The sequence below is a fragment of the Coloeus monedula genome, assembly GCF_965178545.1.
Source record: "Coloeus monedula genome assembly, chromosome: Z".
In the NCBI taxonomy this organism is placed as follows: Eukaryota; Metazoa; Chordata; class Aves; order Passeriformes; family Corvidae; genus Coloeus; species Coloeus monedula.
The window spans coordinates 12229679-12371331 of NC_138822.1; the positions used below are offsets into that span (position 1 = coordinate 12229679).

At 39.7% G+C, this 141653-nt stretch overlaps 1 protein-coding gene across 1 annotated transcript; it reads right to left on the reverse strand.

The window, feature by feature from the left end:
* Positions 1–39649: 39649 nt before the first annotated feature.
* PRDM6 (PR/SET domain 6) lies at positions 39650–112230 on the reverse strand (the record flags this gene model as incomplete). The annotated part of the gene is made up of 7 exons (XM_082300880.1): positions 39650–39764; positions 46736–46912; positions 56270–56612; positions 59736–59860; positions 63473–63600; positions 102289–102596; positions 111705–112230. 7 exons carry the CDS (start codon positions 112228–112230, stop codon positions 39650–39652), a joined length of 1722 nt encoding a protein of 573 aa, XP_082157006.1.
* Between the last annotated feature and the right edge of the window lie 29423 nt (positions 112231–141653).

Consider the following 141653-nt stretch of genomic DNA (forward strand, 5'->3'; position numbering starts at 1 on the left):
AATTGAAGAAATGCTGCAGCCTGTCGTTCCCTGTCACTGAAGACTAAAATAGTCCCCATTAATAATGCTTCTGGAAAAGTGACGCCCCCTGCTTCGTAATCCAGTACTCTTTTTTTCCAAGTGAAAAACTTGTGGTAGTTTGACAGAATTTTAAACAATTTATGTATTACTACAAAAAGGTTTGTTCTAACAACATACACGGCGAGTAGATGGTTATGGAAGTGTAGCGTCACTGAGTGTTTGAGCAAAGCTTTTTAATGCAGTCACTGAGACATAACTGCATTGACAAAGTAATACGACATCAAAATTTACAGTGGGTTTACTGGGCTAGATGGAGTCCAGGATAACAGTCCACAGCCTAATACTCTTTCAGCAGTTACTGTACATGGCTCATAGGTTTAAATGTAGTATGAAAAAACCTACTAAAATTTGAAAATTGTTATGTACTGTGAATATAATAAATTTTGGTTTACAAAAGTAAATGTAAATAGAGCAGCAAAATTAAATCACAGGAGTTTGAGGAGCAGGCAATCAAGCTAATACTTTTTTTGTAAAATTACAGTTTAAGAGATGATAAGTATCTGACATTTGTGTATTTACTTGATAGCTTAGCCTAAATGAGGGTATTTTTTGGTTTGGTTTTCAGATCTGGAGGTACAGAAAATAATTTTACTGATCTCATGTTAAGAGATGTTGGTTATATAAGACGCTAGACCATCAGTATGTTTGCCTGAAAAGGCTATTTTTGACAACAAGATTAATACTGTAATACAATAGGTCATCCAGATCAGGGCTGAAAAGCACCATGAACTGCTATGTGCTTTATAATTAAACGTGCACACTGCCGAAGTTGGGTCCCGTTCATGTCAGATACGAAGTCAACACGATGCTTCTCATCCCACTGAATAAGACAGTTTAGTAGTTTGTAAAGGCAGCATTGTGGGTATGCTCTCATGAATATCAATGTGTATTTGGTGTAAACCACAGAGCCTACGTGCTGCTCCAGGAACCCTTCCAGCGAGGTATTTTAGAAATACCTGTATTATATAGGTATAGGATGTTTGGTCTAGATAACATTTTTGATGCTGCTGTAGCAATAATGTATTTTACTGCAGTTTTCCTGAATGTGGATGCAATGATTTTTTAAATACTCTAACCTACTGGTTTATTCTGACTCTCTGATAATAAAAAATTGGACTGAATAAATGGGGCTAATAACCCAAAGTAAAAGGAAAAAACCCAAACATAGAATATTGAAAGCAAGAACACGCCAGCACCTTAGGGAGTTGCTAGGTATATCTCTGTAAGAGGGCACTGCTCTTTGTGGAAAAAGTTGCACGCCTCAGCAACATGGTTATGTGTCCGTAAAGCGTGTTTCACCTCCTGTCCCATCCTTATACATCTTGCAAAACACATGGCTTTTGGTTTTGCTTTTTTTTTTACTCTATCGTCTTATTGCATATAAACAGCAAATCATTAAGAGTTTTACCTGAGGATACAGATTTTTATGCTCTGATCCCATTTCATTTACTTATATCACCATCAATGCAGATGGCTTGTAACTGCTTAAGCAGAAGTAGGTAGGCTTTGCAGGAGGGCATCTTAAAAGCCATTGTGTCTCAAACGCTGTGTAAGGGGCAAGCAATGCTTTGCCATCCTTACCAATAGCTTGGGCTGCAGTACTTTGTGCAACACAGCAAAATCTCTCCTGAGTCACTCATAAAGGTGATCCTGTTGGTAGGCTGAGGGTTGGACGCCAAGTCTGTGGTTTCTCTGCCCATCTTGGTTATAGGGGTGTTGAGTGATCTTAAACAGGTCTCTAGGCTTTCATTTCCTATCAGCAAAATGAGAATAATGTGGGAAAAGCTTTTCTGTGTAAGTGGTTCACAAACTGCTTTAAACTCCAGCTAGTTGTGTTGTTTGCAGTTGTCTAATGCCCTTAAAGGGATGAATACTGCTGGCTTCTACTGAGATGGTTCTTCAGCAAATGAGTACAAGCTATTTACTTTGCTCTTTTATAGTACATAAATCAGTATATTCTTTCAGTCTTCTGGCTAGCTACAAATTCACCTGAAATCTTTAGAAAAAAGCAAAAATTACTTCAATCTTTCTGTCTAACTCTGATTTCTTGGGAAATTAAGAGTCTAAGGCTGCAGCCTTACAAGAAAGGCTAGGTTAACCTTTTTGTTAAAACATTAAATAAAATGATTTGTTGAGGCCAGGAAAAAAAGACAAAATATCTGAAGTTTTGGGTCTGCCCCAGACAAGATTTTTTGGTGGTATCACGCAGTACTATTTACTCTTGTTTCTCTCTTGGTAAGATGAAGGTGATTTCTCATTATACTGATGCTTTGATGAATAGCTAGGTAATGCTTGGTTGTTACAGCTATTTAAAAAAGAAAAGGTCAAGCGTTTTTTGCCATATCCCATCTATTGAGTAAATAAGTAATTGCAAGGGTTTTAGTGAAAACTTTTATAGGAAAATCATTTCATGACTTATTAGTATTGAAATACTAATAAAAGCAAATCCCTATTATCCTAACAAACATGACAAATACTTCTGGAAATGAATCTTGAAGGTGGGGTTACTCTTATCTAAGTAACTCTCAAATGCTGTGAAACCAACAAGCCACTGCCCACATGCCAAACATGACTGTGCCCATGAGATGGTCGCACATTCTCTATCCTGGTCTGGAGCTCAGTACAAAATCTCAGGGGCTGCTGGGGCACAGATTGGGCCACAGTGGGAGAGGGAGGTGACTTTGAATCATTGCACTTTGCATCACATGAAAAAGATACTTTTACTGCTGCTCACAAAACCTAAACCTTGCCCTGTATGGCAAGAAATTCCCATTTCTTTGTCAGAGTGGACTTTTACACACACACATGTTTTTTTTCTCCTTTTCCTGTTATCAAATGTACACATGATGATGAAAATAGCAGATTTCGCTAGCAAGCAAATTGTTTCTTTACAGTGAATAATAGAAAAAAATTATAATTAAACATGCAGACAAATTATATGCTACTTTATGTATTATTGTATTTGATCAAGCAACCTTGATCAAATAATTATTTTTTGAAAAGCAGTACCTGTATAAAATTAGTTTGCTTGCTTTTTAAAGATAATTTTTATGCTTACTCAAACAATCTTTCACAAAGATCTGAGGGTTTTCATGAGTTTTCTTTTTTGCCCTTCCTTTTATACTTATTGAATACTTAATTAAGATCCATCTGCATCTTTATCCCGGGAGGTATCGCACTACTCTAGAATATCTTAGCTAAAATTGATGCTCGTAGAATAAAACAACAACAACAACAAAGAGAGAAAAGCCTGTCCATGTGTTTAACTTGACTGCTGCTTATTTTTCCACCTAAGTTTCAGATAAAAAGGCATTTTATACTTTATGGAATGCAATTTGTTACGGAGCATGGACACCATACTAACTTGTGCACCACAAAATAACAAGCTTGTATGAGTACAGGCAGGGCTGCTGTTTGTACTGCCAGATTCAAACTTTAAGTTAGATAGCTTTTGGCAGTGAAAGCACCTAGTCTGTTACTTATACACCAGTTAATCCTGACTTAGAAAAAAATGAAAGTCCATCTAGGGCCTTTAAAATCTTAGCTTAACTTTTACACTGTCCTAAGAGGTGATTTAGAGTATGTCACATTCAAGACTATAATTCCTCAAATCTTCCCACTGTTGTAGGCATTAGGTCTTTAAATGCTAACACTTTTTTTACACAAAAATTTAAGGATTAATACTGAGCCAAACTACAAAGCAACTTTTAGTGGGCTTAGCTCAAAATTTGTTCTATACTCACAAGAAGAGAAAGAAGGCAATTACTGTTGTCTGCTTTTTTAACAGAGGAACAAGGACTGCAGTGAAGAATAGCAGTGCAAAGGAAATAGACCACCCTATGTGGTTTGAACAAAGTTTAATATATATATATATATCTGTGTGTGTATGTTTAAATATGCTGGTAAAAAAAGGAACATAGTAAAAAGAATCCACACAGGTTTGTTAGGGGGTTTTTTTGAGGCAGAGAAACTTGTTTTATCTCATGGTGCTTTCTTGGTTTTCTTCTGTAGCACAGAGCAGTACTTCACTAGCTCAGCAGCCAGATTACATAAAGTCATTTTAGTAAGAAACAAAATTCTCTTTGGGGACACAAGAGGCAACATGTAGTCTGGTTCACAATACCATCTCTAATTCTCTTATCCTTAGGAAAAAAAACCAACTAAACAAAATCTAACCATCAATTGGGGGTTTCCTTACAGAGATTTCTCAAATCTTGCATTTATTCATGTAATCCTTATCAATACATATTTTTAAAATATCACAACCTTGACTCCCTTTTCTAACTCCACTTTTATTATCACAGTATCTATTTTAATGGCTATTAAGCTACAATGTCCGTACCTTATCTTTGTCAGTTAATGTATCTAATTCCACCATCCCAGAGGGAATAAACCTGAAGCTAAAGCCTGCAATATATTATAGAATCAAGAACGCTTATGCAGAACAAACAGAGGATTTAGCTTGGATAAACAGCAGAGAGCTCAGTGTCTTTTATGTCCAGAGCTCAGGACTGGATGAAAAAAATGACTATAAATCATCCCTGTGAAACAACATAACATAAATGTTGTATGTTTATTTAAAACTTTATACAATCATTTATCTGGGCTATAGCTCAGTTTCAAAAAGTGGTCTGCCGTAATGAGGTACTGAGACTAGCAGTGATCAAGAGTAAAATGATATATAGTCTTCAACCAGAATTTGCTTATGGGAAGAATGGAAAGCACTTAAGCAGACACCAAGTATCTATAGCTAGTAGATCAAGCAGGAGGATAATGCAATAATAACAAAAACTTTGATAAATTTTTTCCTGTTTCTCTTCAAAATATCACATTTCTTGTAACGTGACATTGTTTTGAGAGCTAAGCAGCCAGCAATTTATGCCTAAATTTTCACACTTGAATAAAAACTGATTTGTTGTGAGTGTCCAAGGTATGACAGCTTGTTCTACCAGACTTAAATTAAGAAAGAGGCTAAGTCTTTGTCTGGCTTTGCATTCCAGGGAGAAGCATTCTTTAATATGTGCTGCTGGTTTTTTTTCTCACAGGAGCAAGCACTTCTGTGATTTCATGGCTCGCAATTGCTAATTTTCTTACTTCAGGAAATCTAAGAGCCACTGATAATATGTTTACCATCTAAAGGAGGCAGGCAAAAATATAATGCAGCTTTTCCTGCAGAAGGAGATTTTTCCCTGGAGTGCTCCAGAGGAGAGCCTGTAGGGTCCTAGAAGATGCCGGTGTTTGGCCCCAGGGGTGCCCAAGCAGCCATCAGGTTCCAGGACAGGGTTTAGCCATGACATCCCAGGCAGGACTGGTGCACCTCTCATGATGTGTGGGCATGCTCTGGCACACAGCAATTCCCAACACAGCACTTTTTACTTTGCATCTCCATGTCATTCCAGCAGATCTTCCTCAGTGGAGAAGATTCTGTGTTCTGTGGCACAGTAGGTCCCACCCAGCACTTGGCAAAGTGTCTTTGGCAGTGGCAGCTTCTGCTGTGACAGCAGGCACTGTCCCTTTCTCAAGGTGCTGCATGCAAAGGTTTTCAACTCTGCCTGACAAATCTCCCATCTCTCTGACAGTGCATTTGGACCCCAAACTCTGTAAGTTTTCATTTCCTCCAGAGATGATCTGGTGGCAATTTAAAGCCTGCTCTCTATTACCAAATTAATGTTTATTTAAGCCCTCTCTGTTACTAAATTAATGTTAATTAAGCTGCTCTATGTTACTCTAGCAGTATTATTTGATTTTGCAGGACTATGGGTCTATTTGTTAGTCACTAAATAATTAACCATCAAAAAAATAGTAAATCAAGTCACACTAATTTCACCTAGATATTTTGATTTATTTTGTGGTCCATGAAGATGGGGGCCTGCAGAGATGGGGCTGACTGAAGCTCTATATCTCCTGACAAGAACATCAGAGGTGAAACCTTCTTCCCCGTTTCCCCTCTACAGTTGACAGCACCCTGTAAAACAGTGCTGTAAAGAGCACAGAGTCATAAATACTTCTATGCCTATGCAGCTCCGGATGTTTTCAAGCAAATATATTTATTATGTCAATAACTATAAAAAAAAAGATTACTTATTCAATAATTCATAATGGTTTCAGAGCTGCTGGAGGCTAATATGGCTCACTTTACTTTAGATAACTTATAAATGTAGATTATTTTCATGACAGACTGAAATTACTTTCTGGTGAATATTTACTTGAGCTTTAATTTTCTTATTAACCCAACGTGTACTAGAAAAGAAGATGATGGTGCTGCTGTCTTTCTCATGCTGCTCTCCCACATGAGACACTTCTCTGAGAAGTGTTTTGTGGAAGGAAGGTCTTAAAAATTCGTCCATGCCATCAACACCAGAGCAAACTCTTGTGGGTTTTTTTGGTAGTTAAAACTGTTTTGTATTTCCAGCATCTGGTTTTAAACAAACGACTCTATGAGAAATAGGGAGGGCTGAGCCACTGCTCTACCCACAAGAACTTCTCCCGAGCCCTGCAGCAGCTCTTGCACAATGCCCACGTGCCCAGGACAGCCCTGGCAGAGCTGGAGCATCCTTTGTGGCCAAGGCACCTGAGGGAGGGATGGGATGGCAAGGGGAAGCTGGGTGACAAGATAATGGGTCAGGCACATCAGGCACTCCCATATCCTGAGGGATGCAGGACACTGCCACCATCAGACCCCTCCAAACTTCATCCACATGGGATAATTGCCTGATCCTGGTCTCTCCATTACTTGCACATGGCACTTACTGAACTAGAAGTGGCATCAAAAATCCTGAAAAATTATTTAAATGGCTCTGGAGTTTTCCCCCTCAGAGTAAGTAAAAGCTGGGATATCTTCTGGAGAAAAGGAGCAGAGAAGGGGCAGGAGGCAGCAGGAAGAGGAGGGACCCCCCTATGTCCCTACGGCAGGCTGATTTCCTTCTCTTTTTTGCTAGGTGAAATATGACATTCAAGATACTCTGTTAAGAATGTGTCTATATCCCAACAATCAAAACATTTTAAGTGAGAGCTGCTGTGATGGTGCTTGAACTATCTGAAGAAAACATTTATTGTACACACAGGAAAACTTAACCGGAGCAAGTTTAGGGTGGCTTTTCTAGCTTGTTGTTTGAAGTAAAATTTTACAAGCTAATAGCTTTTGAATTTACTAATGTCTTTTCCACAATGTCTTTATATCAAACAGGACACATCTATTCTATACTTCTTCAACATGGAATTGTTTTATTAATTTAATTTTGCACATGCAAGAAATATGCAAGCACGGGAATCCATAAATACAGGCACATTAAAAATAAACCTTGCCATAACACCAATAAAATCTAGCAACAAATATTTGAAAACTTGAACTCTGTACAAATATGCAAGAAATCCACTTGGAGCCTGTTTAGAGCCAGTTTCCGGGCAGAGAAGGGTGATAGAGGAGTGTGCCCGAGGCCGTGTGCCCCTGGCTAGAGCTGGGCTTGTCCCCACATGGCAAAGCCGCAGGGAGGGTGTGCCACGGGCACCCTCCCTTCCCAAAGCCATGCTGCCACACCGAGGGCTCCACTCCCCAGCCTGCTGCGTGCTCGCCCCACGCCAGTGTGGACAGAGAGCACCCGCTCTCTTTAATCACTTAAGGAGTTACTTATGATATGCAACTAAATATTTAGTTGTGCAGAGGACAGCTTGTCACAGACAGCTTTGTTGCTAATGTATACAAATGCTGGTATGGCACTGGCTTCCTCCCTGCGCACACAGAGCTGCACACATGCTGACCACAGCCTAAATAAGCTGATTTATTTGTTTCAGTTATTTGATAAGTGCATCATACCTCAAACCCTACGAAACCACTTTGAGAGGATTATAAGTTTTATGATGTGAAAAGATTACCCTGAGTGTGCTGGGCAAAGTTTATATTCAGAGACTGTGCAGGAGGCATTCACAGAGGCTGGAGAACGAGGGCTTGATAGATCAAAAAGGGATTTTCTTTGTTGCTGCACCACTTGCTGGATTTTTTTCTTTCTCTTTTCTTCCATTAAAAGAATGGCCCTGGCAAGCCCTGGATTTGCTAACCTTGTGACACTCCTCTGCCTTACACTCAGCAACGAGAATTTCAGGATCTACACTTATTTAAAAATAAGAAGCCATCATCTCACTGGCAAATGAAGAGAGGGGAGAGTTGAGTCTGGGGGTTACCTGTAAAATGTGTCTGTGAGGCTTATCCTGAGCCGGGAGTGTGGGGAGAGTGGCTCAGCCCAGTTTCCCTCAGGACTCCCTGAGTACACCACTCCCAAGCACAGGGCCCCAGGGAGGCTGGAGCAAACAGGGCATCTGTAGAGATGCCAGGTACTCACCCAGTCTTTAGGAGGTCTGTCCCATCACCCTTCCCGATGGTGAGGACCAGCATCCACTAGCTCCAGTGCAGCTGAGGGTCCAGAGTGGTCAGCAGGTAAGGGGAGAGTTGAGAACAAGGCTTGGCTTTGGCCTTGAACTGACAATGTTGTGCTCACCTTGTGTGGCTTTGCTGGGCTTGACATTTATATCCCGACATGGAAGAGAAGAGAAAATAATTTAGCCTTTTTACCCTTAATGTTTAATGTTAGACAGCTCAGGGAATAATTGTAAATACGAGGGAGGAACAAAACCACTGACGTATGTTTCCACCCATTCTTTTTAAAAGAATGGTCTTGCCACAGCAATTGTTAAATATGGTGCTCTAAAATTCTTGTATTAACAGGGAAACGTGGATTAACTGGGCAACACAGGAAAGAAAACAGGAACAGCAAGTGGAGGTAGTGCACACAGCATCGTGGAAGGCTGCTGACCTCGGAGGGCTTTGCTCAGGTGCTGGGGCAGCACTCAGGGAGGGTGCCTGGGGGTGTTGCTTTCCCACAAAGTCCCCTGGGTCCTGCCTGACCTCATCCCCTCCGTCCTGGCTGCATCACAGTGGGATGCTCTTACCCTCCCCCCCCACCTCCCTTATCACATGATTGGGCAGTGCTGCCCCATAGAGCTCTATTAAAAAATGTGCTCGTGCCCAGCACTGCACAGTCCACAGTACTCTGCTGTTACTAAAAAAGCATTTATATTATATTCTGTCTCCTGTGTCTTTCATAAGGGAGTTTTTATGTGTCACCAGAAAATACTGGGTAACACACTTTATTAGCCTCATGATACTGTGGCCCATCAATACTTGTCGAGGCCTGATGAGATCATGCTACAATTGTTAATCAGAGCAAAGGAAGGAGGTGGAGTAGTGGGAAATACCTTTAGGAAAGAATCAATTAGAGAGAACAGTACTGCAGGTAAGCATGCGATGTGTTTTCCAGTGTAAAACAGCCGGCAGCTGCTCAGCCCATCACTGAAGTTTAAACATAACTTTCATTTAATAACAAACATTCTTTTTTTCAAGGAGAGAAGAAACACTGCATTAGCAGAACACGCTTGTGATCACTGCATGGCTCTTTCAACCATTATCAGCCTCCTTAAGACCCATTATTTAGGAAAGTACTTAATTGCATAGCTGGCTTTAAACAGATGGGGTGTTGCTGGGATAGTCTCATTTATTCTTTGTTAGACTAAAAGGTTTCAGCTTAAGAGGTTGCCCGGCACAGCTCAGCATTGATTACTCACTTGGAAGGGTGCTCTTGACTTGGGTTTTTCCTCTTCAGTGAGGACCCATTTCCTGGAGAGGGATGTGGATTAATTTTTACTTCTTTGCATCTTCGTAAAAACTCAGAGCAAAGGCTGAGCCTGCTGCCAAAGTGATCTGAGTGTCAGATCACAGGGGAGGTGAAGGATGTGGTGAGACCAGTGCCACCATGCAGTGACCACCAGGATGTATTTAAGCAGCGTGGCTCCAGGTAATGTTTGGTCTGCAAAGCCTGCTACTGTTTGGTACTGAGAGTGCCCAGCTCCTCTCTGCTGTATTTTTCATCCTGCCCAGGGTCAGAGGAGGGTAAGCTTTTTGTGACAGAACTGTGGAGATTGAGTGGTCATATGACTTTTTCTAGGACTGCAGTAGGAGTCTGCAGCTCCAGTGATCACCACTCATCCCTCCAAGTTCTTGCTTGAGTTCCTAGGAGGACCCTTTAGATTGTGGTCAGTGTGAAAAGCCCAAGATACTTTGGTGACACTTGGGGTGAAAACCATGGAATTTACAGAAGATGTTTTGCCCACCTAGGTGAGAATGAAACACGAGAATGAAAAAAGTTCAGTGGTTTCCATCCCTCAAAGTAATGCAGACCAGGCTAATGACACATGCCAGGCTGATTGCTCAGTGCTATCAGCATAGGTAGCACTTTGTCTGGTTTAAGAAGTACAAATATCTGTAACTTAGACACTCCTTACTGATCTGGTGCCAAGTGGAGAATTTCAGGAAAAAAATGAGGAAAGAATCAGATCAGACCCTGGTAACTCCTACTGGCAGAGTGCTTGCAACACATCTCCCCATACTTTTCCAAGGTTACAAATAAGAATGAATTTTGCATGTCTGGGACCAGCCATCCTTTAATAGGAGAAACCTAGAAATCCTATTGCATTATTAGTACAGCAAGGTCCTACTCTATTAATTTGGTTCCTAGGGAAGTCATGTTGAGAAACAAATGAGTCCTTAACAGTCCTAGCAGAACAAATACAGAGAAATAAGCAGTAAACCATAATACCTCCTCGACCAGCTGAATATTTCAGAGAGTCCTCAGAGTTATTTTAAGAAATTCTCGTAGACAATCCTTGATCTGAGCTATGTCAGCACTTCTGAGAGATTCCCTAAGGACTCGTGGCAGGAGGTACCTCATCCATGGTTAATAAGGTCTCTATCTTTACAGCACAGTGAATGGGCTCTTATGAATGTTAGACACAGCACTAAACTTGGGCTTTCATTAGAGGGTAGAAGTAGGTTGGGGTTTTTAGTGCATTTCTCCCAGTTTAAATTAAGTACATGAACTCAGTAAGTATAAAGAGAGCAAGAAATCTCAAAAACAAAATTCCAAGTTAGAAAACCCCCACACCACCAAAACAAAGCACCAAAAAACACACAAAACAGAGCAAAAAACCCGCTAGAAACAGGAGGGCAGCAATCATGAATCAGCAGATGCTTTTACAAGCCAAACGTGTTTAGTTTTACTAAAAGGCACCTTCCTGAACTACTGACCAAGGGAATAGAAATTAGTGTATCTCAATGAGATGAAAATATGATTCCCTGTGACCTCTGGGAGCTGCTTATCTTGCTGGTTATCTGTACTCTCTTCTGCTCTGAAAAGAACTGGGAGTCTGCATTTAACAATAGCAATCTTATTCCACGGCTCTTCTAGAACAGAGGTACTGTCAAAAGCATTCCTGTGTAAGTCCTGGTGTATGTGATGAGTGCACTGGGTACAAGGACAACAAAGCTGTTTAAAAGTATAAATTTACTGTCCATTGATTAGCACAATTCCTGCAGGCTTCATGAATTTTTTTTTTTTAATGGATATCAGGTACAAGAACAAAGCTGAGAAATCAAATGCAAATCTGCTTTGCTCAGGGCAAAATTCTGAGTTCATGGTTTACTTCTATGCCTTGTAGAAGTACTGCAATTGACAATGCATCTGATAAATGGGGAAAAAAAGTCCTAAATATTCCAGTTTTGGTGGAATATTTCAGTTCAGAAGGGACCATTAGATCATGCAACCTCATTTTTGTTTATCAGAGGGCTTTCTATTTAATCTAGCTGTAGTTGGATAGGACCCAGTGGCCCCTTTGGCTGGAGAACACTTGCCTTGACTCAACCATATCTCCCAGAAACATTCTCAAGCTTAATATGAGGACATGGGTTTAGGCACTAAGCATCCTGCCTGCCCACATGCAAATCCTATGTATCCCTGCCAGGCTGATGGGAGGAGAACTCTTCAATAAGTCTGACAGGGCCAGATCCTGAAGAAGCCAGCAGGAGGGAGAAAATTTCTCTAAACCCATTTGCAAACAATTTTCACTGAACACTTCCGTAAACCTTCTGGGCTCTGTAATTCAACACTGGCTTTGAGCTCCAGCCTTTTATTGGCAGTGTATCTTGGCTTGATCTCATGCCTCCAATGCTAAAAGCCAAGTTTTGAAAATTAAACTGTTGGGTTGACTACGGGTTAGATACACTCTCAATCCAAGTACAGCAGTCCTTGAATATGTTTGTACTGATTTACAATGAAATCAGTCTTTCAATCTTTTTTTTGGTCAGTTTTTCCTCTTTTTCTATCAGAATAAATAATAAAATCAGTTCATTGAAACTGCCTCGCTTTCTATTGAATTCTGGAGTCCTTATGGACATATGTGGCTCTGGCTGTTGTAAGACTGGTGTTTCCAGTGCTTTTAGGTAATTCCCCACTCCCAATCCCTCTTATGGCAAACAAGTATTTGATGTGAATAGAGCAAAAGGAGATGGGGAAAAATAAGACTGTGCAATGGAGACATACTTTAGGAATCAGATAGAGATGGAAAGAGTAAAGAGGAAAGATTTCATCCATATTCTTCTTGATAAGCAGTGACGAGACATGATAGTTTTTTATTTAGGTCTTGCGGTTTCCTTGTCATGGGCAAGAGAACCTGGTGAGATGAAGTTTCAGTTTAACTTAGTTTTGGATTTAATACTAAGAAATCTTCACACTATTTTGTTTTATCATCTCCGGGCCTCATGCGATGCTTCACTCTTGTGTTTCCATGTGTTCTGCTGCTGCCATACAGTGACATTCACTTTTCATTTTGTCCTCCTCGTGGACAAGAAGTGATCTCTTTGGTCCCAGGTCTCAAGGCTACTGAGCATACTGGACTTTCTGTGCCCTTAAAATAAAATGCTGACAAGATGCAAACAATAAAAGATTTGCCACCTGTGTCAGGGGGTAAGGGTAATTTAAGTCAAATAGAAGATATATGTATATGCATTTCTGAATTTCTTTTTTTTACTGGCTTGTGTTATTCCCTTCATTTTTGCCTGACTAATAATACAATACTGTGTTAGTTTAAAGCTAACTTAGGAAACTATGTAGCATAAGGGACTCATAACTTTGTATTCTTCTGGGAACTTGCCTAGACACTCAAAGTGTTCCCACAATAGGTGGACTAAGTGTTTGCTGGTGAGACATCATATGGCAGCTTTGAGATGTCTATCACTCATCATACCAGTTTTCTAATTTTTTCCTTACAATTCACTATATCTCTTGGGAAAGTTTACCTTGGAGAACTGTTGTGGGAGTAGAATGAAATGTTTTGATCTGGTAAATGGAAATGTGAAGTTGTGACCACTTTCCTCACCCTGAATACCACAGAAGCTCAGCACAGCTCTCCACAGTCAAACATCCTCATCAACCAGACAGGTGCTGTTTTACTTTTGCACTCTCTTAATCCAGGATGCGTTTGCATTTCTCATTTGTGTTTCATCTTCCATTTGGGAAGCATTCTTTCACAAATATTTGCAGAGGCTGTGCCTAGTAGGATCATTCAGGCAGCTGTTGACCATAGTGTCTCAGGGACAGGAATACATCCTTGGAAAAAAATTCATGCACATTTTTGTGTGCACAAACTTATGCACTCTTCCTCACAGCCCTCCTTCCCTCTGCTGCTCAGAAACCCTGCATCTACAGGGGCACACATGGACACAGTGCATGTGCAATGATAGAATGTCACTGAAGCTAAAGTTTAACTTCCTCATATGAATAAAACTAATGGTGCTATTTAAATACAATAAAAACATGCAGAGCTGCACTGCCAAGTTGTGCAAGGTCACATTGCAATGTGTCGGCTGTAAAGATTTCCAAGGAGCCTGTTTTCTTGAGTAATAGCAGTTGGAGAAATGCACTTATCTGAAGAATGAGACTGTTATAGGTTTCTGTAAATCAAACCCTAGCCAAAGAGCAGTTCCTTAATATCCATTTTCCACTTCAGCCCTTTGACTGTGGCACACACACTGGACTAAATCCTGCCCAGCTCACATAAACAGCCCGCTCAAATCGATGCTGACATGACTGACACTGTGTAAAAGCAGGAGATAGGTTGAGTAACTCCATGCAAGTAGGAATAGAAGAGTTTGGTGCTTTCTGCACATCAATATTGGAAGTGAGACCAGTCCCAAATTTCTCTTCTAGATGGGCTCAAGCCATGTAAGGTTCCAGTTAAACCAAGCTTGTGGGAAGTGATGTAAATTTGAGGGACTGAATCACAAAAAGCAGTGGATCCACAGCTGCCACCTTTTGGGGTTCTATCACATCTCCTGTACTCTCAGGCAATGCACACCATTAGTGGATGTCCTTGGAGTTCACAATGGGTGATCACTGAAAACTCTTTAAGGTGCTTTTTTGAGGTGGCTCTAAGTATTTTTCCCTTTAAATTCCTGCTTGTGGTTGTCAGTACCAGGGAAATGAGGCTCCCATCCAGCACAGCTTCTTGCCACAGGTGTGCATGAGACTGGCTCAGTTTTCTCCTGTTTGGGGAATATTTGGGCATGTTAAAAACAGCCGCTTTGGGGAATCCCCTCTTGTGCAGAGCTACCACAGCAGTAGGTGTCAGCAGGGAGGTGGTGGGGCAGGGTCCTGTGTGAGCCCCCACAGCCAGGGGCTGCCTGGGGAATGGGAGACGGCTCCTGGCACCACACTGCTCCCCAGCACGGCACCCAGCGCCGCACCACGGCATGTGGGGCTGCCTTCCCCGCCAGCCAAGAACACCGGCATCTGTAAAGTGTTTTTTACAGATTCTATTAAACACTATTATTCACAGGAAGCCTTAGAAAAATCTAACACTACATTCACTTCTAAGGTATAATAGATGTAAAGTCTTTTTTTTAAATCATTTTAATGCGATCATTTGTTGGGCCTTAGGGTAAAATTACGTTTCACAGCTCCCTTGTTCCCATGCTATGTTAAAAAAGAGATTGATGTCTGAAATTTCAACTGTATTTGTCTTACGAATTTGTCCGACTCCCTGGAGAATAATTGTCTCATATCATTTGAAGGCTGGTAATTCCTTTGGAATGACCTCTGTGTTATAATTACAGCAAGAGTACTAGCATGTAGCTAGGCAAAGTGAAAGTTAATGTTCTTAGTTTCTAGCTTTGTTATTTTTATTAAACTGTTCCCCTTTAAAAGAAATACCTGGAGATATGGACTCTTGCTCAAAAGGGCTTTTTGCAGATAACACAAAATGTCATTTTTCCTGCAAAACACTTACATGCATTAACAATTATCTGAAGGTTGCAATGTGTTCTTAAAGTCATGTGCATTTCTGGAATATATTAGAAGAATTGGAGACTTCAACATGTCATTTGCCTCAGGATTATTTATTTTATCCCACTTCAAATGTTTTGAAATTTTTTGAATATATATTCAGCCATGGCTCATGTCGTTTTTCTATCATGATGTGGGATTGAACTGAGAATAACCTAAATATACCTTCTCCTTAGGAAAGAAAATCCTGCAGAGCTGGGAAGAAATCTAGAGAAAACTGGTGAGCAGATCAAAAGGCATAGAGAATTAGATATGCACTTGCAGAAGTAACGAAAAAGAGGATGCAATTCGGCGTATGGCTTTGTCCTGTTTGTGTTGGTCTCTGTGGACCATCAGCCCTGAGTCTGAGCTGTGCCAGGGCTGCATGAGGGGGTGCAGAAAGAAAACCCTCCCTGCAGCCCTGGGGGCACTCTCACTGACGTGCAGGCACTAGGATGTAGAATTACTGTTACCATTACAACGATTTACATGCTCGAAACCTGTCTGCCTCGGCAAAGTGATAAATACCTCAAAATATTATACATTATAAGGCCTATTCCATTCTTGATTTACAAGGTCAATTGCCTATACTAACCTCTCTTAATGTTGGTGGGAATTTATTTTATAAATTTTCAGCACACCCAGAAAGGATATGGGAGTTAATCTGTCGTGATTCTTCTCTCTAGGGGCAGGACCAGCATCTTACTTCCATCAACCATAGTTCTTACACACATTTTTGGGTGATATTTGAAGGTAAAAATGTGGTTTGGTGAGTGGGATGGGGATGCATGCTTCATTTAAAAAGAAAACATAGACTCTGCTTAATACATTTATTGCATTATAGTTCTAAAATGGGAACATTTATCATTTGTTATACTAATAGCTGAGATATTATTAGTATTTTTTTTAGCCTCTGCCCACTGTGAAACTATGATATCTTACAGTGGATTTTCATTATTTATTAGTGGATAGGTTTTCAGGCATGTTATGGCCTTAGACCAGCCCAGTTATAGCTCTGAAACACTGGAGTAGCCCATCTTCATTATTAAGAGATACGTATCTATAACTGTTTAATAATGACTACAAAAAAGTGACACTCCATCTTTTGTACTCTCTTGAGCAATGTCCTTGTTCAATGCCCTTGAACGATGTCTTCCTTTGTCCAGTGAGCAAAAAACCAAAACTGAGACTTCTGAAACCAGCTGATGAATCTTTAGGGATAGTCCATATGACCCTGAACTCGCAGGCAACAAGAAAGTTTTGATCCTTCTTTCAGCAGCTGAGCTCATCTCTATTTTTCCTTCATATTTTCTGATAGTTCTAGAGGGCTATGCCTGGTTTCTGAGCTAGTAACAGCAATATAAAATTTCATATTTTTTGGCTGATTCAAAGCATATATGCTTTTTGTTAACTTAGAACAGGAGGGGCTCAAATTCATGTCATAAATGGCCTAGAACACTCACAAATGTATGGGCATAAAGTCACTAAAAATAAAGCTTCCCGAACTTCTTTTAGTTAAATGACTTGATATATTTGTAAAGCAGTCTTGCATGGAGGCAGTGTGGTGACAGAATTAAAGGAAAATGAGAAACTTTGTTGAAGCTTAATGAGAATTAATGTTTTGGCCATTGAACTTGATGGATATGTTGGAAAAATAGTTAAAGTGCTTGCTGTGTTAATGTCAGCTGACATAACAATTGTTTCCAGAGAACCAGACTTCTGAATCCTCATATAAAGCACTGGGGAACTTGAACAACACAAAAGAATGTAAGGTTTGGAGAGAATGGGGGCAGGGGAAGGAAAGAAAAACATTATATAAGTTTAGCTACTTCCAGCTCATTTTTCCCCATTGAAATAATGAACATAATGGTGTCTCAACAGCAGTCCAAGCCAAGTTTAGAGAGAGCTTCAGGAGTGCTATCTTAAGCACAAGAACCATCCCGTGCACTTACCAAGCTGCACCGAAGAGTCTTTAATTCATGTCTGTAATCCCACATTGAAATGAAAACTGGTTTATAGGAGGAAAGGTAATAAAAACCTTGGGGAAAAACCTAATCTCTCGACTAGCTGAAGAGTGCTCTCCTCACTGAACGCAGAGGACCCAAAAGCAGTGCACAGAGTCTAGTGCTGTGCGTGCACAGCAGGGAGGCAAAAAGACAGCCCTGACCTTTTTCCACAGCACAAGCCCACCACTACCCTGCTCAGTGGAGATGGAGAAAGCAAGAAGTATCCTCAGTGCTTGCAGCCTTGGACCCAAACACTCCACTGCTCTGAAGTTTTCAGTCTTCATCTGTGCTGTGCTTCAGCACCCAGGCATCAGCTATGCCCAGGAGGCCCCTGATGGCTCCCAGAAATCTCACACCCTTTGTAAACTCCTTTTTGCAAGGAAATTAATCTTCTTTTTATTTTTTTCTTCTTCCTAAGTGCATCATATAATTCAAGATGCTACAGAACAACTTTATTTGGTCTGGATCAGCTGGTGTTTGAGCTGGCAACAGCCCACAAAGGTCCTCTGCCATAGTTATCATGTTGCACACACTCATTAACCTCCCTGTATAAAATAATGAGTAGAATATGCACAACATTACCAGTTTTTCATAAGTTCAAAACCCAGAAGAACCCACAAATCACCGGAGGAAAAGTTTACAGCACTGGGGTAAATTGGAGGACACATCTATTGCTGTGCCAATACCAAAAAAAAAAAAAAAAAAAAAAAAGCCTTTTCATTGTGAAGACAGATGTGTTCATTTTCACACCACACATGCACAAAACCCCATCCTGATGGTTTCCCATAAACTGGAGACTTATCAATGGAAAATGAAAGAAGATGTACTATCTCTACCTTCTCTCCCCCTCACATTTTCTGAAGCCATGTAGAAGCCTTCATGTCATTTGTTTGGAATTCTCCATGTATCAGGGCAGTGAGGGGATCTAAACAACATACTTTGTGCAAAGAGGAGCTTTGTAGCTCTTGCTTCAACTCCAATGTTCAGCTCTTGTTATCCGGCACAGCTGGGAAAGGGGTTTTGATGGAATGACCCTTGGTTCCCACCCACTACTTGGGCTGTGATAGTCAAGATTGTTCTTCCAATCTATTTCAGTGACTGCCAGAGGCAGCTGAGAATCATTGTGAGGTATAAAATGTCCTTACTGCATATTTTCTGAAAAGCCTGACCCAGTAAGGGCAAATTTTCCATTATAGTCTTAAAGTTTAGGTTTTAAAGCTTTGCTGGTCCCCACACAGGGCAACTCTGTAGGCTGCTAGACTCCCAGTGTACATGTTGCTTGCATATAAGGTACTTCCATCAATTTTAAAGTAGCCATCTTCGTTCTTGAAAATGCTTAAATAGCCACAGATTGTATTTCACAAGATAACAGCTCTGGTTAGTCCCAACTGCATATATGTTGCTTAGGTCACAGAGAGTGTTGGCTGTTTCTAGAAGAGCAAGAGTGATGACCCTGGTAAGGACAGGCCTGTCAGCCTCACCTAAGTTACTGGTAAAATTATGGAGAAGATTATTCTGGTAGTTACTGAAAAATACCTGAAAGAGTTGATTGTCCTGCTCTGCTGTGCACTCTTATGGCCTAACCTTCAGTATTGTGTGCAGTTTTGGACACCACAATATAAAAAAGACATTAAGCTGTTAAAAGTGTCCAAAGAAGGGCTACAAAGATGGTGAAGGGCCTTGAGGGGAAGCCGTGTGAGGAGTGGCTGAGGTCACTTGGTCTGTTCAGCCTGGAGAAGAGGAGACTGAGGGGAGACCTCACTGCAGTTACAACTTCCCCATGAGGGGAAGAGGAGGGGCAGGCACTGATCTCTCCTCTGTGGTGACAGTGACAGGACATGAGGGAATGGCCTGAAGCTGTGTCAGGGGAGGTTTAGGCTGGATATTAGTTAAAGGTTCTTTCCCCAGAGGGTGGTTGGGCACTGAACAGACTCCCCAGGAAAGTGGTCACAGCACCAGCCTGACAGAGCTCAAGAAGAATTTGGACAATGCTCTCAGGCACGTGGTGTGACTCTTGGGGTTGTGCTATGAAGGTCCAGGAGCCAAATTTTGATGATCCTTATGGTTTGCTTTTGACACAGGATATTCTATGATTGTATGATTTTTGAGCCCCATTGCAAATCTCATCTTAGAAGGGTTCACCTGCCCTGGCTCCATCTTTTCCATCTTTCCTCACATAGAAAACATGAGAAAAACATGAGTCTCTTTCCTTACATGGGAAACAGATTGCTGGCAGACCAAACCCTACAGCAGCCTTGCAGCAATTCCACTTACCAAGGAGAACATCATTTCTGTTTGGCAAAGGCCCTGCTGAACAACCCACTGCCCATGTTTTTTCCTATGCTATGTGTTCAGTACAGGTTGAATGAGGAAGACACAGCTGTACTCACACCACTACCCCGCTTTCAGAGGGGTGTGGTGGCTGGGATGCTGTTAGCCTTAGAGACTGTGAGTTCCCCAGGCTGCCATTAGAGACTCTCCGAAGGGAAAAGTTTAGGAACAATTTAGAAATTATACACCAGATCATAGAGCGATCATAAAGCTTTCATCAGTCAATAAAACAGGCTTTCCTTTTCATAAAAAAAAGCTCTCAAACTTTTTTGTCTTATAAAAAGAATATTGATGCTGGAAACCTGAAAACTCCATCTGAACTTTTATTTTCTCTGCTTCTCTTTTCATTTCCTGTTTTTCTTTTCTTTCTATGTGGTGAGTGCTTTCATGAGAGCTTTAATGCTTTTTGATCCACTTATGGGTGAGGTGCCTCAAATAACACCTCCATGTTGCCTATCTCTGATTTTTACCAGCAGGTCACCAGGCAGCCATGACGTCTTAGAAGTTGTGAGAGGGATGTCATCTTCTGTCCCCTGCATCTTCCAAAGGTGAGGAAGAACACAAGATTAGGTGGGGAAAAACATTTCACTTCCAACTCCTCTACCATTTTAAAGGCTTCTTGAAAGAGCATCATGAGAGTGGCACACACTGAATGACCTTCTTGCTGTCCTGGCAAGGAAAACATTCTTTCTGTGAAGTGCTTGTGCCAGCATAATCACAGGGTACTTCAGCCAATATCCAGAGCAGGTGCCATATTTTTCCATTTCAGTTAATTTTTCCTTCACAGTTGGGAATCTGAAGCCAGTTGCCACTCCTGACTGAGCCCCACCTTGACTCATGCTGCAGGCTGCAGAACTGCTGGTGTTTTCACTGCTGAGGCTGAAGCCCCAGCACTGGGCACAGGGTGCAGGTATTGTGACTGTCTTACTGCATGAAGGCAGTATTCAGGAAATATTTAGCTGTGTTTTCCCAATGCTTATGCTGGCTAAGCTTTTTTTAAATTTAAATCTTTCTTTTCGGAAGAAAGGCAGTGTTTATGCCTGCTTGTGTTATACACAGGGGTTGAGTGTCTTCTATTAATTGTCAACACTCAAATATTAATACAGGCAATAATGATAGGAAAGAATTACAGCTGTTTTCCCCAAGCTGGTGCTGCATGGGTAAGGCAGACAACCTTTCATATGATTTGGTTACTGTATTACACTCATTTACCATTTGTTGACACATGGGTATTTCAGCACAAATCCTACTGTAAGTTTTGATCGCATAAATATTTTGAGTCTATCTGTCAAGAAGATATCTGAAGAAAATCAGAGATACAGAAAAAAAAGGAAAAGAGAAAAATTAATCACATAACTTATTCGCAGTCCCCTCCATCTCTATCTCTGTGCAGGTAATACTGCACAGCAGCTGACAGCTCTGGATTGGTGACAGTCAGGAAATCAGTTCTCTACACCATTGTCCTCTTCCCATGACTCAAACTTTTACAATTTAATAGTAAGGTATTTTAAATTATTGCTGGACAGTTGATTGAAAGTTGCTGTACCTGTTTTCAAAATGTTGTAAGTAAAAATTGATGTGATTTTGAAAATGGAAAACTATTGTAAGAAACTCTTTAGCATCAAGAGAGCTTCCTGGACTATGGCCATAAGCTGCATTTGCTCAAGTCAATTTTGCATTAATCAGTGTGCCTTGAAGATTACATCCTATGTTTTTTTATTTACTGGGTCATATATTTTAAAAAGTGCCTTTAAGTGTTTTGATGAAACACATTAAAAATCCACTGTAATGCCTAGGTGGCTGACAGTCTTAATATATAGCAGGTACCTTTGCCTTTGCAGTTTAAATAATCTGGAGGAGATGCTTCATTATTTATTTTTAAATTTTATCACCAGAGATCTGTAATATCTGAAAATGAAATTTATAGTACTTGTCTCCAATATCTTCAAAAATACTAATGAAGGTTTTCCAGTCGCTCAACCACAAAATAAGACTTTTAAATGAAGTTTTCCAGCTAGAAATTACATAAATGATCTGATGTTCTTTTACACTACCAGGAGAGCATGAAAATTAACCCTAGCTATCTTTTTATGGCCTATAGAGTCCACAGAAATAGTAATGTAACATTTAGTGAAATGGCAACAGTCAGGCCATGGTGTATTCTGGTTTTCCAAATATTCACAGGTCTGATGTTTTTTCTATATCCTGTCTAAACATTTTGGTCACAAAATGGACTTTTCACAACAACCAGACTTCATCTGAACTTCCAAGTTTTTTGTGAAGAAATCTGGCTATTGTCCTACCAGCAGCAGAAAGATTTTGTAGTCTCACTTCTACTGCTGGGTGCAAAGGTGAGTACATGAATAAAGATACTAGGGTTCAACCCTCCATTCTAAGTTAAGTGTGTGCAGGCAGACACATGTCATCTTCAACAGACAAATGGCAGTCATGAAAGACAAAGCAGTGTGCATGTGCTGCTTCAGGCAGTAAAAAGCTCTTGACACCTCACATTGGCACTAGCCAGTGGTGCTTCAGCACAAATCTCCTGTGCCCTGGCTGTGGAGGGAAGAGCTCCCTGCCTTACCCTGACCAGGAAGAAAGTAAACTTTCTGCTTCAGACTGCAAGCTGCAGACACATGGAGACACCTCCCAACAGAGCCTTGGAATCTCTAGGGGCATGGAAGAACTGTGTGAACATGGAAGAGAAGCAAGAGCAGCAGCCATGTTAAGAGAGGTGTACTTCAATCACTCTTTAATAGGAATCCAGACAGTTGTTTTTTTCAGGGCTCTCTAAAACAACATTTTTGCAGGGAGGAGACCAACCCAAACCCCTGCAGTAAGAGCTGCCTTGTTCACGTCCTGGAACTGCCTGTCTGCTGAGCTGAACTCCTGTGGGGAGGAAGCCTTCTCCTTCAGTGGGGCCTCCATGGCAGGAAGAAAGGATGGTTGTAGCAATTCACACATTCTGGAGGCCAGGATGAAGGGACCGAAGCTGTGAATATGAATATTCACCGAAGTTATACACACAGCTAAATGCAAAGGACTGGCTTCAGCTCAGTCTAGGATTTGAGCGCATATTTTGTTTCAATGCTAGTCTATCCAAACTAATTTGTTCATCTCTAGTAATTTTGCCCAGTGGGCCCCATCTCACAGCTTTTAGTCTTTATTCAGGCTATAAGCCCATTGACCTCAGTAAAAGCTGTGCCAGGATAAAGATTGAATGAGGACCACAGGATTCAGGCTGAATATCTTGAATACCATTTAGATACGATTTCCTATGTAAAAATCTCCAAATTTCTTTAAATAAAATCATAGAGAAGTGGGAAGATGATAACAACTTCTGTGACATGATTCAGTATAATCACTTCTCAAATGTAGACATGAGGTAGAAGATAGGAAATGAACCTTTTGAAAGAAATGCAGCCTCTGTAACATGCTGGGAGTGGTCAGTGGGTAAACAAGTTCTGGCAGTGGTAAAGTTATGTGAATACACAGGAATTATTTAGTACTTTCCTCTGACTAGAAGCAGGACCACACAAATACAGGCCTGTCACAAACATATATGTAGGGAATGATGACTCCAGTTCATTACATTTAGTGGGATTCCGTGTGTTTTGCTGGGCTGCTGACCTACTGCAACAGTATTAAAATGCACTGGGGTGCATTTTTTAAATTACAGAGGAAAAATGAGAGGAGCCTTTAGAAGGCTTTGCATGTACAGCCAAGTCCACACTTGGTGCATCTCTCTGAGGCTATGCTACCTGTAAGGCTGAGTAAAGCCCTGGGACTGGAACAGAAGTGCTCACTGATTGCTGTCCTACAGAAGGTCATTTAGCAAGTTTAGCAAGCTGTTCCCTAGCCATATTTGAGTTACTCTAATTTTGTGTTATTGTGCAGTTTCACATCCCTTTCTATGCCCAGCCACAGTGAGAGGTTTTCCTGAGCTTGGTTGTCATTTGTTAGAAACAGAGGGAGTGTGCAATCATTCACTCAGGATTCACTCAGGGACAGAAGAAAAGATGAGAGGACTGCAGGCAGGGGCTTTGAAAAAATTGAATGTTAAAGATGGAGCTCTAGTAAGCTTGAACTCCCTTATTTTGGCTAACTCTAAAGTTGAAATTTGTGGAGTTTTCTTGGCCTTCCATCTAGATCTGACCTATCCTCTGAGAGTATGTGGATATTTTTGGCTTTTTAGAATATACTGCACAGATCACAGATCAGAAAAATTACAGCTGGCAAAAGCCTTTCCTCATTTAGCCTGTCTGCCTGTCTGTGAAGAATCATTCCCTAGAGTCTGTTTTTGTAGAATTCATAACACAATCTAGAACTAGTGAAAAGGGGAAAGTTTGTTCAGAGAAGTCTGCTATGTAAGAGAAGGGTTTGATTTGGATTTTTATTTTTTGTTGTTTCTGTTTTATTTTGTCTGGATGAAACACACAAGAATTTACGCAGTTGTCCAGCAACTGTCTGTATAATTTGGTACAGGAGAAGATTTGCATGGCTATTTCTTTTTATGATAACCTGTGCTTCAGACAGATCTGGAGAATCTGTAACCACCGTCTGAGCTGTTTTCCTCCTGAGGTGAGAATGAAGGACTACTGCATGACATGTGAATAATGCCTCACAATAGAGGCTGTAATTTAGTATTTGCACTGTAGTAGCACTTTCCAGTCCTTCAGAATATACAATCACATGTGAGCAGTGTCCAAACCAAAATTATAACTATAACACGGCAACATCTTTCATGTCCCATAAAGTGGAAAAAAAAAAAGAAAAAAACCCCAAACAATCAGAACACTTAAAATACCCCCCAAAATGCCTGCAGATCCTTGTGTTTTGATTGCTTCTAGGTCACATACACTTCAGGGGAGCTCCTACCATGCCTACCCAGAAAGGGGGGCTGCAGGTGGTCTCTTAGGGAACCTGGTTGCGCTTCATTTTTTGTCCCTGCTTTTCACACCACATGGAGTTTGTAGGCTCAGCCCTCTGGATCCTGCCTGGCAAATGGATGGGTAACAAAACAGCATACCGCTGGTCTGATCGGGACTGAAAGATGGTTATGTCATGTCCTCACAGAATTGTATTAAACTTCCCTTTTGCTGGGTTAAACCTGAGAAAAAATAACTTCTATATTTATCCTGTTTTGAATCGCCAGTCCAAGGTTTAGCATAATGCTTTACAAATTGCATGAGCCCCATATTGTAGCTGCTTTTTAACAGGTCTGACTCTGCTTCATTAACTGGCTCCTTCTGGCATAACGCTTTCACCCATCAAATTTACCTGTTCTTAGCTGTCTTGAAAGAAACTCCAAACTGTGAGTAGCAGTTAAGACTTCTCTCCGTACCACATCTGGTATTGCTTAAGGTTATGCATAGGCTCTTAACAGTCATTTTCCTTTCTGCAGTACAAAATGAAACATATTGATTATAATTTGTTTCCACTCCCTTTTATCTTTTTTTTTTTTTAATCAGAACTTGGAAATAAAATATTCAAAGAGTACTTTTCTCTATTTTTTTTCTTTATTAGAGCAGCAAGTTAATTTCTATGAGAAGTAACCTTCAATGAAGGCAAAAGGATAATTTTCATTGTGATTTTGCCAAATGCATGTTTTCCTGTATGAAAATCCTCTAATAATCTCCAAATATTGGATAGAGATCTTACAGTTAGGGCACAGAATATAAATCTAAGCATCCCTCAGAGTTCTATGGCATCTAATTTTGCTGTTGAGGTTATCACAATGACTTTGTGAAGCACGTGGATGGCTTTCAGTAAGGTGGACTGAAGGCCGAGGGTCAGGAAATGTTATTGTCTTACAAACAAATGAGCTCAGCTGCATAACTCTGAGAACACGTGAAATCTCAATGAAGTTAGCGGGATTAACTTTGTTCATGAAAGAGGAAGTTGACAGGTGATAAAAGTTGCTTCTGTCCTATGACCCTTGATAACTGTTTGACTTCAGACTTGCTTTTCAGTTTTTTCCTATTTTCTTAATTTTTTTTAAGATTTAGAATACAGCAGGTTTAAGGATCCAATTAGCTTCAGCAACAGAGCCGGCATCCAAATTATTAAAGAGAAAGGAGTTCTTTTATTAAAGTACTGGGTTTATGTTACTTTCCATTTGGAACTTGTTTTTCTTAATATCCTCTGGCATTGCAGGAAAAGAAGAAACAAAGTCCTTCAAATGATAAGGCTCAGTCTCTAACCTGAGAGGTGTTTTAACAGTACCCAGGTCCCATGTGTGGTGACCCATCTGACTCTGAAATGCAATGTGGTCCAGGGACTTTTGGACTTTTTTCCCTACTTCAACACCCTCTTTTAGGTTTTCTGCCTCTGCCTACTTCATCCACATCCCAGGTCCAGATCAAAAATGGAGCTAAAACTGTGGCATGTGCCACACCTTTCCCTGACACAGCCTGAAGGACTATTTTAAGCTTTATTAAGGCTTTGAACAGGGTTTTAAGATATTTTCTTCCATCATATTAGCTCTTAAACAATTTCTTAACAGTACACTCTTTCCACCTATGGAAGAGCTTTCTTCCAACCCATTGCCTACACTTTACCAAGGTGTCCTTCAAGATATTTCAATTTCTATTTCTTAATCTGTTTCCAGCTTCTTTCTTTCTTTCTGAAACAAGCACTTCTCTCACACAAGATTCACCATCATCTCCTTGCCCTCCTTCCTGGTGTGTTTTGTTCTGTCAGCAGGTCCCCAGCTGGGCCTTTGGATTAGGAGAGGGTGAATGACCAGTCTTTCATACTGAGGATAGTGTTCCAATGAGCTTTGTGCAGTTACAGCAAAAGAAACAGTAAAATGCTAGGAAAATTAGAACTGTATCTTCTCAATTAATTCCTTTGCTTCTGTCTTCCTCAATAACCTTGTTAGGGAGTGGGGATATTTGGGAACAGCTTTCCTGGCAAGGACGAATTATACTGTAGTGTTGCAGCTTTATTATTCCTTGGCCTCATAGCTGATGAATTTCCATTTCTTATACCATATCCAAAACTTGCCTAATTTGATCACTTCCGTGCTCTAAAAGAGAGACTTGCAAATAATTCTAACATGATATTTACAGAGAGCATCTTCTTTATTCTGTCAAGTTTATCTGAAAAAGAAATATAAGCAGTGAATAAGGTCCAAGTGTCTTTTGAGAATAACCTCATGGAGTGACAAGTAAAATTATCCAGTAGAGATGGTGTGTGCCTTCCTTCGCACAGTGAAATTTTGTTTTCTGATCACACTTTTCATGAACAGAAGACATTTAAGTGCCACCAGTATTACCCTGTGATTCGTTGTGTTTGTGGCACCACAGGATGTTGAATTCAGACATATGTGCTGGGAACCAAGCATTATCAAGAGGATTTCACAGAGGAAAACTAATTATTTAAAGGAGCAGCTGAAATGTATTTCTGTTCTGAATGTCCCCTAGAGCCTGGCTAGTAGGGACATTCAGCCCATAAATATGGACTAAACTCTATTTTCATAATTGATTTGCAGTACATCTTTAAGTGCTAAGGAGGCCAGGTGGTTCAGCAGAGACTGCGGCTTGATTCGTGTACAATAAAGAATCTATGCATGCTGCACTCAGGCAAGTTATACCATGGACAGTTGAGGCCGATAGGAATCCATGTAATAATTCTCACTCCATCATTTTTGAACATTAGTGACTTACAGGTCCTGATCTTAGTTCTGAATTTGCCTTCGTTTTCATTGATTTTGTGGTATATCTCATGCCCACTGCAGTAAATTACTGAGATCATAAATGATGACTCATGAAGCCAAGAGTGAAGTCAATGCCATTGGGGTGAACAAAATTAATGGATGCAGGTGGATGATCTTTGTGCTTTTCTGTATCTGTTGTTTGAACCTTTTCATTGCACACGGGCCTTAGGAAGCCTGGGAATGTGATCATTTGCACCTCAGTAAATGAGCAGGGGGCTGAGGAAAGGGGATGCATGAAGGATTTCAGTAATTTTTTAAAACTTCTCTATTTCTTAGGTAACAGTGTGGTGCGGGTCTACTAGGTCCAGGATTGTGGTCTTTACAGCAGTAGGACAGCAGAAATTGAGGTGACATCTAAGGCAGTTATAAACTTTCTGCAATATAAGTTTGACCTATATTTGGAACATCTTTCCCCTTTTTCAGGGCACGAGGGAAAATCATTACTTTCATATTTATTGACAGCACTCATGAAGCACTCTTCATGCTGCCCAAAATCCTGGCATTATCTTTCCTTAGGAGGCTAAGTCGCTCACAGCAAATAATAGCGGATCCTTTGAGAAATACTTTCCATATTGCATAATACACAAGTTGGGAAAAATGCTTCACTAACTTCAAAAACAGAATGTTTTTTTAAGGAGGAAAATGTAGTCCAGCTGGGGGTAAAGGAGCTTTCATGGATTTGCAATAGTAAAGGGCTCTTTGATAGCATTAAGCCAGTGTTACTGGCCATCCAAAGGCTGCCTGTTACCACAGACACCACAGAACAACATCACTAGTTATATGATGTGCAGCATTAGAGATTGCATTGATTTGCAGCTCAGTGACTGTAAAGTAACCATCGGTGTTTGGATGGCTGTGTGCTTCACTGACACAGATACAAGTCAACTTTTGCCAGCATGAATGTGACACAAATCTTTCATAATCCTCATCACATCAAGAGACCTACCAGAAATTAATGCCCAGTTGCCACCTGTCAATGGCAGTGTCCCTGTTCCAGGGGGATACTGGGTTTTTAAGTACTGCAAGGTCAGTCAGAAGGCTCAGACATGTGTGTACCCAGCAGGGGCACCATGTGAAAGTACTTCCAAGGTTCCAAAACATCTGATGTTTAAACAAAGACATTCTTTCTACCAAGCATGAACAATACCTGAAAGAAACAGACTGGGAACTGAAATCACACCATTACATGTTGCTTTTGGTATTTTGATGTTGCCACCATTGCAGTGGTCATCAGTGGAACAGCACTTGAATGGGAAAGTACTTGGTCACACAGTGACCCCTCTGATCAAATACAATGCCAGTGCATCTTGGGATTTCCGACATTGTAAGCCATATAGAGAAGCATTGTTACAGAAAATTTGCCAAATCTATAGGGCCTTTTAAATTCTCAAATAAAAAGCCTAAGAAATTTATGACTGTGTTGCTAGATGTGGAGGCCAAGTAAACTCACAATGTTGATCTTAGTTGTGTTTAAACTTCTCCTGCCTTCTGGCATTTTGAGCTGTAGTGGAAAGAAATAATTTACTTCTAGCAGCTTTAAGCATTTGGAAACACAGGGGTACCATGGAAGAGCATTAAAAACATAAATTATGTCATACAAATGGTCCCAGAACTGATGGTGGGTACATTTCCTCTCAGACACTGCGGATCTATTGTGACATGTGTGGGCACATTAAAAAACAGCCCCTGAACAAAATGTGGTGCCAGCCCCCCGGTTACTCTCTTTATACATCAGGCTGTATTCACTTAAAACCCCATTGCAAACAAACAAATAAACACAAAGCTTGAGCTTCCAAACCCTGCAGTTCCTTGCTGAAAACATGATTGTCTTCGTTAGTTGATTGGTATTTAAAGACATTCTTCGTTTATCTGTATATATATGTCATATTTGAACATGGTTAAGTTTGGGATGGAATACAGAATGTGGTCTTCCTAGGCTTTTAATTGCTCTGCAAGTTTCACATTTAGGAAAGAATCTATTCAGCTTTTTACCCTAATACGGACCAGAGCTTCCCACAGCAGGGCAGCTGAGCAGTGAGGCTGCAATTGCCCTCTCCAAGGCAGGATATGCTGGATGAAATCTCTTGGAGCAGAATAGCGGTCATCCATCTCCTTTGGAAAGGTTTTGGTTAAAAGAAGCTTATTTTTCATTCCCTTATGGCGCATTTAATTTTAAATGCAGGGTAAAGATTGTCAAATAGTCCCAAGTACAACTGTGTGCGAGAACAACAGTCAGATAATCTATCATGTGGAAGATTACCTTGAATTAATGCAAGGCAAAATGCAGTTAGTTGAACCCAGGGACAAATTAAGCTCTTATCTGAAAAGCAAATTTAATGAAAAAATTGTGTGTGATGTAGCATGTTCTGGTTAAGTTTATTAAAATTAGACAGTAAGATTTCCTGGCAGAAATTTTCCTTCTTGTTTTCACAAGAACTCAACTTTATCACTTTATTCCCTACCTTTGCATTTTCTTTTCACTTATGAAAAGTTTGACTCTTTCAAAGGAGAAAGAATTAATAAAGATTAAGGAGAGACAGGATGAGAGTGAATGCCTGCATGTGTACATGTACATACATGAGGAAGAGAGTATGTCATCCATGAGTTACACAGAATGGTAAGACCATATGCTACAAGAGACACCTATTAAGAAAACCATGGTAGGCAAAAAGAGTATAAAAACCATCACGGCTTAAATCTAGCCTAGATTTTTAGTTATGCGTGATTAGTTTAAGCCATGTCTTAAAATTGTTGCAAATCATATTATGTTTCCAAATGTGAATACATTTCTTTCCATGCAATCAGGATTTTTTTCCTGTTGTTTTTTTCCTCTTTCCTTTATTTTATTTTTTATGTCCTCCTCAAAATACCCACCAGATTTTATCTTGAAAAGGCTTGTTTCTCTTTCCTCATTGCAAATGCTTGGCTTTATACTAGGCACAAGACCTATGTAAAAAAAACCTGTGCAAGAAAAAAATGCTCTTTACTCTCTGACCAAAATTTCATGTGATTCTCTCCAGAAAAGACTCATTGTTGTTTTACTTTTTAATGAAAGGAGATCTAGTGTTTTACTTTGTTTTAATACAGAATGATTGCATTCTTCAGTAGCAGAGACTGTTATTATTAGTTTATTCAATTTCTGAGGATCAGTCTATTAAAATACATTATAATGGTTAGGCAGAATCACAGATACATTTTATTTTATATTGAAACAGAATAATTTTTCTGAAAGTTCACTGCATGTATCCTCTGAACAAGAATATGTTGCCTGCAAAAATAGACCAGTGAGGAAAGAAAAGGGATTTGGCAAGGCTGTGTTTATTGTTCAATAAATCACAGTCACTATAGGTGACCTGCTGACTTCAAGTTCTTTAGGTCAAGGAACCCTTTGCTATTCTGCAACTTCACCTCTTTGCTGAGCCTCTTAATCAAAAGTGTAAAGCCAGAAAGAACATCAAACAATCAAGAGCTGGATGATTGGATTGGTTATTTTAAATGACTACAGCTATGGTTGTGACAGATTTGAGGATAGATTGCATCATCTCAGCCTCACTAAGTAGGTTGAATAGCTCAGGCATTTTGTGAAAAACAGCTCCCCTCCCTCCAAAAAAAATTTACGTGAAGTCATCACTCAAGGTACTTTGACAATTAATTTACTACACATGTAAACACTACAGGGATTGCAAAAAATTTCTGGTATCTGCTTTGCCATAACAGAAATGAATGATAATTTTTAATGGCTTTACTATATTAACATATATTTGCTGTGCTGTTTTATTCAAACTTATATCCTAATTCAACCTGGTAATTTTTATTATTTCTTGTGATTTTACCTGTGCGGTTAATGACACATTCATATGTGAGAGGCCTACAAAGCAAATCAAGGCGCCAAGAAATTAAGATTGATGTTGATTCCCTTTCTCTTCTGTAGTTTCTTAAATGTGTGATTTCCACGACAGGAAATATCACAATAGAAAACAAGGTAAAACCAAAACCAACATCTGGATCATTAACATGGGGTTGTTTTAGATAACAAGCTAGTAACATAAAGGAAGCTATGTTGCCCTTTACTGGGATGGGAGCAGATCTGGGAATTTATACATGTGAAAGCAATCTAGAATTGTACTAGAAGCATACTGCTCACTGAAGTATCCATGGGACTGCTGTGGGATTTCGTGGGCAAAGAGCCCTTGTTTTTAGGCTGTTGGCAGAAAGGGAGCTAACCAGCAATCTTATTTAACACAGGAAAATCCTAAACCAGAAAGGTGCCAGCAAACAAAGGAGAGGGAAGACAAAAGCCATACATGGCTTAAAATTCTTCCATAATCTACAGTATAACTTGTTAATACATATCATATGCACAATGCATTCCCATCATTAGGACTTAACTTGGGGTGAATTAAGGCCTTATGACCATGCAAAACTGAAAGAGAAAAATTATTTTTGCAGACACAGTAAAAAGTAAAACAATAATTTTAAAACAACGTTACTCAAAAGCTTGCACGGAAGAACCAACCATTAGACTCTATGGAGAACCATGATCCATAGTGTAAAAACGTTCATAATTTCTTGCTCTAATAATTAGATCTAGACGGGAAACGTCTCTTGAAAGATTTTTTAGGTGAAAATGAGCTCTTGAGGAGGAAGAATCATGCACAAATCAACCCATTTTATAGAGACATTTTAAACTATTTCCCCCTAAAATTTATAGAAGGTATTTCCTTTTCTTTTGTCCCTCTTTTTTTTTCTCTTCCCCCCCCCCCCACTTCAATCAAATCCTTTACTTTTCTAGAGAGCAAATTCTGAGAGAAAAAAAATAAAAAAACAACCTGAACAATCTTTATTGATAATGTGTACTTGAAGGAAGATCTTCTCTAGGAGCTCTACTATTAACACACAGCAAAGCAAAAACTAGGAAGATTGAAGGCAGACACAATATGGTTCTAAATTTCCTTCAGAGCTTAAATGCCCCAGGTCTGCTTACCTCCCAAAAAAGAAGAGTGCAGACACCCTCCTATCATTGGCTTTTAAATAAAAAAAAGCTCAACAAACTGGTGTTAACAGTCAGACACTGTTTTCAGTTGTGTCTGGTTATAGTCATGGAACATATATCTTTGTCACATAAGCTATTCCAAAAACTGAGATGGGAGTTATGTGCTGCTGTTATCACGGACTGATCAGATACTACTGCACTACTTCTTTGTGCAGAACTATGGTGCAGTATTACAGCAATATCTTACCCCCATTCTTGAGGATTTTATGCATAAATAGAAGAAACTGGCTTTCTATGTTTTAAAGAATAAAAAAGAATAAAGAGAAAATGAAGAGAGACTCAAACAAACATATGGACATTACAACTATGGCTCAGTGTATGCATTTATTGCGCTCTTTTTTGCTTGATAGAAAGTATTTTTCTAATGAAAATTTGAATTTACTGCATATATAATTACCTTTTATGCCATGGGAAATACAGAAAACAATTGCCCTGATATAAGGCTAGTAAAAAAAAAAAAAAAAAAAGCTAAATAGCTTCCAGAAGAATTATTTGATCACTGTAATGTGTGCTTTAGGCTAAAATGTTCTTGGCTCCCTAAAAAAAAATAAATTCCAGGTTGAAAACTCTGCATGACTATTATAGATTGATTCATTCTACTGAGGCTAAGATTATACGAAAAATGTATTTCTGTGACTTGTTGTGCCAATATAAACAAATACAAGTTCCTTCCCTGGTCATTTGCAAATTATTTGGAGAAACTCTAGAGATGAGAAGAATGATTGAATGCAGTAATGTCAGAGGGGAAAAGAAAAATAGAAGTAAAATAGATGAAAATTATAACAGGCAAAATGGGAGGGGAGAGAAGACTAAAGACTGGAAAAAGTTTAAATCCATGGAGAAGTATTGGTAACATTCATCTGCTGTGGTTGTTGGAGAAGACAATGTTGGGGAGAAAGATAGTGATACAACTAAGGCTATAAAGGATGGCCTAGGCTTCACTAATATCCCTTTACAAGACTGTGGGTGTCCCTAAGGTTATGTTATCTGTAATAAAAATAGTTAGTAAAAGTAACTTAACTTTTGTCAATGTTTTCTCCAAAGATGAGACACAGTGAGTGCAAAGATTTTGATTCCTTTCGTGATAGACTCTATGTTCCTTTTCCTTTCCCGTGTCCTTGGACCAGTTCCAATCATATTTGGTTGTCTAGATCTTCTACACCGTTAGTTTTTTGATGTCCTTACTTACATAAATAGGAAAGTACCGGTGGCTGTGTTCAGATATCTGTGGTCCTTTTTTTATGCCTACATAAGTAATTCAGATTTAGAGCAAAGAAGCTACCTGTGGTTATCCCTTGACTAGCTGGTGAGGGATCAACCTCAGGGTGGCCATCAGAAAATACTGAGAAGAAAAAGAAAACCCCCATCTGATGCACTGACTTGTAGCACGTCTAATTTTCAGGGACCTAATTTTTTGTTGTTCAATAGTTGGTGTCATACCAGACATCTGGGTATGTTAAGTACCTGGCATTATATTGATTAGTCCAAAAGGCTGTCAGATCCCCTGCAACCATGGAACATGAGGGTGGCCAAGTCTGCTCTCAAAATGTTTTGCTGACTGTCTCTTAGCAAGTGTGAAAAGAAGTCTGAGGATAGGGAAATTGATATTCAGTACATGGAGGTCAGGGTGCAACTTCAACATCTGTCTGTCATCACAGTGTAGCTTGGCTTTGTGGTGTTAAGAAGTCATTGGACTTGTTTTAACCTGCAGATGCCTCTTGGTGCCAAGGAGGCTACCTAAGGAGTGTTTGCAGTGACTTGGATGCTGCTGATGTCTTGTCTGTATGTTTGGGAGCAAGTGTCTTCTTTAGTTGGACAAAAAAACCAACAACAAAACATTAAATACCAAAACATTAAAACTGATGCTATCTTGCTTTGACAGTCTTCTGCACTGTAATGTTGGATTCATTCTTTCCCAGGTCTCAGTGAACACATTCAGAGACAAATTAAGGAAGCAGCACACTGCTGGTCCTCAGTGCCACTAAAAAAGTTCAGTAAATGAGTTAAAAGAAAAATATTAGCAAACCTGAGTCTCACCCCTTCTAAATCATGTACCCAAAGAGTTGCAAGATGGTGGACCCCAGGACTTTTTTATATCATGGACTGGGCCATCAGCCAAAGGACTCCTCCACCCACCACCCCCTTTAGACATTTGTGTCTCATTAGCTCATGACAGATTATGTGGGCTGGGTGATATAATCTCATATAGCATGACTCAATTCAATTCTTGTTGGAAAGAACTTTCCTCGGATGTATGGAAACTTGCCTTGAATGATTGACTATCCCTGCTACTTGCAAATCAGCAGGCAGTCTGCTGGCTGATTTACCTGAGTATTTTCTCAAATACAGTAGTTTTGCACAATTATTCTACCACGGTGTTTCTTGTGCTTATGTAAAAGGTCATATAACATGAAAAATTACAGAAACTGACATATTTTTCACATACCCAAGTGATATTTTTTCAAGTGGAACAAGGGGTGACTTAGCAAACTAATTGCTGTTCTTTGACACACACAATGGCAGTGAAATAGTGCTGAAAAAGGCACTGAAGGTCCTTTGCAGTGGAACATGGTTACTGCATTTAGATTGGCTTTGGAGTGACTTCTGAAGAATGAGTTCAGAGTTCACATCAACTGGAATTTTGAACTTCTGTTTTAGTGCACTAGATGGTGATCCTTTAAATCCGGATTCAGGTAACCAAACATGACTCAAGCCATCAACCATAAAAAAACCCCAAACTCGAGTAGGCAGAATAGAAAAACTTGGTTACGATATGGCATGATTTACATAATAACCTATAGAAAAGTATTATAAAACATGGCTGAGAAATTGCTTGAGCACATGACTGTAGCATGCCTTCAGCAATATATCATAGGAATTGTGAGACTCAGTGTCCAAGAAATCTAAACTTGATCTCACTGTCTTCTGACTGCAAGAGTTTGCAACTTCCAAGCTACAAGCACCTTTTGGAAGCTGGTAATGACAACTACAGCAAGGTGTGTTGATTATTTGAGGCTGCCTTCAATGCACAATCATTCAAGCATATTTGATTTTCTGCAGAACACACACAAAATTCCATAAATAATATTAACATAAGACAAAGGCTTAGGGTACAGTAATAGAAATGTTTTATTAATCAAATATATTTACATTTCTTCATCTTCTTTTTAAATGTGTGCCTGTTATTTTCATTTAAACACAATGTAATCTTTACATTTGATATCACAAGAATACAGCTACATGCATGACTTAATTGGTCCTTTACCGTAAAAAAGAGGCAATTTTATGAAGTTTAAAAAATGCAAGCAAACTGTTGATCTTTCTAATAACAGTGTCATTATTATTTTTATTACAACACAGGACCCCTTCAGCATACTCTACATCTATAGGGTGGATTTATGGACTTTTTCAGATTGACTTGATGATGTCAAAACTTCTAAAATCGAGGAATAAAAAGAAATTTCATGCAGTCCCAGAATATTTTATTTTCTGGAATCTTATCCACAGGAAGGACTTGGATGGAACAGAATAGCATTCTAATTGTAATTTCTAAAAAAATTCAAAGCAAATTAACTACTCTTAAAAACAATGAGGACTTAATTTTGGACATTCACCTATTTATTTGTTTGAAATCACACCATTTTTTTCGGATATAAGACAGCATCACATAACGCAATGGCACCATACAAAAAATAAATATGAATTTAAAGGACAGATGATGGTACCAAAAGTAAAAGATACACACATAATTTCTTGTGAGTTTCTAGTATGTAATGTGCTGTAATTTTTATATTATTCCAAATTCAGGTTTCTTTCATGGGAAGAAAATAAAATTGTATTTAAAACTATCATCTTTAGGGGCTATAACTGTAGGTTTATAAAGGACCTAAAGTCTTTCTGAAAGGCATAACTCTATGAACATATAAAATTTAATTCCACACTGAAAAAGAATCAGAACTAGGCACAGTTGTTAAGTATGATTTCCAACATGTTCAGGGTTGGACAAAAAAATTCAAAACCCAAAAACTTTTTTTTTTTACCAGACTACAAAACAGAGATGCCAAGTGCTTCAGAAATTCTGAAATGGCAGGCACATAATCACTACATTTAAAGATAATTGTATTACACTTACTGCTTTAGATTACTGTGTGCAAACACATATTGTATGCAGAATAGACCTAAATGTACATTGTTCTGCTGATAAACAAACTGAAACTCATTCAGCATTTGGGAAGTGTAGACAGGAACTGGATTCTGTTTAGTCCAAACCTAGAATATATTTTAGCTTGTTCATGGTGGTTTTGCATTTGCCATACTGTAACAGAATGCCAAATGTCATATTTGAGAAAACGCCACTCTGAAATCATGGGTTTTCACTGTATTGATTTTGTATGCTGCCAAAACTGTTGTAAAAATGCAATGTATAAATAATACAATAATTGAAATTATGTTTAGGCATATGGAAGGACAGAGTGATTTACACTAGAAAGAATTATTTGGAAGGAAAATAAAATAATGTCTGCAAACATACTACTCTAGTGCATTTTTTAAAAAATCCAGTACGATCTTGAAGTAATTGATCTTTACTTCACACCCATTCAGCAGAATATTTAGACATGTTTAAATGAAAACATACAAGTAAGCCTACCTGTAGTCAGCAGGGAACTTGCAATATCTGTAAGCACATACTTAGGTACTATTTGCACTACAGGACTTGAATACAGTGGAGTGCTCTTCACTGCCACTAACCTTGTCCCTGCACACCAGGGCACGGTTAGATAATGCAACAGCACAACTCACTGATCTAACAGAGCTCATGTTTGCTTTTCATGACACTTTCCCACTTACTCTATTTATAAATTTTCTGCTCTCTTGTTCTTTTTTTAACTGTTTGCTTGCAGAAATGATCTATAGATGCTGTCTGAATGTTAACTAAAAGTTGGTGCCTCCCCAGAATGTTACTTTACATTAAGTCACTTAAGGGAAAATGTGAACTACCAGGCATGAGTGTCTGAAAGGTTTAGGATTTTATTTTGGTTTCTCTGTTTCATTAGCCTTGCTAGGAACAAAACAATGTTCAAATAGTCACGTTTAAGTTAAAAGTCTTCCTACCCAGCTTCCCATGCTTTGAACCTAAAAACAAACAAACAAACACATTTATATAGTAGCTAAGAGTTTCTCATATTTTTGAGGATAGAATCAGGCAGGTGACAGAATTGCTCACTCCCCAAATCTCTGCACTGAGAAACAGAGCTGAACACTCATAGGGATGAAGCTTCTGTATGAGATAATCTGGTACTTGCTAGAACAATGATAAAAAAATCTTTTTTTCCCAAGATGTTTTTTACATTTTTAATGGCCAAACACAAATACTCCTGAAGTAATTCCCTGCAAAGTTTTGGAAACTCCAGATTCCTCAGTGTAGTTTCTGCAATATAATTAATGAACATCATGCAATACGGATGTCTTAGCTTTTAAACTCCTTTTAAATGCATTTGAATTTTATTGTAAGCTCTTCTTCTGCTTGAGCTCTTTGCAGAATTCATAAATGGTCTGAACCTGGTATTAAATTTGTAGCTGATTCTGTCTAGCCCTTTACAGAACTGGATACTTTATTCTCTACCTATTTAAAATCATCCCCATAAATGTGTTTAAAATATTTAATATAATCAACTGAGCCCTTATGAGCCACTCAGCACTTCAGTTTTGGTGCAAAACTGAATTATTCTGTTTTAATCCCCATAATCTCCACAATTTTATTTTGCAGTTTTACCTTATGATAAAGCATGACCTCAGACTGCTTAGGTTTTGCTTCTTTGTGATCGTGGTTTTCTTTCTTTTATTTTAATTTCTTTTTTTTTTTTTTCCTGTTTTTTTTCTGTTTTTTTTCCTTTTTTTAAAACACTTTTATCAATCTACAGCTCTAGCATTGAGACAACCAATATATAAACAAACACTGCTGGTCTCTAAAAGTGAAAACATAATTTGATTAGACAAAATCATGAAATCTGAAATACATCATGGATAAAAGCATGAAAAAAAGCCAATGTGGAAACTGTTAAATCAAACCAATGTAATGACATCTGAGCTTTTTACATTGATGTTGGGAATATTTTGGCTTTCTTCATTCACTGTACCAGGCAAATTTCCATTAAGTGAATACTATGAAGCCTCCAAGAAATTTACAAAGAGTCTGTGTTCAGATTTATCCTTTGTTTTGAAACTCAGCCTCACTGTATTGAAAGCTTCATCTAATACAGGAGCACTTCCAATTTGATCCAAACAACTGACTAAAAATATTAATGGACTATAGTTTGGATTTCTGATTGGTTTTCCTAGAAATCAACATGATGTTAAATGAGTTGCCCAAACTAAAAGTATCTTCTTGGTTTTCTGCTCTGCATAATATGATTTACACATGGACTGGAATATTTAGTGTTTAAAATACTTTCTACCGCCTCTGTCTTTCATAGCTATTAGACTGAATTTGAAAGCTCTATTAGTTTAACATAGTTTTCCTACTTGTTTCTTTATATAATGTATATTTGCGATATACAACATTCCATTTTTTTTTTACTATTTTTTCATTTTTTCTTTTTGTTTTTGTTTTTTGTTTTTTTTTTTTTTTTCCACAGAATGCCAATGCCAATGCAAACTACTTGCATGAAAAAGTGCACACAATGTGAGGCATGAGACTATGGAAATGGAATGCCCTTTGGTCTGAGGTGACTGACACTGACCCAGGTGTAGCTCTTGATCACTTCCCATCCCACACAGCAACTTCTATTACAGCCATGTCAAGATCAACTTAGCCCAGCCCAGCCAAATGTACAGATTACATCTGGGTCCTTGGAGTCATGCTACAAAAAAAGGTGCAACAATAAACAAGTCCATGTGCATTCTCAGTCATAACTATGAGCAGAAGAACCCTTGAGATTCCTCACTTTGGCATTAAATAACAATTATAAAGGCTTTTAGAATTAAAGCAATACATGGAGGGACTTGAAATGTTAACAGCCCCAAGTAACTTGTCAATTGAAATAAGACTCATCCCTAGTCATAAATAAATAATCTCTTTCCTGGTCTCACTTCCATGCCAGGATCAATATCTCTTAACATCTTACTTATTTTATTACTGCTTTTGGTTTTCTGGGACTGATTGAAAGTTGCTCAGAGGAAATCTTTGGTTTTGCTTAAGTGTCCATGACATTTAATCATGACTTTCCTTGCAGTTTAATTCCAACCAGTCAATCAGTTAATCCACTTCAATTGATTCTGTGCTCTCTGTTATTGGCTTGCACTCATTGGGCATCCTCTGGTGTCGACTCAGCTGGGTGGCTTGTGTGAAGCTCCTCTCACACCTCTCGCACCTGGTGAAGGCAAGAAAGAAAATTGAGACCAGGGAGCTGCTTGGGGGGGGGTGATGGGCTTTGTCTCATCCTGCCTAATCAGAACAGACACTCAAAAGTGGCTTCAGATTTTACTGGCTCAAGAGGTTTAATTGGTGGCTACTTCCAAGGCCTTGATGCCTATGATGGGACAAGGCCTGTCTGATTCAGAACAGAGGAATCTGTCAATAGACAGGGGGAAGGTGATTTCTCCAGGGGGGCCTGTCCTGCTGTAGCTCTGATCACTGTCAGTTCAAATAGATAAAGAACAAAAAGAGATTTTTAGGAGTGAGCCATCAAAGAAGCAGCTTGTCTGCAGTTTTCTGCTCTGTAACCCCTAAGAGAAATTGATGACAAATAGAATTTCACCTTCTGCTTTTTTAAAATCCAGGATTGCCTATTGGAGGATGAGAAATCACAAAGCAGTAATCACTCAGTCCTAGAAAAGAGAAAACTCTTTGTCTATCTGATCTATGTAGTGGGATTCATTTTAAATAGGCACATAGAGATAGTGGTTACTTAATTATCTGCGAACATCCACAAAATCTGAGAAATCTGTGGGTTGAGCAAGAGCTCGTAAGAGCCATCAGTGTTGCTTCACTGTCTTTTACATTGTCTCTGTCTCTAGGCTGTCCTCTCTTAGAGAACCATAATCTTTGAGAAAAATACTGTGTGAATGAATGAACAAAGCCATGGAATTTTGGAGAGGACAGACTAGGGGCTATTGTTACCTTGGAATTAATCCCTTATCCCTGCTCTTAAAGACAAACTACTGTATTTAATCTCCCAAATGCTGCCTCCTTAATTTGCATTCTGAGCACTAGAGAGGGTTGTTTGATGAGTCACAAACATGGATGGAGCAGATCCTTCTTGCATGTTGCTTGTTCCAAAAGCCATCTTTGGTTTAACGGTACCCTGTGATGTTTTATCTTCAAATAAGATTATCATAAAAGTATCACTACAATGAATTCTTCACCTTCAAAGGAGATGTGAGGAAAACACAGGACTCAGCTAATTAATCTGTCTCTCTTCACTGATGTGCATGATAGAAAGTGAACTGTCAGTGATCTGCTTATTAAAAAAAAATATTTACACATACCCATAATTGTGGGTATTCTTCACATTAGTAATTTTTAGTGATAAAGTTCTGCTTCAGGAATATTTAGCACAGACGTTACAGAGTTACAGACGTTACAGAGTCATTCATCCAGGTTACTATACCAATCTAAAATGTCTACACTTTTAAGTTGTATTTCCTTGATTGTCTTTCATGGAATATTTTTAGCATCCTATGCCACTGTTAAAAACTGCACTGTGATCTTGACAAATGTAAAATGTCAGCTTTAATGTATCAGACCTATCAGCTCAATGAAAATAACTCAGAAGTATTGATTACTTAATGATTTTTGGGGTATTCATTAACGTCTATGTGCAGATCATCCACTCTCCAGAGCTCCTGAAGTGCTGATGACACATTAGTGTACTGCTGATTGTTTATTAGAAAACTGATTACTTACTGGATTAGTGTGTCAAAATATACTACCTTTCATTGCTTGACAAACTTGCAAATTATTGTATTATTTTTATATACATACATATATATCTATCACAGAGGCATTATAATCAATTTTAAGGCTGGGGGGTTAACTTAGTCTGTGTGAGATATTACTGTCTGCTTGAACTTGATAGTTTTGTTATTTTGATGTCTACAAAGACAAGTACTTTGCTTGCTGAGTAATAGGAGGCTTGGATCCTTGCCTAACTAAGCTGTAAGTGATACAGTTGCAAAATAACCTATAAAATCAGGTGTGACAACATCTGATTTTATGAGAGTGGGTAAGTAAATGAAATACAGGGTAACAGGATGCCTAGGTACCTGTAGTGACTTAGGCTATAAAGTGATCAAAAGACAATGTCACCCACTAAAATCATTTGCTGTGGCAGGCCTCCTCACCCTTTCTGGAAGTTTTCTGGGAGGCTAGAACTGGGCACTGCATTCACTCAGCACCTTGCATTGCTCATGAAAGTGCAGAGCAAGGTTTACCATATTTCTTTAAAATGTAACTTCCCATCCTTTATCCACAAGATTCTTCTATTGTGGGAGTGCTCTACCTTCCCAGATACAGGCTGATGCACTAACATAAAGTCACAGGAAAGAACGATGCTAGAGAGAGAACAGAAAAAGAATAAATCTCTTACTACAAGAATCTACCCTTTGAACAGGAGGGCTGTGGATGCCAAGTGTTGCTGCTGGTCAAACAGTGATGTCTGCACTTATACAGCCCTTGGGCAAAAGTCAGAATAAAGCCTCTGGCAAGGCACTTAATTCCCCTATCTTTCTCTTGTACCTGGATAACCTTCAGATAGTACCCAAGGTGCCTAGGATTTTTTAGGCACTTCCAAACGATATGGCTTTCGGGACCATAGTTTTGGATATGTAAGTACCCAGCTTATGGGCAGAGATCTGTACTAGGCTCCTGATTCCTCTTTTCAGTGTGTTCCAGAGGAGTTGGTACTGGATACAAACTGATAGAAAAGGTGAAGATAATAGTGTCACAGCAGTCAGCATTACTGTCTCACAGTAGGTAGGAATGGGAGGAAGGGCAGGAATATTTTTCTTCTGAGTTGTGATGTACTCTCTGTAGTCTCTCCTTCTATCAACCATTCTTTCCCAGCCCATCATAGCAGAAAAACCACTCCCATAAGCTCTGTCCATGAGACTGGTGACCATGTGTATGTTTTTGTGTGCACATTCCTGTACCATAACCCATACATGTTTAATGTTGTGGTGGAAAGTTGAACAGTAGTCAAAAACGTCAGAAAGGAAAAAGAGTCCATATCCCTTGTGACCACCCACCAAGCAACCATGGGGCTGAGCCCAAGCCTGACTGCTAGACATACCAAATTTTGGCTAAGCCTACACTGTAGATACATGTATTGGCAATAATGACACTTATTAACTGAGATAAAATTTAATTTCCAGTTAGGGCCATCTGATGGCGTTTGAATGGAATTTAAACAGCTCCAGACACATATAGGTCCAAAGCAATCCCAAAGTCCTCAAACAAGTAGATACCATCAGTGAAAACTGGATCCATATTATCTCCTTTTACAATGTATGTGTACACTATAATTGTAAGGAACAATATATTATAGCATTCAATCTACTCAATCTCAAGGCTTCACTCTACCACAGGGTTTCCTAGTATGATTTGCTTGGGTTGAGGTGATAAGCAGAATTGTTGTTGAGTTAACAAAGTGCACCGATAGTTTAAGGATATTTCTACCATACTGGGGTTTCTGATTTTGTTTAGATATCCCTCATTGTTGCTGGTCTGCTTGTTTGCTCCACAGTGCTTTCAAAACATTGACGTTGAGGATTACAGAGAGGATTGGTTTAATTTGCACATTTATATCAACCTCTGTGAAAGGCTTTGGATGGAGAAAATGCTGAGGGTCTATTTTAGAGAAAAATATATTGATTTGATACTTTTAAAATAAACATTTTAAGATTTCATTCAACAAATACATTTAACACTAGATTTTAAACTCCTTTGACAGGGTAACAAAAATCCAAGAAAAATAACCAACCAAAAAAAACCCCACTTGACAACACTGAGACATCACTGCAAGTACAACATACATATTCAACCTGAAATGAATGCACCTCAGTTTTGCATTTCAGTAAGAAACAGTGTAAAGCATGTGAGCTACTGCAAGCTGAAAGAATCTTTCCTCTTAATTCTTCTGGGTTGATTCCTAAATATTAGATCTTCGCATAAGCCCTATTCTGCAGGCAAGTCCCCTTAGCATTTTTTTTATTTTGCTGAAATGGAAGCAGGGAGAGGGTGAGAAAAAGTTTAGAGAAGGGAGGTGACAAATAATTTTCCTTTTTTTCCTACATTTTAATTTACTTAAGAGCTTTGTTCCCAGACTACCAGCCATAGTGGAGTCTTCAGTAAGATAAGAATACACAAAAACTTTACAGTGGTGAGGCTGGCTTGATAGCTTGTGATGACATGAAAAGAAATCCCTCCTAACTGGACCTGCAGTCCAGGCAATTCAGCTAAAGCTTTGACTACAGATAACCTCACTTAGCATTGTTATCTTAATGAAAAGCAAATAGAAAAGTCTTCCACCATACATTCAAAGTTACACAGGACCTACAAAGAAAATGCCTTCTCACAGAAAAAGCTTTTTAACCAATCCCAAACTTCCTCTTACAATTAATTTGAAATATTTTTTAAAATGCTGTCCTTGTATGTTCATCATTTTAACAACCAAGTTCTGGAAATAATATGCATACAAACATACTTAGTGTTTAACACTGCTGACTTAATCAATGCTCACTCTAATCTATCTGTATACCACTTAAGAACAGAGCTGCCTTATTGCACTAGAAATCATGAGATTGCGTTCACAGCAGAAGCACATTTAAAACTGAACTTAGTAACATCTTCAAAATTATATCTGTTATTTTTAAAGTAAATTAGCTATAATTTGATTACTTTATCTATGCATGACAATTCTTTATAATATTAATAATATTAGTTAATAGAAGTGTGTAAATCACAACAAATACAAACTTCTCTGAGGTACAGAAACACCATCTCAGTGGACTTTTCCATCATACATTTTTTTTTTAATGGAAAGTTTAGATTCAAAATTGCTTCATAAACAAACATTTTAAATCTAAATTGTATTATCAAGATACAGATATCCTGTTTGTTCTCTTTATGGTTCTTTCTTACTAGAATTTGTTGAGGGCTTTTTCCTAAACTTTCTTAATACAGGATCTTGCGCAGCCCTTTTCCAAAGGAGGATCTAAATGGTGATGAGACATCAAGATGAGCTGCAGCTATCTCTTTTTTCTCCAGCAGAGATAGTAGATTGATTTCTGGATAAGTTTTCTGCCCCTCCTCTCTCAAATGCAAGCAGCCCTGTGTAAAAGACAAATCTGCCCTTTTGAACAGCTTGCAGGATCAAGGCTTATGTGTCCTCTTATCTGACTAGCAGGGATGGGAAGATCTGCAGCTCCAGTTTTAGCTTCATGTGAAGTTCCTAGTCAGCTTACTGCAGATACTTCAACAAGCCTTCCAGAGAGAAAATGGTACTACTCTTTCTAGGGCTTAAGGAAGAAACTGAAGAAACATCTTGCAAGATTGAAATTAGGCCATACATCATAAAGAACCAGTACAAGGCATACACTTTTTTTTTTGTTGTTCTGTCCTGCAACTTAAGGAATAGCCAGACACATCCTGGAATACTTAAATACTTCCACATGATCAGGGCAAAACAAAAAATCCAACCAAACAAATCCCAGATCACTGGTTAGTTGTAGTACATACCTTAAGCTCTTTCACAAATGAAATTGTGCTGTAATCAAGCTCATTTTGGAAAAGGGGAAAAAATTAGTAAACCATAGGGGGAAAATAATGACTCTAAATGGGGCAAAATAGCAGATCTATTGGAAACATGACAAAAACAGGATGTTAACGAAAAAATTAAGTGGAGTCAACAAGGTTACACATAAGTAACACCTTAACATTAAATGAAATCTATTTTCCATTTTGACCTGGAAACCTCTTCCATTAATTACTAAAATCTATTTACACAGCAGCTAGATAAAATCAATCTGATTGCTCACACCATTTTTGGCTCGCTTTCTATAGGCTTTGAGCATTCAACAGAGGGGCTCAAGAGAAGCCAATATTTAGATGTTCTCAGTTTCTGTGTTTTGCCTCCTACAACATTATCCTAGCCATTATTTCTGGTATGCAAGTTCTTCTGTACTGGAGATGCAGCATTTTGTTCCTGGCTCTGTCCCCTCACCCACAGCAAAGACATGTATGGAGGCCATGCTTCCTTCCAACCTTATATGGAGGCAAAGCGGGTTCACCAGTATCTCTGTCGGGCTTGTTACGAGGGGTTCTGACAGGCCCCATGGCTGAGCTCTCTTACATTAACCAGATCAAAAGCACAGTTTGGCAAAAGTAGAAAAAAAAGGCAAATAGAGAAAAGCAGACAGAGAACAGACAGTACTCCTAGAACTGAGACACAAACCTTCTTCTACCCTTACTCCCCTTCCTCCTAGGAACATCCAGGAAGCTTCCAAAAGAAGTGATATCAATACATTAGGTGGACTTGTTCCAGCTGCAACATACATATACTCTGAGCCTGCCAGTTCAGCCAAGACAAAGACACAAGTATGGGAAATATTTCTTCTGCCTTGGAGAACACTTCCTGTTAGGTAGGCAGAGTCCTGCACAACAGAAGGTAATATACACCTGGATCAGCTGTACTATGGCTGGAAATGGGCACTGCTGGAAGATTTCTGAGACAGGTATGTGCTTAGCTTTAATATCAGTAATTAGAAACCTCATAAATTAAAAAAATCTGTTTAATGCAAAATCATCTTTATCTGATTACTTATTTTTTTCTTATATCTTGGCCAACTTAACACTGTCAATTTATTATTATGATCTTTCAAAACTTATGCTACAAGCCAGGGTTACATTTTCTATCCAGTGATTCTGAGACTAAAAGAAAGTGCATATTTCTCCCCATATTTAACCAGAACCAAATTAGCTTTTAGGTGAAGCTCCATCTACCTCAGCATATAGACATCAAAGAATTATATTAACATTCTTACAGCATGGCCTGTCCCAGTCTTGATCGTATTTTCAGCTATGGTTCTCTGGCAGCAGCTTGCCACTTAATTAAAACAATCAAGATATCATTAGAGAACAGAAAATTGCACAAGGCTTTCAAGAAACCCAAAACCAAACCCTTATAAATTCTGATTTTAACAGCACCACTAACTGTTTTACCTGATGGTCTGACCTTGGCTTTTAAGAGAACCTCTGCCATGTGCTGGTGACGCTAGTGAGCAGCAGCAATGCATTTCTCCCTCTAATCTCAGCTGGCAAAAGCTGTTGGCTTTAAGTACTTACTTGAAGGGCTTTTCCCCCGTGTGTGTCCGGATGTGATTGTTGAGTGTTGTGGCACCAGCAAAGGCACGCCCGCAGTAGCCACACTTGAAAGGCCTGTCGCTGGAGTGCGTAACAACGTGGTTCCTCAGCTCTGAGGGCTGGGAGAAAGACTGGGAGCAGTGACCACACTGGTAGGGCCTGCAATGGGAAAGAGAAACAGCATGTCATCAGTGCTTTCTGTTGGCATGAGCAGGAAACCATACAGGAGGGAGCACCTGATCTTCCTAGTGATTTCCAAAGAGAACTGTGGGTGCAGTTCTCTGGGTTTTTCTTGGGAGACGCATACCCAAAACTTCATGACCTCTTTAACAAATGTGAAATTCTTGGGCAGGAATTAACTGAGAGTCTATGGGGGCCCACAAACCGCAATTCAGAGAACCCATGATCCTGCACTGCACATCATATGCCTACCCTAATTCTCTCAAACTCAATACAGTGCTCCTTAGTCAAAAAAAAAAAGATCCACACACATCGGAGCTAAGGGACTCATGAAATCCTCTGTCTGTTGATGCCAGCTACAGTCTTACCTACGAAAGCATGTCTGATGGCTATGTGCATATCTTAGCTGTATTCTGGAGCTACTCACAATTAAACTCCTCATAATGCCTTGGAGGCTTTTAGAAATCACCTATTTCAATAAGAGACTTGGAAAAAATGACCACCGTATTACAATTACCTTTTGATTTTCTTACTTCTGTTGAAAATTTTTGCATTTTATTAACATTTTTCTCCCATCCAGATTGAAAATACCTTTTTTGTGGATCTTGAAAGGCAACCCAGAACTCAGCTTTTCAACAACACATTTTGTTAAAAGTAAACATAACAAACAAACACACAAAACTGACCAATATGTTACAAATTCAGAATCATAACAAGCAGACTGCAAACACAGAAAAAAAAAGCATACAAGACAGCAATGTGAGACTAGTCTGCTGAAATACTAACTAAAATAAAATGCCAAGAAACCATGTCTGTATATTTCTCTTTGGTAAAAGTGGCTTAATATCAACATCCTACAGGGGGATTTTCCATTTCATATTTGTTTTAAGTTACTGGCAGATTACTAAATGCTCATTAGACTTTTTGTTAAGAAAATTAAGATTTTTTTTTCTGGAGGGGTAATAATGATTTTTACCCTACACAACATTTTAACTCTTGGTGTCTGCGTTTCCAGTGCCAATGGCCAACACAACCTAATTGCTCTCTCTGTAATAAATGTATATGTTTAAATGGCTAGAAACCAAAACTAAAGAGAAAGACACAATGGTGACCAGGCATGTACAATTCAATTAAGTGCAAAATAAAGTGAACTATCTCATTTGTCAAGTGAACTGCTTAATTGTGGTACTTGCATCACTGAACACAAATACTATTATTTTACGGTGCTTCAGAGCACTGAACCCTGATTGTAGAATTTTTTAGCTTGATTAATAGCTCAGTATTCATCAATAACTCAATACCTTACAATTTTAATTACTTGCATTTGAAAATCTAACTACTCTCCAACAAGTCTGAAAGTAATATATAAAAGCTCTGGAAAGGTAATTTAGATTATGTGTTCCTTAAAGATACACAGATATATGTAAAACAATATTTTAAAAAACCAAAAAAACAACAAACTGATTATCTATTTCTCTTACTGGAAGACAAGTAGTAACATGTTCACTTTTCTTGGAGTCCAAATTTAATTTGCATAGAAAATATTTATCAAATTTGGCATGAAATTTCAGGAGTTGGTAAAACAGAGATGATTGGTGAATGTGGACTTACTTGCATGGATATTCTCAAATCAAACATTTTTAAGCAAAATAATGCGATAATATATGCTGTATCCAAGAAACATTGATTTTTTTAATAGTGAAGGAGGCCATTAACATCTATTAGCCTCTGGTTATCTATTTTTAACAGTGACCACGAAAAATGATACAATGCTACATAAAACCAATTAATCTTTTATCTTTTTAACAGTCAATGTGATTAATTTAATGCAGTGAAAATACACACTGTATCTTGTCTGTAAACAGTCAAAATTTCAAACCAAATATGAGTGAATATTGTGATACCAAAAAATATGGGTTCACCCCTTACACTGGCTCAAAATAAATGTCTTCTTTACAAAGTATTCAAAATGTATTTCACTGGCTTATGATGAAGAAAATAAGCCCTGTAAAGATCACCTATTGTTAGATCACTTTGACTGCATTTTTCTGATTCATCCACATCTTGGGAGAAAAACTATTAAAGGAGTAACCCTTCTCTTTGCAAAGGATGCATTTATCCAGTTTATACCCAGGTAATTCTGATTAACACTAAAATGTGTATTTTTTTATAAAAGCTTAGATACATGACACACATTAAGCAAAATTAATTTTAAAAAGAGAGCCTAAAAATGCATTCAAATACTGTAACAGCTTAAAAAAGCTGTAGTTTGGACAATTACAGATTTAAATATGCCAACTTCTGACAACTTTGGATACTACTACGTTTCAAAGAGCAAAAAGAATTGCATTCAATAAGTACAAAAGTTATCATTCTGTTCTCTGGTAACCATTTTACTGTGCTCAGAATTTTTTTCTTGGAATAAAATCAATATGTTATTTTTCAAAAAAAAATGAAAGTGGTGCTGAAGTACTGAACACAAGCAATGCTCGGTTCAGTGAGTACATTGACATGGGCAGAGCACGCCTGCCTTTGATGTAGCAGTTATGTCTTCTGCCAGCACTTTTGTCTGCACTGGCACAATGAATTAAGATGGTGACCTTGCTATAACAGAGTTTTGCAGGAAGAAGGAACAGGGACAAAGTGACAGAAGTGTTGGTCTTCATAGGCTGTACTTTCAAAAATCCACTGCTGGGCTGAATGCACTCCCAGCTCAGAAAAACTCATTTCCTTGGAATAACCAATACCTATATTGTACCTTCTTGAGCTTCACAGTATCCATGTGAATCAAAATCTTACAGATAGTAATTTTGCACTACAGTTAAGAACAGCTAAACTGTTTACAGCAATGTACAGATGAGAATGATGACAGCCATCAAAAGCAGTTCTAATATTTTTTATTAAACACCTAGCTACATGGGGGCTTTTAGCTCCACACCTTTCTTTTTGGGCTCAAAGAAAGGAAATCTACTTACTCAGAAGAAAATTTTCCTGTTGGAAAAATTACACTGTCGTCATTAATCACATGCATCATTGATAAGGTATCTAAGTTTACTGACAAGTAGAATCCACCAGATTTTTGGAGAGACCCTAATCCTACAGTCTCTGACTGTATGATGGCCCACTATAGGAACACAGACCATCTGAAGAAATTCAGAGCGCAATTCTAATGTAATAGTTTTCATGTTTTGCGGTAATTTATATTTTGAGCTTTTCCAAGTTGTGCAAGTCACATTTTTCAAAACAAAAATGCTAAGGAATAAATTTTGCTCTCTAAGCTAGACAATCTCTTAAATGATTTTGCTCTTTGGTGATGTCTTTTCCTCTCTTAAAAATTTCTTACTTTTGCAACTGATACTTTTCTGTGTGAAAATACATCATGTATGGGACCAGTTCAAAACTCATGTTCTGCTGTAAGGCCTACTGAACCCCACCAAAGCTCATGCTTTGTGCAGGGGACGTAAAACCCTTAATGTGTACAAAGCATGTTAAGAGAAAAGAATAGAAAAATCCATATCCTTTCATCTGGAATAGCTACTGACAGACAACTGTACATTTAGATTGATTCTTTTTAGATTTTCATTTAACAAAATTGACATAGCTTTATTTGTCTTTCACTATTCCTCTGCTAAAAAAATATATTTTCCAAATTCTTACTCCTAAGTATACCTAAGCCTTATAAATTTAATTTCTAAATCTTAAATTATTAACTCTTTGAATTATTAGAATCTTGAAAAATCCAATCATTATTATCCAACGCATTTTTAAATTATTTCCATTATGATGAATAGGTTTTTAGTGTGGCCTCTTTGGAAGTGAATTTGCTCTTTTCAAGGGGCATATGGAATTCTAGTGCAATTCTTAGAAGAGAAATTCCTTGTGAGCTCCCAAATACTAGTAACTCTATTAGTGAAACACTCTCATCCCAGAGAGACAAAACAGCACAGCACAGTAATTCTTTTCCCTGAGAAAGAACTAGAAAACCACCAGTTGAAAGGAGAGGCTGGCATGTGGTTGAAAGTGCTTTTCTTCCTGTTGAGGGTTAAGAAGTAGAAAATCAACATGATCATGGAATTGCAGAATGGTCTGTGTTGAAAGGGGCCTTAAGACCAGCTTGTTTCCACCGCCCTGCTATCGGCAGGGACACCTTCCACTCAAGGCCCCATCCCATTTGGCCTTGATTATTCCCAGGACGGGGCATCAACAGCTTCTCTGGGAAAATTTCCAGTCTGTCTCACCACCCTCACACCAAAAAATTTCATTCTTATGTCCAATGTAAATTTACCCTCTTTCGGTTTAAGGCCATTTTCCCTTGTTCTATCACTAAATGTCCTCACAAAAAGTCTCTCTCTAGCTTTCTCACAGGCCTCTGTGGGTACTGGAAGGCTCATATATGATCTTCTACAGCAGGCAGTTTTTTGTTCTCCCAGTCCCTGCCTTTGGCTTCTGTGACGTGGTGGTGTGACTGGAATACTTGCCAGTGAATTTGCTGACTAGCTCAGCCTTTTCCATGTCCCAGGTCACCAGGCCTTCTGCTTCCTTTTAGAGAGGGTCCGCATTTTCCCTAGTCTTCCTTTTATCACCAATGTAACAACAGAAGCTTTTGTTGTCCTAGATGTCCCTGCCCACATTTAATCCTATCAGGGTTTTAGCTTTCCTAAAGAGATCTCTGACTGCTTAGAGAATCTGTCTGTATATCTCCCAGACTACCTGTCTGTGCTTCCATCCTCGATGGGCTTCCTTTTTGCCTTTGAATTCATCCAGGAATTCCCCATTCATCCATGCAGGCCTCCTGGTGATTTTGCCTGACTTCCTCTTTGCTCCTGAGCTTGGAAGACATGATTTGATCTCGTGGTCGCGAAGAGTGGAACACAGGGCTCCCTTGAACCCAGGACAGCTTTCAACATTGTTATAGTGGGGAGGCTGCCACACCACAACCTCTGCACGGAACTCCAAAAGCAGGGCAGGTTGAAGTGGGGCCAGCATCAGCTTTCAGGACCAGGCCTTTGTACAATGCACAGCTTTAAGAGCACAGCTGCAGTCAGAGGAGTTAGGTCACAGTTGTGCTCATAGGACGGTATTTTTGAGGAATGCCCTCTTCTAGCAAGTTGAATTAAGACTGGAGAACAAAGTGACGCTTCAGGATACTGCTAACTTGCGCACAGAAACATCCCTGGCAGAGGCATGGGGGGCTACCTTCACTGCCTCTGGGCTCCACATCCCCTGCTGCCTTGGGGTTCCCCTTAGGCAGCACAACTGCTCTTCCAAGCACCTCGGGCACCATGCAGCAGCAGGGATGGCAGAGCTGGACCTGCTGGGAGTTCTGCAATCATCTGTTACAAATGCTTGTGCAGAAACTAGCAAAAGCAGAAAGCCAGCACACTTGGAGCATCTGCAAGCTTCTCAAGCTGACAGGGAGAGCTGCTGCTCTGTACACCCATTATTGTTATTAGTTCTGAGTCCTGGGCACTTGCAAACCTTTATGAAAAGTTTATGCACGAACCAGCATTAAATTCAGCATGAAGTTTATTTTAACTGAGCAATACTCAATAAACAGAAATAGACAATTCTTGTTCAACACACATAATTTTTCTAAGTCTGTTTTGGAGAGATTCAAATCAATTAGTGGACTTGGGGAGAGCATCAAGGTCAAAGACACAGAACCTATAAAGAAAATATAAATAGAAAATGGACTAAGCCATGATCTTAGAGAAAAAGATCTATTAATTTGGTAACTTCAACTTCCTGTTAAGAAAAACAAAACAAAACAAAACAAAACAAAACAAAACAAAACAAAAGTTACTATTTAATATTGAGGTGGTACAGCAAAACATGAGTAAAATAGTATCTTTTGAGTAAACAAGAATTGTGAGTGCCAGATCACACCCATAATCTATCATCCATGAACACATTTATGGAGTGTGCTTTCCCTCGGATTATCAACTTGAATACCTGGTAATCAATGAGAATATATATCACACAGATGTACAGGTTGTACATGAAAATATGCCACACAAAACTCTTGAGAACTGAAGACTTCTGCCTTCCCTCAACACCAATGTATCCTTAATCTGGTGATCATAGTGAGGTGGAAGAGCAATGTCATTAAAAAAGACTGTCATTATCAGAAAAGTGGTTACTGTTAAAAAAAAAACAAAACCAACTTCTCTAGAAATTGTTCACTATAACAAAGAGTTTTGGTTAGACCCTTTTTTTAGCCTTCCAATAGGATTGTTGGGAACTTCTGCAGCAGAAGGGAGGAAATAATTAAAAAAGGAAATTTAAAAAAAAATTCAACAAAACAAACAGAAAAACCTCACCAAAATGGACTTTCAACTCTTGCTTCCAGAAATATTTTATCAAACAGCTTCTGTCTGGTCAAGGCTTGAAAAAAGTCTCAAAGACTCAGAAGGTCCCAGTATTCAAGATTTTATGGATTTAAATTTCCACCTCCCGTACCCACTTCAACCCCAATTACCATTAACGTCAAAGAGAAGCCCTAGAAAATGTAACAAGCTAAAAAAAAATTCAGTGGAAAGGGAGAAGTAAAATACAAGTAAACCAGTAAGTAATTAAAAGTCAATTTAAATTAAAATCTTAAAATAAAACAAAAAACCCAGGAGATGATTTTAATAATTTCTCCTATTTGGCATTCATAGTACTTTAAAATAATTTTTATTTATTAAGTGATCTGCCTGTTCAATATGATCATTTATTTCTTACTACTTCATGGAATTATGTCTATTATGGCCTGTTTTATGTCTGCTCTCATTTAGATGTTGTCTTAATCTCAGTTGTTGTATTATCTTTGTTTGGATTCTCAAGCTTCAAGTAGTCTGCTTTTCTCAAATTTCAGAGCATGAATTGGACTCCTGTATGGATTCAAAGGTGTTTTCCCTGCACAGCATATCTGAAAAACAAATACTAAACCAGAACAGATAGACTAAAGTCTATTTCCTAGAGATGACAGGCCCTGCTGCTTCAGTCACATCAAAGATGCAGTGACCAGTGTGCTCACAAATTGCTGACAACGAACTAAGAGCTGTTTATCAGCTGGAGTGGTGCTGCAGATGTCATTGAGAAAATAAAAACCAGAGAGATGCATCCAGTACTTTGGGCTGGTATTCTTTCACAAATCATACCTTACTTTCATGTCTCCTGGAAATTTTGTGCAACACTTTAAAAATTTTTCATCTAGAGTTACACAATATGTTTAAGAAACCAAAGGCAACTTTTTCTAGATACTGTATCACAAAATAACTGGTACCGGCTAAAAGACAAAAAGTTGCCTGTGATGTAAGCTCAAACTGTAATGATTTCTAAGCAGGGATATGAGAACCCTGATCCCAGGGCAGTAACTGTTATTTATGGTAATTTCAAACATGGAATGAATTGCAATGACCTTAAACATAGCAAGATGATTTCCTACTATGCTCTAGGGTATTCTGAGCTGACAGTGCTCCACACTTTCCTGTGGAAGCTACTAGTCAGGTGGGCACAGGAGAGACTGAGAGGTGAGACATCATGAATCAGCCCCCTACTAATGAGGATGTTCACTTTAAGAGTGAAGACCTGAAATCCAGTCTGTGTTTCACACAATATTTGACACAAGCTGCTGAAGAGAAAATAAATAAAAATAAATGAAAGTAAATAAAATTAATTTTAAAAACTGAATCTGTAGCCTCTGAGATTAAAGATCTAATGGTAAGACAAACTTATTTTCTTTCTCTGACAAAATGAGTATTTGACTGTCGCCCAGAGTGCAGAATAGTACCATTAAAAAAGACTCTTCTTCATTAACTGCAACTTGCTTCTTCATAAAGGGAGAGGGGTTCAAGTAAAGGATGTAATCTAGGTGTCACACCTGATTGGATCAATCACTGAAAAAGTATGTGAAACACCTCACAATGTGCCTTTTCTAGTCTCTAGGCTCTTCCAGACTGAGGCACCATTTTATGCTTTACAATATGCTTAGGGTGCTTTAACACTGGAAACATGAAAGTCCAGGATATTTAGGAGCAGATGTTTCAGGACCAATATTCTACATTGTGACACTTAAATGGCCAGTTGAGTCCTACAGCTTCCTTAGCAAGGCATATGCTTCTGCTTAGGCCAGCCTAAAATCCTGAAAATGTTGAAAGGGTTTGTTTTCTTTCACAATATTATAAATTCTTTAATTTCTATGAAGATTTGCTTAGAATCTAGTTAGCCCCTAGCATGTTTGACATTTCTTCTGGAAAAATGGACTTATTCTCTAATATCTCCATACCCACAGAATCACACAAGCATATGTGTACATGTAGATAGTACACAAGTACACAAAGAGACATAGACATGCACACAAACACATGCACAGACTCACTCTTTGCTACTTTTTGGTAGTGTTTTGTTAACTGTAATTCACAATTAAATCCTGCTTTTAGAACAACCTTCCAGGGATTCAGCTGTTCTGCTCAAATCTTCACAGCGGAAGAAGAGACAAAACACGGGCAGCCTTTTTTATTGAATTAATTTGATTTTTCTCTTTTGTCCTGCCAGCTATCAAAATTGTCAAATAAACCAGCTTTGATTCATAAATAATGGTTCCATTATATTTACTGTGCCACCGGTCAGAGTACCTGAAATTTTAATTCACTTGTTCAGCTAAATTTCATCCTCAGTTCACAGCCATAAAATTCTGTATTGACAAACTTTCAAACCAACTTTGACTCTGAGGTATCTAGTCAACATTTTTCTTCTGTGTGGATATTAGTTTATTGAATAAGTGGCATCTGTTTTCCTCCACATCACTGGTGGAGTAGGTATTTCCTTTTGACAGCTTTGTACGATTTATGGGTTTGCATGCTATGAAGAAAAATAGTACTAAGCAAAAAATTCCAATTCATTACCTCTTAGTACTTAATTAAGTTCATACGCATTGCACACTATAGCTGAACCCTGAAATGACTGTGACAGCCACTGAGCAGCAAGTTAGATTATGTTTGGAAGACAGAGAGACTTTTAATTTTCTTGACCTCATTTTTTCCATCTATGATATTCATAAATTTTCATTCTATTTTGTTGCTTCCATCAGATGTACCAAACCATTCTAAAAACAAGATTATATCCTTAGCTATTTCCTTTTATCTGCACATTTATGCACCAAATGTTTTTACAAATAGTGAAGGCAAGCAATAGTTTTTATCAGCTTACTTCACACAGCTGCCGATGAATTATGTCATACAGGCTCCCCATAATAATGGTTTGGTTTTGAAAATAATAACAGCTTGATAAAAGAAGAAAGCAGTGGATCTGGCTATCAGTAGATACAGAAAAAAAAGAGAGCCTGGGCTTTACCTGTCGGGGTTCTGCGTACACACATGCATCTGTAAGAGGATCCGCTGGGTGAAAGTCTTAAAGCATTGCCCACATTTCCAAAGATGCCAGTCACTGAACTCAGAATTTAGTTGGCTTGTTGAAGTTGGGCTTGCAAGAACTCGTTGGTTTTTGACACTGATCTGGTTAAATCCTGACTCGATGGACCCAGACTTATCCAGGAGAGAAAAATTTCTGCTACACGGAGTCTGTGGAAATACTACGGATCGCTGTGGAGTGGCAGGGGATAGTTTGCTACTTTTATTAAATGGCTGTAGGGTGTCTTGTCTGGACATGGCCTCCATTACAGTCGAAGGGACATTCACTGGGAGAAAACAAGAAAATTAAATAAGATCCTTTTTATGCCTTTTTAAAGCTAGTTTTAAAGCTAGTACAATTTTGGGAGACACCAAAAAAAATCAACATCCATTTTCTTGACACTACAATGAAACAATTTTATTTTAACAATGTACAAAAAAAAGGGGGGGGGGGGAAGAAAAGAAGGACTTGAGTGAGACAGTGATCTGAATGGATGGTGCTGATTCTGTGACACTGAAATGAAAATTCATGCAAGGGAGTGTCTGAGACTGAAAGGACCCAGAGAAGCCTGACTGTGATATACATTTATTACACTATGGGTTTGTCATCTGAAAGAAAAAGCTGCACCACTTGTGATACCCTGACTCTGCATGTTGCAGTCAGCATGTCTGACTGCTATATCCCAGACATGCGTGAATTTTGAGAGCATGGAGAAAAAATCCCTTCTCGGACACTCCTCAAGATACAAGAGGGCTTAAATATCTACTGCAGCAATAGTTCCCTTATCCTACAAAAGGGTAGCCTCTAAGGATATTATACTATTACATCTCACAAATAGTCACACTGCCAATGCAGTTAAGAAGCCAGGGACTTCACCATGCCTCTAATGCCTGAGTTTAATAGCAGGTAGGTCACCATGAAACACTGCAAAGTATAGGCAGAGAGGCCTTTGTGCACCAGTTTCCCACCTACAAAACAGGCATAAAAATTTTTTCAGGTCCCATGAAAATTGTTTCTAGTCATATGATCATCAGTTAACTCCAGCTTCAGAGGCACTCAGATATTTCAGCAACAAATGCAATATGCTTTTCACAAAGAAGTGATTTAGTGCTGAATTTGAATGTTTTGTGATAAGAAAAGCAGGAGGTCAAGCAAGTAGAAGAAATTGAACAACTGCCTCACACCATGAGAACCATGTAGATCATACAGTGAATAAGGTAAGGGTCCTGTGGAAAAATAGTCAACTGACAAAAACTTGCATCACAATGCAAAAATGAATATAATTTAGGCCATCTGGACCAAGTAACTTCTGATGCTTTCTAATTTTGGACCGCTCAGACTCATGAGATAATATTTTAATGGAATTTTTTAAATTAAATATGTTATTTATATATATATATACGTATGCATACAGAAATTTAGTTACTGTCACAAACTGTTTATGTCTACAAATAGGTACATAGCCTGTACTAAACTCTTGATTAGAAAGCAAAATTCTGGTTTGGTAAGTCATGGCAATAGATTTCTAAGAGCAAACATGAGAATTAAAGTTGTAAGCTGGCATCAGCCAACATTTTTTAATATATATAAAAAAAAGGCAAATTAATATTTGGTAATATCTTAAATCCTGCCAGATATTTTAGGGTTATGTTCTAATATCTATGATCAATCACAATTATTCAAATATTATATTATTATAAGATATTTAGTTTATGTCAGTTGAGGGCCTTCCTAATCTATTCTTTTTTGTAGTATCTGAGAACATAATTTCTAAGTAGAGTTACATCCATAGAGCTGTCTATCACAAGTTTCCAGACATAAAGTATGTCTTCTATGTCTCTTCAGTACCAGGAGCAATTTATATACTATCATTTTGCCCCAATACGCTCAGAAGAAGGGGATCACTTTTTTTTTCTTTTTCTTTTCTTTAAGTTGTACTCATAAAAGTCCACAGAAGCAATGAGATTAGGGTAATAAAGACCTAAGGAATGTAGGCAGAACTTGTGCTAGTGACAACACCCCTGTGCAGAAGATAAGCAGAAGGTACACTGTGGGAGTTTAAGTGGGACTTAAGTCCTATACCAGTCTGCAGCTGGCTACATGGTTAGAGATTAATTTCATCTACTCATGTCTCTCTGGATGAAACTCTGGTTTGTCTCACAGCAAAACAGCAAGTGACAATATTCACAGATTTTAGCCATAATGCTCTGTTTTTCAAATAAAATTTTTGTAGTCTTCAGCTCCTGAAAAAAAAAAAATTCTATATTGTACACTGCAGAGCATGACTTTCATCAGCAAATATTTCTGCCAGTAACTAAATGTCTTTTAAACTTTTCTCAAGCCCAACAGATTTGAAAACTCAAGATGGGAAAGGATGTTTATTTTTGACAGTTTAATCCCTGCTATCTTGCTGTTTAATTGCTTCATGATTCAGTATTTGAGTTGCTACAAGACGCTAGTTCATCCTAGCAGTTCATCCTGTTTAAGTGTCCAAGCACAGGACCAAAACCATACATTTTATATTTATTAAGTGTAGGCGGTCACAGGGTTACCTTAAATCAAAGTCAATGAGTCCATTATTGTTTTCTTCCACCACATAGATACATATAGTTGCCAAAATGCATGCAAACTCTAAACAACTCTCACACACAAGCAGTAAAACTGAAGGGTGTTCCTGAATCACCTATTTCGATCACAAAGTATCCAGCACTAGGTTGCATTTGTATCATAAGTTGCATGCTTAGTTTCATGAGGATTCCTAGCAAACTAAAAGTAAAATATTGAAAACAGGTAAAAGAATGGGTGAAAATGGGGATGGTCAGAATGGAACAGAGGTTTATTGTCATTTCAAGGTATTTACATTCAGTTGATATTTTAAAAAGCTGGTTCTTATGTTGAACCACAAGGATCTAAACTCTTAAATCAGCCAGCCAAAGCTTTTCTCAACATGATCAGAGGTAATAGAACAAAGAATCACTAACAGAGGCCCTGTGGGCTTGCAATGCATTACTGTTTTGGCAACACAGTGTTTTGTGATAGGTCTGGCAACAACAGGAAGAACCAAACAAACTGTTTGCAATAGATTAATTAATCACTTATATAGAAAAGCGATTCTAGCCGTACCATGATTTTGCCCACTTTAAGTATATCAGCTTACCTTGAATATACTCCACTTCCATTAAATGCTGTAGAATCAGAGAATCATAGAAGGTTTTTAGTCGGAAGGGACCTTAAAGACCCTCTAGTTCCAACTCCCCTGCCACGGAGAGGAGGTTGCTCAAAGTTTCATCAAGACTGGCCTTGAACTTCCAGGGACAGAGCACCCTCTAAAACACTCTATGGATATAGCTGATTAGGCATGAAAGAGGAAGTATGACTTACAGAGGTAGAAATATAAGGAAGAACTTACAATTCTCATCTTGTGCAATGCACTGGAGAGGGATTCCAAAGAAAGATGTGTAGCTGTCATTGTACCACACCAACAGCTCAGTGCCCCTGGGGATATCTATACAAGCCCGGTAGAATATATTTGACCTAATTAAGAGAAAAAGAAAACATTGCGTAATTTAGGAATAGAGCATTCTCCTCTTATATTACATGGTATTACAGTAGAAATTCTTTGTTTTGGAAGCATTTCTGCAGATAACTAAATGAATAACCTACTGATTGTTTTTAAACCAAATCTGTCATTAGAGAAGGCCTTTGTTCCTGTAGCACAGGCTAACAACAACATTACAGGCAAGTTTGCACCTAACATGTACAAAACACTAAGGTTTTAGAAGAACTGAGATTTTATGAAAATACAGGTATTTTCTTACAACATCTGTGTCAGGAGGATTTTAGAATGGTAGATTTTGCTTACACATTATAAACATCTGAGTGGTGAGCACAGATCAGCAAGTTCAGCCATTTAAACAGCCTCGCATTTGTCATCTAAGCTAATGTTAACTTATTTTAGGGTAAATAGAAAACAGCTCTTTTATGTGAATAAGTTCATTTAGCAAGACCATTGAAGTAGTGTGAAGTGACCTTTCATGACAGTAATATACCATCAAAAGAGAGATCTTGGATTGCTAAGAACAGACTTTGACTTAGGGGAAATGAAAAATTGGGGTTAATCGGATCACAAAGCCATTAAATCTTCCTCTGTGTGGACCATGAGGGCAGTGCCAATGATCCTTTAGTATGTATAAATTAGTATTACCATAGGTGTGATATCACATTGTTCCTGTGAGAAAAGACTGGGTATTTCTAGACCACTAAAGTGGGAACATAGGGGGGAAAAAGGGAAAAATCCTAATGCCTTTAGCATAAAAACAAGAGCCTTATACTGATCTTGCACTGATACAAATAGCTTCAGAGTGATACTTCTGCAGTTAACAGATTTACATGGCAGCAAAGACTGTGTAAGATTAGAATCAGGCACAAGATAAAAGACAACTATTATCAGTTTGCAGTGGCTTTTCCCTTATGCTTCACATGGAAGAGTAAAACACACTCCTGTGAGATGGATAGAAATTCAATATATACAAGAAGAATAGTCCACTCTTGCTGAAAGATTACATACCAAAATGATACAGTCAAAGTACCAAGAAATGACCATTTTTTATAACAGCTTATGTTAGGCAGAAAAATATCTATAGACAAAAAAAAAAAAAAAAAGAAAAAAAGTTAGGCCTCAACCAGTTTTCTGAGTGAAGAATTGCTACAAACATTATTCTGAAGTTCAAGATAAAAGTGTTTAGGGTTGGTAGGCCTTAAATTTAGACTTTCTATAAAGAATTGGCTGTAGCAATGCAATTTGTTCCTTGTATAACACTGCAGACATAAGGAGAATCTTCTACCACATTTTTCATGGCAGTGAGATATGCACTTGTCAACATATTTTGTCACCGCAAAGTGGCTCTTGGCAACAGGATCATAAAGATCAATAAAAAAGTGCAGATTCTCAATATTTTACTAGCAGCTGCAAAAATTTCATTTATCTTGTTATTTTCCTCGCTTACTGCCACCCTGTCTCATGAGGGCACTGCTAGCTAAGCAGAACGGTTTTCTTAGCCTTCTATGAATATCTGACAAAAACTCTCCCCTTTGTGTCTCCCCTTCATCTTCCCTCCTCCTCCTTCTCCTCCTCCTCTCTCTTTCTTCCCAGAGCTATGCATTTAGTTAATTCTTTCCACTGTTACATAAAAATGAAAATCGGAGCCACACTATAAATTACCAGCATCTCTTAACTTGAGAAAAATTGAGTCTACTTTGTACTTCACCCTTGTAACATTTCATCTCTCAGTTTGGCTTCCCTTAACATAAACACAGCAGCCCAGCAAATGAATGTGCTAAAACCAAATGACACACTTTGCTGCTGAAAGAGCAGAACTGTTTTTGAGCAATGGGTGGTCTGTGGGGCTTGAAGTGGGCAGGGAAAAAAAAGTGTAAGTGTACACCGTCCCTTACAAGTGTGCAGAGCTTCCAAAACTCGCAGAAATCTCTGCATGCTGAAGTACATCAAAGGGATTTTTCCCTTTTCGGATAATATTTCCTTTGCTGACATGTATTTAGTATTGTGGTTGGATGACTCATAAAGATAGCTTCATGGCGTCCCAACGCAGTTGAAGCAGAACACATGCCAACAAACATTATTGTCAGCCTCAAAATAAAAACAAAACGTTCAGCTAAGGGTCAATCAATCAAGAGCACTTTGAAGAAAATTCCATTTAGATATTACAAATCATAACAGAATGAATTTAAACCAGCTGACTTTCTGTGAGGAGGACGTCCATGTACAATAAAAATTAGGCTGGTTTTTCAGTGTCCAACTTTTCTATTTTCTTACACTTGGATGCAGTCACTGGTGATGGATGCCAGTTTTTTAAATTGTGTTTTTGTAGTTCATTTTATAAAGATCTGAAGTAATCGAAAACAGATCAACAGAGGGAACTCTAAGTAAAAACTCCATCATGAAAGGAGAGTTGTAAAATCCACTTAATATTGACAGATGTGTAATGACTTTCTCATGCTCACTTATATATATATATATATATATATATGTACGCATCTATTTTTTTTCTTATTTTTATACGTATACGTGCACGCACATATCACCACATTGAGAAATAGTCCGCAAGATACCTACAAAAATACTCCTTCATCACAACAATCTTTTTTCATTATCCGGTGTGTTTATTTAAAATCCAATGGTATTTTAGCTATAGATAGCAAATATTTAAGTATATAATAAAATATTTGTAATGTATAAATAGGATAGTTATTTTTTTAACTGCAGCATTATTTAGTCAACTGGCCAGAGAATAAAAAAGTTGAAAATGCAGCTGAACAATTTTACCATTGTTAAATTGGATCTCTATGGGATAATCAAACTTCATATATTTCATTTTAGCTTGCTTTCGTATGTTTTATTTTTAATTTTAAAGGTAGTTTAAATAAGATTAAGATTTTTCCTGAATAAAAGAAACTCTGCTTTCTAAAGCAACCAGAAAAATTCATTGCTCACTGTGACTGGCAAGCCTGGGGCATTCTTTGATGTACTTCCTACCACGTTTAATAAGGCCAAGCAGTTGCTTCTGATTCTAAGACAAAAGGTTTGTTTATAGCTGAGATCATGTATTTATGTAATGTGTTGTCTGGGTTTTCTGGATCCATTTGCAAGTACAAAGTAAAATGCACCAAAATTTCTTTACATTTTTCTTCACATTTTGACTTTCTCTAGCCAGCCAGACAAGGGGTACAAGCACTAGCAATCTTGGTTAGCAGGTGCACTCAACATAAAAGCTCACCTCATGACTGACCCTCAGGGTGCCTCTGGGAGCAAAACTCCTTCCCTGCCACTTTTCCCCCTCCCCTATCACACACATCTCTACTGAGGGTGGAGGACTGCTTGTGTTGGCTTGCCTCTGATGAGACTATTTGGAAAAGTGCAGAGAGCTCTGTGTGGCGTGGTGGTCACACAAGTGACACAGGGCTGCCCTCACTCCCTGGAGCTTCACCCTGCATGTGTTGCCCCACGTGAGCACATCCTCCAGAGCTCTGAAACTGTCTTTGCAATCAAAGGCAGAAGTACTTCTGAAAGTTACAGTCTGATAAAACATTTTCATTTTGCGTCGTTGAGTGAATCAGAAACCACTTTACCTGTACTGAACCACTGTTAAGTTCTGCTCCCCACAGTGCCTCGCACATCGGATGTACCTCATCCAGCTTGACTTACTGGGTTCTCCACCATCGATAAAGTGCTGCAGTGTCCCATCTTGGTCATATATCTGGGAGAGACGTCACAAGGTCAAGTAGTTAGAACAAATCATCAGCAATCATTTTCACTGCTTTGCTGGTGTCTCTCTGTGGCTTTTCCAGGACTTTACTGCCATGAATTTTGTCATTTGTAAACTGATACTCTTAGAAACATACATGAAAAAGCAGAAAAGTATTTAGAGGGATGCAATTTTATCATGTTTCTCTTATCAAGCCAATCTTTTCATATTAAAAATATTTGTGGTGTCTCAAAGATGTGACCATGTTTCCCAAAGAATATTTAACCTATTTTGACAAGCTGGCCTTAAATAATGAACTGCCAGATAAACAAGAAAATCTGAATGTAAAGCGTGCATTGAAATGGCTGGGACATCTGAACAAGGGGCAGTAGTAATCACTAAACAAGTATCCCTTCTTTCACATCTCAGTTGAAGCAAGAGCATATACTTCAGGAACCTCACATGATATGTTAGGGAGTTGTAGGATTCATAATATGAAAACAAATGAGACTAGAAGGAAAAACGGAGTTGATGATGCCTTTAGGGGCTCCCTTGAGACATATAATTTTTTGAAGTACTAAATGAGAAATCAGTCCTGAGGGAATCATCGTTTTCCTAAACATGACATCTCTGCTAAGGACACGAGAGCCAGTTATGGTAATTTAAAAAAAAAAAGACAGTATTATGTTTCTATTTGAAAGTGGATGCTCTCTCTGAAATCAAGAATAAAGTTGCTCAAGAGGTTCTAAAATGAAAAGATAAATGTTTCATGCACACCTGTCCTACTGACTGTTTTAAAAATGTTATCTAAGTAGGTCTAATCCTAATAAAAGCGTGCTATCTCACAAGATTTTTACTTGTTACACAACTACTTTGTCAAATTTCACAAATGCATCTGAACAGTTAGGTGCCTGTTTGAAGTAAATCTCATTTTCATGCCTTTTTCCTCTCTGTGAACACCATTTGCTTGAATACCCGTATCCCAAAAATGCTACACCATTTGTAATTGTATGAGCTTAAACCAATGTCTTCTTGAAAGTATTAATTTTGCTAACTAAAGAGGATGCACATTACATTGAATTGAACATTTCTAGTATATACAAATAAACAATCTTGAATGTTTATTTCAATATCAAGAGAATAATCTTGAAAATTATGTGGCTATATTCAATACATCCAATTTTTTAAAAGAGTTTCCCACATTCAACATTAAAAATGTTTCCCACATTTCACAAAAAAGTATACGCAGGAATCGAGATCCAGTTTTTTCCTCCACCAAAGGAGAGTGGCAAATTCAGGAACCAGCCTTGCTTTGTTGTTGGCCAAGAGGGACTGTGAGTAATCAGGAGCAATATGCCCATTGCAAGAGGATGAGTGACATAGAAATCAAGTGTCTATTGCAATCCTTATCTTTTGTTCCTGAGTGTCTGTGACAAGCATCAGGTGGAACCTGGCCAAATACTCCTGTGTTGGATAAGCAAGATGCTACCCCAACATGCACTGAGTGAAATAAAGACAGAGAAATCAGGAGTCCTCAGAAGTAAACAAATACTCCAATATCAGGGATGAGGTTTATTTTTTTATGTATAGTAGCATGTTGATTATCAGCACAGACCTATTCTTACGCAAATATCTTAATGTATGTTGAATATGTGAGCAAAATATGCTAAACAATAAAAATCTATGATGAAATCAGAAAAATTCTACAGGAAATCAGCCTATAAAAAGGAAGAGAAGGAAAAATTAATGACTAACAGTACTTGGCTGGAACCAGTTTGGCAGTATCTATGCAAACATTCTCAGCAGTGTTTATTATCTATCCATTTACATGCTGCTTATTCACATAACAATATATGGCTTAATATGAGGCAAAAACAATTCCCATAAAAGAAGAGCTGATAGCTTCCTAATCCCCAGATGATATGAAACAGGAAAGACAAAGAGGTCTGCCATAATCAGTACTGACACTCATATCTTGACACACAGGGTCTTACTCAGAACTTTGTGTAAATAGACAGACATTAACTGATATGAAAAATTAAAATCTGTCATGAAAATATAGGACTGGATCTTTCCTGGGCCTTGGTGAATTGGAAGGACTGTTCTAAGTATTTTCAAATACTTTTTTCTCGCAAGTAGTGATGCATCAAGTGACACTATGCCCTCCTTTCCTAGGAGAAATTACTGACATTCCTGCATAGTCATAATCTATCCAACATCACTCTTAGCCCTGTTCTTACAGGATTGTAAACCCATCTGTAAGGAAGCAGAAGCCCTAAGCTTAGAAGGGAAATAACAATGTCTTGAATCTGTTTATTTGTCAAATTGCACAATACAGGTCAAAATCTGGGAAAAAACAACAAAAACTGGATATACATTATTTTTCATGTCACTATCATGCAAGAGTTCTTATTTATTTTACAGTTCCATAAATCAGGCAACCATCAAAGATATAACTGCCTGAAGAAATCCTCGTGATGGAGCAAACCACAACGTGCCGTAACAGAAAAAGCAAACCTGTAGCACAAGCCGTGAATCCAGGCACTACAGTAAACTATGGATACACATATTCACCCACATTTCTATTACACATGCGTACGCCCTTAAACACTCATAGTACCTATTACAGAAAATACTGCAGAAACCTGTGATAAACTGATGTTACTGGAAGTCTTTTACTACCTCACTAGATCATTACATCCATCTACACTGGCATAATTTTTAACACATTGCCAGAGCGCCACGGCAAAATAAAATACCATTTCTCCAAGTCCCTGCAGACACAGTATTTATTTTTTCTGTATCTCACATCAGTCACTGATCTAAGTAAGGGAAACACAATTAGTTATTTCATTTTTCTACTTTGGTTATAAAGTAGTGTTGGAAGTGTTACCTAAGATTCTTACTGGAACTTTTCCTCTTCTGACACTAAGTACTTGATAAGCTTTGGTTTTGCTGAGTTTTAAGGGTTTTGGTTTTGTTGTAGGTTTTTTGTTTATTTGTTTTCTAATGGAATGAACCAGATTTGTGGAAGAGACTGGAATCTGAAAAAAGAGGACTGCACTCACCTCATTTGACATGCATTACAGTCCCCTTAACAGTTGCCATACAGTTAACTGTCTTCTTAATATGTTCTTGAGTGTTTATGGATATTTTACTGGTATGTTGCAGATCAAGAGACTCAGAAAGTGACACGTATTTTTACTCTGTGAATTTCATCCATTGACTTCAGAATACAACAGAAATGGCTTTATTATCCAAGAAAGTGAGTCCAAAGCATAGTCATCAGAACACAAGTCTTCTCTTTGGTATTTCCTATTCTCTTCCTTGTAAACACCACTTTATTAAATAATCAAGACACAAATAGAGGTCGGGTTCATCTTGTAATGGCATGCAAACATAAATTAGATATGAAGGACTGGAGGTATTACTTGCTGTATTGGTTGCTGATAATTATTTGGAGGACATAGATACAGTTACTTTAATGACAATGATAAGAGCAACATACAATGGCAATAATAGTAACGTAACTTTTAAAGCACAGTGCATCTCATATAAGTGATGCTCTAAAATCTCTGAACACCCATAAATAAGTAAAATAAAAAAGGACTATCTAAGATTTAAGCAGTATTAGAAGACATGGTGGAGTGCTAAAGAGCCTTTTGAGAACCTTCACTTCAGTATTGATAGAGTCAGTACTGCTCACTTGGATCAATGAGGCAAATCTAATTTCAATGCTAAAGATTGTTGCTCCAGTTTCTGGTATAGATGTCGCAAAATTTTAAAGAAGTTCAAATGTAACAGCACAACTGCAGAGAATGCCAAGTTATGAAACAATTAAAAACAATTTCATGGAAGAGGCAGCAAAACCAAAAATAGTTTGTTGAAGTTCTTTCCTCTCTATCTATTGCCTTCCCTTGTTCTCTTTCCAGGGTCTGATAAAGGATTATGTCTTTAGAAATTCTGCCTGCATTTTATTTTGCCATTTAGTCAGATAAGAAAGATATTAACAGATAATTATTTGACCACTCATTTTCATTTCAGGCAATCAGAGAATAGATTGACCTGAAAACAGAATTTTTCTTTGTACATACCATTATCTTCTAAAAGTAGCTATTGGAATATTTATTTTATGTTGCAAGACATCAAAAGAGATGTGAATAAAACCACAAAATATGCAAGAGTTAATTCTTACCATTAGTAGAGACTCCTGCATCTTGCTGTTTGCTGCTATTCTCATTGATACCATGTGCATAAAATCATAGAATTTTCAAATCAGTTACTATGAGTCTTCTCCTCTCAAAAGAAGTTTTGCTCTTGACTTCAATGGGAAGAGTCAAGATAGCAAAAGTGTACCCAAAACTACTGGTAATATGGTGAAGAAGTTGTAACCAGACTGACATGTTAGATGGGGTAGCATTCATACAAGCTGTATTCTTTCTATAACAGTGCATGAACCTACAAGCCACAGTTACATTCAAAGTTTCTTTGCTGACTTGGACATCAGAACTGAATAAGCTCTACATTATGTAAATCTCACTATTGTGAGACCTTGCTTTTGATGTAAAAACACAACAACATCTTCTACAGGTGTCTATCCTAAACAGAAGTTGAAAAAAATGCCAAAAAGAGTAACGGTTATAAGCCTGGCTATATAGCTGACAGTCTGTAAAAGGTGTGCAATTATGGAATCATAGAATTGTTTAGGTTGCAAAGACCTTTAAAATTATCCAACCCTTAACTGGTCATTGCCAAGCCAAGCACTTAATGAAGTCCCTAAGTGCCACAGCTGCACTTTTAAATACCTCCAGGGATGGTGACTCTACCACTTCCCTGGACAGCCTGTTCCAGTGCTTGACAACCCTCCCAGTGAAGAACTTTTCCCTAACATCCAAGCTAAATCTCCCCTGGTGCAGTCTGAGGCTGCTTACTCTTCTCCTGTCACTTGTTACTTGGGAGAAAACACCAACTCCCATGCTGCTACACCCTCCTTTCAGGCAGTTGTACAGAGCATAAGGTCCCCCTGATCCTCCTTTTCTCCAGGTTAAACACTCCCAGCTTCCTCACCTGCTCCTCAGGTACTCCCGACCCTTTCCCAGCTCCATTGCCCTTCTCTGGACACACTCCAGCACATCAATGTCCTTTTTGTAGTGAGAGGCCCAGAACTGGACACAGTTCTGGCCATGTGGCCTCACCAGTGGCAAGCACAGAGGGACAGTTGCTGCCCTGATCCTGTCGGCCACACTACTGCTGATACAGGCCAGGATGCCATTGGCCTTCTTGGCCACCTGGGCACAGTTGGCTCATGTTCAGCTGCTGTCAACTAGCACCCCCAGATCGTTTTCCAGCAAGGCGTCTTTCCAGCCACTCTTCCCCCAACCTGTCCCATCATGCAGGATTGTTGTGACCAAAGTGCAGGACCTGGTGCTTGCCCTTGTTTGACCTCATCCAATTGGCCTCAGCCCATCAATCCAGCCTGTCCAGATCCCTCTGCAGAGCCCTTTCACCCTCCAGTAGATCAACACTCCTGCATAAATTAGTGTAATCTGCTAACTGACAGAAGGTGCACTTGATCCCCTCATCCAGATCATGGATAAAGGTATTGAACAGGCCTGCTCCCCAACACGGAGCTGTGGGCAACAGCACTTGTGACCAGCCACCAACTGGGTTTGGCACCACTCACCTCTACTCTCTGGACACGGCCAGTTTCAATTTTTTACTTGAAGAGTACAAGCCATCAGCATCCAGTTTCTCCAGCAGAATTCTGTGGGAAACGGTGTTAAAGACTTCGCTGAAGACCAGATAGACAACATCCACAGCCTTTCCCTCATCCATGAAGTATGTCACACTTTCACAGAAGGAGACCAGGTCGGTCAAGCAGGACCTGCCTTTCTTAAACCCGTGCTGGCTATGCCCAGTCTTGGTTGTCTGCATTGGCACTCAAGATGATTTGGTCCATGACCTCCCCTGGCACCAAGATCAGGCTTACAGGCTTGTTGTTCCCTGCATCCTTCTTCCTGCCCCTCTTGTAGCTTCATGTCTGCTGGCCTCTGGTCATCAGGAACCTCCCTGATGAGCCATGGCCACTTAAAAATTATTGAAAGTGGTTTAGTGGGCTCTTCCACCAGCTCCTCAACACCCTTATGTCAATCTCATGTGACCCCCCCCCCCACAGACTTGTGTGTGTCTAAATGGAGTAGCAGGTATCTTACAATTTTTCTCTTGATTACAGAGGCTTCATTCTGCTTCCCACACCTGTCTTACAGCTCAGAGGACTGGTTATTCAAAGAAGAACTGGTCTTACTATTAAAGACTGGGTCAAAGAGGGCATTAAGTTCCTCAGCATTTTCCTCATCTTTTGTCACTGTTTCCTCACATATCCACCAAAGGGTGGAGAGTCTCCTTGGCCCCTCTTAAGTTGCTATGCAATTTACAGAAACTTTTTTTTTTTTTTTTACAGCAGGTAAGTTCTACTCAGGCTTTGGCCCTTCTAATTTTCTCCCTGCATAACCTCATGACATCCTTGCAGTCCCCTGGAGTTGTGTGCCCCTTCCTTCCAAAGATCACAAACTCTCTTTTCCCTAACTTACAGCTAAGGCTAATCGTCTTCCCCACCAATTCGTCTTTTGGCATACGTGGACAGCCTGCTCCCGCTCCTTTAAGATTGCCTTCTTAAGGCACATCCAGCTTTCCTGGACTCCTTGCCATTTAAGACTGCCTCCCAAGGGACTCTGTTACCCAGTCCCCTAAACAGGCCAAAGTCTGCCCTCCGGAAGTCCAAGATGGCAGTTCTGCTGATCCTCCTCCTTACATCTCCGAGATCTGAAAACTCAATCATTTTGTGGTCATTGTGCTCAAGATCGTGGTCTGACCACCACATAACCCTCAAGTCCTTCTCTGTTCACAAACAACAGGTCCAGCATGGCACGTTCCATAGCTCACTCCCTCACCATCTATGTCAGGAAGTTATCTTCTGCACACTCCAGGATCATCCTGGATTTTTTCCCATCTGCTGTGCTCCATTTCTAACAAACGTGGGTAAATTGAAGTCTACCATGAGAACAAGGGATGACAATCATGAGACTTCTCCCATCTGCTTATAGAATATTTCACCTGCCTCTTCATCTTGGTTGGATGGTCTATAACAGACTTCCACCATAATATCTGCTGTATTGGCCTTCACCTTTGTTCTTACCCAAAAACACCCAGTCCTGTCATCACCATCATCTTCTTTTAAAGGAAACTGCCGTATCTTCATTTAATTATCTTTTTTTTAAATTCACTTTGGGTCATTTTACTCACTCTCTGTACTAAACTAGTAGTGTAAGTGAAGTTGAATACATGTGTGCTTTCATAGATGGGAGAAGAGTGTTCGGTGGCATTACTGGTAGAAGAGAGCTCTACAGCCAACAGAACAAACAGCAGGGAAGGCTACCTCTCCCATAAGGCTGAAGAAATAGCTGCCTCTTTCCTGAAAAGCTCTGAGACTCACACAGATAACTGAACAGTAAAATTCAGTAATTTGACTTGTCCAAGGCAGTGATTGTTAAGCAAAATGCCAATGAACTCTAGAGTTTATTATGACAAGAGTTTATTTGTTAGAGCTTCTAATTGTGTAAAACTGAAAGCAAACTGGATTGTATACATGACTTGATAACTTACTCATTTAGGTTGGATTTTGTGTGATATACTGGTGCTTAGCTGTCTTTGAAATCAACACTCTGCCAAAGGACCTCATTAGCTAGAATATCTGAAATGTTCAGAAGATTCTGCATGAACCGAAAGAAAGAAGACTACCAGCAGAATTTCTTGAAAAATATTACATTTAAGGAGCATAGTTTAGGCTGAAAATCAAACTACAGCTGGGTTCATATTGATAGCAACAAATGCTCAAAAATGAATGCTTTTAGACTTTAAATGCCTTAATATTAGGAGCTGGGCATCTGCTTCAGGACAGGAGAGCCCTTTCAAATGTGTGTCTTCTCCTTGTTACACACTGAATGAGAAAGGCGTGTAGAAACAATTGTATATTTAACTGTCACTTCCTTCTCACTTCTTTCATTAGCTTGATGACCAAGGATATTCAGCAAACTTCCTAAGAACCTTTTAGTCTCACTGTATAGAAGAAAAATGAAATATAATGGAGCTCAGAGGAAAACTAAAATGCATGGAAAACTCTCCAAATACAGTTTAACTAAAAGGAAAAACTGATGTTGATTTATGACAATAATAATATTTTATAATCACATAATTTGCAAAGACCACATCTCAAACATTGAAATATTTTGTAAACTGCACGCTATCTTTTAGATTACCTATACAGTGAACAGGCAAATTATTCCCAGACAGAATAAAGAAAAGGCCATTCATCACATTGTGATAAATCCAATTTTGATACCTAATAAATATTACTGAATCTGTAATAATCAACTATACACATAAAACTGGTATGCAACAATAGTAGTATACATGTCATCAACCTCGTTCTACTATAAGTGGAAATGTTTGGACAGGTTCCCTTTCAATTGCATGGTCATTATTTCAGAAAGACATTAGTTATAAATACTTCTCGTACGTTCCACTGTTTCTTGATAAGACTAATTGATTTACTTTACCAGTTAAAATATGCCTTCAGATTATTTATGGACAGATAGTAGAATCAAAAATATAAATATGTTACAGATAACATTCAAGCTGTTGTCTTAGGATGAGATAAGAATACTTTGGTTTATTATTATGTGGAAAATTAAAGCCAGTTACTACAGTCTTTGTATCTATATGAAGTAAATCCATGTCAATAACTAGTTACTTGCTTTGAAGTGCTTCTATTTTTAAAATAATAATTGATGGTATCTCCTTGCCATGTAGAAAATGCAGCAGTCCATTCAAAGAATGATTTTTCTTTATTGAGACATTTGTATTACATGCCATTTGTTTATACTTAGAAATATCATCAAGTTTTCCAAAGCATTTTGAAGTGCTATAAGCAACTAACAGAATAGAAATCTGAAAAAATGAGCAAGGAGGAAATATCAGGAGGCCTCGCTGGTTAAAGTTAACCCAAAACTTTCGTCCAACTGGATGCAACCCCTCTGTGAAAATGCACAGGAATATATCCTAACAGCCAATGATCTTCTTTGACTGCTCACACAATTCAAAGCAATTTTCTAAAATTAGCCATATCTGGTATGGAGCATACATCTTGTAATATGTACTTAATGTTTTTCTCTTTAATCTAGCAGGCATCTTCTAACAAATTTTATAAAAGAGAATACTTGCCAAATAATATTAAAAGCTATTTAATGTTTCTCAAAGGATTATGGCATATGAAACTATAAACATTGGTTTGAACTGTCTGTGCTAGGTGAAAGGCTTCATCTCTCACTTAGACCCCGGTCCAGCAAACACTTATGCACATGTTGTAGCCCCATTGATCTCAACGGGAATACTCGTGTGTGAAATCAAGCATCTGTGTAAGCGGTTGGAGGATTGGGGCCTTATTCCAGAAAGTGTCATGAAAGCAGTGCCCTGCTGATTATGTGGACTTCATAAAATTACTTCTTTTTTAAGTCAAATCTCAGTGGTTTGTTTTGACATTAGCCCGTGGAGGTCCTGGAAGAGGAAAGAATTTCATGTAACACAACAGTGTTACTCAACACCAGGGCAATGAGAGGAAGACGCAGAGCAGAAAAAACACCACACATGAAGCTGGAAACTTGCATGCATGTAAACAGGTCTGTAAAGGACCAGTGGTTTTGCAGTATCCACTGATATCACAGGGCCTTCCCTGTGTGTAGTTTTGCACTCTCCTGACAGGTCCACTGATAGGACAAAAAAAGCTGTGGTGCTCCAGCCATGAGTCATTCTGCAATGGAGACATTTCTATTTAACATTGTTACTTCCACCCTGCTCACCACACTGTGTTCCTGTGCAGCCCTGGTAGCTGAACACCACGTGGAGGCAACAGGTTGAAGTGGTTTTCTCCAGTCTTTTCTGTGTGGGACATGGAGCATGAAGAGAAAAAGTGTTGCCAATCTAGGCTCATAATTCAGAGAGAACATGAAAAAAACCAAACTAAAAAGGAAAGGATGGTTTAAAAACAGAGAGGGAACTTATCAAAGCTGAAATAACCCGAAAAGAAGACTCTCACACCCATTGACTAGTGATTCCCAGCAAATACAACAGGGAAGGAGTTACAGATAAGGGCCCAATATTGAAAACTCTCATTCAACTGGAAAGAATCAATGAATTTACTCAGTAATAAAGCTCCTATTATTTTCTGAGCCAGAGAATCAAGACAGTTACAGTCTTGCTCCCAGTTCCTCTGAAAACAGAGCACTGTTTCCTTTGCAAGGTAATGACAGAGCTTTGGCTATTTTCTTGAAAGTTCTCAAAACTGTTAGACATTGAAAAGTGAAATTCAAAAGTGTTTGTTTCATATTTTTTCATTCCTTTACACAACCAAATATTCCAGAAGATTAGGAGTTTTGTTTTGTTTCAGTTTGCAGTGCCTGGGGCTTCTCACTCTTTTCTTTACCTTAAGGATTTTAAAAGCTCCAATACCATGTTCCTCTAAGCATTTTAAGAACTAGAATATAAAGATACTTATCTTTTCAAGCACAGAACACCTAGAGACTGTGAGGGATCTGCAGGTAGAGTGTCAAGAGGATGGAGTCACTCTTCTTGGTGGCACCAAACAATAAGAGAAGAGGCAATGGTCAGAAACTAATGCACAGGAAGTTCTACCTGAATACAAGGAAAAACTTTACAGTGAGAGTGACTGACCATTAGAGCAGACAGCCCCAAGAAGTTGCAGAGTCTCCTTCTCTGGAGATATTCAAAAGTTGTCTAAACACAAGCCAGGAGACAGGCAATTATCCAGCATGCTCTAGGAAACCCTCCCTGTTCAGAGAGGTTGGACTATGTGACTCCAATGGTCCCATCCAACCTCATATATTCTCTGATTCTGTAGAGACATTCTCAATCCTGTAGCAGAACTGGCAAGAAATCCTTTAGCAAGTTAGACTTAAAACAGCCACTGAAGTCAATGGGATTCACGTTTTAACTTAGTTGGACCATTATGGGCCATACACACCTGTCTATTTATTAGGCAGGTAAAAGATTACATAATTCACTCTAATTTTCTAACCAACACTACTTGCTTTGAGACAAGGAATTCTTCAATTTTCTTTGCATGTAGCATAAGTGGCTATGGTCTCACTTAAGTAGGGCACTTCAGGGAGCTGTGGAACCACAAGGTTGGAAGAAATCTCTGAAAATCACCTCATCAGCTCGGAAGATGGGGATGACTTCTACCACCTTCATTTTGAAATTCCTGATTCGTTGGTCTTGGGCATTCTATGAAAACAAGAAACTGAAGAAAGATCTCAACCATAATTCAGAAACACACTTCATGTGAAAAAACCCTCTGAAAAGAAAGCCTGTCCACAAATAGCCTTACATTCAAGAAATGTCAAGAACATTGCTTCGTTCTGCTGCCTAATATATGGTGATCCACTCATAAGTGTTTGTTACTGGGCTAAGGCAATAGCAGTTATATTCAGGTGTGTAAACTTAAGTTCCCACTAGTGTTTCTTGTGGGTTCAAGTAGCCCACTAAAGCACCAGTGACTGCTCCAGGAGACAGGCAATTATCCTTAAGTTCTGAGCATTACTTGTCAGCCCTGTCAGTATGTCTTAGATACTTTCCAGGATTTAAAATGCCACTAAACACCTCCATTCAGACACTTGAATTGCTCTGCAGATGCCTGGGTTTAGCTCCTGCCCTGAAAATGGTTTGTCACATGGCTTACAGTAAGTACTTAGAGTCTGTGTCTTGATCCTGTGGCTGTAGAAAACAGGGATTTTGCTTACATTTTCTGTGCACTATTTGCTTATCTTCACTCTGAGTTTGTAAGTAAATATGGATAGGGACTGTGTTTACAGTGTATGTGTAGAACATCTATCACAGCAGAGCACCCATTTACTACTACAATACAGACTCCACAGATAATTCTTTCAATCCTTTTTTAAACTTCTCATTAAGGCTTACCATAATGAAGAATTTCAGTAAAAATTACATACCTTAGAAAATATACTTAATTCCTTTGTGAGTTTTAAATAATGAGGCACAGTGATATTTTTAGTTTGGAATATTTTGGAATGTCTGGAATGTCAAGTTCCCCAGATGATGATTAAAAGGTCAAGTAATAAAGTATATGATAAACTGTGCCTGAGATTCCTCATAAAACAAATGAGTAATGGCTGGACAAACTCTGTTGCCATGTTTTCATATCAAAAATTCCTACAGTCTATTATTCCTTCAAATTTGTTAAATTATAGGATTGTCAGAAAAACAGCACAGGAATGGCTAGTTTCAGCTTCTTTGGGGCTGAAGTCAGAGTCAAGAAGCAAATGAAGGAGTGCAGTAAGGAGTAGTGCTGATGTTGCTAGTGGATGTCATAGTGGAGAATGTGAAAAAGGTTTTTTTCTTTCCAGAGTGCAAGTCTGGTGTTGGTAAGTATCATGCTAAGTTTCTTTAGAAGTGTGTTTGTTTCCGTGAGGATTATAACATTAGATTGGAACATTGCTTGAGACACAATCACAGGAGCCCTCCAGACCTGTCAAGCATTTTGCATATCTCACTTATCTCTGAGGGTGGCAGGGGCCATCAATACAAAGTGGACCATCAATCAATATGGGGTCTTCTTCAGACATTGCCTGCCAGCTGATCAGAGGAAGACTTTAGGGAATCAGCTTTCCATTATCAGGATTTGGTCTGTGATCAGAACAAGCCACTAAACCTTTTACTTTTCACTTGGCAAAAACATACACACTGGAAAAAAGTCCTGACAGTTCATTCATTTTGCTCCATCACTGGAGCCAGATGATGTTTGACTGGGGAGACCCACCCTCTTTGATGTTGTACTCTTTTGAGGGTGCCCTGCTGTGAAAAAAATTTTCTCCTTCCAAATTAAAGAGAAATATTTCTGTGTCCAGCTGTTAAATGTGACATTTGCCATTTTTCAGTGCACTGGCTTTGTGCCATCTTGCAGGCTGTGTTTCAAGCCTATCTTTTTCCTTTCTCCTTCTCAGCAGCAATATCCACAATGTGTTAGTGTCTCCAACTTCTACATACATCAATACCAAAAGGGAAAATACAAGTAATAGTGCATTTCTCTGAACTACAGCAGCAATATTTCTGTCTCTTCTGATTTTTTTTAATTAAAGCAAGCAATCCTTCATGCAATGAAGGATAAAACCCTTAAATATGATCTATGAAAAGCCGACTTCAGTTTCATTCTGATTGCAGTAGGCAAACCATGCTGAAGCAAAGCCTTAGTAGAAAAGAGTTACTGGTTAAATGAGTGTGGATATTATTAAAACTTGTTTCATGTCCACATCAAAAAAATGGCATCCATTCAGCAGCCCTAGCTCTGTTTAAATTAAGACAAACTTCTCATGAAATCTTGAATAAATATTTAGGTTTATGTAATCAAGAAAATCTGTATCTTCTTGTATTTATTAAGTGTAATTTTTAGAGTTACAAAAACCGCTGTCACAAACTGTGTATACAGTAAATAAAGGGTGAACTTATCAGTACAACATTTTGCCTATCCATTGAGGTGGATGAAATGCAACAGGTTCCAACTATTCTTCACAATCCTTTTCATTTCCATTTGCTAATACAGAAGAGGATCAATGTCTGATGGAGTTTGGCAAGGTCATTATTATAAACCTATGTTCTGTAATTAATCTCAGACTATGACCAGAAAATCTGAATAACTGCTCATGTACTCATCACATCTTCATGCTCTGAAAATTAAAACCTGTCTGAGAACCTCAGCAGATGAGAATGGAAACACTTAATTTGGAAAATTACATGAATGATAAGAAAAATAAAGCACTTCCCCTTTAGGTATTAATTCACTTTGTAGATCCATGCCAAGAAAGAGTATATTCAGTTAGATTTGATCTAGAAATAAACAGTAAAAATGCTCTTAATCTGGACTACAAGTAACTCATGGACACAGATTTTTAAATTTTAGAATGATACAGGTTTACAAATAAATATAAATTATCCCCTTTCCAAAAGGCTAGCAGAGAGCCAAACTACATTCTGCAGGGGTGCAGGCAGTTCTCAAAAGCTCTCTGGTATCTAACAAAGGCAGTACTGGGACTGGAGAAGTCCAAGCAGCACAGAGATGCTGGCTGTGATGGTGTTGGCAATTCAACAGCAGGCACGCTTACTTGTGCCTGGAAAGAATCAATCACTGCCACTCCTAAAATTGCAAGCAGCACATATATATGCTATATAAATGGTACATTTGGATCTCCATATTCTGCTGGTTCCATGACTCTGGTTCCAAAGGGATGACCTTCTCATAAGAGTATAATTTATGCTGCTATGGTCCTCCTCTGTCTTTATTTCTAAATAGATTAAGAAATAATTTTCTTATTGATAATTCTAACTTTCTCTTATTTAGATAACCAATGCTATTCAAATTTTTCTTTACTTGCCTCTAGTCTTCCATCAGCCACTGTTTCATCATGTTCGTTTTTTCTGTCCCTCAATCTATCAGGTGGCAGAAAAACACCCAAGAATACCTCATTAGAGTGAAAATGAAGGACTGATTCCAAAGAATTTTGTTGGTCTTTTTCTCTATTCTGCATTATTCTCTTTCACCTTTAAGACTATATGCCTTACCTTTATCTTTCCAGCTTTTCTCAACTCTCCTCTCTGTGCCAAAATAATTTTGTCTAAAAAGGCAATTTTTTTGTCCCAAACATGTATAAGTGAAAATGTATAGATGGCTTATGTAGGCCAACACAGAAGAAGCAGGTCTATTTCAGAAACAGTAGAGTAGTTCAAGCAGCAATTCTGCTGGCCTCAAATGACCACTTTTTTACAAAGAAACTCAAGACAGATGAAATAATTTGAAAACAATAGAACCAGTGATTATAATCCATCTTGAATCTTTTAACAGTAAAGTGATTTCTGCAAAGCAAGTTCTTTTTTTTCTCAGACTAAATTTAAAAAAATTAAAATAAACCAATTATTTTGATGACTTTCCCACCATCCTCAAAATTTAATACAAAGGGGAAATTAATCATTTTTTAGTAAGTCTGCATGTAAAATTATTTTGCTGGATGTATTCAAAACCTCACAATGGTTGTAAAGCAAGAACAATAACAAAACTCTTTGGAGCAAGAGTTTTTGTTTTGTCTTTTCTTTAATTCATATTATTTCAAGATTTTATGAACCAAAATATAACGTTTCATTGTAAGCTTACTGTACCTTAAAAATTAAAGAATTTTGAACTGAAAAACACATTTTCTGTTTAGAAAATGTAAGAACTTAATATTTAGGTCATTTTGAACTATTTTTCAAGTATTTTTCAAATTTTCAGATATTTTTCCCTAAGTTTTATTCATGTGAAATTTCCATTTCCAAACTGACATTTTTTTGCAAACAGTTTTATTTTCTGAGCATTAACTTGGGAACAAAAAATTGTTTCCTTGGGAAACTCCAACAATTTGTAATCGGTTATCTGTTGTACCCCAGTTAAAGACACACATAAAAACAGTCATGGCACCTAAGAGCTTGCAATCTAAAAGACACAGATAAGGATAAATGAATTGAGAGACCCAGAAAATGTGATGAAAACATAACCTTTCTCCACTCTCTTCCTGTATCTTCTCCCTCATGCACAGTCACAAAAATTCTCTGCTTAATTATAAAAAGAATAATAGGGAGTACGACATCACAGTTTTCTCGAGTTAAGCAGGAACTGTCATCCCTCCCTTCAGAGAGAAAAGCTGTGGTTTCCCAGTGGGGTACAGATCTCTACCAGCTCCCTCTGTTTTATGGGGAGAATAAACCCTGAATGTATCTGCAGGCAGCTTAAAAATCCGAGCTCTTTCTTGGCCAGCAGGTACCCCCTGACTGCCAGCACATAGGAAAATAGGCAGTGTAAGTCAGATATGTATTATATCATACATTTGAGGGCAAAGAGGAGACATACAAAAGAAATGGCAGAGAAACAATGTAGAAGACAACTATTTTTGCAAGGGGTTCCTCAAGAACCCCTTGCTGATAGTAAGCAAATGACTCCTTGTTCAGCTTCTTTCTAATGCCTCACAGACTGCATACTTACTGTACATGGTTGATTTTCCTAATTGGTTTGACCACTATATTTGAAGGTGAGAGAATATTAAAAATAACTGTAAGCCAACTCTTAGCAATACATTGAGATTAACTGTTTTGAAAGAATTTGATGAAGCTGTAATAAAAATCAATTTATCCACAGAAAGAAGCAATTCTTGTTCTCAAATGGCAGATTTACGATTTCATGCAAGCATGAATATCCTAGAGCTCACCCTTTTTAATAAGGAGTCTTTTAAAAGACATAAAATATTTGTCCTAATGAAGTAATGGTTTCCTAAGGTTTTGCTTCTTTTCTGTACTGCCTACAGTTTTATGTCTTTGTTGAAATGTGTCACTTCTTAAATTATGATGTTTTCCTAAGTCTACTATATTCTTTTTCTAACCCACACTAAGAAAGCACAATTGTCAGACATTATGTTTTGAGGGCGAACTGACCTCCAACATATTGTGGATAACGTAAATTTAATATTTTATAGTTATTCTGAAAACATTCCTAAATTCAAAATCCTTGGTTCCTTAGTATCTTTAACTCACTCCACCTAAAAACAGTAAACTAAAGAGGCCAATATTTTCTGCAAAAAATCAAAGTAAAAGGTGAGAAGGAAAGATGAAAAAGTACTTTAACTTTTAGGGAGTCACTGCTATTGCAGAATCACGGCCAACTTTAGATAAGACACTGTACTGGGACAGCCCAAAGAGCTGCTGCAATCCCAGGACTGTCATCTTAGCCTGTTCAAATTTGTCTAAAACTTCTCCAAGAAACTGGGAGTATAGGATGAGTGCGACAGGAGAGGTTAATGCACTGTGATTCTAGCCTCTCTGCTGACTCATTCCATCAAAAAATACTGGGGTTCATCCAAGAGAATATGATAGTATGTCACTGTGGTAGATTTTACTTCTTTCTCTCAAACGCTTTTCATTCTCCCGTAGAGAGCAGAGAAGATTCTGAGTTACTCCAGGCTTCAAAGCAAAGACATTTATTTTGTCCAGATAAGTAAATTGTCTAGTAATCCCATGTGGCATCTGGATAGGAAATATATTATACTTACTAGAAAATTGAGCAAATCCTTGGAATCAAGGATGAATAAACAAACTGACTGTGAGGAAAAGACACTTACCAGAGTCTTAATAACGAGGTACATTCAGGAGCATTCCATACTTTAAAGGGTAGTTGTGCAGTGAGCACAACTAATGAAGCCTGGTTTTAGTACAGATGTGTGTCTTTTGTCCCCAAAAGCTTCACTGCTCTAATAATCTCCACTTTGACAGTGACTCCAGTGTATGACACTGATATGTAAATACTTTTCAGTTATTTTCCACTTAGTACTGCTGCTATCACTGGAAGCTCAGCACACAGATCAACATGTACAGTGAAGCCTGTCACTGTGGGTGCAGCAGAAGTGGGGTCCTGGGACACTGTGTCTTGAAGTGTGTAAGTAGAGACAGGTAAAGTGGTGACCAAAATTGCTCACAAAAATACCCAGTAGCTTTTGCTCAGTGAGATACAGATTGGGTCACTGAGCTTTGCTGATCCCCTAAGGTTTTTTTTTCCTTGAAGGCATCCCAAAAACCTGTAACTTCTTCTAGAAGTCACCTTGTTAAATGTGAAGTAGCAAGAAGGTGAAATCTGGAACCATGCAGGACAAAAAAGTCATGGTGCACAGTTTGCACAGGCTCAACAAATCTCATGTGTTTTACAAATTGTGCAGGCAATAGGTCCAAATTGCAGGTGTTTTTTTCCCAAATCTCTGGAAATTTAAGCTGCTGCATATTTGGAAAAGTACAGTTGCCATGACAATACCAAAAAGAGTGTGCCCTGTATGCTTTTCATATTTAACTTCACTATATATACAGGATATCCTGTATTATACACACTGTCTGGCAGTTAAAAAAGACAAAAACTACATTTCCTGTTTTCTTCTTTTTTTTTCCTACTTTTTCCGCATTTCAGGAGATATACCTTCTTACCTATGACATCAAATACAGTGAAAATGCAGAAGGGATTACTGTATTCCTACCACTGACTGTTCTGACTGTTAATTAAATCCATTTCAATCACTGCAGGTAAATCATTAGCAATAACACAATTCAATTGAAGATACTTTCCATATTCATCAGATTTAAATGTCACATTTTGTGACATTTTCTCAATCTAAAATACGTTTTATCTGTAAGTGTTCAAAACCAACAGTCATCAAAACAAACATTCAGATTCTAACAGAGTTTTTAACATTGTAAATATGATCTGAATCAGACCCAAAATTGTACTAATATGAGCAGCTCTTTACAAAAAATTGCACGTAAGTTCTACAAACAGTGTCAAAAGGCATCACGCTCCGTAACACAGAGCGTCTGTGTTTTGATTTTTTAATTAGAGTGTAAATCCTCTCAAATGCAGCACAATAATAACCAGCAGGAGCAGATAGCTAGCATATTTTTAAATTATGGTGGTGATGGGAGAAAAAGACCAGGAAGACCTTACAGCACTTATAACAAATGATTGCAGCACTTTTCACCTGTAATATTACAAAGATATGTGTTGCAATTCCCATTTTACACCTGATGTAAACCATGCCATTAACTTTGCAATTCTGCTTAAACAGTCTGTCAGCTTTAATGTTACATCTACATATACTGTTCACATAAATGAGAAAAAATCCAAATCTCATCACATATGTTATTCGCATACTGAATACAGAGAGTTCTGAGATTTGTATTGATTTAATATCCTTGAGAGAAAAAATAAACAGGACTCAAAAGATCCATCATGATGCAATTATCCAAAGTTTTCCTTTTAAAGTGCATCTCTGCTTGGTTCCTGACAAAATAATGTTAACTGAAAATTTGCAAATGTCTCAATTATAAAACTACACAGATCTGAAGGATAAAGGTCAAAGCTCAACTGTTTTATAAATATATTTTAAATATGGCATTAATATAAAAATCCCATATCATACAACCAAAACAATTTAATATAACTTGCTATGGCAATAACCAGGTCATTTTTCAAAAAAAATAGATAAACTCCATCATGTAATTTTGAACTTCTTCTGACCTTCTGATGGCTACAATTGGGAACAAATGTTATCCAATAAATACATTGAAAGCCTTTTATTTGCAAAACATAGGACACTTAATTTAAGCAGCCTTTGTTTTAGTAGATATGTCAGATGCATTGCATAGGAAAAGATACCAATCTTTCATATATATCAATTATAATCACAGATTAAAAATCTTACTGATTTAGAGCATGCAATCAAAGCGACTGGGACTGGTACAGACAAGTCTGCTCTCTGGGTGTAAATCAGTTACCTAGGTCATGACAGCGGGGGATGTACTTACAGCTACTTACTGTGCTTTACTGAGAGTTTGGTATCCTGTGGTAAGCTAATTTTTCCTGAAATTACATGGTTTATAAGACTGAAATAATTACCCCGATTAAAATTATTTGCCTTGTATCTGCCCAGAGGCGCAGAAACACCTTTGGATGCAATGCAACATGTTTCTGAGTGAATTTGCCATGGGGGAACCTGATAATAAATATTGGGGCACTATTGGTGATTTCCTTTGTTCAAATGCAGGGTGAAATGAAGCTTGTTACTCACTTGAGGATAGGATTCACTTCACACAGCAGTAACCAGCTATGGGGTGGGGTTAAGTATGTAACCTCACCCTATTGCCCAATGTCCTTGTAGAGACAACTGAGAGAAACAGGCAACATCAGAGGGCAACGCATCATAATCAAGGTCATCTCCCTTAGACCAGGTACTTACTGATATTGAATGTTACTGGCTGATGCTCCAAGTACAACCTGCTACAAATTGCCACACCCTAGACATGGACCCTAGTCTCTTACCGAGCCTACTACTCAGAGAATTCAGTCATTTTTTGTATTGTTTTCATACTGGTAACTTTCCCATGCACTTGAAGAACAGGATATAAACAATTTTTATCGTCTTAACATTGAAGTGTGACTATTGTAGTATATTTTTTACTAGGGAAAAAAAAAACCTTCTCTATATAAATGCATTTATTAGTAAATATATAGAATCATACCAGTCTTGAAACACTTAGCCACCATTATGACTATGAAAGCATGTTGTCAACCCATCAGGAGCTTGAGATTTTTTTAATTTGTTTTCAGTGTTCTTTCCAAAATATACTTCTCTCTTTTTTCTTTTTTTTTCTTCTTTTTTTTTTTTATTGAGTACACGGCAACAACAGCAGTTTTTAAGAGAGCTGTGGTTTCTAAGGCTGCTGAAAGCTGCTCCCCTAAAATGACCTTTCCTACCCAGTAAATGATTACAGCAGGGCAAAAGGAAAAACAGCAAAATTTAAGAAAACACATTTTTTTGTCATACTGCTCACAAAACTACTGTGTTGGTGAAGCTTTTCAGACGCATGCTCAAAAGTAAAAACAAACAAACAAATAAATAAATAAATAAAAGTGTTCCCCTTCCACTCAATTTTAATTTCAAGACTTGACAGGCTGGGATGTCTCAAGTCATCTTATGGAAGCATTGAGATAATATGTGGTGGCAAGAATATGAGAATGTCTGGAGCATGACAAGAATGGGATACCACTGCTTGAACTGCAGCAAAATCTTGACGTTACAAATGACAGCATAAAATAGTAAAGCCTGGTGAGCCTAACTATTTCAGCCTTTTCAAATGAAAGAGAAAAAGTCTTTACTTAAGACAAGAGGCTCTAATTCCTCCACTGGGAGAAGGGCCAAGGGAAGACATAGTTTCCACATGGAAGTGGCTCCAAAGAGTCCATCACTCCATGTCAGAACTGGGTTGAACTAGGAGGTTAGGTGGGATTCTAGTAAAGCAGCTGTGGCTCCCCTTGCTGACCTTTTCTCTCCAATAACACCATGCCAGATCACCCAGCAGGCCCTGTGTGAACACAGCCTTGTCCCGTGGTACACATGACCATCTTCTGAGATCTCCAAAGGCAGAGGTCTTTGCAGGTCTTTTTCTTAGCAGTGCAGAAATCATTGCTGTCAAAATCAGGTCTTTGGGATGCAAACCATAATCAACCTTGTACAAAACAAAGTACCAACTCAGCCTTCCAGCAAAGTCTAATTAAAAGACTTAATCAAAGAGAAAATCATCCTGGTGCTTGCATAAGTATAAACTGACAGGAACTGAACTACAGGAGACAGTACAGCGTATCTACACAGGCAGTCAGAAAAATGATTGTGTGAAACTATGTAACAGTGTCATCTAGTGACTCTTGCCATAATCTTATTACCCAGACAGTGCAAAGAGCTGCAGGAAAGGCCAGTTTTTACCCTGCTGGAGCGAGCTGTGCCCATACTCTCTACTGACACTTGGCATTCAGCTGTGACAAGACTTCACAAGCAAACCGAGAGCATGCACACACAAATACGATATTTGCAAACAATTGTCTGGTTACTGCACAGATATCCTTAACTCTGTGAGTGGAAATCCTAGTGGAATGCCAATGCTAGGAATGGTATAGGTCCTGTCTTGTGTCAGGGAAAGCATCTGTCATGATGGTGCTGAAATACGGCCCATGATTTTACCACCTAGTGAGACTCCTTTGAACTCAGTCCTTTATGTAATCTGCAGGACACTTTGTAAGGTCCTGCAGACCACCAGTGAGCCATGGACAGCAGTTTAGTAGCCCGTGGTGAAAGCAGTCACAGCTACGAGCAAGCAACTTGGTTGTCTTCTTTTTCCTTTTTAACATCTGACCCTAACACCAGGGACTACCCTGGGAGTGTTCACAGGGAGGCCGGGTGGGGCTTTTGACCAGCCTGGTCTAGTGGGAGGTGTGCCTGCCTATGGCAGAGGGGTTGGAACCAGAGGGTCTTTAAGGTCCCTCAGGAACCAAACCATCTTATGATTATGTCTCAATAAACAGTGACTAAATCCCTTCTTTATTTCTAAGCACATTCACTGAATGTGAACTAATCTGCCCGTAAGGCTCGTGAGAGCCCTTTAGCATGACACTAGAGTGTTGTTTCTTTGGTTCTTCCTTTTTTCATTCTTCTTGCCTGTAAGACTGCTTCCCACACAAGCAACCACATAACAAAGACCATTAATAAAAATGAAAAAGCTTAACTAATATATTGGATTCCTTCCTTTTTAGAGTTATGAAGTTCTTCACAAAGTGCAATACTTGCCAAAGAATACAGTTAAAGGCATGAGCATTTTGTTATATTTCCATCATAATTAATTAAACTGTCAGAAACACTGTCCAAAGAGCATTCACTCTGACAAACTTGGAAAATCTGGAAAATGTAATGCAAGTGTGACGCTTGTCTATAATTCATGCTCCAGTTTACAGGGGTGTTAACTGCAGTGCAACTTTTATTACCTGTTTGTAAATAAAAAATGAAATAGAGTAAAATGCAGTTTAAGTGAATTGGATTTTTTTTCAGAGACTTTAATTTTCAAATCATATTCACCTCCTTCCTTTGCTTTACACTGTACTGCTTAGTGCTTTAAATGATATACATCAAAACTTAATGTAACATTCTAGAAAATTAAGAAGAAGTTTTGTCATTGGTTTAATAATTATTTTTTCTGATTCTGCTGTAAGCTTAATATGTGAAATTAAATTTAACACACACAAAAAAATTTTAAAAAGGGTTGTCATCTGTGTTCAGATTTTCTTACTTGAAGATTGTACTTACCATGCAGCTGAAGCATCTAGGGCATCATAATAATAGCTCAGAGCAACAGGCAAATTGGGACACCTTTTTTCTTCTTAGGGCATTTAAATCTTCTATTTGGTTTAATCACCAAGTTCTGCTCAGAGCCCTGATCACTAATTCGGGTGCTTTCAGATCTCAAGCCTTGCTAACCTGTGAATGCAGCTTAATGTGTCACACCCAGGCACCCTGAAAGGATGTATCCAGGCTAGCAATGCTGAAAACTCACCTATACTGTGCCATGCAGGTGAAATAGCTCATTTAGTAATAACTCAGCTCAACATCACACTGTAGAAAGTAGATATAACCCTAGTGACCAAAGGGCACTAACATCTGATGACCATGCATGTGGTTTTGGTGATACCAGCTCATCTCTCTGGGGAAGCGTCTGCACACAGCAATCTCACAACTAGTTCTAAATTCATTGCTGGCAATCCAAGAGAGAATAAATTTAAAACAAAACATGGGATGGGGGAAAGACAGAGGAAGATGTTTACAGTAATGCTTTTAGAGCAAGGTTAAGGCAAATTGAAGGAATAAGGAGGAAAAAAGAAGGTTCCAGATATGTGAAGGAGTTTCTTGGCTTTCATTTTGAAACAAAGTTATAAGCACTTAGCTTTGCCAGAAAAGTCTTAGAAATCTATACCACAAAAGAAGAAAAGGATACCTAGCAGTATTTCAGCTCAAAAAACTCCTGAACCTCCTTTCTGTGCTATGAATAAAAGAACAGTCTGCTCTGCTTCCTTTCTCAGACCTGATCCAAGGGGCAGCTTACTGAGGGACCCCAGGGCCCAGGAATAAGCTGCCATCAAAGCCGAACTGGCACAGCCTGTTGCCTTTAGGAAATCTCAAGATATCACAAGCTGTTCTCATGTCCCTCTTCTCAAGGGGAACAGGAGGGCCAACACTACCACTTCCTTAGTGCAGCATCTCAGTGCAGCTCATGTCCAGCTGTCACCTGGTGTTTCTCATCCACAACATTGCTGACCCCTCCTTTTTCACAGTGCCTAGATCCATTTCTTCATTCCTTCCCCTCCTCCTCCCTTTATCCACCTATTCTTTCTTTTTCACCTTCACACCATCTTCTTTCTCAGACTTTTCATCTCACCTCCACTCTGCATTCCAAATACATATTATATATATATATATATATATACACATACATATATACATGTATGTATGTATTTCAACATTCCTTTCTGAAACAGTGAAGCATTTGGATGCCTCAACAATTTGGCAACTTGCACACAACAAACCCAAGAAAACAGGGTATTTTTTGTTGCCTTGAAACTCATCTTCTTTATCTGCCCTCTTCCATTATTTCCTTTAGGGCACCAAAATGACCATGAGCTAGATTTATGCTGGGACATGAATTATATATTTATCAGGCAGGTGACCCCAAGGTGCTGAAAAAAGCAAGCATTAAAAAGGTAAGATGGAAAGAGATTCTTCTACAGTAAGTTGCCTTAGCTCTTAGCCCACTTTATTGGAATAAAATGTAATAACAGCGCAATGATTGAGAGAATGCTCTGGAATTCTTCAGCAAATGAATTTTGGGTCTAATTTCACACAGGTAACACCCTCAATATAGCAACACTTGGGATAAGCAAGGCATATCTGTGAGAACCACTAGACTGAAATGATGGAATTTCAGACAGTACTTTTTCTTTGTAACTGCAAGGAAAAATCAAACACATATGAATGATGTGCAAAGAAATAAAGCTAAATTTATAAAGCTAATTCTGACTTAGAATATATACAGCAAAATAGTGCAAGGTTTTGTATGTACTGCTGTGTAGACTCATTAGTTAAAAAAATATATTTAATAAGTGGCAAGCCCAAATGAAAAATTTTATGTGGTACTGAATACCCACCCAAGTAGCTAAATCAATTCCTTTCTGTTTAATTTTGCTATTTGTTTTTCTATCTGAGCTGCCAATTTTCTAACATATTAGGGAAGAAGTAGGAAAGTCTTTTTGATTGATAACAAGTTCAGATTTTTGTGTCAGATCAGTAGAGATTTTTTTTTTCAAAGTAAGAATTTCGTATGTTGCTTTTACATTCTTAGACAATTATTCTACAAAAATTATTTAAATGCTCTTTTTTTAGCTGCTTTGACAAGAACACCAAAACAGTTCACATCACCCTTGACCTGCAGGGTGTACATCATCTTGTCAACATATAAACAAACACATGATGGGCTGTATTTTAATAGATTCTGTAAATATCAAGATCCAATTCATCAAAAGGTTTGCCAAAGTGACAGCTGTGGGGGTTGCAGTATACGGTTGCATGTCCATTCAGTGTTCTTGCAATAGGATCACTGCAACAAAACTCAGAGCTACTGTTGCTATTTCTTCCACTTTATTTTTTTTCTGGAGCTCTGGGTTAAGCTGCAGTCTGTATATGCCACTTCATGTATAAGAGAAATATGCAGAGCTCCGGGCAGAGCTACAGGGACAGCTTTTACAATAATCCCTCTCCTCTCTCCCCTTCTTTATCAGACAATTCCTCTGATGTGCTGCACTCTGTCATAAAAGGAGGCTGAGAGGAATTTATAAGCACAGAAACTCTTACTTGGGAGAAGAGCAGAGCTCAGTTTTGATAAGGATTACACAGACACAGTAACTTTTCTTGGTTGGCTTCATAGCTTTATGAATTTCAAAGCTAGAAGAAACTGTTAGATCATCTGTTCCAGACTATACTTCATGGGCCATTAACTTCTGCACAGAAAAGACACAGAAGAAAGGGAGAGGACCAGTACACGCTTGAGGACTGAGTGACATGAGTACCTGATACCCCTATAATACCAGGGAATTTTAAGGGACTTAATGCTCTGAGGCCCAGAGAAAGCCAGGACAGCCACACCTGAAGCTGTAGAGATTGTGACTGCAAGGACACTGTCAGTCAGCCAAGGGCACAAATGTACTGGCTGTGAAATGAAAGACTAACACCTCACACCCCTGCCCCTGATCCTGATGCCATGGTGATTTTTTTACTTTTCTTTTATACCCCTGTTATACCTTTTTTTAGCTTTTGTATTCTTAGTGCTTTTTGCCTACATTCTTGGACTTGTTTGTTCAGCTAGAAGACTAAACATCTTAGAAGCTTCGTAGCTAGGGATCAGTGTGCCCCAGACCCCAAGGTACTCTCCAGAACACATTCTATAAACTAAGATAGAACCATCCAGGGGAAGGTTCCTTGGGGAGGGGGGCTCATTCAAGCCTCTCACTGGGGAATCTTTGATAGATATACTAATTAGTAAAGACCTATAATGTTATACCAGATCTTTTGAGGGTGGACATTGCAGTGTGCATTTCGGTGCATTCCACCTGGACGTAGCGTACCTAAGGATCCTTAAAATAAATACAGAGGTAAAACCCCTTTTTTCCTTCTAACCGTGTTTGATTCTTGATTTTAAGACTCAGAAAAGGCATCAACCCCAGTCCCTGCCACAGTTCTCTGGCTCCCAAAAAAGCCACAGAGAAACCAGAATCTACCTGGGCAGCTGAGGGAAGACATAGACAGTCTTGCTCTCCTTGTGTATGGCCTGGGAGGTAAAGTAAAGATTTTGGAGTTTCACAGGCCGTGAAGGCAAAGGCTGAGATTGTTGAACCCAAAGATGCACAGCTTGACACATCTAATGACCTTTTAAAAGTCAAAGGTGCCAGACTCTTTTAGGAAGATACTCATATGTTTTACTGCTAAATGTATTTACCTTCCTCTTTTGAGATGCATTTTGTCTAACTTCAGCTTCTAGCCATGGTATTTTGTTTATCACGTCTCATCCATTAAATAGAAAATCCCTTCTGCCAGGTTGGATTTTCTATTACATATGTAACTGTCTAAACCAAGAAGTCAAATCAACTCTAACCTCTTCTGTAATGAAGGCAATACATCACGCTCCATTAAGAACTAAATTCAAAGACTTTTTTTTCCCAGAAGCTGATCACCTCCACAGCCACCTTGTAGTCTTTTACCACAGTACTCTGGTTGTGGTCTCTAGACACAAGGTAGCTTTTCAAAGACATTTCAGTCATATGATACTAGTCATATTATACAATTTATAGCTGCCGTGACCCTTTGCTGGAGAGTTGAATGCCGTAATGCTCATGGGCAACTCAAACATAAATTCCTATGCTCATGCACAAAGCCAAGTTCTCTCTCCTCAGCCCCTGGTGCCTTTCCAACAGACTCCTCCAGGACAAAAACTTTAAGAGACTGATGTATGAATTTAAAATATTTGTCTCTCTTTGAAACTCCTAGCATTTTTGGTTTTGCTTGAATGGAAAGTTACATTGGAGTCCTTTTACTGACTAGCAGATATAAGCAGCATGAAACACAGAATGAAAATACCTAAAAAAATCCTGCAATCTGACAGCGGGGCAAAGCTCTGAAGTCCTCATTCTTCATACTTCCTGTAAGCTCCTCAACTCCACCAGCTCCCAACAAAGTTTAAAGGAATAAATGAAATCTCAGAATTTTCAGTGATATGTGCTTAAACACTCAGGCTTCCATTGGTAGTCTTTATAGTTGTCATGCACTCAAGAGGAGAGTCTTCTAACTCAATTGGTTGTAGTTAGGCACAGAAACAGATTTTTGGTTTGCTTTGCTTTAAATATTGAAGTTTACTTGGAGTTCTCACGGCCTTAATGTGAAACCATTCGACTTTGACCCATAAGATTTGTGAGCAGTTTGAGCTAATGTTAGAACTGACTGGGCGTGTGTGTATGTGCAAAACTGCCCTAGTATAAAGCACGCAAGACCTCCTCTGGCATTTGCAGCTGCATCGTTGGTTCTTGATTGACTTAATCAAGAGTAGCTTGATTGCACTGACTGAGTAGCCCAGTCAGTGTTACTGGTAGGATAAATCCCCTGCACCTGTAAGTGGAAGACTAAATGATCTTTCAGTTTTCAGAAAGTCTAGTAAGGTGTTGGTCAAATAATCACAATTTTTTTTCCCAACAGGCACAGAGCAGAGTCATGTCAGGTCCAGCTTGCTCTTATCATAATAAACACTGTCTGGGCACACATAAGACAATTACCCTTTCTAGGACTTGCTCCCTTGGGCAAGGCACTCTGTTAGCAGACCCACTCACACATGTCTTAGGTCCAGAGCAAGCTTCTGTCTGGTCAGTTTAGACCAGAGACACAGAAGCTGGTACCCAGGTGTGCCTGCCCATGGTCCACCCTTGGTGTGGTACCATAGTGCTGAGGACACTAAAAGATCTATAAGAAAAGCCTTGCATGCTCAAGTATATTCATGAAGCTATCTTTGATAGTACTTGCAAGTTTTGAAACCTTGACCTAGATAAAATATTTAAATTCATCTGCAAGAGGGTGGGAAAAATCCAGAGCAGAACATGTGGGTGAAAGTCACTAATTCTGAGTGCTATCATTTTTTTAACATTTTGCCTCTGACTTTGTGTTGGGATATCCACTACTTATCATCAGACAGCACCACCACAAAAACTGAGTAGCAGATCAGTAGTGCAACGCTCATGAGACAAGTCTAGCCTGGTTCATGAGTGCTAAAATTACCTGTAATCTTTGAGAACAAAGAGAAGGAATTGCAGTGATCTTCAACAAGACTCATAGCCTGAGAAAGCCCTGGCTCCTTCTCCAAACTCATTGGCACTACTCTGCCTTGTTCTCCTATTCTCCATCTTCAATCACATTGTTTTAGCTGCCTGTTGTCCCAGTTTTTCCTGTAATCTAAAGGTCTGTTTTGTCAGCCTATATAGATACTTGCATTTCTGGAAAAAAAGATATCTGACTGTCTGAATTTTATGTTGAGACATTCAAAGGGTGTGAAGGACGGAGAAATTCAGTCAGACTTTCAGTCTGTGGCGATCTGATCCTTGCATGCTGAACTACAACGTCTTTCTTATATAAAAACTTCTCAACATTAATTCTGATAAATATTTGCCAGATAACTTAGTATCAAGTTGCAATGAATGGCTGTCGCATTTTAATAAAGCAATGGAATTAACAGTACAAATATTAATGTACATCCAGACCAGCTTTGCTTTTGAAAGAGAAAACTTTTTTTCCACATTTAATGTCGGATGACAGCTAGAATAGATGCTCTCAACAGTCAGCCTACTGGTTGTTATTATTTATTCTTCAAATAAATCAAATCATCTTCCCCACAGAATGAAAAAGTCAAAATGTTCCCTTTGTAGGAAGCCCTAAGATAAAAGCATAACTTTTTGCACAAAAATCACAAAAATGATTTTTAATGCCAGATTTTTACAGTAACAAATAATAAAATAAATAAGAATTTAATAAAAATTTTAAATTAAAAATTAGAAATTAGTGAAACGAAAGTAAGAAAAGCTAAAAATGAGTAAAACAGATACAATGGTGATCTGTACCTTCACTAAGTTTGCTATAATCATAAATTATTGCCAAGAAAATGAATTGCCTTGTCTTAACTATCACTGTAGCCAGCTGTTTTCTCTGCAGATGCAGCAGCAATGTTAAATTCTTGATGTTTTCATCTCTTAAAACAGATGAATGAAAGCCAAACGTGGCAGAGAAAGGAGCATTTCTCCTAACCTGCCTACTGACCAGTGTCTGGGTGCACTACAGGAGCAGTGCTCTGCTCAGCTTCAGAGAGGGCAGGAGGCACTGCACAAACTTCTTCGGTGGCTATCCTTGTTATTTCAAATCGTGATTGATAGCATCCTGAGAGGCACTGCTAACTATTTCTGATCATAAATACAGCCACTGTGACATGCAGGCCATAGAGTGTAAATGATTAGTGTAAAGTGTAATATGTGGACCTGTGAGATTTCAGGAGAGATAAGTAATAATGTGGAAGAAATATAAATTAAGAATGAAGGATTAAGGAGATTAAGACACTACCAAAGCCTTTAAAGTGATCCAAAATGGCAGTTACTATATCTTTGAAGGAGAGACCATCTGATTTGGCTTGGCAGCAAACTATAAAATTGCACACAAATTAGCCTTTCAAAAGTAAAAGAAAAATCAGTTTCAGACAATGAGGTAAAACTTCTGCAACATTATTGCCTCTGGGTCATGTCACTTTTGTATAATCTGGGCATGAAAATTAACATCTTATTGAATAAACAAAAACTCACAAAGGTTAAGAAAAGAGACAGACAAATATGGTCTTTGGAAGAAAGGGAGGCTACAGACCTCAGCCTGACCTTCAGCCATCTTTTGTTGGGAATGGCAGACCCCAAGGTCAAACAGCTACTCAGCCAGAGTTACAGTCTGAGCCCACCCAGGCTCAGATATATAGCCTTCTCTAATGCAGGCTCTGCCATATGGTGGGCTACAGGCACTCCTGAGCCCATGCTGTGTGGTTTCTGCTGAAGAGTTCCCACCGCTCAAAATTCACCAAAACCCTAGACTGGGGACGTACTAGTACCATCCAGGAGAACCCAGAAAAAGGTTACTATTCCTAAAATACAACCTCTTATTCCAAGTAACTTGAACGTGATCGTGGTCTGATCAGAACAGAGAATGAAATGCAGATGAGACAACACTGATGCAAAGATTTGATCATCAATATTTTTTTCCTAGACATTTTAATGATCAGTGTGTGTTCTAAGGAAATGCCAATGTTCATCTTTGTTTTGCTTATTTTTGTGATAAAATTTCAACAGAAACTGAGCTTTCTAAACTCATTGCCTGACTTTTAAACATGCTGAAAGACATACAACAAATTAAATTCTACAGTGTTGGTCCATGAACAACAGAAGAGATTCAGTTGGGTGAAAAGCTTTGGTCCCCACAGGAATACAAGACCTCAGGAGGAAAAATGCCAGCATCAGGGCATGGTATCTAACAATACACAGGATTGGGTCCATGCAAAAGAGAACACTGCTGAAAACACAGCTGAGGTCCCAGCTTGGTACACTTTGACAACTGCCCCAAAGGGTTACCACAGCTTCAAGTGATATTTCTAAGTTTGTGTAGATTTTTGTCCATTTCTGTTAGAACTGGTACAGTTTGCACTACTACACAGCCACTGGCAGCTCCCTTTCTTCACAGCTAAATATTGTCTTTAGATCAAATGAATGCATTTATACAAGGGTCCCTATACATTTACTGCCATACTGCTGCTATTGACAGCAGCAGACAATATGCAGGTGGTTCTGCCAATCTGAAAGAACCACTCACCTATCTTTGAAAAAAAGATTTAAGAATTGTGATTACACTGGTACTATGCTATTCAGTCATGGCTGAACACCTCATTAAATCAAAGCTCCTAGTGACATCAGTGGCTGTCTTGTCTAGGCAAGGACTGATTAACAGCTGCAGGACATTAGTCTTAGAAACTCACAATATGCATATGATACAGGATAGTTTGTTGCCAGCTACAACTGGACCTCATGTATGGTTTGAAAAAGAATCTCTGAAATCATCTGCATTTTAAGGTTTAACATTAATAGGTTTTTACGATGGACATTGTTTATTTCCACGCAACTAGAAAGCACTGTGGTTTTGTGGTTGGTGGCTAGCATTTTGTGGCTTTATTGCATTTGTTTTAATACAGGAAAACTTCTAGAGCACATTTGTTTTGTGATATGATGTCTTGATTGTGTCTTGCAGAAATAATTGACCCAAATCAAGTTACTGTACACTATATCTATTGGTTAATTAGAACTTTACGATGCAACAAATAAAACACACTATTGACTTTTAAATCTTCAATCAAATAAATATTTACAGCTGCAATTTGCCAAAATTATTTACCTTTCAATAACAGATCACAAAAAGTATATGTGCTACAGATTCAAGTGAATGCCTTGGCTGTCAAGAAACAAATTACAAACAGAAGAAAAAATAATTGTTCCGGCTATCATTACAGGCTGTAAATAGCTGATGTAGTTCTACTTTAAAGATGTGTGATCTTCTACATTGGTAGACTTTTTCAATGCATAATTGACCTTGAGATGGAGAATAACCTCACAGCAGAGTGGCTTTTCTTTTAGGAAACAATGAGTATAGATATTAGAGGATGTGCCTGTTGTCAATGATCGTTGCTGAAATCTGCCTATACCACACTGGGACAATCAATTTTGTAAATGATTGCAATAATCAAGGAAATTGCCTAATTTATAAATCCTGGCATACAGCATTTTAATGGATTTCTACATTTTAATGCTGATGTTTTCAAAGCCAAATGAATTGTTGTCCAAGCTGTCACTACACAAAATGATAAAAACATTCAGTCTTGTGGGTAACTACATCTCATGGATATTTAGACCATCAGGTACATAATCACTCATTAGTGAAACCTGTGATAGTTTCCAGTTACAAGCCAATGGCAAAAAAGCGCCACATTTTCGTTATGAAAAAGCCTTCTGGGAACTGAGGACTAAAAACTGGTGAGAATTACTGAAATAATACACTAAAAAACTTCCTAGCATCCTTTGTCCAGGTAAGACAGCCTGCTGTTTTACCCCTGCACCTTTTTTTCCATTGGTAAAAAAAAGAGTTATTTTATTTCTATAAGTAAAAGGCTGGTCTAACAACTTTTTGACCATGGATTCTGTCAGCACAGATATTGCTCAAACGGAAGGAGAACAAAAGCAGGACATGCTGCCACGGTTATGGCTGGTGGGTAATTCTACCTAAACCACCCTCCAACTCACTCTCTGCCCTCAAGCTGGTTCTGCAGACGTAGTCATACATGGATTGCTATTCTCAGTTAAACCCTAAGCAATTGATTTCAGCCAATAGTGGGCTGGCAGTGCTTTACTTACTGCTCAATCTCACTAACCTGACATTTATGGTGTACTGATTGGCCTATGTCAGTGGTGGTGGTTGTAAATTCACTTTGAAAAGCTTTGTGTTAACAGCCTTCAACCAGGCTCCGAGACGAGTATGAGCAGGCAAGCTGACACTTGCTCGACCTCCTGCCCTTATTACAGTGAGTAAATCAGGCTTTGAGCCATTAGGCTGGAGCCCAAGGCCTACGCAAAAAGGATTGACATGACTAAAGGTCAACCTCTGTCACACATGTGTAACAATTTGGATAATGGAATTCTGTAACTTATCTGGAAAAGGTGCCAAATGTGTGGAGGGAAGGTATAGCCTGGGCTGAATTTTCCAGCTTTTATGTTTACCGATTACTTAAAAGTCTGCACTTTAAAGTCCATGTGCATTTGCTACCACGGAATCTGGGGGACCAACACACCTAGAGCAGTGACTGAGGCAGTTCTGCAGAACACTGAGTATCATCATCACCTGGAAAGGCACATAGCACTGCTTCGCTTTGTCAAATCTGTAATAAACACATTATGGGCATCAGGCACACAACACACTTTGGATATTTGTATAGGTCATTTAAGTACTGCCTTTATTTACCAATTCTGAATCAAAAGTCAGTAGAAAAAATTAACTGTTAATGGTATCGTAATTTAATTGCAATTGCAGGCCTTACAAACTAGCCTCATGCAATAGTGGAAATTACCTTTATAATTAATTAAATAAAAAGTTCAAATGTTTCCATAACACTGGTGCCTAGTCAGCAATGCAGAAAGGTAATGGTCAAATAAGGATAGAATTGAGCTTTTATATTTATTTGTGTTCCCCTTCATTATTTTTGCATATTACATAACGAAATCTCCAAGGTGAGATTATGTGCCATGGAAAAACAGATAGTCCCTGCATGATCTAGCAATTTAGAAAATATTTTTTTTCTGGGAATAGTGTGTGTCCAGACGCATGCATGTTCCATGCAGTCCACGGAATTACTGTTTTCAGTAACACTGTTAAAATTCTGGGGCTGTATCCAACTCCAAACACCAAAGTTTATTCCAAACTTCACTTTGTTCAATAGGAAGAGAATCTGTCTCCATGCCAAATTCAATTTATTTTGTAGCACGTGTGCTTAGGCTTATTTATCTGCTCAGGCATAAAATAGTGTAGATGGAAAGAACATACCAAAGACATGGAGATACATGGAGATACATGAAGATAATGCATGAGAAAGTCTTGTAAAAGTCACAAGTCTTCTACAAGAAACACCAAGGTTTAGTTTAGCTTTTCTAATAACAAGAATTATAAAGTACCTTCCACACTTGGGATCACACTAACTTTTGATGGACCTTAAGAAAGGAATTTGTAACTTACAGAAGTTACCTGCAAAAATGGGTTGGTAGGTGATAGAGAAATACTAATGATAGATGGCTGCTTTGTAGATGCTTAGGGCAGTTTTCTTCTAAGGTACACAAATGAAGGAAGCTGTGGCACTGAATGTTTTCTTACTGAGCTTACAGCTTAGCATGATACTGACCACAACATCAGCAATATTTTCCCACAGTACAGGAATGTAAAATCCATGTAAAAAAAAAAACTATTGGGCTTTTTCAATGGAAAATAAATGCAAGGGTCATACATCACACAAAACCCTCAGAAATGGCAAAACAAGAAAATAACAGAATCGCACCAGCTGTTACTCTGAATAATTTAAGATACAATAGTAAAGTAACTAAGGAGGTTTTTCAAGACAAAATTACTTGAATTTTAGGAACATGACAAATTTAAAACAGAGCTGACAAGCAGTCTGGAATACTAGATGACGGATTACTGAGAAACATAATTTTCACTTTAATAGAACGACAGCATGCACATAATTCTATCCCCCAGTGCTTTTCTGTAACAGCAAAATTAGTCCAAAACTGCAGCCTCGAGAATCTGAATACAAATCTATCACCATAACTGGAATGAGTGCTTCATTTGAAGGGTGAGGATTCTCTGTGCATATTAATTTGTTCAGAAATGTCCAGTATAGCTGCATGGGCCCTGGCCAGCATGCATCCCAGCAAAATGCTTTTCTTGGTCCAGATGAAGGCAAAGCCAATGTTTTCTTTTACTGCAGTTGAGATGCAAGAAGGCCAATAAGTACCCATATGGTACTTTATTAAGATGACATCCACACTTTCTTATGCCAGGTCATTCGGGGGGCGGGGAGGGGAAAGGAAGCAGGGGAAGAGGGGGAGTTTTTTAGAGGGAAAATAAATTACACAGGTTTAGCATATTGTATTTACTAATGAACACCCTGATACATAAATATATTTTTTTAAATATTTATGTTTAATATTTATGTTTATGTTTATGCTTATGCTTATGTTTATACATATAATTTTTCTCATCCCTGAAAAAAAAAGTTGCGTATGATGAAGCATTACTTCCAAAAATACTAAATTTCAATTGAGTAAAGTTGAAATGAAGTGAAATAATATATTAGACATTCTTCGGCTATTGCAAGAAAAGAAAATAACTATTTGGCCTCTCATGGAGGAAAAAAAAAAGAGACAGCAAACTCTTTATCAGGCACATGAAGAACAGGAAACTATAAGACTGTATCCTTTGATATGTCTGTCAGTAGAAGTTTTTTCATCTAAGCTGCATTTGCAGGGAAAAGATCATTTACAAATCAGCTGTTTCCAGAATTCACAGTTTAAAGTTTGGAGCCTGAAAAACTTTGACTACTAAAATGAATATGCCTTTTAAACTTCTGTGTTTTATTCTAATAGAAATTAAGTGTGTATCATATACATTCCTTAAGTCTACTCTTATTAAATTTTGATGTTAAACAGAAAGGGGAAACCATGTGCAACTAGATTAATTTATCTCCAGGGAGTAAGGACACATTAATAATTGAGATAATGTTTTCACATATGTTGGAATCAAGTGTGCCTTTCCACTTCTTTATTAGAAAACACATTAGCGGAAAATTATCTCATTCTCATCAGTAAGACCTAATTGCTTAGAAAGTCTCTGTTTTCTTTGCAATAACAAAAGGATTATTCTCTCTACTTCAAAATAAAAAAAGGGATCAGAAATATTATCAAGCACTGCTGGAATAAATGCCTGTATGACCGAAGAGAGTGTTTACTTAATACACCCAGTCCTGTTTTTGTTTTAAACAAATCAGAGTTTATTGTATTTTTATAAAATACAAGCAAACTCTAGTTATAGAAGTGGGCCAAAGGGGAAGAAAAAAAGCACTACAACTGAAAATGACTAATATTTTTGGCTTTCTGAAAGACTGATCTTTCTGTAAGTTATAAAAAATTATCTTGGCTGATTGTGAGAGAACTCTATAATTTCCCATGAACACCCATAGGTGTCAAGGCCTGTTGTGAGGTAATGGAATGGTATGTAATTTACTCTGAGTCGTTGTACATTATGCTGTGTGGATTACATACAAAGCAAACATCGAGTGCATGGTGGGAACACTTGTGCAGACAGACTGAAGCATATTTCCATAGCATTGAACCATACATCAAATGCAGTGCTTCTGATGTTTCCCACAACAAAGAGTACATAAAAAAAAAAAGAGTCACCAAAACAATAACTATGCTTAAAAGCATTTGCAATAGCCCTTCTATTTGTCTGGTGTACACTGAAAACAAAGAACTGTAAACTAAAAAAAATATTTATCAACTTTACAGTGTTGAGAGTAAAATATTAAAATGCTATTTACGATGCTAAAAGAGTGAAGTTCTCTCCATAAGGTCCATCAAGACCTAATGCTGAACAGCTGATTTTTAGACAGACTTGCATTTGCAGCTGTCTGGAAAATATTGGCGGAAGAGAATTGACTGAAGTTACAACTTCATAAAGGGACTGTGATGAGGCATTTCTTTATCGTTTACAGTGATTTAATCCACACTCCTATATCATGTAGACTAAATGAATACAAACTATTCAGATATACACTTTCATTTGCTTTTATTTATTTTCATAGACCAAGTTTTGTAACATCACACACACTTCCTGATTACTTTCTTTTACTATATTTTTCTTTATTAAACATTGGTTTTCTGATAAATAAAGTATGCCAAATTGAATGACAAAGCAAATGAGAAACAGCAAAATTTTAGCTGGAGCTCGGAGTATGTGTCTCTTTGATAACAGTTTTTGTCATTAACAGAAATAATTCAAGACCATGAGCTGCCCAGCAACACATTAATATTAAATTAAATTTAATTCCTATTTTTAAGACAATTCAATTAAAATATCACTCATTTTGCTAGACAACAGAAAATCTGTGTTGTGTGTTAAGAGCACAAGAGTAATCCCACACAAAAACTCAGCTGACAACCACTGATGGACTGAATCTGGCACAAAATATAGTACTGGGTTGTTTTTTTTTTCCTTAATATCTTTCTGCTTTTTGCTTTTAATTTTTTTTTTTTTTAAAAGCCCTAGCTTCTTTCATTGCTTCAAATTGTTTTAAGTTAACCTGAAGTATGACCAAAAATTCTTGCGTACTTAAAAAGATATTGCCGAGATTTACAACTAGCATAAAACTAATTCATAATTTTTAAAAAATTTAATTGATAATGTAAATATTTATGGAAAAAATATCTGACTCTATTTGTTTTATCTAAATTTCAGTATTTTATGTAATTTGTGGATCTGGCAATCTCATTTTACAATTATATATTCTGTTAATTAAAATAGTCTAGACCATACTACCCTTCTTAACAATTAGAGCTTTCAACATCATTATGAAGTGTCACATAAAAAATGTTTGATTAGTAACATATCCCAAAATACTCTCATTACAATCACTGGGCTTTGGTAGGAACAGATTTAAATCCAAATTATCAATATCTGCTACGTAAGAAAAATTCCATCTCCACTGGAGGCAGCAGCAAAACTCCCAATCATTGCAATTTATCCAGTCCTACTGATCACATTCAGGTGTGTTTTGAGACTGATCTTTTTAATGTGAAAATCTCCTTCTTGCCACAATTACTTTTTTGCATAAGTACCTTGAGACAAAGACCCTGATGTGTTATTTATTATTTGTTTGCATGTAGGAAAAGCACAGGAGCTCCGACTCTTCCACACCCCCAAATATCTTTCAAAGATCCATTCACTTTCACTGTACACACACTGAAGACAGCAGAAACACTATTTGCATCTTCATGGATTCCTTATATTCTGAAGACTTGGATTTGATCTGGATGAGCAAATACCACCCTCAGATCTATGGGCATATTTCTACTGACTGCCTGTAGCACTTAGTCTCGAGTCAAGCAGGGATTGCAGCTACAGAGGATGACACAGAACTGAAAAATTACTCCTTCCAGTACAAACCAAAGAAGAAATGAATGGCAAAATACTAGGAAGAGAGTAAGATGTTTCCGACACACAGGGATTATAGGTTTTCCCTTAGAGATATCACTGTTACCCTCTCTAAGACAGTGACAAATAATGAAAAAAAAAAAAATCTTGAGGTGTCTGAACGTGGCTTTCACATAAAAGTACTGTAAACATTGTTAGGGGAATGCACAGCTGGTGCAGGACCAGAGCTGAACTAAACTGAATAAGCACTAACTCCTTCACTGCGCAAAGAGCCAGGCTGCAGAGTAGGGTCCCGTGGTCATTTCAGCAGCTTTTTTGGACTGGCTGGGGCCGCAGCGATGGTGCAGCACTCCATCTCAACCCACATGTGCTACTCTAAAGTGATACTGCAAGTGCTGTGACCTGAGAGCCCCATCAGCCCTTGTAACTCAGGTCAAAACGTAGAAAGTACCGGGTGTTGTAAAAGCTTCAGCCTTCTCTAGTCAAGTCTCTCTACCCCACATTACAGCACCTGCAAAAGTCAGCTCTTCTTCTGCAAACAAACTGGAGCTCTGTGGTGTCCACTGGTCTCCTGGCTACTTTTGGTGCAACAAGTCTTTTGCTTGAACTGGCTACCTTTTCAAACCTGCTAGCTCAGTTTATTTGAATTCTGGGTTTGTTTGCTTATTTTCATGGCTAGTTATGGTACTAGTACTGTGTACAACTACACATTTACTTCAAAATGATCAAATTTGACACAGAAGAAAAGATGATAACTTACTTCCCAGAGATGCTGAGTGTTCCTGATGGCGCCTGCTTGAACCTTCTCTGGCAAGAGCAAAATTCCTTGGAAGGGCCCAATCCAGGTGCCCTGCTGGATCCGTTGTGCCGCGCAAATGCCATAGGCCAGGCCAGGCACTGTGCTGGTGCACAGACACACTTCCCGGGGCAGGTCCCGGAGCCACTCCGGGATCTCGGGCGGAGGGGCCGCCGCGGCCGCGCTGCTGGTGCCCACCAGCCGGCGCAGGGAGTGCAGGGGCCCATGCATGGGGCACTCGCCGTTGCGGTTATCAGCACACATGTCACACCCTGAGGGACAAAGAGGGAAAAACACTATCAGTACGGTGCTGCTGGCCACCACCATCACCACTGCCACAGGCCACATCACACAGATTCCTACGCTTTTCCTGTCATTTCATGGCAGTCCAGCACTCCTGCACACCGTGCCCTTTGTGTGTTGCTCAGGCTGGTTTCTCAAATCTTACCAAAGCCCTAAACAAGAAATTCCAAAGGCTGAGCAAAAATCCTGCAGACAATTTGCAAGCCTGGTGTATTCACAAACCTGCCAAGACTCATTTACTTTAACAATATTTTTTAAGATGAATTTTTTGACTAATATAAATAGCCTAGTTAAACCATCCCAGTGTGTTTCAGTAAGACATTTTAAAACATAGTCATAGCGCCTTACAAGTCCCTCTCAATTGCCTTACCACAGCTCAGCCCAAGGGCTTAATTGGAACAAGATTTAATTTAATCCTTATTTTCAATGAACATTCACTCTGCTTTTTACATTAACATGTGTGTGCATGCCTGTCGGTTTGGAAAATAAAATAAATAAACCAGAACCTCATGAATGACAAATTGGAGCCTGCATGCACATTTACTTTCCTGAAGACAAATCTAATCTTAAAACTGAAATTATGTAGCAGATATTACTGGTTCCTAGCACATATTTGATTTTTTTTTTAATTGAATGAGAACTCATGCTCTTTGCCTATTACATGTAACTCTAGCTAGGCAAAAAAACAAAAGAGCATGTATGGGTTTGTGAGCAATTCCTGTGAAAAAGATCAGTTTTTAAAAATGTTGATTTCCCTAACTGTCATTAATAACAGATGATGTGTCTCTATTTTGGGAAGATCCTACCATGACTTTTCTTTTCTGACCAAAGAAAATTTTGGTGAAATGTTTCCATTGCATGCTATTCCACACACCACGAATGTACATCTTCCAGGAAAATGTTTCCTGTTCAAGAAATTAATTTCTCTGAAGATATGCTGAGTTAACATAACAATGAATCTCTTGAAAGAAGTTACCATCTTCTTCACATTTCATTTTTGTAGCACAATAAAGGTTTTCATATAAATTTATTCCAGAAATACAAAGAAAAAACCAATAATTATGGCATAGTACTCTTGTAGCAAATCCTACGTCTTTCCCCTAATAATTTGATTTACCACTCCTTACAGAAACAGAGCACAGCATTCACTACAGAAGTAGGAGTTTCTTGGTCTACGCCACAGATTCAGACTTGCTAGATTGCCTGTAACCACAGTTTCAATTCTCAGGGGGCCTGACTCAGATGCTCTTCTTTCCAAAGTGGATGTACTGTGTATTAAGTAGGCCTCTTTCCTACAGATCCTTCAAAGGAAAACCCTCCCCCCATTTCAGCAATAGCTGCTAAAGGATAATAAAAGATGCATCTTCAAATTATGGCTTCTGTGTGTATTCTCCAGTTTTAGACGCCCTACATAAACATTATTTCCTGTCAACCTCTTTCAAATTTTACCATTAAAAAGTGGTGCATTCAGCAACATGGAAATACTAGTAAGTTACATGCGGAAGCCAATTTCCCTCAAAATCATTGCACCTCCGTGTCTTGCAGAAAACGCATGTCTCCACCCGGTGCTCGTCTGCCCCAGTTCTCTGCCCGCAGCATCGGTGACAGATCTTAGCAGAAAGCAAGAAGACAAGCCTGAGTTGTGCATTACTCTGGCGGGTGCCCCTGCAGAAGGGCTGCGCACGAAACTGGCTCCAAGCCATCCATCCCTGACAGGTCCGGGCAGGAGGCGGGAGGGAGAGGAGCGCCGGCCGGCACGGCAGGACAAAGCCACCTAGTGGGGACCGCGCTTACGTCGGCAGGAGCACGATCTTGGCGGGAGGATGCAATCTCGCCTTGCCCTAACGACATCATAATCCCAGCCGCAAAACGACTTCTGTCGGGCTAAACCGCAACTGCAGAGCGGGTTTGCTCCTCAACCGCATCAGTTAGAGGTGGATGGAGGATGGGACTTGCAGGACTCCGGGGAAGACATTCCTGGCGAGTCCCAAGAGAAGATTATCATGCAACAGATATTCCTACAACTGTTCTGAGGCATGATGAATAAAAGGCCTCAAGTATATGCTGGGGGGTGGGGGCAGGGGGAGGATTTCTTGGAGATTTTTTGTTATTATTTCCACAGCTAATTTGGAAAGTGAGGTATTACCACAGCATCTTTTCTTCCCTTTCCTCTTCAAAACCAGTCAAGAAATCCTGTGGTTTTGGCATGCCCAAAGATGTTAGGGGCAGCACTGCGGTTTGGCACTGGAGGTCACATAGGAACGGATCTCAAACAGGAAAAGGGAAGAAAAAACCCCAAAAAACAAAAAAACAAACCCACAATCCAAAACAATTTGGCAAGTGATACACTCTAAACAGATTATGGCTGAACTCTATGATCTACAGTTGGACTTGATGACTTCACAGATACTTTCCAACACAAATTGTTCTATGATTCTATAAAATCTGGCATCTACCCATGCAAGTTAGAAAGAAAACCTCTTATAGGAAAATAGAGGGCTTAAAGAAATGATGTCTAACCATGACGTCAATTAGCACCCAGAGTAGACCCTTGAATTGTACCTGTTTGCACTGTTTTAGGGTTTTCTAGATGTGCAACTCTCCTCACAACTAGCTGATTACAATGGCTTTCTTAGAGGAACTGTATCTCTGGAGAAATTTACATTAAACATGCTAAAGTCTCTTCATTACTCCAGTCAGACAATTTCAGTGACAAGTTCCAGCATCCTGCCACCGGACATATATAACTTTTCATGCACAAAAATCTGAGTTCATGCCTAGAACAAGAATTTCTTAACTTCATCCTGACAATATGTGTGCATGAGTGTGGGTTAAACATTTTATTTCTACATTTCCAAGAAAAAGAAACGAAGAAATTGACAAGGAGTATAAACAAACCCTGTGTCACTGTCATTTACTCTTACAGAAAGTCACACATGGTGATATTTATTTTCCACTGTCCAAAAACAGTGGTAATGTCTTAATGCTTGGCAGTCACAGTATCTGATCCCCTGCTGTGTTCCCTTCCCTTCGTCCTGCCAAAGCTGAAAATTTGGAAAATGGAACATCTTCTGAAACTGTGTTGGCTAATGGCTTGTTGATGAGAAGGGAGGAATCTGTCTTTAATATTAAGCAGTACTGAAATTCTTCTTAGTTTCATGCTTTATACCTTTAACTTTAGTTGTTATATAATTGTACAAATAAAATCTTAAAAAATTCTCATAAATGTTATAAGGAGTGGAAGCCATCCTAGGTATATTTTACCATGGCTGGAGTAAAAATCTACTGAACATCTTTTGCTCTTCTGTGACTAACTTTCATGTAATACGTGGAAGCATCCATTTAAGGACCATCACTTTAAGCAGTGGATTCCTTTGCCTCAGAGGACAATGGAAAGATTTCCTTCATATGAGATTGGGAAAAAAATCAAGAACTGCAAGACTTGCACACTATCCCGCCTCACAGCAGGATCAACAGCATAATCTTCATGTGTACTGCAGAGTACAATGTGACACACTGCACCAACGTGCCTAATAAGACATGGAAAAGAAGCGGGGGCTTGAGAGGGAGTGTTGTCCAGTGAAATCACTGGAGTCTCCAAACTGGATGGTGGCCATTATGACCCATGCTGGTGTGGGGAGTTCACGTGAAAGTGATGCTTGTACAAGTGTGAAACTTCCAGAGGATGACCACACAGAGCAACAAGGAGAGATGCACTGTGCCCTTCCTCCAGTTTGGCCTCCAAGAGGAGCTGTGTGTGAGTACAGGCCTTCTCCAAGGACAGCTGAAATGGATACTTCCACTGTCTGTAACAGCATCAGTCAAGTAACAAGTCAAGTAAAGAAGAAGCAAGAAATGAGAGAAAATTGGAGGACTTGCTGAAAATGGAAAAAAAAAGGAGGACTGCAGCCAGGGCAGAGTATGTCCTGATAAAATCCAGAGATCTAGAAGGCAAAGTCATTGGGAATACTCCACTGCAGGCCCAGATACAGCCAAACACCTTGGAAGGAGATCAGTTTCTTACTTTATACCTTCTTATTCTGAAGATAAGGAGGATTAGGGAAAGGAAGATGCAAGGAAAAGAAAATTAAAGGATTTCCTAGTGGAGCTGTTTGGCAAGGTTCTTATGGAAGGACTGCAATATGTTACTGTTTTTGTGCCTCCAGCAAAATGAACATAGTGTAATGCCAGTACCATAACTCCATGTGAGTACACTTAAAAGTACTAAACGTAAGCAAAAGGACATATCATTGCCCCCAAAATGTAATTTTAAACACTCACCAACATAAATAACACTACTACTGTATGCTTTAAAGCAAATCTGAAAGGAAAATGCTTTTGTCAGTTAAAACTACGGTTTAGCACGGTGTTTTTACCAGCACACCAGCTGTAACAATAAATGAAAGAAATATATTTTTTCCTTAGCAATAATATGCTTCAAAGGTGCAGTTAGACTGGATACCTGCAGTTTGCTGGTATTAAAGAAGAGTGGCCTCTGACCCTCTGCTTCATAATTCACCTCAAGCATGCAGGTATCCAGTGTAAGTGGCCATCATTTCACATGGTATTACTCACTTGCAAGTATAAATCACTACGGCTGGCCCTGCATCCCTGTCTGGGCCCGGGTACCCAGCTAAGCAGGAGGGAGGGCTGGAAGAGGCAGTACTCTTTCGTTTCCTGAGGACTGGAGCTTTCCAGAGAAGCACGGTCTCCCTTATACTTCAGTTTCCTCATCGATGAGCTGGTATTCCTTTTGCCGAATTATTGGCAGCTTCTTGCAGACTGCCTGACTGGAGGCAGACCTTTGTGGGGACGAAACACAGACGCACTTTCCCGACGGGTGCCCTGTATTTATTTAGTTATTTAGTTATTTATTCTAAATACTCGTTGCAGAGAGCGGAACCAAGCTCAGCCCGCTGACCCACGGCCGTCACCGGGTTCCGGACACCCGACCTCCTCTCTGGCCGGGCTGTTTCGCCCTCGCTCTCCCTCGCCGTTCCCCGCGGGGCGCAGGGGATGCCAGCGGAGCCCCGCCGGCCGCACGGGCGCTGTTTCCGCACCAGCGCGAGAGCTGCCGCGGGGTCGGAGCCTCCCGGTCGGGGGTCAGGCACATCCCGCGCCAGCTCCTCCGTGGAAGATGTTCGAGGGCCCGCCTGGGTGCCCTGGAGTGGGTCAGGGGACCCGCCTCGCCTGCGGAGAGGCTTTCAGGTTATTCTTAAGAGGCGAGTGGGGGGCAGCTTGAGAGGTGGGTTTGGTTTTCCCTTCCTCCTACCGTAGATATGAATGAATTAAATTTCCGTGTCAGGTATGAGAAGGGTAGGAGAATATTGTGTGTAGATAAACCTTGCCACCCTCTGCCCCTGAGAGACCCCCATATACAATGTAGAGATGATGAATTGTCTCTAGGAGAGGAGATCGAAGTTCAGTCCGCACCGGCTCCACTCTCTCCTACAAAACTATAGGGCAATTAATTGTGGCTTGTCCCCTCATCCTTCATCTCCTGGTGGCACATATCGATGGAGATTACTGCTGATGGACCATTTTATCACCCTAAATAAACAGTCACCACCTTCTCTAACCTCAATCTAATGTATGGCTATCTGCTATGTTTAAGGGTGCTGGGTAACTAATGATGTAAAATAGCTAAATCATACAGGTTACCAGCAGTCTAGAGAAAAAAAAAAGTCCAAATATTTTCCACACCGATCCACTTCACAGCATGTTATATATACACTGTCTCCCCATAAATTGAATGGGAAAAGGCGTGCAAATTACTTGGTCGCCTGACACTTCAGTTTTACACAGCGTATTTATTACAGTGGCAGGTTGGTGCTTTCTCGCGAAGGTGGAGGAGTCTCAGAGTTCTCAGTGCGGAAGCGTCTCCCCAGAAGCTAGGGGCAAGCCTCCACGGGAACAAGCCGGCCCCGCAGCCCCCGGACTCACCCTAGGAGATCTCCTCCTGGCCGCTCGAGCGCCCCTCCCCCAGCGCCCAGAAACACCCTCATCCTTCCAGATTCAAGGCTGGGAAGCAAGCGGTCCCTAGCCGCCTGCCACATTATCAGGGCTTTAACATAATCCCCTTTACTTCCCTGGGAGTAAAGACTACAGGGCCCTAATTAGGGTTTTGTTTCTTGATTGCTTTTTTAATTATTATTTTTGCCTAGCCAACCCCCTTTCAATTTAAAACAATTACATACAGACGCTTAACCCACAGCTCCTAGGCGGCCCTCGCCCCCCTCCCTCGCCCAAGACCGTGCCATACTCATTGATATTTGACGATCAAGGCGTGTGTCTGTGGGGAAACCGCCGCCCATCCATCTTCCCGCGGCGGCCGCCCGGCGCCGGGCGCTGGGGAGCGGGGCCGGGCGGGGTGCCGGGCGGCCGGGAGTGCCTCGGCCGCCGCTCGGGCTACCCCGGCGAGCCCGGCCGCCGCCCCTGCCCCACCGCGACCCAGCACAGGGGCCGGGGCACACCCGAAGTTCGCCGGTCCCTTTCCCGAGAGGGTCGGACCTGCCGCGGAGGGGCGACACGCGGAGAAGAGGGGATGCTCGAGGTGGAGAGAGGCGTAATATTTGGGAAAGTAGGAGAGACGAGGCACTCCCTCGGTTGGTGAAGGAGGTACGGCTAAGATTAGAGCCCGAGAAGCAGGCGGAGGCCTGCTGGGCCGGGCAGAAGAGGCGGCGGACGCCCCCGCTCCGGGGAGGGGATTGATCCCGGCGGGTGGGTGTCTGTGGCAGGCTGGAGAGAGCCCGCCCGTCTCGAGGTCTCGGTGGGGCTGTCCGGCGATGGAAGAGCAGCAAGTGAGTACAACTCAAACTAAAGTAGACGGCTCCTCATCTCATCCGCAGCCCCCCACCTTCTTCCCCTCAAACGGACAGAGGGTGGGAGTGATGCGGAACGGGGAGTGAGGTTGCGAGTCAAGGCAGCTGGAAATCCAGTCTGCCCACGGACCCCCAGCGTGACCCCGGCGGCGCTCGAGGAGCCGCGCAGGGGCAGCCAGGCCCGTGCCCTGCAGCTTGTTCCCTTGGTCGTGAGAGTGCTCGGAGTGCGTGGCACGGCACAGGCTGTAGTTGCCGAACTCTTTCTTCACTTACAGTTTACTTTTTTTCTTTTTTTTTTTTTTTTTTAAGCATGAGTTGCCCAAAGCAACTGCGCTTGGTCCCAGAAGACTGAAACACTCGCGTTGAAAGTTTCGCTCAGAGGCACCTAATAACCGCTGGAGCGAAAGCCGCCCTGTAAACAAGTAAATCATATGAATGTTTAGGTCTAACTGAAGAAAAAAAAAAAAAAAAAGGGCGAGACGGCGCTGGCTGTCCCCTGCCCGTCCTTCCGACGGCGACGGCTGCCCTGTCACAGCCGGACGCGATTCACAAGCGTCCTTCCCTCAATCGACGCGTTTGTTTTCCCGAATCCACCTTTAATACCGCAGTCGGGAAGAAATTATTCAGGCTTCGCCTGCGACTCTGCGGGGTGCTATTATTCCACTCACTCCTTAAAAATGTTTCCCCCCTAAACCGCTTTTTAATATTCCTTTCTCCTTTTAAAACCTTTACCCTTTAGATTTACAGAGCGGCCCCGAGCAGCAAAACATGTATTGTCTGAACGGTTCGGTTGTGGATTAGAAGTGCATTTCGGATTCCATTTTCTGCATGTAATTTATAACGTCACGTTTTCTTCACCCAAGAATACAAAATACTTGAACAGGTTTCACTACAGGGTAAAACTAAGCATGAGGAAGTCTCTCAAAATTAAGTCGACGTCCAGTATAGAAAGATATGCAATGTTAAGAAGGCGGGAAAATCTCCACCAAACTCCGACTCAACTTTCCTCTCGCACATATGCACAGCGCTTAAGACTATGCTAGCATCCACGCAGTTTAATTAATACACCACAGAGTGTCATGGAAACTTTCAAAACAAGCTCCACATCTGAAATTAAATTAAACGAACCCGCGTTTTTCTTGGGCGTGTGTTTATGGATTGCTGGTTTGGGGTATCGTTTGTCTGTTCAACAGCCTTCCTTAAATAGACATTTGGGGAGTGGTGGTTGAGAAGAACAACAAAAATAAAGAGTTTTTTAAAAACTTAGGATAAAAGAGAGTGTTTGAAACAATAATAATTTAAAAAAAAAGTGCACGCGCTGAAGCCATGTGTTTTAACAGGGACAGATCCGTGTGCTCTGAATGTTAGTTATAAAACTGATAAACTAATAGGAGTTCATATAGTTCTTTTCACCCCGTGAATTTCCTCGGTGGGGTCGTATTGATAGATACAGGAAAAAAGGACAGACAGAACCAGCTGCTGAAATTACAAACCTCTCATTCATACAGATGTTTAATAATAGGGGCGCCCCCTCCTTCCCCCCCAAAAAACCCCTCCCAACTGTGTAATTGGCAACAGCAGTATTAAACTCTTTCTAACCACCAAGTCCTAAATTAATTCTGACACTCAAGCAGACTTTTCGTCTAGAAAATCAGCTTTTCTCTCTAAATTACCATGTCCTGCTTTTCCGTAGGGGTGAAAACTAAAACCAGCTAGGTGTTAACGAGGTCTGAAAGGAAACGATACTCCGAGATAAGGAAGAGGAAAACTTTGCCCTAGACCATCTGATGAAAACTGCAACTTTTCCCCTTCCCAGCTCGGAGGAGTAATTGATTTCTGGGTATTCATCGAAGCCTGGACTTTCCAGGCAGGAATGGAATGGGACACACAAGACGAGAAAAGACCAGCTTTGTAGCTAGTTGCCCTGAACCATTGCTGAATCCTTTCTTCTAAGCAACACTCTGAAAGAAATCTACCCCCACCACAGCCTTTCCGGTGAAGCGTGCCTTCCAGGGAAGGACCTGGTTTTCAGATGAGAAAAACTGCTACTGAAGGGTTGCCGCCCGTCCCCTGAAACCACTGGTAAAAACGCAAAAACTAAAGGGAGGGAAGGGCAAGATTGAGGATGCTCTTCGTGGAGGTAGAGCGGCAGGCACCAACTGCGGTCCCCAGCCTGGAGCGTCCCCGGGCTGGCCCCGTGTGGGGAGAAGCGGAGGGTGAGGGGTGGAAGATTGCGAGAAGAGGCACGATACGTACGGTTGTTGGGGTCGCTGGTGTGCTGGTTCAGGGGGATGATCTCCATGCGCTGCTGCCCGTACAGGTAGTAGTCCAGCTCCTCGGCCGTGCATCGGTACCGAGCGGCACCACGGTCGCCGCATTTGCCGCCGCCGCTGCCGGCCCCGCACAAATCCTTGCCCTGCAGGGGAGCGGGCGCTCCCCCGGCCGGGAGCTCCGAGCTCTGCAGCGGGCCGAAGACAGGGAGCTGGGTCATAGGCAGGGAGGTCAGGCCAGCCAGGGAAGCGGCCGCAGCAGCCACGCACGAGGAGGTGGAGGAGGAAGACGGAGTGGACGAGGAAGAGGAGGAGGAGGCGGAGGAGAGGGAGGTCGGGCGCTGGCGGAGGCTGTCAGCCGAGGGCTCGGCTCTCTCGGGCGGCTGGAGCTGGGCGAGGGGCCCGCTGCTTTTGAGCTGGCTGCTCTGCGGGAAAAGCTGCTGCCAGTGCTGCAGATAGGCGGGATCCACCTTCAGGAACGCGGATCCGCCGGGGTCGCCGGGCTTCAGCATCGCTCTGCCTGTGGAGCGGGGAGGAAGGGGACAGAGGTGTGAGACCCCCGCCCCGCCCCGGCAGGGCCACCCAGACCCCGCGGTCGGACACAGGCTCGGACACGGTGGGCCACGCGTGGGCTCTGTGCCGCGGCTGTGCGGGATCGGCGGCAGGACCGTGCGTCCGTCGCTTCCCCTGCCCGTGGCCAGGTTCGGCAGGAGAAAACCTCGTCCCGAAAAGCCCCAGGGCGAGAAACGTGGTGGCCAGGGCGACAAGGCTGTCCCCGGGTGCCCGCCCCGGAGCACGGGCAGGAGGCGGGCGGAGGCGGGGAGCCCCTTACGCCGGCCCGCGGCCGGAGAGCCCCCCCGCCGCCCCGCAGGGCGCACAGCTCACCCCGTCCCCGGCTCACGCACTGTCTTCCCCTTTCATTCCCTTCTCTCTCTCCGCGGAAGCAAACAACTCTCTGCTGACAACAGGGAGGAGGAGGAGGAGGCGGAGGAAAGTTCAGTCATACGCACACACGCGCGGGTTTCTCCTCTCCGGCCTCTGCTGCTTTCCACACGGGCGCTTACAGGCGGAGGGCGCGGGCCGGCAGTGCCCTGCCCCCGAGCGAAGGTGCCCCGTGCTGTCGGGCAAGTCGGAGGGGCCCCGGCCAGGGTCTGCCTTACCTGAGTGGAGTGAGCGCTGCTGCGCGGGCGGCGTGCGAAAGTGTCGGCTGCCCCGGGAGCCTTCGAGCCGGACAGCGACTGGGACCGAAGATTTCTCTGGTCTTTGTCCACGCGGGAGCGGGGTGATCCTCCTCCAGGTGCCGGGGACCGGCGGGCCGGCTAGCTGCGAGCCGCCGGGCTCCCTCTGCCGTGGCTGCGCATCGCAGTCGCGGCCGGGCGCTCGGCTCGGCTCTGGCAGGCTCTGGGCGAGACACGTGGGTTTTACGACAGCGCAAAATACAAGTGTGTGTGGTGTGTACGAGAGGGAGGGGAGGGATCGGGAAGTTACCAGCGAGTCTGTGTGCAGAGCTCTTTTTTTGGCAACTTCCCCCACTTTGTTCCTTGCTCAACTTTTAAAGGTGCCCCTTTCTTCCTTTCCCTCCTTTCCCTCCCTCCCACCCTCCAGCCTTCTACCTCTCTCCCTCTCCCCAGTTTCTCTCCCTCCCTCCCTCCCTCCAGTTTCCCTCCCACTCTCTCTCTCTCTCTCCCCACCCCCCCCCCCCACCCCCCCCCCGCCCAGCTCCAAGCACAATCGCCCCGGAAAGCGCTGGGCTTTTGGCTTTTATTCTGACGGGAGGGGAGCGATGGCCCGGCGCCCTCCAGAGAAGGATCCGCGCCGCTGCGCCGACCCCAGTGCCGAGCTGCGGGAGCTCCCGGCCCCGCCGGCCCAAGCGCCTTGCACCCAGTCAGCCTCCCGTTAGCTCTGCTCTTGCCTCACTTGCTTTTTACCCCTCGGGGGTTAGAGTGGATTTTAGACACCTTCCCGACCTGTCCTCGTACTGCCTCAGCTAGTTTACTCAACATGTCTGCTGGGATGACATGCCTCCCTTTCCCCTCGGCTACCTGAGACCAGTCCTAGCACAGCTGAGGGAACCCACCGCCCCAGAGTTTCTCCTTCCTCAGACCTTGCACCCTCGAGCACCACTAGGACGCCTCACTCCTGCTCTTTGTACTAGGTTACAGCGCAGTGCAATAAGTATGCCAGAGGGAGATGCAACCTGTGGTGAGAAACTCCTCATCTCTAGCGACTTTTCGTCCTCACTTTGCTTAGACATTTGCGCTTCCCGCCCCGCTGCTCAGTTGTTGAGCTCACATATCAGTGAGTATTTAACAGGTTTGGGGCTGTTTTTCAGTTTCTTTCCTACACCTTATGAAAAAGCAGACGAGAAGTATAATCTCTTAGGTATATCGCACTTATATAGTATGCCTTGCGTTTAGGACAAAATACACAAACTGTTTATCATACCAAAACATCTCTCTAGTGTCAGAAGAGCCCGCGTAGACAGGTGTTATGCTTACACTGAATGCACAATTGCATGCAAACATAAGTGTGAGCGTGTAAAATGTTTTCACCATTCTTCACACCCTATTTCTAGGTTTTTTTCTTTCCCACCCTTCATTCTCGCAGAGCCTGGGAAAGCTGCTGCTGTTTAGACTTCGTCTGTGTCTAAGGCAGGACATTTTAACACAAATTTGAACAGGGTTGGGGCAAAAAATGTTTTGACTGGCGTCATTTTGACAAGGTCATCCGTCATCTGCGCTACAGATTGATAACACCTAAATTAAAGGCAAACACGAGTAGGAACCCCCCAACTGCCATTTCTAGGGGTTATAAAGTTGGGGATAAAAACCTTCTTTAGGTCTTTGATCAATTCCATTGTGCAATATGTAATAATTTTCATCCCTCTAGCTCTAATAATCCTCTTTCTGAAGTTCTGCAGCGCTACCGCAGAGGGACAGAGGTGAGAGCTGGGAGTCTGTTCGCGCCGTCGCTGGCGGGCGCACAGCGCAGTGTTGGGTACACTGACAGTGGGCGCGCTTGGTTTTCTCTGTTTTCACTGCATTAATACAATGTCTCGTCCCTAGCCAGCTCCTTCCTGGTCAGGATTTTATTCTGCCCCATCCGACTCTTTCAACTTTTTTTTTTTTTTTTTTTTTTTTTTTTTAACGCGCTCATCTGTGCTATGGGTTTTTTTTCTTACTGGACTTCTTTTGAAAATACTGAATTGCTTTTAGTGGTAGCAATCTCTAAAAATTCGTTTCGCTCTAGAAAACGTGATGAAGTAGAAGAAAGATCCTAACTAATGGACTTAAGTACATTGTCAGTACCCGCATTTGCTTCGAGTTGTTAACAGAAGTATTCCATGCGGGTTCATATTCAGGGGTTCTTCAATCTGTTGCTTTTGGCATTTTTTTAACAGACAGAAAAGTAGCGCTTTGAGCGATCAAGGTGGCAGAATGAAATGTGTAGGCTCCCTTGACACCTCGGGACCCTGCCGAACCGGAGGAAAGGAAGAAAGAAGGCTCGTCGTCTCCGCCGGTCCTCAGGCCGGCCGGGCGGCAGGGAGGGAGCCGGTCCCCCTCAGCAGCCTGGGTCCGCGCCCCTGGCTCTGCCCGCGGGTCCGGTCGGTCACTCACTCGGGCGGGGGCGGCGGGGGCCGGCGGACACACTGCCCCTTGTCATTTCGCCTTCTTCCTCAGCGACAAGTACTCCTGCTGCGCCGGGTCCCCTCGACCTAGGGCGGGAAAGGAGGAGAGCGCCCGCGGGAAGGTCGGTGAGCAGCGGGTCAGAGCGGGTGCCGAGCGGCGGGCGAGCAGAGCGGGGCTCCCCGCGCCGGGCCGGCCGGAGAGGGAGCGGCTTGTCTCGCCAGGGCAGAGGACGGCTTCTCGCCCAGCCTCACCAAAACATCGCCGCTCCCGGCCCCCTCACTCCCTCGGGAAGAGTAGAGCAGGCAGATCCGCCAGCAGGGCTCCCAGCCCTGAACCTGCGCCTCCCCGGGGTGACTTTAGCCAACCCTGACCTCTGGTCTCTCTTCCCCAGGCAGAGCGGTTTGTGCGCGTCCCTTCTATCTCTCCCGAGCTGGTCTATTTGTCACTATTTCTTGGGTTTGCTTTTGATGTGAGGTTTTTTTTAAAAATAATTTTTTTAAATGATTTTATTTTTTACTCTTGGATGTAAAGATGAGAGGGAAAAAAGAAAGGAGGCTTTAACTACTGCCATCTCCTTCCTCTTCTCTCTGGCTTTTTCCATTATTTAGAGGACGAGTGCTGAAACAAATCACATTGACCGTTTAGAAGGCGATCAAACCTTTATAAAAATCCATCGCCTACGGATCGATTGGTGAATATTTGCTAGGAATTTGTTCAAAAGAAATAAATAAGGAGGGTAAGTGTATTAAATGCAAAGGGGGAACACGGTGGTGTTTTTCTTCATTGATTAATGACCTCTAAAATAAAACAAGTGGGAAGAGGAGCCAAGATCGATAAATTAACTACCCAAATTCATCATTTTCCCTGCGATTGGTTTTGTTTTGTTTTGTTTTGTTTTTTCCTTTTAGGGTGTTTGGTTGGGGTTTTGTGTGGAGCTTTGTGGGGTTTTTTGGTTGGTTGCGTTTTGTTCTGTAAACAGCACGTATGAAGGATGCCCTTCTCTTTGGAAACTCGAAGGCTTTATTTTAGACTTGGGTTATAAAAGGGAACTAAACCCCTTTTAGAAAGGGATTGAATCGGGGACACCCTATCTGATTTCGTTTGACACACAATTAAAAAGTTTGCCTTTCATATTAATTAATTCTCCTGATCTGGGGAAGACAAATGGTCGGTTACCTCTGACAGGAGTCCGATAAAGGATTCAGCAGCTTTCCTTCTTGCCCTAGGCGTCTCCTCATTCCAGTTTTAAGGTCACGAGCGGCCGAGTTAATAATTCATTAATATAGACATTTATTCAGATGGGATTCACGGGGAATCGCTCTCCCCTACATCTCACCGTTCGGATTCCAGATCCTCTCGAAGAGAAGAAGAGGGGGAGGAGAAGGGCTGGAGGAAGGCTCTACACAATGACTCTACACGGACCTATTTCTACACACGTGTTTAAAACGTGGTGCTCCCACCGCGAGCCTTGCCGGGGCTCAGGCGGGCGCCGCTCCCCAGGCCCCAGCGGCGGCCGCGGCCAGGCCGGCCTGGCGGCACCCGCCGCCTCCCGAGCCTTTCCCGAGATGAAGCCAGGCACTGCCCTCCCCCTTCTACTTCTCCGGAACCAGCAAGCGGCCGAAGCGCGGCAAGAGTCGGTGAAATTGCCCGAGAAATCCGCCGGCAGCACGCCCCGGGGCCGGGCACGGGGCGCGGCTCAGAGAGGGGTCTCTGCCGGGGTCTCAGCCGGGGTTTTCTGAGGAGGTCTCGGCAGGGGTCTCTCCCGGGGTCGCTGCCGGGAGCCGCGCCCGGCGCGTCCGCGGGCGCTGCAGGGGCCGGGAGGAGCCCCCGGGGGGCGCTGCCGAGGCCGCGGCAGGGCGGGGTGGGCTGGGGTCGCTGCCGCCGCCGCTGCGAAGCCCCCCGGGCCCTGGGGTGTCCGTCCGAGCGGCTCGGGACCGGCGCCCGGCCCCGCCGTGTGACACGGGCGACGCCGCCCTGCTGCCCTCCCCGCGGCGTGCGGAGCTGCGGCGGGCGCGGGAGCTGCCGGTGCCCGGGGGCGCCCGGGGGCTGAAGGGGCTCCTCCACGACACGGAACTGTGTCTCTTCCGTGGGAGCAGGTAGTGAGGGACTGGCCGAGGGGGTCTGCTGCGGAGAAGAAAGGAAAACACCTGGCCACGTGGAATTGGACAGCGATTGTTAAATGATTTGGCAATGGCCACGAGGCAGATGCCAGCCAGATCCATAATGACTTTCTGCCACTATTGACCTGATACGGATGTGAACTAGTGACCCTTGGGGCGAAATGCGCTATAGTCTATTACCAATTCCCCACACAGCCACCAAATCCTCCACACAGACAGATTCAAATATTTATGCCCATCAACAAAACAAACTCTGCTCCATGCAAAGCACACTGCAGATGGGATGAGAAAAGGAATTCTCAGTTGTAAAGACCAAGTAAAAATAAATCAAGTCATGGCATGAAGAAGGTTGCCACGACAAATTTGGGTTAAATTCATTCCTACTTTCACACAGAACCCATCTGACATAATTCTCAATTATTTGAGAATTATATAGCTGTTTTTTGTTGGTTTTGTTTGGTTTTTTTTTTCCTTTATTTTCCTTTTAAGACCCAGTGTTCAATCTATAATGCAGTACCTCAGTGCGGTTTTCCAGATAGGATTCTAGAACTTAAAATCTATTTTCTGGGTAATAACAGGATTAATAGGCAGAATACTTTAATCACCTCTGACATCTTTAAGCCCAACTTTTGTGGGTTTTTTGTTTTTTGCAGCCTGAGTGCACACTCTCGCATGTACTTCAATCAACAATTTCAAAAAAAAAGTGTAAGGGAGCAGCCTGAAAGGCAGACATCCTTTAAAATCCCTGATGTCAAGCCTACCAAAACAAAGTGAGTCAACATTTTGAATGCAACTCTGGGTGGCTGCTTCAAGCAGCAAAACAGTCTAGAGAGTCTAGAGCAAAACCGTCTTTACCTAAAAATAGCTCTCAGAAATACAGAATCTATTAAATATGATTCTTTGCATGTGACATAAGAATGATAAAGTCTGGAAAAAACTGGCATAATATTTGCAGAAATAAATGGATATTATGGGGTTTCTTTCCAATTTTGGTGTAGGATTGTAATCGTGACTCAATGTTTTGAACAGAAAAATCTCACATTTTATGTTTTCCATTTAAGTGCTTTTTCAAAACTTATACTTTTCTAACAGATTTGTCTAGGCCTGAACTCTAGTAGTTTGTTTTGGTGGGGGTTTTTTGGGGATGGAGAGGGGTTGGTTTTTTCATTTGGTTTGGTTTTTCTTGCTTTGTTTTGTTGTGTTTTTTTTTTTTTTCTTTATAAATCACCAGTGAAGCTACTGTTGGGGAAAGGAAAAGACTGACGGTCCCAGGGAAAAAAAGTCCAAAGCAGGGATTGTGTCTTCCTGTGCTTTGTGTACCATGTGGTAAAAGGCTGCAGGTATAATTCTGAAATATCTGCCCTGCCAATGTTCACTGGATGTTCTTACTGGACTATGTCGGGTAGATTACCTTTTGCTTAAAATAAGACCATGTGTCAAACTAACTTCAGTAAGTCAGATTCTTGAATACAAGAATTGTTCATTCTGACACCATTACTCAGGAATAGCCCTCTTGTTTTTTATGGTTTAATCCCAGCCAGCAGCCACTCGGGCCTCCCTCACCAGCGGGATTAAGGAGAGAATGGGAAGGGTAAAAGCCAGAAAACTCATGGTTTGAGATAAAGACAGTTTAATAGGGAAAGCAAAAGCCATGCACACAAGCAAAGCAAACCAAAGAATTATTTCACTGCTTCCCATGGGCAGCCATCTGCAGGAGAGTAGGACACGTAAAGGTGACTTCGGAAGACAAATGCCATCACTGCAAGTATGCACGCTTTCTGCCTTCTTCCCCTACACTTTATGTACTGAGCACAATGTCAAATGGTCTGGAATATCCCTTTGGTCAGCTGGGGTCCCCTGTCCCAGCTGTGTCTCCTCCCAGGCTCCCATGTACCCCTGACTCCCTCACCAGTGTGGAATACAAATGGCAGAAAAGGCCTTGGCTCTGTGTAAGCCCTGCTCAGCAAAACAAATACAACTCTATATTATCAATCCTGTGTTCAACACAAATCCAAAATACAGCCCTATATTAGCCACTGTGAAGAAAATTTACTCTACCCCAGCCAAACCCAGAACACTGGTAAACTTTTGTGTGCAGAGAAGGAACTGGGGAGAGGGTAAGAATTCTGGAAGAACTGTTAGTGAGTACCATGAGGCATATCATGCATATTGTGAAAAATGTCTGGTTACAGCTTTAGCACCAAGTAGAAGATTTTAGCTGCTATAGCAGTATTGCTAGATAGTACCTCATGAGCAATGGAGGTTTCTAGGTAAAGGAATAAAACTGAACATTGTATGAAGACAAATTCTCAAGGAGCAATATCTAAATCAAGAACTGAAATACCTAAGTAACTACAGTAGAGTACTTGCCATTGTGCAACTGTTGCTCTAGATCAGTTTCCAACGCTTTACCAGACAAATGTTTGTTTCAGCTCTTCATGTGGTTAAACACTTCCCAGAAAGTTATCTAGAACTATAGAAGTCCAAAACTGAATCCAGAAATACAGATGTTCAAAAATAAATGACATAGATAAAACATCTGGCTTTTCAATAGAGAACAAGCATATGGAAGTTGGCAATTTTCTACAGCAAGGCTTACTTTCTGACATTCTCTAGTGTGAGTTATTCGAAGAAGGGAGCCAAAACCAAAACAGCTGATGTATGGAAATATATGAAATGACCACACACTTCAGGTGCTGCCTGAGCACCTCATTGTGAAATCCTGCACTCTTACCTTCTGACTAACAGGAATCAGTTTTTCTAGATTCCTGTTTGCCTTCTGACAACCAGACTGGCCTTGTTATTTCACTTTGAGCACCTGAGCTAAATCTACACTGGGAGCTAGCCCTTAGTTTGAAAAAAACAAGTAAGCTTTCTGTAGCCTGTCACAGGTACTTAGCCTCCATCTAGCTGAACTGATATTAAAAAAATAGACAACCCTAAAAGGTGAAGCTCTAGAGATACATGATTTTGTGAGCTACTCCACATTTGGGCTGGAAAAGGTTAGGTATTCTGCTACACTGTCAATGCAAGTACAGATTTTGGGTTTAGAAATAAGAGAAAGCATAGACTGAGAAGAAACACTTTGGTCACTGAGTTCAGTACACTGGCATTGCAGTCAACTATGGTATAGCTGTTAAGTCCAAAAAAGTTAAAAAATAAATAATTTCTTTCTACTGTATGCTGTAAGAGAACTATCCTCTCCTTCTTCTCCTGAAAATATCCAATAATAATCTCGAGGCTTTCAGTAGGAAAGACAGGAAAAAAAACCCCCATAAAACTCCAAAATACAGTGCACCATAGGTAAAGAAATGGAAAGACAAGTGATGCTATGGACCTCTGCACTGAGACAAGAGTTGGTCAAGTGAAAGTGCCCAAGGGAGCTTAGAAAGTGAATATGCCACTGAGAAAAGAGGAAAAAATGTCAAACAGAAATGGTCAGGTTTAATTTATATACATAAAAAACCCTTGACCATTTAAAACTATAAACCCTTGAAGACATTAAGCATATCAGTGCATTTTTATGAATTCCTGATATTTGAAAGAAAGACAAACACTAATAATTTATCAGAACATGATTTTGTATCAAGAAAAAATGGAAAAAACCTGGTGCCAACGACCCCATTATGGTATATAAAGATCCAATTAAAAGACAAAGGAGGTGGGAGTCAGCCTAAAGCAGCTGGGATCAGGCAACACCTGTCCTGGCATTTTGGGGTAACCACTGAGGAAAATAAAGGGCTAAGAGTTAAGCAACAAGCAGTAAAACTCCATCTAACTTCTTGACAACAAGCTCTGCAGGAAAGCATCAGAGACTTAGGCAGTGATTATCTGTCCCCCTGCTGGGCACACTGTCTACGGAACAGTTAGTGGCCTGGAGGGCAGGAGGAACTTGCCCACAATGTGAGGACTCAGATGACATGCTGCTCCATGTAGAGCCTGGGTGAAGCAGCGTGGACGAAAGTTTCAGCTTTCCCTGACAACCACTGCAGACAAATCTCACTTAGAGCCACTGGCTAAACCATTTTCCTTTGCAAGAACATGACACATCCCTCGCACCACTGCTGTGATCACAAGGCTTCAGTTCCACCCTAAAGCCAAGACCCTCACTTGGAATGCTGTTCCTCCCACACTACAGTTCTGGCATGCAAACAGTTCGTCTAGGAACATGTATGGGATATCTCCTTCCACTTAATCCCAAAAGGATCACCACTGCTTCTTTTGTTCCAGTGAAAGAAACCCATCACAGATACGTTGTCCCGACCTTCATGACAGCAGAGCCTGAGGTTCTTGGAGTTTGCAAACTATGAAATTCGTTTTTCTGATGCTTTTTATGTTGGTTGTTTAATTTAAAGTATGAGAAAGTGCACTTTAAGACAGGTTCAACAGTTATTACAGGGCACTTATAGGACAATGCATGCGTAGTAAGTTACAGGTGTTTCATATGTTGGTAACTTAACCAAAGCATTATACTTTTGCTTTGAATTTTGTTCTTAGAGCAGAAGAGGCTACTTTCCTGAAATAACTTATCACATTCCTTCTGCAGCTTACAATCTTCAGACAACATTATGAAAAGCAATCACATCCTTATTCAGTCTGTGTCAACCAGACAAGTGCAAAAACCCTCAGAGGTAGTTTAATGTAAGTCTTGTGCTGAATGGAAGGGACCTCCCACATTGTTTGTTCTGCTGGTTGAACATGTTGTAATTTTTAGCTGTCAGGAGAAAAACATAAACTGTAAAAAGTTGGTAAATCCTTCTCAGCTTTCTGGAAAACAGAGTCTCTGTCTACGGGTTCTGTGTGACACTGAAACCTATGAGAACTAGCAAAATGACCTCTACTGCTATATAGAAAGGCATTTGGGATAAATTTAAGATTTCCTTGTCTACCAAATGGTCTACTAAAGAGAATGTGCTTAATGCTAAACTTGAAAATTTGTTTACTGTTACTGTATTTTGAGCTAATTAGTCATATAAATGCTTTTTTTTGGTAAAGTCCCTAGTAGGACTATTGTTTCCACTAGAACCTTTATAAATTTTGAATTTTCCAAAAGTTAACAATTTCAACCTATTACATTTCTATTTCCAGGGAATATAAAATAATCAAAGTCATGCTGTCAATATCATGTATGATTAGGAACTTAAGGGACAAGCAGTATATGCAGCTCAGTGGAATTCTCGCACGAGTCATTACTTGTGTTGCCTCTTTTTAGATGTACAAACCCAGATTACACTTCTTAAATATCAATGGATTACTGGAGTATTTAACTGAAACAGATTTACAAAATTCTGGAGTGTTTTCACTACTTTTGATATGGAACAACCCATTTCTCTGGTGGAATAGACTTACAATGCATGCCAGGAAATTTAATTGACCTAGTGTCCTCCAACATTCAAAACCTTCTATATTTCAGAATAATTTCCTGTCTACTCTACACCTGCACAGATTATTAAAACATGCCACACAATTAAATACAATGGCCCTACTTAAGATAAAATGCACTAAACCCCACAGATAATATAAAAATATTAAGCTTTAGCTAATAGTATTTGTACTATACTATATTTACACTAATACTACATCACTTAACATACAAGTGATCTTCATTATAAAGAGGAAACAAATGCAGCCATCACACAAATCCAACCTAATCTAAACCATGACATGTCCCAGGACATCTAAACTAAACCTGCAGTATTCTAAAAGCTCAGGCTGATTCTAGCAAGAAATTGATTTTACATCTCTGTTGCTGGATTGCTGTCCTTCCTGTTCCTGAACAGCACATTCTAGTTACATCTCCAGGAGGTGAGGTGAGTACACTGCTGGTCTTACTCTTCTGTTCTGTTAAACTTCAGATTCCCTGAACAACCCTGGCATTTACTTTTTCAAATGTGTTCTTCCTGCCATTTTCACTGTTAATTTGGTTGTCCAACATGCAATCTTGCTCTTCATCGAACTTCCAGAGAGTTCTTCAGATTTGCAAAACCATTTGAAGAGCAGAGGTGGGAAACTTGAGTAGCTAGCAGGAGAGCCAGAGACACTGCTTTCAGAAATCAGCATCAGGAAATGTAAAGATTCAGAAGTGGTGCCCACAAAAAAAAGAAAAAAAAAAAGAAAAAAAAAATACAGATGATGTTTTCCTGCGTACCTCCTGTTTCTTTCAGGCTGTAAAGCCTCAAAATAAAGGCTTCATAGATTTAACATAGGGTCAGAATATTAGACTCCCTTCAGTGAATTCAGAGCAATGTAAGTAGTACAGACCATAACAAAATGTTATATTAAAGCATTCCTTTTATGATTATATTTAAAATTCCAAAGCAAAAAAATAATAGGGCTGGAAGGGGGAAAATATATTAAGCAAAGACAAAGCATGCATTTTGAGAAGCTCCCTTATATAACATATATAATTTTTTCTTTTCTATTTTAGTTTTTGGTAATCAAGAGTAAAGAGTAATAAAAACTGGCAAATTTTGATGGTATCAGTGCATTCCAAGTCTCACTGATTTCAGCAGGACAAGTGCTATAAACACCACCAGGCACTCAGAGTACAAAGCTTGCATTTTTAAATCAAGCACTCATTGCCTGTCTTATTCCTAGAAAAGACTGAAGGTTTGCAAGATGTGGCTTTGATCCCATGCTTTAGACAAAAGAAGTAAGAATCATTTTAATATTATTTTAAATTCAATAGATTTATGCCATAACTAAAGACTGCAGTAATTGTCTTGAGTACTCATTTGGAGAGAAAATGATTCCTCAACTAAAACCACAGGACTTGAAGAAATTACAGAATCATTATTACTTCTTTTGAAATTTGCCTAATCATTTACAAAGGGAGACAACATTCACAGACTAATTCAGAATAACCTAAGAACCTCTTTCAGGTTCAGCATGAGAACTGGGCCTTTCAACAAAGTCTGTTTAGTCTTCGAACAAGACAGCTTTCAAAGACATTTTTCAGAGTGTATCTTCCATGGAGCGTGCTCAAGGGGTATTTTCTGCAATAATTTTTATAAAAGGGAGTTTTCTAGAATGGTGAATGGTATGTCAATGTGTGTGTAGGCAATATAGCACACCCTGAGTACAGTTTGAACTTGAGCCACAACACATTCATCTCCACGCATTTCTGTTAAAATCTGCACGTACAGACAGATATAGAGCTCTGGAAATTAATCTGACAGCTATGCATTATGTTACCTTTGTATCCTAAGAAGCAGATTGCAAATCAATAGGGGTTCAATCAGAAGGAATAGACTCTGCATAAAATAGAGTATGATACCAGATTTATTAGATCTGGTTTAGTAATCAGTAGAATCTTGGAACATATCTTCACTTGCAAAATTAACAAAGTATATACTTACACCTATATGTATAGTTATATATATATATTTAGAAGTACATAAAAATATATAAAGTACATATAGAAGACTAGTTTGTTATATGTAGTCATCTCCTAGCTTGAATAGACATGTGGAAGTTTCCACTTCAAAGAAAATTATTACTGTTAAGTGTACCTAATTTCAGCTTATTTAATGGGAACTTGACACTGTGCTGGAAGCTGTCCCTAAGCCTTTTACACTAAGACTGGTACAATTGTATCTGTTTGAAATCAAAATTTGACTGTGGTCAGCAAAGTGGCTATATAAAAATGACATCTTCCAACAGCCTTACTCCTTGTCTTCACTGAGCCATAGTTGCTTTTCCTTCTTCAGTTTTTCTGTGATTAAAATATATTTTTCCCCCACTTTTAATTTCTGGCAATTGTGAAGAATCAACCCAGTGGTGGGAGAATTAGCTAGTTAGTTTTCCATTTATTTAAGATAAGCAGATTTATTAGTTAACCTCTGATTCTTTAATCTTTATTATCTGTGATATGTGTGTGATCAGAAGAAAAAACAGCTTTGATTTTTGAGCCCAGGTTGCATTTTCAGGAACAGCTGCATTAAAACAATTTTGAATTTCTTAAAATAACAAATGCAGTGTAGAAAATCTAAGAGACAGTGAAAAACATAACCTTCAGTACTGTATAGTTACAGTCACTTAAAATGCATATTTTAAGGATTTTCCCACATAAATTATGTTACAAAAAATCACCAATATTTGAAATCTGGGGTGTTCTATTACTGGACTAATCTCAAATATATTTTTTTATTAAATGCATCCATAATATTTCATATAGTCTTACAAATCATGGAAACAATGGCCCAAGAAGAATGGAATTAAGCTTTCCTTTTTCTAAACTTTTAAGGTTTTTTTTCTACTTGAAGAAAGTCAGATCACTTACTAAATATCCCAGATACTTCCAAAACAATCTGGAGAATTGATGCTGACACTAAGAGGACTTGGTTATATAAAACATTTAAAATAATGTCATCTATAAAGAGAAATGGACCAGTATTTTGGTAGCCTTTTTGAGAAATACAATGTATTGGATCTGCTGCACACAAGAAATACCAAGCATAACCTAAAAAACCAGGCTGGGAATAATACTTATTAGCTAGAAGACAAGAGCTGGTCAAACAGAGCATTTGATTTATAAGGCAGGAATACCTTGAGTGCCAATACAGAATGCAATCAAGGCAACTACAGGCAGCTTTGGAACCAATGACCGATGATTTCACTTTACATGTCTTTGTTTTCCATCTCCAGAAAAGCTGACAAAAAGCCCAGTGCTAATAGACACTGTGTTGCAAAAAGAAGGGATCTAGCACCTGAAGACCTAAGCAGATGTGACAGACTGTATAGAATTAAATTATATCTGGGCAGATGAATTCCCAGTTGACAGTGCTGTCCACATAAAATGGCGTGGAAACTAACAAAATTACACACAAGATTTGCACTGAGACATAAATGAAACAAAAAACCAGGACCTAAACCTGTTTATATCCTGAATAGCGTGCACAAAACTGTGTCAAATAAATAGCTTGAGACAGGATGGCTGAAAAACCATGAGACCTCCATAATGATCCTCCTTTCTTCATGATCCTCTATGCTGAGAGCTTGGTTTCTGTACCCAGGCTGACTACTTTCCCCAATTATGTAATAGGCAAACCTTCCTGTCTGCAACAATGTCTCTACAGAGATACTATCTCTCACTGATCTGTAAAAGGCTTTGATATCTCCTGGTGAAAAATGGTGTACATGCTAGGCATATAATCTGCTAATAGAATGACAGTGAATAAACCCCATGCATTAACCAGGAGAGCTGGTTATTAACCATCAGACCACCTTTTCTTGCCTGTTTTGTGATAGGTGTGAAATACTCCAGTGCGTGTGTCTGTGAATATATGCATGAGAGAGAGGGACAGAAAGAGAAAGGCAAAATGACTATGTGCATAAGACATCTCAATGAAAACTACAACAAAATCAATCTGAGTTGCCAAGAGACCTAATGTTCTAATATGATCAAAATAATGTCAAAGTAAATCGAGAGGTCAAGCAGCAGCAGCAAAAACTCATCACCAGTCAGGGTACAGACCAAAAATTAACTCTTCAGAATACTGAGGATACTGCTTCCCAGTGCAGACGACATGGACCTGACTGAGATGAAGCCAAGAGATGTTCTTTGAAAGATACTGCCACATTAAAAGTGTGTTACAATCACCAAATAAAAAAAAAAAAGGAAAAAAGAAGATTGAATATTACATGGCCACATGCTAGATCTTCTACTAGTAGCAGATTTTTTTCTTAAAACTGGACTGATAATTGTTTTACTTTGTGTCATTATTAAGACGTTCCGCACCATCAAAGAAAGATTAACAATGTGAGAACCAAGTGGGATTAGAGAATGAAGAAAAACTGTAACTGTTTAGACCAAAGATTTGGCAAAACATAATAGTGCTCTGAGGTGTTGGAACATAAAATGCCAAAAGTATTTGCAGCTTGAGAATTTTGACAAGCTCAAGATTTGGAATTAGAGAATTGTTAATGTTGGCAGCTGTTTTAGGGGGCAACTAACAATGATCTTAATTTTGTTCTCAAAGTGGGATGAGAACAGTTCACAAAGTTCTGTTGATGGAGGAAGAGCCAGATTAGTCAGCTTCCCTGCAATAAAAAGTTACAAGAAAGCAGGGCAGTCTGCCCGTTCGGCAATTAAGTTGCAATAATAAGCAGATCTGGCTTGTTTCAAAACATCTCTGTACACATTTATATAGTACAAACTTGCAAGTGTACATGCAGACAAGAAGTCCTCAAACAGCATCTGACTTAACATCCCAGAACACTCACTTTTGAGTACATCTTCCAAAAAGAATTGTACAGAATTGGTATGCCCTTTAGGACATTATGAGAATGGTTAAGTTATTATATATTTAAGAGAAAATCTGGAACATCCTGAAGCAATCAGTAGTATAAAAGGAAGCTGCTTTGGTCTGGCAGACAACTATAGTCAGCTAAAAATTAGTGGAAAGCAAAGCTATCACAAACCTTATTTAAGTTTTACTCAGGTTTTATTTCATTAAGTAGTTGAGAGGTGGGGTATTGTTTGTTTTGGGGTTGTCTTTTCTTGTGTGAGTGTGCATGGGTTTTGGTTTTTTTGTTTGTTTGTGGGTTTTTTTTAATTTGTCTAAGAATAAATGGTAGTAATAAGTAAAAAAGAAATAGTGGCGATTAGCACCACCTTCAGAATTTTTATCTACAAAGCCTCTAATCAGTTATCACTAACTGCAGATGGCTATCCTCCAGATGAAGACACCAAGTCAGTGAAAATTAGGTCTTGATCCTACATGTATTAAGTATGGCTTTAGACTTCACACACAAAAATATAGTCTTTGAAGCCAATGGAGTAAGTGTCATGTGAACAGCTAAACATTCAGAGGAAAGTGGTCCAGAAGTGAGCATATTTCCTTTGCCTCCATGTTTAAATTTGATGAATGCAGCCTTTGGTAAAGCTACTGAAAGTTGTATTCATGGCAGATAGATCACAGAGTACAATGTTGTTCTTGGAGCTAAGTCTTAGAACGGGACATTTAAGATTTGGGGTTTAACTGTATAGTCCAAGATCTTTCCTAAACTGCCTTCACATTCATACAGGTTTTGTCTTGTTTCTCTTACATTTTTAATATATTAATTACTAACAGAGAATTCTTCAGTGATTTCTGCATGATAAAGAAGAGGATAACATGGTGCTGTTTGTTCTATTTTAGGGAACTGAGCAATTTGCTTCACCTTCAATGCCTTCAGTGTTTATTTTGGTAAGATTAAAGACAGAGTGCATATGGCAGTAATTCTGGTATTCCTTCTTGTGGATGAATCATACAGAACATTCGGAAATCATATTACTGTGTAATTTATTATCAGAAAGGGTCATAAGCAGCAAGTGATAGAAGTTCAAACTCTTGGTAAAAGCAGGAGATTATATGGTATTGTGGAACAGATATGATGGGGGTCATCAGGTGCAACACCCTGCTCAAGTGGGGACACCTACAGCCAGTTGCCCAGACTGTGGCACATCAGGTTTTTCATATCTCCAAGGATGGAGAGTTCGCCACCATCCTGGGCTACCTGTGCCAGTGCTCAGTAGCCCTCACAGTAACAAAGAGTTTCTGGGTGTTTAGATGAAGGCTCCTGTATTTCAGCATGTGCCCATTGCCTCTGGTCACTGGGCACCACTGAAAAGAACCTGGGTCTCTTTGCACTCTTAAGTATGTACATATATGAGTGAGATCCCCCTGAGCTTCCTCCTCTCCAGGAGGAACAGTCTTTTAGTCTTTCTTCATGTTCTTCTTGGCTGGATTATCTGTAGTATGTCCATGTGTCTTTTACTGGGGAGTCCTGAACTGAAGTCCAGCCAGTTTTTAAAATAAAATTATGCCAAATAGTAGCTGCTTTTCCTGCTTTGGTATGTTAATTAACAGAAATTGATAATGTAACGTTAAGTGATGTTACAGAGAAGAGTTCTGAGGAAAAAAGCAAGATCAGCAAGAAAGCTGTTATCAGGGACTGTGCATGAGTGAGCACAGCTGCATGCCTTAGCTCAACTACCTGAATATTTTGATCAAACCATACCCAACTGCATAATTTACCATCTATATAACTCTCAACCTTTTGTAAGAGTGTCAGTGCTGACATGTGTGAGAAAGAGGAATTAAAGCCAACTGCAACCAGCCCCGCTCTGCAGGTCTAACAGAATACCAGAAGTGGTACATAAGCAGACAAGAGGAAGACGGCAACAGCCAGTGGGCAAGTCAACACCAGAATCTACAACAAATTGTGAGAGGAGCTGTGTGTTGAATTAGTCAGTTGTTTTTGCAATGCTTTGGAAGGAAAAATACAAAATCATTTGTGTATCTGTTGAGTGGAAAGAAAGTGGGTACAGAAGGGTCCAATAGACTATGAGATCCTAGAACTGAGTCTGTCCTAGAGAGTTGCCTGCTATTTTTTAGAGTACACCTACATGTTCTATATAATCTTACGTAACTAAACCACTTCTCTTCTCTCTTTCTTTCACCAATATAAAACCGGACCTATTAATTATGAGGCTTTCGAGTAAGGTGTTCTGGTTCAGTGATCCACCGAATAACTGAACTACAAAGAAGAAAGGTACATTCTCTATCAGATCAGCAGCTGCTGCACAGCTGTATTAATATTACTCCATGTGACATAAAGGACCAGATAGAGTCTGTCACTTGTGAGGCACAGGAAGAGAGAAGGAGGAATGGGATCACTGTTGGCAATAGCCCACGACTGAGTCAGTTTAGGTACAATGCAAAAGACCAAAATAAATGTGTAATATATGTGGTTTCTGATCCCGGCTTGTGCTGTTGCACCCATAAGCACTCCCAGCAGTTTGGATTTTTTATGCCACATCACAGACCCTGCCTCTCCCAGACAGGTTTATCATTGACAGTTCCATGTCTTGGGCTATGTATTAGCTCCTGCACCACCTTGTATTCTTACACACGTATCAGTTCCCCTTTTCAATGACTGGGGAAAACGCCTTGGGAAAAAAGCAGATTAAGGAAAGTAGACTATGAAACAACAAAAAATAATGTGTAGCTGCAGTTACAGAGAAAAAGGATAATGTCACCAATGTTATTATTAATTGCCTATCCCTCAATAACCTACAGCAATATGCAGAGACACAATGTAAAATGGGGAGCTAGTATTATCATTAATGAGTTACTCAGACTTGTTAGCTTTTCCTCTCCAATCCTAACTACTGACGAGATCATCTGTTGAAAAGTACTGAGTAATTAGGAGTAAACACAAAGGTCTTGATCTTGCAATGCCCCTTTCCCCTCTTCTGAAACTCAATAGGAAAACTCCTTTGATGACCTTTAGATGTAATGCTACAATGATAGCCTCATAGCCTTACAGCTATGCTAAAGCTACCTGTTGGGCTGGTGAAGTCATGAAAACTTGCTGAACAATCATGGTTCTTGGCCACTAGACATTACACTCAGGAAGGAAAAAAGGGGTCAGTAAAAGCAGCTGAAATCTATCTACAACACTCATCTCTCAGGCTCCTGTTGTGCCATGTTGAAAGAAGAGGAAGATACCTTTGTCATTAGGTTTTAAGTATCTCTTGACTGGCAACTTCTGAAACACCTACTTCACTCCTTCTGCAGAAAAAAATCCTTTAGTATCAAAAGGGTCACTCTAATCTAAGTGACTTCTCCCTATATCTCTCAATTTTTCTCAAAGTCCAGTTGTGCTACTCCTGTTTCCTATGTGGTTGAACCAAGGTAGGAAAAAGGAATAAATACAACTTAACATAATGCAATTAAGCAATCTACGACAACATTCCCCGAAAAAGGTTATGCTTTCATGATTCATACCAGCAATTCTTGAGCGTATTAATCTGTGAAACAGTATGAACCTGTTTTTCCTAAAACAAAGAACCCCAGATGTATTCTATAAACTAGAATTTTACTAAAGACTTCATTTTATGTCATCCCTTCTGATTCTTACTCCTTTCAGAGTCAATGGTAGTAGTCACTAGGGATATATGTTGTCAATGGGAAAATTTAAAAACACTTTCCTTTTGCATTCAAGTGAAAATGGAAATAGAAGGCAGGGCTTAGAATATGTATTCCTTAGTGTACTTTGGTCTTGTTCTTATTACTTCCGTCTGTCCTTCTCTTTTTGTGCTGCTGGTATTTCTTAGGGGAAAAAAGGCATACAAAATAACATTAACTACTTGTCTTTTCACTGACTCTTCTCTTCACATTTATGCCTTATTTTCAGGATAAACAAGAGTAAGTCTGTTCTCCAAGTCCTATTGAATTTACCACACTGATCATGATAGGGGGATAAAAATGTTGGTAAGTGTCTAAGCACCCAAGATTTGATGTATACTGGTGTTGTGGTGATATAAGTCTGAACTAGGTCACTGTGGAGTTCTTGACACCAGACTTTTATTCCTGAGTCAAGGTCTTCTGAAGTCAGCTTTGTATGAAGGCAGCATTGATGACACCTGAAGTCAGGCATTCATGACTTCTGTTAGGTCACTCACTCTACTCCCACGGGCATCTCCTGGCTACATTTTTTAGACAATTTCTTTCAGAATTTCTTGCAGCACTTTCTAGGCTGATATATAAAATTCCAAGTCTGTTTTGAAAGGCAAATCCTCAGAATAGGAAACTTTTTTTCAACAGCCAGTGTTTTTTATGAGAGAAATGGAACTGCCACTGCAGCTTCTGAGGTTTTATTAGTAGTTGAGTCTAGGTCAGAGATGGATGTGACAATGTGCAAAGCCTTTTTCCTGCTTCTCAGTCTAAGAGACCTCTTACATGGATTATTATAATTTCTGCTGCTCCAGGACTGGCAGCTGCCAATAACCAAGGTCTGGTGCTCTTTAAAGTTTGTAGAGATAATGTTCCTAATAAAAGAGCAAATAATTAATTATCTGTAGCTATCTATGATCATTTCTCCTGAGAAGGGACCTGTAGCTGATTCTGCAACAGACATCTTCTTCCATACCCAAGGCAATTTTGAAAAACACTTCCTTGGGAAGCCCAGAGTTCTATTAACAAACTATTAATCTGAAGAACAATGCCTTCCAAACTCATCTGTTGTTCAGAAAGCAAAACACAGATAACTTGCAATTGGTTAGTAGATGACAATTTTAGAATCAAGAAAGTAATTTAAATGAATTCAACTATTTGCCCAGAATACTGAGCACGTGCTCAGTCTTAAAACCATTATCTGCATAATATTAGTGACAGCAATTGATATTACTCATAGCAGCCAGGATTGCTCATGCCAAAAAAATTGGTTTATTTTGTTGTTTCCCCCTGCTTTCCCTCACAAGGCATCGCTTTAGCTTCTGCAACTCTGAATGCCTGTGAAGACCCTTTGAAAGTATACTTTCTATTAAATTTACTTGTCTTGCTGACATTACTTCTAGGTAGATACATAAATGCAACATTAGCAGGCGAGAGAACAGGAGTTTAGGGAAGGACAACTGCTTTCTACCTCATTCCACTCACTCAGACAATTAATGACTTTGAAGATGATTCTGCTGAAAAAGTAATGCAAAACTGGATAGGAGTTCAGTGACTGATGGTCTCCTCAAAGTCTCAGGAAGTCAGCTTCAACTGAAGCAGCTGAGATTGTTCAAGATCTCAGCAAATTCACTGCTTGCTTTATCAGGTACATGGCTCAGCAGGGACAAACACAGTTTCCAGGCAAGATAAATGTTAAATAAAGCAGTCGTAGATACTGACACTATCTGGTTATCCAATTTCAGACAGGTTGCCAACGCTTCACTGAGTGACACAGAGCTCTGTATACTACTGCAAACAGTATCTCAAGACAGGTAGTCAAGGCATCATCTCACAGCACAGTTTTGCCCTTACTGTGATTCAGGATGAGCTCGTTGCTCAGCAACTTTCTTGTCAGCATCCTGATGTCTTAATAGAGGAGGCAATAGCATCCACTAGAAGATAGAGACACAGTTGTCATTGTGCTGCTGGAAGCTGCTTCAGAGGCGACTCACCATTTTCTCTCCCAACTTTTGAAAAATACAGATGGGGTCTGAAACTGAGCCACTAATGTGTGTGTAGCAATGAGGTAGACAGATGAGCTAAATCTTTTTGTAAATCTCTGAAAAAGTCAGTGGGAAAAGAAGACAAAGGGAATGTGAAGTCCTAACTTCATGTTTATCCCAGTTTGCCACAGTGTGAACTTGTGCCTGTCTTCTTAGCTGTTCTTCATAGATGGTCTGCTCCTGTTCCAGCTTTCACAGAGGAATTCTTTCTAATTATTTGATCTGAAAGCCACGGTCATCTTATTTTCCTCCAGAAACCAGGATTGGGACACCTCACAGTTTTTCTTATTCAGTTCATGGCTAAAATACAGCTTGTGATAGTATCTGCAATCACACAGTCCTATTCCGGGTCTGAAGGAAGAAGCATGAATCACACCTCTATCTTTGAACTGGTAAGACAGACACAACTGTGGATAAGCTTCATTTAATCAGATCATAGCTGTGTAATGTCTCTTCTACCACTCATATCTTCTGGCAGAAAAGACCACATGTGGACATTCTTAGTCTCACTAGAAAAACATCCTTAGCCAAGTCAATCCTTAAAGGCTGCCAAATATATAAATCTTACACCAGCAAATGTAAAAATCCTACTCAGACAGAAAATGCAATTAATGGGGAAGCATCACAGACAGAAGACAGAGAGAAGAGAAGGTCAGCCAACAAGGACACTCCTGCTGGAATGCTTCACCAGTGCGCTGTTCCTGTGCTCTGGAATATCCTGCTCTGACAGAGGCAAACACTACTTTGTTAGAACTGAGTTTACACTGATGCTAAAGAGGCAGAATAAAGATCCAAGTTCTAATTTACATTTCACTCACTTTTGTGGTCAACTTATTTCGCTTCTGTAAATAGTTTGAATTTAATTTTTTAATGACATTGTAATTTATGAACCATGCCATTAAAAGACAACACTTTAGCTGTGGATGACATTGTTTATCCTTTAGGGGAACATTTGTTGCATTAGCCATAATATACATAGCCAATGTGTTTATGAAACAAGTACCAACTTTGTCTTCATGTTCAGGAAGATTTACTGGTTCAAATTTACAGATTGTTGTCCTAAGTGTGAAAACAGTAGTTTGCACGTCACATGATATATCCATCTGCTTTTACAGCAACGTATAAGCACAACAGTTGTGAATATACTCCGGATTTACAACACTACTGAGGTCTTCTACAAAGAGATACATATAAAGCTGTCATTTCCCTGACTATGTTGTCTCAAGTTAGAGAATTTTGACGCAGAACATTGCTAAGTCTAAAAAAGTCCTGGCTTTTCTGTCAATGGGGAGAGACATAGGGCCCCAAATAGGAAAAAGCTTTCCTGGAACTGAATTTTAAGTATTCATTATAATCCCTTGTCTTCAGCAGCAGCTACAACTGGCAGTCTTAGGGCTGACTTTTTTCTCACTTGTCAGATTGATGGAAGGAAAGATGTGAAGGAAGAGATGCGTAAAAAGTGAGTTTCCTAGAAGCCTGCAATGCCAGTGAAATCATAAGAACGCTAATGTTTAAAGAAGCCTGAACATTTTGGAACAAAGCAGTACATGGACTTTATCAATCTGATGTTTTAATGAGAACAAAAATGCCACCACTAGTTTGCCAAGCCAAAATTTCTCTATTTCTAAGAATACCATTGACATATCCTTAGATACAATCAAAGAAACATCTGCTTTGTTTCTACTCTGATGCTGCTTCTGCTAGAAACCAGGGATGTATTTTAAGATACGTAAAAACTGACATAAAACTAAGTCAGCTTCCAGGTAGCTTTTGTGGGATTACGTTTAAATCCACCAAGGTCTATTTTGAACTAAAACCAATAATCAATGTAAGTCTTTGGGGCCTCTAATGAAGATTATCTAGAATTCAATGGATTAAATAAGGGAGACTCTCCAATCTGTTTCACCATCCAAATCATTAGTTTGTCAACCAAAACTGTGGGATGTGCCATCCAAAACATTATAATATCAAAGTATGCTTCCAGGCACAGAGAAAATATGGCATCCAGCAAAGTATAAGCAATCTAAGGACTGAAGGAAACACAATGCTTTCAATGGTGTTAACAATTACACTAAGTATTTTGGCACAAAAAACACAATGTGAAGTTACATTTCCGAGAGCATTTCCCAGTAAAATGCTATTAACACATCTGATCCTTGAGCTATTTATCCCAGGTTCCTTTGCTGGCAGCCACAAATTTGATCATTTTCATAGAATCATAGAACAGTTTGGGTTGTAAGGGGCCTTCAAAGGTCAGCCAAACCAACTGCCTGCCATGAACAGAGACATCTTCGACTAGACCAGGTTGCTCAGAGACCTGCTCTGTCTACTCAGACCAACTGAAATTTCCCAGACTGTTCCCACTTTTTCTTACAGTCCTTCATATCAATGGGTGACAAAATCAGTAAAATATTTAATGACAATATACTAAGCAAAAAAAATTGCCCTTAAGTCTTAGCAGTCTTGCTTCATAGGAAATACAGAGCAGCCCTGGCACAGCATCAGCACTGTCTCCCCAACATTCTGCCTCCTCCCTCACACCAGCAACTGGTAGGTGCACTGAAGCCCTAATTCCTGGGAAGTGGTTGGATATCACCTGCATATGCGTCTTTTGCTTTCCTTTGCTTCCATGCACAACCTTTGCTTTTGTTTTATTAAACTTCCTTCTTCTTAACCCATGGGTGTTTTCTCCATCTTATTTTCTTCCTGCTGAGGAGAGGAGTGATAGAGAAGCTTGGTGGGCATCTTGTATCCAGCCAAGGCCATCCCACCACAGAAAGGTCCTGCTGCCATCAGTGCAGCTCTCCAAAACTGTGAATCAGAATTATTTCCAAATTATCTAGAATTCCTTTCTCAAAAATAACACACTCACACTACCATTAATTACAGGCACTACAATGATTAAATGTAAGAGTGACTGCTGGAATAAGTTACCATCCAGAAAACATAGAATTTACAAAGCACTTGAGAGTAGGATTTTTATTGAAAAAATCACTTAGAAAAGAGACAATCAACTTAGCATGGACAACAGTAAGAGAAAGAAGAGTAGTTTTGATGGTATTTATTTGAACATAGATAACAAATGCCACTAAAATGTCAATACATGCAGAGTTATTGTATTGTGCTCATCAGAATATCACTTTTTGTTTCAAGTGTAAAAAATCATTACATTTTCCTAGATATTGTGACATCGAAATTCTCAGTGAGGATCAGTGTTGAGAATTTCACCTGTGACTGACTTTAACACTGTTCAAAAAAAAGGTACTAAGTAAAAACACCGACTACATGTATTTGCTAACAGCTGACCACTCAATGCTCACCTTGCATGCAGGGCCATTGTCCTTTCCTTGATCCTTACACAACATTGGCAGAGTTCCTCTAGGTGTTGCACAGGCTTAATGTACAAAAATGTATACAAAATTATTTCATATAGACAAAGGATTATGCTAGGTGTTTCTCAGAAACTCGATCTCTGATTGGCAAGATGTCCAAGAGGAATATTACAGCTCTAATAAAATACTTTGTTCACTTCAGTGTATATTTTCTTAAAGACCAGAAAGATGCAACGAGGAGGGTGGTATCTAAGTCAAGTGTATGCAGTTACCTGTATATGCATGAGAGTAAAATCTTAGTCAAAGTTAAAGTAAATATAGGGTGAAGAACTGGACACAAATCTTTCTTAAGGTAGATTAAGAAATCTTTTTTACATAGTGTAATGTCAGACAGCAAATTAATATATGCTTTCAGAAACACTTAATAGAAATTAGAAAGAAACTAGATAGATGAGGTTCTTGATCAGGCACTACTTTTAACATGGTAATAACAATGCAGAACTTCAGGGGCACTGAAATGACACATATCTTTTTTCGCTGTATCTTCTAATCCATATTTCCTGTACTAATAAGGCCACCTTTGTACTTCTGTCAGCACAGCAGGCTCTAGAGTGAGTTGGAGAGAGAAATATCACGTATCCTCACCTTTCACTCATCTTGAAACAAACCACCAACATGTTTTTCTCCATTTAAAACCATTCTGGTAGCAGATTTCTCCTTTGTTCTAGATGTTCAAGTATTTTCTAAAACTATCAGTTTTCATACAAAATCTCTCGAAATATTTGATGCTTTCCTTGATTTGCAAAGGAAAAACTCTTGTACTTGCCATTGTCACTTTCCTTTTGAACAGCTTCAGGTTTCATTTTCCCTTTTGATTACTACAACCTAACCTGGTATTTGGAAGGTGAGGGCCAAACCCATTCACATGCCTTAGCACTGCTGATTATGTTGTCTCCTGAGTGTTACCCCTGGGTTGCCATGTACCTCCTAGACAATTAATGAGCTTTCACTGTTTCACTCTTCCTATGTCCTTCTTTCCTTACCTTTCCCTTTCTCCCCTCCTCCACCAAGAACAACTACAACAATAATTGAAAATCTCACATGAAAAGAACAAACCTGTACTTACTCTTCACCATAGGCATTTGATGGAATGCTACTTTTTCATTTTCCCTTTTCCATACTTGAGGAAGGAATTCTTTTCTTAAGAGCCTAGGGATACAGACTATATATTCTGATTTGCACCTCTGGGCATTATCAAGCTGGAAGTACTGATTACTGGAACTTAAATTATTGACAAAGTCATACTTTTCAAACACCTATGTACCTACCTCTAGGTGTAAGTGTTTCTGTGGAAGAGACCACGGCCCTAATTTAGGGATAAGCAATAGCTTTTGGAGAACTGGAATCAACAACTTTCTAGAATTGAAGCAATATTTGGAGAAAGGAAAAAAACAGGATCCTATGCAGTTTTAGGGTTTTTTTCCACAAGTTTTAGCTTTTTTGTCTTGAAAACAAAGAAATCTTACTGTACATTTCCTCACAGCTAGGCTTTACTGAAAAAAAGTTTTTCAGTTTTCCCCTAAGGGATCTTATGCAACCACAGATGCTATGAAAAACAGAATTTAAATGAATGACTATGTGCTAAATGAGATGTGCAATTACAGATAGCTCTGATATCCTGTAAACATATAGGCTCAAAATGGTTCTGGCTCCAGCTGCACTATTTTGAAAACACATTCCCAGTATCACCTAAATAAATGCTTTGACCATTAGAGTGGAAAGGGTGACACTTCAAATCGTGTTTGGATACAAAATTTAAAAAGCTTAAAAACTGCTCACCAGAAGGAAGACACTTATCCGGAGCATAGGACACATTTATTTTGCATAAGTGCACCAGATGACAGGAGCAGTCTAAGGCATTTTACAAGTGGTTTAATAGAAGAGACAGCACATACGATACACTCCATCATTCTGAAATCACATAAAGGAAAAGACAAAAAAACACAAACAAAACTTCCCATAAACCTCTTTCTTCATTATTCATGAGGGCCATATACAGTGACTTACAATTTGCGGACCTTAAGTTGTTTTTTTTTTTAACTGTGGCATCTTAGAATCACATGTCAGGTCACAATGGCTCTGATCTTTTAACGCTTTTAACCATTTTATAATTCAGCCGGTATATAAGATGTAGTGGGGCATTTCTTAGTCTTTATGGGATTAAAGTTTGGCTTTAAACCCATGATTTTATTCTGCCAGTGATACAATAAATAAACAAGACAGGTAACATGATAGCAGTGGGAAACTTTATGGACAAAGATCAGTCCTGGAAAGGATGACACACTTTCAATGATTCAGCCTTGAGAATCAAAAACCCTTTTCAAAGCGAGAAAATAAAAATAAAAGCTCAGTTACAGTGGGCTTACAGGATGCAATGCTTACTCCAAGTTTTATCCTGGCAGCTGTCAAGCTGTCATCAATTAACATTGATGAAAGTGCCTACAGAACCATAAAGTATTATTATGTGTACCAGAATTCTTTTACCTGTATAACATGATATATTAGAGCAATTTGGATATGAAATATTTCTATATCACTACAATAAATCAATCTCACATCATGAAGTGATGAAGGGAAGTGCTAGAATTACTGCCAATGCTAGTACTCTACTAGAAATCAAAATCTGTCAGACTCCATACACTCAATAGCTCTCTCTCCTGTACCCATTTAAAATTGTAAAGAGCCCATAAGAACCAATGAAACATCCATTACAGACACTATTACTTAAATTGAAGATTGTCAAACAGTAGCAAATTGTTCTTTTAAAAGGTTGGTGACTTCAAGAGACAAGCACCAAAATAACACATCTGCTAGCTCTAAAATGCAACATGTCCTGTGTACCATATTACAAACACAAGATAGCCTAAACATATTCCTTGAATGGGCTACATACTTTTTGTCACAATACCCTTATGTCACTTGAACAACTTAAAAATAAAGGAAAAAAAAAAAAAGCAAGACATGACAAAATGTGCTTTTCTGTGGCTTCTACTCATGTAAGGACAAAGGTAGTATTTCAACAAAAATCTATACATCCAGATGCTGCTGCTCTAATACTTGACCCATGTGGAAAGATAGAGGAATTGGGGTTGTTTAGTCTACAGAAAAGAAAACTGAGGGAAGAAATGATAACAGTTTTCAAATCAGCTTCACTGAAGAGGTGAACAAATTGTTCATGGCTAGGGAAGATGGAACAGGAAAGAATGGTTTCTGCTGTACATTTCTGTTGCACATCAGGACCCTCTCCTGACTTTGCACCTTTTTATTTTTTTTAATAAAGAGAAGTTGTCTCTATGCAAAGCCACGGTGTGTTCAGTGTAGTTCTCAGCACACTGTATCCAGTTGGTGCAAAGAGCTTGCAAAGACCTCCAAACTCTTCAAGATAGCTATGAATAATTAAAGCAGAAAAATAAAGCATTCATAACAGGTTTTTACATATTCCCTAGTTTTATTGCAAGGATTTCTTCCTTTTCACAGCTAGCACAAAGTTTACTGTTTGTCTGGCTTTTGTGTACTTCCAGTTTGATAGCCATGGCATCAAACTCCTACAAAAACAACATGTACTTCTTTTAGCATCAGGAAGAGATTTTCTGTGTAAAATTGACTTTTCACTGAACATATTAAGTTTCTGCCTCTTTTCAAGATCTCCTCTTTAAACATTGTTTTATCTTCTTCCAAAAATTATTTAGCAGCATCACCAGTATGCATAAACTTTCCAAGATAATGTAAACCAGATCCCGTCTCATCTTCTCATCTTGCTGTTTTTAAATATCTTCAGTGCTATCAAGCACTCCTTTCATTCTTCCTGCCTCATACTGCCATCTTGTACATGGATGAAACATATTTACACTTCAATAAACAGGGAAGTCATCCTTGCAAACACCAACATGTTTACTGCGAGAGAGAGAAAGGGAACTCTTGGGAGTACTGTGGCCAGATAGTGCTGTTTAGCATACCTACACCTTCATACACTGGGTATTAAGGAGTATTAAATTAAGCAGCCTCTCAGCCAGATCATCTTTTTTGTGTCTTCCCAGCTCCTTGCTCATTCTTCTGCACCTCCTGGTTTGAATCAATGTACTACGCTGACTGAATTGCTCTGAGACAATACAGTCTCCTCAGCCAGCCTTGGTCTTCTTTCAAACTCAAAACTTTGAATTAGCCTTGGCTCCACCTTTTTCCTTATTTCTTTCCACATTCACCTAGTGACCCACATGCATTTGAAGTATCAAAAATGTTCTGTCCCACGCATGCCAAATCTAAAATATTTCAAATGAAAAAACGAAAAGATTTAGGTTAGATATTAGGAAGAATTCTTTATGGTGGGGGTGGTGAGGCACTGGAGCAGGCTACCCAGAGAAGCTGTGGCTGCCCTGTCCCTGGAAGGGTTCATGCCCAGCACTGGCTGCCAGCACTCTTCAAGTGTTGTAGGCATTTGGTCAGCTGGACAGACCACCTGAAAAGCACACAGTGAAGACATTGTCTGTTCATGGACAGGTGCACTCTTTGCTGCCCAAAACCAGCTGGACAGCCAGGCCCAGAGAGTGGAGGTGAATGGATTTACATCCAGCTCGTGGCCAGTCACAAGTGCTGTTCTCCAGGGCTCAGTGTTGGGGACAGTCCTGTTTAAAATCTTTATCATGGTCTGGATGAGGGGATCAAGTGCACCCTCTGTCAGTTTGCAGATGACACTAAACTGGGCAGGAGTGTTGATCTGCTGAGGGTTGGAACGCTCTGCGGAGGGATCTGGGCAGGCTGGATTCACGGGCTGAAGCCAAGTTGATGAAGTTCAACAGAGGAAGTGCC